Source organism: Psammomys obesus, unplaced genomic scaffold (genome assembly GCF_907164565.1).
Source record: "Psammomys obesus unplaced genomic scaffold, mPsaObe1.curated_primary_1811, whole genome shotgun sequence".
Lineage (NCBI taxonomy): Eukaryota > Metazoa > Chordata > Mammalia > Rodentia > Muridae > Psammomys > Psammomys obesus.
Window position 1 is genome coordinate 19,220,486 of NW_026595981.1, and position 131,758 is coordinate 19,352,243.

Sequence of the window (131,758 nt, forward strand, 5' to 3'; positions counted from 1 at the left end):
TCTGAAACCCTCCCCTCTTGCTGCTGCACCCTGCCCTCAGCCTCTCTCCCAGTCTGCCTCTGGGTTTCAGAGCATCACTTTCCAAAGCACAAAACAGTTTTACCCCTGGGGTGGGAGGAAACGAGACTGTTACCTATTTTGTATGTGTATAATAATTTGAGATGTTTTTAATTATTTTGATTGCTGGAATAAAGCATGTGGAAATGACCCAACACATGTGCGGTGGCTTCCGAATTTCCTTCCTGAGACTTGGGGAGGTGGGGATCCAGGGAGAGGAGGGGCTCCGGGAGGAGTGGATTTGCCTTCTGTTCCTGCCCTTTCTCACCTCCCACTTCTCATCCAAACCTTCCCCTTGCCTTTCCTAGGCCTTAGACTTTTTTCTCTACCCCATTGCTTTTTCCTCCATCGGTCCTCCTTCCACATTTCCACCTCCTCATCTTCACCACAGACCCGTACAGGGTGCAGACATCTCGAGCACACTCACAGGCACCTCAAATCCCAGATCACCCGTGCCTCAGGCCCACTGTCCTTTCAATGTCACTTCTCCATGCCGCAGAGCCGAGGCCTGGGGAGGTGTTGACCAGGGGTGCTGGGAGGCTCAAGGGTTCTCAAAGGGATCCGAGCAGAGGGAACAGAGACTGAGCAATAGAGGACCAGGAGCCTCTCTCTCTCTCTTCAAGATTTCTCCCTGGTCAAACACAAATATCTGGCCTCTCCCCCATTTCTCAACCAAAGAAACAAGCAATCTGGCATAAAAGGGCCTGCTGAGCCTGGGGTAGCACCAGGAGGATAAGGTCACCATGAGGCAGCGGCCCTCATGGGAATCTCCTGGGGCTCTTTGGAGAGCTGTAGTGAAGGAACTTGAACGGTGACATCAGAAAGGACAGGCCCCCACACCACAGAGGTTCGCGGCTCCCTCCTGGTCTTCGGCACGCCCAGAAAGCATGCCGGCTAGTGAGGGTGACCACTTACCCCCAGCCCTTTTTACCCCCTTTTCCTTTATCTCCACAAATCTTTGCTGCTTCTTCCTCCTTTTCCCCTCCATCCTGTTGCCCTTCCCCTCTGCCAACCCGAGAACCAGAGGCCCCAGAGGAATGGAAACCGGTGGTCCCCTCATCTCAGAGAATGGGGACAGTGGGGACAGTAGAGTGGGGAGGCTGAGAACCCAGCAGACAGAAGTCTGGGGTGAACCAGATACTGGGCATAAGGACACTGATGACAGCTACCCTGACAGCTACTCACCCACGGAGTCAGGTCCCAAATGTGAAAGGAAGGAGAAGACCATTTCCAGCTTCCCTGTCTTGTACCACCAGAGAGATGGACTGGTCTACAGAGGCATCATCTGGACACACTAATATTGCTGCTGACCATCCGTGACTATTAATCATGAGCTCTAATAATTCGCTGTTAGCACTTTACATGAGGACAAGGTGAAAAGAAAATCTACCTAGAGAGGAAAGGAAGCTAAGCAATATAAATAAAGATTTACTCATACACAAATTATCCAAAAATTGTGTGGCATTGACAGATCTATCGATTGATGTATTGATTGGTGATGCCTGTCCTCTCAGGCATCACCAGTCTTAGGACTCTTCCTAGGTAGACCCTATCTCTTCCCATCATTCTGAACTCAGCATCTGAGCCCTATCTGGCCACTCCTCTCTTGTCTAAGCGTATTGTCTCCTCTATGACCCACATCTGTCATATCAGCCAAAGGGGGTGACTGTGATTTCTACATATTTATCCCACTTCTCATTTGATTTCCCTCCCTAGTCCTAGTTCTCTACCAACTTAATCCCTCATCCCCCGAGGCCAGGTTCATATATTTCCCATCCCCTCTTCCCTACCAAGCCCAGGCTAACCTCATTCCTCTGAGATCCCAGCAATATCAGTCCTTTACCCAGACATTATTACATTCTTACTATGCGCCTGTGCTCATGGGCCACCATGTTCTTTCCAGTGCAGAGGCCAGGTGATTCTGTGCAGGGATGGGCGAAGTCTCCATGGGTACCAGGGAGAGACAAGATCATGAGATAGAGGTTTTCTGGTAAATGTGAGTCCGGAGGTGTGGAAAGGTGTGGGCGAGTGTGAGAGGAAGAACAAACTAGCCAGAAAGGGGAGTAAATGGCAGCGGTAGCAGCTTCCTGACATGACAGGTAGTTGAGCACTTAAAATGTGGCTCATAGGATGAAGGAATACATTTCTTGCTTTAATACTGCAACCCCGTTTTAGTAATGACAAACGGGAAAACGGCAGCAGAGCGCTAGACAAAGGAGTGAACTATGCCTCTCGCGGTGCATATGCAAATCTACACGTGAGTCTGCATGTACACACATGCACATATGTGAATACATACATGGGCACCTGCGCACCTCGGTGGCTGTCACATGGTCTGGACTGGTCTGCACTTTCAATATGTGGACAGAGGAGGAGGGGTGGGTGATAACAAAGAGACCATTGTATCACACTCCCGGCCCAAGCCCTCCTTCCTGCTGATGTCACTGCTGCCTTAAATACAGATGCCAGGCCCTGTTCCCAAGACCCTCACTTTCCCCCTGGGGGTACCATGGCACCTACTCCCAGCTCTGCTCTGCCACATTCACCTTGGTTTGTGCAGAGAGGACTAGTCTCCTGAAGCTTTTGTTTTAGTCAAATCTTAGAGGGAAAGAAGGCTTCATGTTTATTTTTTCACTCTTGCTGTCATTTTGGAATCCTGGTCCCTTTGGAAAGAGACCTGAGCCTGGTGGTCTCCTGGATGGATTGGCTGTCACCTAAAGATGGTGGGTTTTCCTCTTTGTTTCAGCTTAGTCCTGCTTCTAGTTGTCTCCAAGACTTTCACAGACAGAGCTGCATGAGGCTGAAGGGGAAAGGCTTCTAGCTGGAGCTCGGAGGCCTCAGTGTGAGGGAGGATGAGGGGACTGCATGGCATGAGCACCTAGCTGTGAGTAGGAGAAAGAGGAGGCACTCATAAAGCCACACAGAAGCCTGTCTGATGGCATGGGGGAGTGAATGAGAGCCTTGACTGGCCCTGGGTGGGTGTCTCAATGGGGGCCTGAGTGGGTGAGAATGTGTCTCTTTCTGTGCCCACATACCTATAACCAAAGGTATCTATGTCTATACCCCTCCCCCCCGCTTGTTGGGGTTTAGAAGGTAGAAGATCACAGCACTGGACATACAAGTTTACATACATACAAGTGTCTCACAAGTTTATCTGTGAAGGCTGATGGGTTACGATGAACAGAGAGACATTTGGGAAAATCAGGAAGGACTGGGTATGGAAATAGACAACCATCCCAAAGTTCCCATTCCAGTGGGACTTCTCAAGCCGGCAAGAGGCTCTTAGTGTGTCCCTCTTGGACGCATGCTCTAAACTGAGCTGGTGCATTTGCTTGGAGGAGGCAAAACCTCCTGGGAAGCAGATAGTCTTTCTGGGAGGGTGACTGATCCCTGTGCACTTGAAGATCTCAACTCTTTGCAAAGAATGTGTGAAACCAAGCAGGGAGGGAGATGAGCTGGCACCCCAGGGTGCTGGATCACATGTGACTCTCCCTGCCTAAGATGATGGGAGAAGCTGAGAGGGTGTGGGGGCTCACGACTTTAATCCCAGCAAAGGCAGGCAGATCTCTGAGTTTGAGGCCAGCCTGGTCTACAAAAGTGAGTTCCAGGACAGCCAGGGATACACAGAGAAAAACTTGTCTCAAACAGAGAAGGATGGGGTTGGGGGGGGGTGTGATAGGCGTAATTGAAAAGTAAGGTGACTGGAAAAGGAAGACAGCAAAAGGAGGGGCAGGTGAGAGGCAGCTTCCATCTGAAAGGCTGTGGAACAGCAGCAAAGAGGGCAAGGAAGAGACTGAGCTCTGGGTCTGAGTGGGTTTGGAAAAGCCACGAAATCATTCATTACCCCCCCACCACACCCATAAAAATAGAATGGGGGGCTAGTAAGATGGCTCAGCAAGTAGAGAGTTCAATGCCAATCTTGACAGCCTCAGATGGGCCCCTAGGACCGGTGTGGAGGAAAGAGAGAACTTTCAAAAGTTTTCTTCCAACTTCACACACATGCTCTGGAACCTACACACACACACACACACACACACACACACACACACACATTCATGTGCATGCACGAGTGAGTGTGTGTGTATGTGTGTGTGTGTGTGTGTGTGTGTGTGTGTGTGTGTGTGGTGTGAGTGTGATGTTAAAAGTAGATTGTGGGGTCTGGAGAGGTGGCTCAGAGTTTAAGAGTGTGCGGACTGCTCTTCTGGAGGTTGTGGACTCAGATCCCAGCACCCACGTGGCAACTCACAAGTGTCTGTGACTCCAGTTCCAGGGGATCTGACACCCTCACACAGATATACGTGCAGGCAAAACACCAATGCACATAAAGATAAAAATAAATTATTTTTTAAAAAAGTAGATTGTGGACCGCACATATATTTTTCATTCTCTAGCATCCATGTTTAAAAAGGCAAAAAGATGAGCTGGGGTGTATCGCAGCTGGAAGAGCGAGTGATTCCCCGAGGGCAGGATGCTCTGAGTTCAGTCCTTAGTACCACGTGACGCACACACGGAGACAGGACCAACTGCTCCGAGTCATCTCTCCGTGTCACATCTAGTTCAAAACCTGGGTTACGTGAGACTCTATGTAAAAAAAAAAAAAAAAAAAAAAAAAAAATCAGGTGAAACTAGTTTCTCTTATTTAACCTAATACAACCCCAAATAGCCATTAAAACCAGGCACATCTCAATCTGAACTAGCCATGTTTGCGGTGTCCGCACATGACCAGCAGCGCAACCGCATCAAGGACCGTGAACTTTACTATTCATCTCTGTTTCAGAAGGGGAAACCAACATTTCCGGAGGCGCTGGTGAAAGTAGAGCCCCTCAGTCCGGATCTGACCGGTCAGAAAGACCCACACGCCTCTGACCCGGGGAAGGCTGCGTGGGTGCTCACGACAATGCTGTTTCACATGTTGAATGCATGTTCTGGCATGCCTGTCCCCATGGGGTCTCACGTCGGGGTGATTCCTTTCACGAGCAAACTAACTGTTGAGGCAGCTGTGGAGCCAGAGCCACGTTTAACTCCTATCTGGGGAGGTGCTGCCTTAGCGTTTGAGGCCTGCTGTGGGCGGCGCCTTGTAGTCCAGGATCCGGACAATGGAAGGCGGTGAGGAAATGTCTGGAGAGTCAGGCCACGCATGCGCAGTCTGCATTTAGGGTGAAGGTGGAAGGCGCTCAACAGGTCACAGAAGCAGGGCCATCACCAGGACTAGAAGTGGGGTGGGGGCTGGGGACAGCTGCTGCTCCTTGTCAGGGACTGTAGGAAGAGGTCCTGACTACACTATATGGACTGACTCTTCCGGGAGAGCAGAGTGGGCGCTGAGCGTGTCTGTGTCCTCCTAGGGTGCTGCTGGTCAGCTGGGCGATCTAACGCGTGTGCCCAGGCAGGGCTCAGTGTCTTCTGCAGTCACGCCACCCTCCCGGCTACTTGTCTGGGCCACTTCCTTTCAGGAAGGCAGCCAGGCAGGCTCCTGTGTGCTCTTTGGAATGAGCTAGGAGGAAGAGGCTGCCAAGACCCCAAGGCAAGGCCAGGCAGCAGAAGGAGGGAGGAGCCGGGGGCGTGTTCTCCCACCCTTGACCAGCCCAGGAAGGCCCTGCAGGAAGCCAGGCAGAGGGAGGGGGGCAGTAGGGTGCAGGGACCCAGGGGAAGCCAGCCTAAACCCTATGACTGCGACACCAAGCTGGAGCCATGCCCACCCATCAGCTGAAGGGCTGGCAGGGAAGGAGAAAACAGCCAATGAGAGATGGAGAGGCATCTGTTTGTTCTGCAAAGAACCATTTGATTAGAGACCGTTCCACCAGCCTGTGCTCACTGAGTACATATTCCGTGCCAGCACCGCCCGCTACCAGCCTCTGTCAGTGCTTACGGACTCAGTTCCATAATTAGGCAGCTAATGGGTGTGGGGTGCCCAGGACAGGGTGGAGGTACAGAAGACATTGGCAAAGGCTGAGCCTTTCACCCAGAGAGGAAGCGCAGCCTCCTTGAGAACTCTGAGCGGGCTGGTCTGAAGGAACTCAGTCACCCCGACTGATCGCTTCCAGTCCATTTCAGAGCTACACCCCCCTCCCACCCCCTTCTCATTACCGTCCTTAACTAGGAAAGAGAAAAGAACTCTGAGGAGGGTCTGGAGAGACTCAGCACTTAACAGCATTTGGCTGTTCTTCTAGAGGACCAGGGTTCAAGTCCAGGCACCCTTGTGGCACCTCACAGCTGTCTGTAACTCCAGTTCCAGGAGATGTGACACCTCTTTTGGCCTCTGCAGGACATACACGCACGCAGACAAAACACCCATACACAACAAACAAACAAACAAAACCCCTCAAGGCTGGATAGATAGCTCAGTGGTTAAGAGCACTGACTGCTGTTCCAGAGGACTCGGGTTCAATTCCCAGCAACCACATGACAGCTCAAGTTCCTGGGGACCTGACACCCTCACACAGGTATTTATGCAGGAAAAACACCAATGCACATAAGATATAAATAAATAAATAACTCTAAGCAAATACACAGACAGCAGTGTCCCTTGGTATTCCTTCTAAACAGCTTTGCCTGGCATTTTTTTTGTGGCAGGGGCTGTGCTGGGGCTTGGGGTGGGGGTGGGGAGCTATTAGAGAGAGGGTAGACAGAATCCAGACTCTAGTGCTTGAAGACATGATGTTTTGGTTGTGAGCCTAACCCATGAGCCCAGACAGCTTCTCCTGTCAGAGGGCCAAGAGGCTGTGAAGCGGCTCTGGAGGCCGTGGAGCAGAGGGGACACAGAGGGTCTCTCTAGGGATATGTGTTAGAGCAGAGACCAGTGAAGGAAGTTGTGGAAATATAGGGGAATTTTCGAGGCCAGCTTGGTCTACATAGTGAGTTCCAGGACAGGTTAGGCTATGTAGTGAGTCCAGGAGAGAAGGAGGAAGTGGAGCTGAGGGCTGGAAGCTTCCAAGAAAGAAGCCTTAAAGAGGGGCCGGGGTGTTGAGTGCCTTCTCTTAGATGAGATGGGCTAGGCCATGTGTCCTCACTCCTTTGTTGTCACTCTCTGTCAGGGTCCCCTTTCAGGCTTAGTCTCAGCCTTCCCTCCTAAAAAAGTGTTAATATGTGTGAGGCCCATCACAGAGCAGCAGCCGGCAGACAGCACAGCAGCGCTGGCCTGCTCCAGTTGTAGCAAGCACAACCAGCTTAAACACTGGCCACACGCAGCTCAGGGGACATTCTGGAAGGGCAGACCACTGGTGCCCAGGATGGCCAGCCAGTCCTATCTCCCAACAGCTCCATACCGAGATCAGCTTCTCCCCAAACACAGAATGCAATGGAAGTTCCTTCGGGGAACTGCGGTACTCATCAACCAGATTGCCGGTAAGGACCTGGATCCCCTGTTTCTCAAACTCAAGTCCACAGAAGGCAGTGTAATGGGTAGACAGGGCCTTCTCTGGGACATTGGGCAAGTCACTCACTCTCTATGGGCCTTAGTTTTCTGGTCTAGAAAGTGGGCTAATATAATAATCCAGTCAAACCTCATGACTGGATCTGGTGAACTTGAGCACAGCAAGATTGGAAGAGCCCAAAGGGCAGGATGGGCAGCCCCTGGGCATTCTCAGGAGAAGGGAAAACAGAGGCAAGGACAACCACGGAGAAGAAAATACTAGAAGCAATAAGACAATCAAAACAGCAGGTACTTATTTATTTTTGGGTGCTGGCTCCAGGTACCCTCCCCCTCCCTCCCCCATCCGTCTGCCTCTTTGGAGCCAGAGGTTCAAGCAGGCTAGGAGCTGGACTTGGTGGAGGATGGGGTCACGGGTCAGCAGCTCTGAGGGGTACAGCTGGAGCCAAGACTAAAAGGGCAGGAGGACGACAGAGAGGAGGATTGAGGGTACCGGACTCCTGTCTTCCTCACCCTGACCCTCTGGTCCCGAGTGCTATGAAGTTGTGTGGCATAATCCTGGCACTGTTGAGCACCCACACATGGGGACAGGCAGGTCGGTGTGATCTCCCATACCCCACCACGTGCCCCAGCCTCGGCATTGAGGCTCTCTTGTTTCTCGGTTGGAGGATGGCACTGCCCGGCCAGACCCACCTTGCAGGGCTCTCAGTGCTGGTCCAGGATGAGGGGCATCTGTGCGCTGTCTACTCGGGGAGGCAACCGCTCTCCTGTACGCACGTTGAACATGGGCAAGGTGGAAAGAGGCCGGGGCACCTCACGGCTGGCGGCCATCTGCCGGAGCTCTTCTGTGTTCCCATGGATGGTACAGTGGTGGAACATCTGGATACTGGAGACGCAAGCGAGGTGACCATCGGTTCTCGGAACTGGCCTCTAGGGCGTAGCCTCCGCCTGCCTCAGAGCAGTCCTGCAGTCTGCCTACCAGGTCATGATGTAAGTGCGCGGGGGTGGGGGAAGAGGCATGAGGAATTCAGTGGTGCCTGCTTGTGCCCAGTGACTGAGACAGGGCTCTGGATGCAGAGAGTCTGCATTGAAAGCTGGGTATTCTTGGCTCCACCCCGGGGTGCCCCCATTTCCACCTCCAGGTCTCATCACTCTGGTAGTGCACAGGTGAAAAAAAATCTCCCAAGAAGAGCAGGAGAGCACACACCAAATCCTGAGGAGCCTTCCCAAACTACTCAGGCAGATGGAAGGTCAGGCAGGCGCCACTGCATACACACACACACACACACACACACACACACACCACACAAGCACGCACTGTCATAGGCCTCTCCCACACCTACTCCATCACCGACAGACACTCTGCCCCCCGGCACACAGGACCACAGAGTAATGGCCACTGGGGCCTGGAAAACTTTTTGACCTGTCAGCTCTGATACAGGTGACAGCCAGGCAGGCAAAAACCACTTCTTATGGCCAACTTGAAAAGCCATCGGCATTGACCTAGGTAAAATAACTGCATCTGGGTAGGACCAAATCAACACAAAACTCAGGCCCGCAGAGGCTGAGCAAAGACAGGGCAGAATCATTGATTCCAAACAGAAGGAGGGAAGCGGATCTCCCTGATGCCAGAGCTGCAAACTCAACCAGGAAAGCTAGAAGTGCTAAAAATACTGGCCCCAAGAGAAAAGTCATCGTGCCAGTGGCACAACTGGTCAAATCTGTTACAGCCTTTTTTGGGGGGTGGGAGAGGGTGGGGGGCTGTGGAGAAAAATCTGAAGAATCTTTCTTGTGAAATGTGTGTCAAAATTATTGGTCTCAATCAGAGACCAAGTAAAAGATGTGAAACCTAGCCAGGCATGGTGGCACAAATCTTTAACACCAGCACTCAAGAGGAAAAGGCAAGCAGATCTCTGTGAGTTCCAGGCCAGCCTGGTCTACATAGCCAGTTCCAGGACAGCCAGAGCTACATAACAGAGAGACCCTATCTGAAAAAACAAAACAAAACCCAAACCCTTTCTTTTCTTTTCTCTTTCTTTCTTTCTCTTTCATTTTTCTTCTTTTTTTGTGGTTCTGAGACAGGCTTTCGTAGAACCCAGAATGGCCTCCAATGGAGGCTAGGTACAGATCCTCCTATCTCTAGCTCCATAGTGCTGGGATTACAGGTAGAGGCCACCAGAGCTAGTTTAATAAAACATTTTTAACAGTTTTGTATGGAAGATCAATCAATTCACATAAACCAGGGAATTGTGTTTTACTCTGAAAAGTGTTCTCCATTTAAAATGTGTTGAAAGAGTTCAGTTGGTAAAGCTCACTCCTAGCAACACATGAAGCCCTGGGTTCAATTCCCAGCACCACATTAACCTGGGTGTGAAGGCACACCTGTAGTTTCTAGCACTCAGAAAGGTGAAAGCAATAGAACCAGAAGTTCAAGGAAAATATTCAGCTGTGTATTGAGGCCAACATCCTACCTCAACAATACATAAATGTAGCCAGGCATGGTGATACATACATGCCTTTAATCCCAGCACAGATAAATCTCTGTGAGTCTGAGCTCACGTAGTGGATTTCTGGCCACTCAGGACTATACAGTTTGACCATGTCTTAGCTGGATGGTGGTGGTGCATGCCTTTGATCCAAGCACTCAGGAGGCAGAGGCAGGCAGATTTCCTCGAGTTCAAGGCCAGCCTGGTTTACCGAGTGAGTTCCAGGAGAGCCAGTGCTACACAAAGAAATCCTGTCTTAGCCCCCTAAAAAACAAACAAACAAACAAAAAAACAAAAACAAGTTGATCCCATCTCAAAATAATGAACACTAAATTTTAGTTGGTTTTTTTTTTTCCCACTCAGAGATGCAAAGATGTAGTGAGTGGAAGCTGCTGGAAATCAGATGGTGGATTTCAAACCGAGGGCTATAGTTCAGTTAGGGAGAAACCCTAACTGAGAAACCCTGAGTTCCACTACTAACTAAATAAACCCGAGGATCCCAAGTGTCCTAGAATTGGTTCAGAAGTACACATATATGCATGCCCTCCTCTGAAGGGCACCTGGCACATCCCCCGTCCCCACTGTCTGATACCATTGACCTTCCTAAGAAGAGACAGTGGGGCTACTGTGACCCCCACAGGATTCCGCCTACCTCACAATGGGCCCCTGAGGTCACTGCAGAGATGACTTCACCAGCCCCCCTAGCCCACAGCACAAATCTGCTGAGGCCAACCGTGGGTGATCATCCCCGGTCCTCCCTCTGGCCACCCAGGAGGTGTGGCCCAGACCCCTACAAGAGGAGCCTCTGAGGGAAGCAGAAGCCAGAATACAACTCACCCACTACTGAGAGGAAACCGGGTGGACACCCTCCAGCCGCCACCCTGGAGGTCCTAGCACCCAGTGCCCTTCAGCCTTCCCTGGGAGAGACGCAGAGAGACATGTCGCCGGCGACAACACCTGCAGCCCCAAACGCTGGGGTGGCTGCAGACCAAGATGCCAGCACATCAGGGGACCGGAGCAAGAGTGAGACTAAGACCGGACCCCACACCACCACCACCCAGACCCTCCGGAAGCCCACCATGTCGAAGGTGATTCTGAGGGCTGTGGCCGACAAGGGGTTACACAGCCGGGTGTCCCTCGCTGCCTTGAAGAAAGCTGTGACCACCACAGGCTACAATATGGCCCAGAACACCTGGCGTTTCAAGCGCGTGCTCCAGAATCTAGTGAAGAAAGGCATGCTCAAGCAGGTGACCGGCAAGGGCGCCTCAGGCTCTTTCCGCCTGGGCAACAAGCAGGCCTTCAAGTCCCAGCGCAAGGCCAAGAGACGCCAGAAGAGGCAGCCGAGGCAGAAGCCCGGGCAGCGCCAATCTGTATCACGCCGGTCACTACTAGGCTCCAAAAAGAGCCAAACACGGCTTTTCAAGGGAGTTCGTAGGGTAGCCAAAGGCCGCCGCCATTGAAAAGGCAGGTCAGGCAGGGCGCCGGGCTTGCCACAAGCTCAGACAAGTGGGAATAAAAGCCCAACTTATTTCACGATCGCCTTCTGGAATCTTTGGGTTTCCGAGGGTGGGGAAATTAGGCCAGGGGCTGAGGGGGTGAGGGAATGGGAAGTGGGGAGAGGCCATGTGTAGGAGGCACCCGAGGCAGAATAAGATGGGCTTGGAGTCTGTCCCACGCCTGTAAAACCAGCACTCAGCACTGGGCTGGGGAGGCCAGAGGCAGGCGGATTGCTGTGAGTTCGAGGACACCCTGGTCTACGTTAAGTCCAGGACAGGACAGCCAAGTCTACATGGAGAAATCCCATCTCAGAAGGCCAAAAATCAAACCAAAAAAAAAAAAAAAAACGAAAAAAAAAAAAAAAAGATGGGCTTAGAAAGATAAGGTAGGGGCTAGGGGCTGGAGATGACTCAGGGGGTAAAGAGCACCGGCTGTTCTTCCTGAGGTCCTGAGTTCAATTCCCAGCAACCACAGGGTGGTTCATCTTTAGTAAGATCTGGTGCCTTCTGGTGTGTAGGCACACATGCATGCAGAAAGCGGTCTACATAATAAATATTAGAAGAAGAAGAAGAAAGATAAGGTAGGATTCAAGGCATCTGTTGCCATCAGCTGGGCCAGCCACATCTTCTCATGGAGAACCAGAGGCCAGCCAGGTGTCTGGCTCACAGCAGAGAGGGAAAGAGAGGAAGAAAGGGAGGATGAAGAGGGAGAGGAAGGGAAAGGAGGGAGGGAGAAAGGGAACGAGAAAGAGAAAGAGCAGAGGAGGAGAGAGGGAAGAGAGAATCCACACCGGAAACCTCTTGCTGCACCTCAGGGCTTTCCCCTGGACAGGGGCAGCTCCCCCTTCCCTATACCATAACAGCCTCTTCTACCACCAGAACACATGAGGAACAAGGTCAAGACATGGATTACGCCCCCAGCCAGACCAGGGCCAGGGCTGAGAGAGAGAGAGAGAGAGAGAGAGAGAGAGAGAGGTCTTTGCAGCTCAGGGAGTAAAGGCTCCAATTCAACAATTCTGGAGGGCTCTCCTCTCCAGCCTCCTCCCCCCGCCCCAGCTTTGCTCTACTCACTCAGAGGTAGCCATGTCTCTCTTCAGCCTGTGGAAAAATAGAGGTTGGGGGAGGGGGGAGGCAGAGGGTCAGTACCAGTCTGGCTTTGCTACATGGTGTCCCAAGAGCTCCCGTTGCAGGAATTTCTTGTGCTTATATTCAGAATGCCCTACTAGCTCCAAGTCAGAAAGGAATGGATCTCCCATCTCCCTGAGAAAAGGGGCTCCATATTCCTCTTACAGTTAAGAATCCCATTCCCTTAGGGGGCTGGAGACATGGCCCAGAGGTTAAGAGCACTGTCTGCTGCTCTTCCAGAGATCCTGAGTTCAGTTCCCAGCAACCACATAGTGGCTCACAACCATCTATAACAAGATCTGGTGCCCTCTTCTGGAGTGCAGGTGTACATGCAGACAGAACACTGTATACATAATAACTCTTAAAAAGAAAAATCCCCTGAGAAGTCTGGCTTCTCCATTCTCAGTACCAACCCTTTGCCCTCTCTGTCCGGCACACTCACCGTCCTTCACGCCGACAGCACATGACATAAGCCAGCAGCAGAGTAAGCAGCAGAGCCACCAGCAGGGGCACCAAGAGGGTGACCAAGGCATCTGCCAGGAATTCTCGGCTGGTGGCCTCCGTGGGTGGGCAGAAGAACGGGTCATGTTCCAGGATCCCGTCGCCTGGGGTGGGCATCTCATCCAGAGGCTCTGGCACCGACTTGTCCACCTGCAGAGAGTTCAGGACTGACCCAGGAAGTAGCTCAATGGACACAGAGATGCTGCCCGCAGAAGACACGGCAGGGCATCCGCAACCATTAACCTAGGAACACCGTATAACCACAGACCTTCTTCCTACCTGCCTCCCCTAGCCCACGTGACTCCAGAACAACCCCTGAATGAGGAGCCAGGAGAAGCCAGTTCCAGGAGAGGCACGTATAACGGTTAGGGCTGGTGCTGCTAGGTCTGAACGATGATGACTCAGGCTAGTGATTCACTGGGACGACTTGCCTCAACATGGCTTCCTCAGCTGTGAATTCGGATTGGTGATACTGTTCCTATTCCTGCAGAATCACTGTGCTGAAACGTGCTGGGCATGTGGCACCCAGCGTGTCACAGCCTTCAGCAGGTTGTCAGTGATCCAGTTTACCACTTAACCCTGATGGAGTTTCCCTTTGCTGGTTCCCCGGAGCAGGGCACACCAGCAGTTTCCAGCCTGGGAGTCAAAATCTCTAGGGTCCCTTGAAATTTCACCGAGAGCCGCAATGGGCCTCTCAGTGCAGGCAGGCTTGTTTGGTGGCACTTCCGCCGGAAGCAGATAGAGGTGTCACACAGACGCATGATCAGCGCTTGCTTAGGAACTCTTGGTAGTTTTTAGCTGAGCAGATCTGGGACTCAGAGCTGGGGACTCCAGATGTGGATTATAGGCTTTGTCGCCCTCTTGTGGCAGAAAATAGAAGTGTATGTGTACGTTTGTGTGTCCGCGACAGAGCCCACAGAATGATGCTGAAACTCAAACTGACACCATCAGAGAAAACAAAAAAAGAGCTGAGCTAAGGAAATCATAGATGGAGCAGAACTGATGAGGGCTATACCCTAAAACCCAAACCCTAGATCCAGGATCACTCCTCACCAGAGACACATTGCACCAGTCAACACGGAAGTGGGGTGCCAAGGTGTCGTAGCAGGACAGTAACGGAGGCTGCCCCTGAGCACAACGGGCATAGCTGTCAGGTGATGCCACCATCTTCAGGCAGGTGGAGAAGGGCGTGGCAGAGCCCACCTTGATGTACACCCTGGAACGGAAAGGAGCCGCCGTCGGCACAGTGGAAGTGAGCAGGTGTTGAGACAGGGGTGAAGGTGTCCTGACAGTAGGCAAGAACCCCGGGGTGGGGGAGGGTGGCTAGGAGAAGCGGCCCATCGGGAACATCAGGAACTGGTGGGAGAAGGCACAGCCCCCAAGACCTGAGAGCACTCTTCATGGACCCCAGAAACGTCTCGTAGCAGATGGATCTCATATGTCCTCATGGGGTGTCAGTAAGTACAGAGCTCAGGGCAAAGAGGGTTTGGGCCCATGAAGATGGAAGGGAGTGGACAATGGTGGGAAACAAAGAAGAGATGGACGTATGCCGCAGTGGTGATCAGGAAATCAGGAAGATGGCTTTTTTTTTTTTTTTTTTTTTTCTGGTCAACCAGGAAGCCCTTTCTGGGTTGCCCCCTTACCCTTCCTTCCTGCCCTCAATGGGAAGAGGGACGCGGCCTCCACGGTCCAAGGCAGAAGTGATGTTGAGCAACTGGAGCGCCCCTGGCTCCCAGAGGCCCCCCAAGGCTGTGAGGAAGCGGTTGGCAGGTGTGGAGGGCAGAACCTCCTCCACATCATGGCTCCGCACCAGGAACTCAGCTTGGTATGGCAACCGAGGACCTGGGGAGGCCAAGTGGGCACTCAGCTGCACCCCACCCCGTGCTTGGCTCCCCAGGTGCTTCCTAAACCTCCTCCACGCTTTCCTGTAATCCCCACAACACCTCTGTGCCAACGGCCCATACACAGCACAGGCCCACTGCAGCCCATGACTGCCCAGTGCCTGTGGGTGGCTCAGTTCCACAGCCCAAGGATAGACCTCATTCAGGAGCTTCTTCCCTAAAGCTATCAACCCCATGTCTGCCCTGATGCGCCCTCTCCAGGACGCTCTAGTCCCCACAGCTTCCCAACACCCTCCCAGGGAAGGCTCTTCAAGACTGGCACCAGGAGAGGAATGGAACGGAAATGGAGGTACCTTCGGGGTCCCCAATCTCCATCACCAGCTGCTGTCTAGTGGTGTCAAAGCTGTCCCGATTGTAGGCTGTGACCTGGGGGGAATGGAAAGAGGACTGAGGCCTGGAGCTAAGGGAAAGCTGCTGCGGAGCGCTGACAACGGGCAGAGGGGGTGTATGCAAATTGTATGTAAATGAGAAGGCGTAAACATCAATCCCACTGGCAGGCTACTCCTGGGAGGCCCCAGTGGCCACCCCGCAGGGGGCTGGATGGCTCTGTGGCCCGCACCTCGATGACTTGACGCCCGCGATCTTCTGGAGTGGGAGTACCATAGAGGAAGCCAGGATTATAGGGACTTCGCTGCGTGTAGCGCAGCCACCGGGGCAGGTCTGGATGTCCCTGGAGGTGGGCGTGGTAGGTGAGGCGGACGGTAGGTGGCACCGCTGATGGGAGGAACAAGAGGGAATTGGAAACTCGAGACAGGAGGGGAGAGTTGGATTGGCACTCAGGCCCACCTGTCCCCTCTCTTACCAATGTGTTCAGGAAGGCGCAGGAAGGTGGCGTGTTCCAAGGGGTGCACAAAAACACGACCCACGAGCGGGGATAAGGCTGTCTGCTGGGCCTTGGTGTCCTTCAGCCCTGCCAGGAGACCTGTGGGGTCCCCACAGGCCCCAAACACAGAGACAGCTTCAGGAAAGGGCAGGGGGTGGACTCCATTCCCCACAGTGCTCCTGATGCCATGAGAGCCAAGGACTCCTGTCTGGCTCCAAGCAGTGGGGTGCAGACCCTTTTGCAGCAACGCTTAGAGGGTGACAAGACCCAGACTTTTGTTGTCTTTGGATTCATGGGACCCCCAGCCACCTTCTCATTCCATATTTTAGGCCCACGCGGGAGGGAACTGGTGTTTTTGGTTGAGAAAGGGGTGTGCTGTGTGTGTTCAGATTTCTTGGGACAGAATCCCACACCAAAGGTCTGGGATGCTGGAGGCAGAGAGGACCCTCAGAAAAAGGGGTAGCCGTTCCGAGGCCCCCAGTTCCCAGAGAAGAACACAGAACAGGGTCGGTGCTTTAGGCCAATAGGAGCCCAGCAGAGTAGACTTGCCCAGGCTGCCTCCTCCGCCTTTCCTCTTAATGCCAAATTTAGCCTGGTCTGTCAGAAGTGGAGTCCCGGCCAGCTCATTAAAGAGCCCACGACCCTTTTGGCTTGTCCTGTCATGACCACCCAGGGCCCTAGGACACCTCTGCCTTCAAAGCTCCCAGTACCTATCCTTCAGGGTCCAGCTCCCAGCATGGGATTCCTGAGTCATTAGCGCCACCCCACTCCCCAAAACCCTCTAGACCCTACTTCATCCACCCCACACCCTTCTTCCGAGGACTTCCTACTCTTCTACCTCACAACCCCGAAATCGCACCCCTCATCCTGTCCCTTCCCCTGAAGATGATCCCCGACTTGCCCGTAAGGAGAGGAATCCAAGTCAGGGCCGCTGCCATAGCTGTCCCAGCCTAGCCAGTGAGTGACAGGGACAGGGGCCGAAGGAGAAGAGGGAGGGGCAGGACGGGAGAGGAGGTGTGTCTGAGCAGCTGGGGCCTGCCTCGCTGGCGCAGAGTACTGCCTCTTCTCCTTCTCAGAGTGAGCACCGAACCTGGGGTGGACACCGTCCTCACACACGGTGTCCCTTCGTTGTTTCCTGGTGACCACCGAGGGCTTTATTTTGTGTGTGTGTGTGTGTGTGTGTTTTTTAATATTATATATTTGATGCATTATTCTGCACTCCACTTGCTTCTTTTTATTTTATGATTTTGCGTGTTTTGCCTGCATGTATATCTGTGCACCGCCTGAATGCAGTGCCCCCAGGAGGCCAGAAGAGGGAATTGGACATCTGATTCCCTGGAACTGGGGTTGGGAGGGGCTGGAAATTGAACTTTGGTCCTCTGGAAGAGCAGCCGGTGCTCTTAACCACTGAGCCATTTGCTCCACCCCATCTTGTTTTATGAGACAGTCTTACGGAGCCCGGGCTGGCCTCAAACTTGCTATGTGGTGAAGATGACCTTAAATGTCTTAGTCTCCAGCCCTTATATCCTGAGTGCCGAGATGACAGGTGCATGCCACCATGCTCCGCTGGATGAAACGCAGGGGACTGAACCCAGGACTTTGTATAAGTTAGTCAAGTACTCCATGGACTGGGCTACATTCACAGCTTTGTTTTGTTTTGTTTTTTTTTTGTTGTTGTTGTTGCTATCGTTTGTTTGCTTTTGTTCTGTTTGTCTTTCGCTTTGTTTGTTCTGTTTCTTGAAGCAAGGTCCCATTCTGTAGCTGATGAGCCAAGGATACAAGAGAATAATCATCCCTGCCAGCTCATTAAAGGGTCCATGACCCTCTTGACTTGGCTTGTGCCTACCCAGGGCCCTGGGACACCTCTGCCCTCAAGGCTCCTAGCACCACCAGACTGCACTCCAGTTTTGTTTTGTTTTCTTTTGTTTTTTTGAGACAGGGTTTCTCTGTGTAGCTCTGGTTGTCCTGGAACTCACTCTGTAGACCATGCTGATCTTGAACTCAGAGAACTGCTTGTCTCTGCCTCTCTAGTACTGAAACGAAAGCTGTGTGCCACCACACCTACCCAAAATGTATCTGTTTGTATATATGGGTGTTTCGTCTGCACTCAAGAGGAAGACATTGGGTGGCACGAGTTATAGACTATTTTTAGTCACCTCGTGGGTGCTGGGAATTGGACTGAAGATTTCAGGAGAAGCAGCCGGTGCTTTTAATCACTGAGCCATCTCTCCTCAATATATGCTTGTTTGCTTTTTTAGATTTATTTATTTATTTATTTATTCATTCATTCATTTATTTATCTATTTATTTATTTACTATACACTGTTCTGCCTGCAAGCATGTGCGCCTGCACACCAGAAAAGGACAGCAGATCTCACTATAGATGGTTGTGAACCACCATGTGGTTGTTGGGGATTGAACTCAGGACCTTTGGAAGAACAGCCAGTGCTCTTAACCTATGAGGCATCTCTCCAGGCCAGTGAATGTTTTCTAAACCATCAGTTTGGCTATTTGGGCCCTATTTGAAGGTTTCTTTTTATTTTGTGTGTATAAGTGATCACCTGTGTGTGTTTATGTATAACAGCCATGCCCCGTGCCCACAGAAGTCAGAAGAGGGCAGCAGATTCCTGGAATTGGAGGGACAGGTGGCGGTGAGCAACCATGTGGCTGCTGGGAACTGAACCCAGGTCCTTTGCGAGGGCAGCAAGTGCTCTTAACCACTGAGCCATCTCTGAGGCCTGCCAGCCCCCTCCCCCTTTAGAATCTCAGTGACTCCCATTGCCCTCCAGTTCCCGGCTCATCCTCAGCTGATGACTTTCTGACCCTTTCTCTATTTGGTCATTTTGCCCCACACCCCAGCATCCCCAGACTCTGGCCTAGCTTAACCCGCGTCCTCTTAACTTCCTGGCCTCCATCTAAGCTGTTCCGTTTGCCTGGTGTTCTCTTCCTGCTTTGTCTGTTGGGCAGACTTTGACCAGGACACACATGTCTTCTCCCCTCTGAAGAAGCCTTTCTCCCACCCTCCTCTTCCTGGGTTGGCTGGCTACTGTTGACTTGCCCCACCCATCCCTGTGCTGACCCATCCTCAGAGCACTCCACCCTGAGCCCCAGACCAACATCTCCCACGTGAAGGCCTGGATGGAGAGAACCCGGACGGTACCAGCCAGGTGAAGACAGGTAAGCAGAGAGGCTCTGCTAACTGCACAGACCTGGGGCCCCAAGTTGGCAGTCCCTGCAGGTCTTACATTATTAGCCCCTTCTAGGCCTCTGTTTCCACCACTCTAAGCTGCATGATTAGTGCTGGTCCCTGGCACCACTGTGGAGAACCCACAAAAACACCCATGGCAGCATGTGTTGTTCCGTCAGTCTCCTATATCATACAGCGATGAGAAAACACTGCTGGACTGGGGCTTGTGTGGTGTCAGGAAGGACAGATGACCTGTCTGTCTCTGTGCCAAAAGGCTCACGTGCATTATTTGCACTGACACATTCCATACCCACGAGGCAGACATTACTATTATAGCCCCCAGTTTGCATACAGTTGATGACACTGAGGCATGGCAGTTTCTAACTCCCCCCAAAGCCATGCTGCTGATGGTTGAAGGCTCAGAAAGTACATAGCCCTGCGTCCAGCTCCTCCTTGATGCACTTACTGGTGGACACCTCTGGCCCTTCATTCCTGCGTCTATGCTTCTCTTGCAGGGTACTCTCACCTTGAGCCCCAAGGAAGAAACAATGCCCCCACCACGGCCAGCATTTCCCAGTCTTTGCTGGTACGGCCCCAAGCCTCAAGCTAAAGACTGCTTCTGACCTCACCTCACCCTGAATGTCGGAGCAAGGATGTCTGGGACCTGTCCCGGGTCAGGCATGCATTCTGCTGACTAGTAGGCAACTTCCTTTGTCCTTGTCCCTTTCCCTTCTTTCTTCCACCTGACCACCCCGCTTGTCCCCGGGGAGGCACAGAATCTCCAGAATCAGCGTCCACTCAGGCTCACAGGTGGGCATTTGTCCTCTGGTCACCTTGTCATCTCCTGCCTTCTCTGAGATGGAGTTGAGAGAGGAAGGGGGTTTAAAGGCGGAGCAAGACTAGAAGACACTGAGAGTGGGTGGGGTGTAGAGCTGGCAGATGTCCCTGCCCTGTCCCCGAGCCTCCCATGTGACTCCATCCCCCGATGCCTTACTGCTATTTTTGGTGCCACTCGCTCACACCCTTAGCTGTGTTAAAGCAGAGTGTATCCCAGGGTTAACTACTCGCAAAGACACAGGGCCTCGGAGGCCGGCCCCCCTCGATGGAAAAGCTACAGCCATTTCTCTTCTGATCTTCCCTAAGGGCACCCCCGTTCGGAATTGTCAGGGACTGTCTCAGGAATTCACTGGAGGCCCCCCAAAGCTGCCAGGTCACCAGAGGACTTCAGGGCTGCCGTGTTAAAACACTTCAGTTTGCTGGGAGTTGGGGACTGGAAAGATGTCGCAGAGTCCTTACGCTTTTTGTTGGGAAAATTCTCATTTTTATTCTACTTGTTTTGTTTTCTTTTTAGGAAACTGGAGCTGCGTGCAGAGGCACACCCCTTTAGTTCCAGCCACAAAGGAGGCAAAGGCAGGCAGATCTCTGTCAGTTCAAGGCCAGCCAGGGCTACATACTGAGACCCTGATTCTAAAAGGGAGGGCTGGAGAGATGGCACAGGGTTTGGGAGCACTCGCTGCCCTTCCAGAGGACCTGAGTTCACAACTGCCTGTAACTCCAGCTCCAGGGGATCCTGCTAAGTGTGGCATACACTCACACCTATATATACACTAAAGAAAAAAAAAATTCATGTTCGCAGAATAATAAAGTGGGTCCTTATATATCTATTACCCAGCTTCAACAATTATCAACTCTTGGCCAACCTCTTCCTCTCTATCTCTCCCAGTTTCCCTCTCCCATTTGATTTCATCTGTCCATATCTCAGTGCTTATCTTTTAAAGATAATGGCTCTTTCTCTTTAAACATAATTATGAGGTATTATCAATTATCAAAACTTCTGGTGTCTGTATTTCCATTCTCTTGTAAATTTCACCTTTATTTTATTCTGTAACACGGGGGGGGGGGCTTACTATGCTGCTTACATCGACCTCAAACTCTTGGGTTTAAGTAATTCTCCTGTCTCAGCTTCCCAAATACATGGGACTAAGGCTCACGCCTTGCTACTTGCCTAATTTCAGTGTTTTGTTTTGACTTTTTTTTTTTTTTTGGCTTTGAGACAGGGTCTAACTATGTAGCCCTGGCTGGTCTGGTACTTACGACCCTCCTGCCTCCGTCTCCTAGGGATGTAATTACACAGGTCGTGTGTCACAGCCCTCCACACGTAATTTCACAGATTTGTTTTTTCTTTTTAATGTATTTGTTTGAGTCAGGATCCAAATAGGTGGCTATACTATAAGTGGTTGGAAGACTTAAAATTAAATATCTCTACACTTTCACAGGCTTTCTATCATCTCTTCCTCTTCCCCCTCCTTGCACCTTCCTATTTCCCCCCCACACCCCTCTCTTACCCTCTCTCCTATGAAGGAGCCCACACTCTGGATTTGCTGACAGCATCTCCCAGGTGCTCTGCCATATCCCTCTCACCTCCGAAAATGGAATCCTCTGGACACTGTTATCTTCTGTAGAGTGTAGTATCTAATCTAGAGACTGGCTCATATTTAGGCTCTTTCTTCTGCAAGCCCACTTTATTGAAGGGGACAGGCTCTTTATCTGGAGGGGCAGTAAGTACCATCAGCCTTCACAGCTTTTGCTGTCCTGCCTTGCAAAATGGTGATACTCAAATCCTTTCACTCTCTTTCATCAGCTGGGATATAGCCAGAAAGGCAAAAAAAAAAAAAAAAAAAAAAAAAAATTGCCCTCATGATTTGTTTTCCAGGTGGCACAGTTCATAAAGGAAAGGGTATAAATGCTCGATTATTTCCATATCTAAATATATTGGTTTCAAAAAAAATAATGGGCTGATTTCCCAGCATCCTCCAAATGGTGACCAATTAGCATCTTTGTATTCGTTTGTAATGTAATCATTGCTTTGCAGTTTAAACGTATTTGATTGCTTAAATCCATCTCAAATAGCATCCCTCCCGGTGTTCAGGGTGTCCCATTTTTAATTCTTTATTTATTTAGTCCTCATCAGTTAAAGCATGTAGTGGGGGTAGGTCAGATGTCTGCTTCTCCCAGCTTTATCATTGTAAGCTCAGTTGGAGCTTCCCCTTCTCCCCTCCCCCCTGCCACCGAGTCCTGCTCTTTGCCAGCGGGGCTTTTTTCCCTTACCCCTCTCCCCATCAGCGGTCATTTCCCCAGCTTCCTATCCTATCAGTCCACCCCGGGGAAGGTTTGTTGAGTGAATGAATGAATGGATGGATGGATGGATGGGTGGGTGGATGAGTGATGAAAACGTCGTCTCTCTACAGTCTCCTTCTATTCTAGTCTCCTTTGATCTCTAAGGGGCATATTTCTTCATCTGCATCCGAAACGCACATTATACGTCTTTGTGAGGGACAAAGGAAAGGCATTCTCATCATTGTGATCAGATTCTGGCTCCTGCCTCCCAGACTCCACCTCTTTCTCCTTCCTCTCCCCCCGCCCCCAGAGCAACAACAAAGAATGCGACTGGGTCAGTCCACCAGGAGAGGGCGCGTGCACGGGCTCTAGCGGTTCCTGCGCTTGCGCAACGTTGGGGCTGCTGGGTGAGTGGAGAGCTGGGAGGAGCGAGGCCTGCGCAGCGCTAACTTCCAGGCTGGTAAAGTAGGAGCAAGGGGCATGCGTGCTGCACCCGGCTATTCGCCGAGCGACACCGGAGGACACGCAAGGGCCACGAGCCTATGGCTTGTGTCGTCCATTTCCTTCTCCAGAAAATGTCCTTTCTTACCGAGAGAAGGACTCGTGTAGGGGTAGATGGTTGGAAATAGGGATCACCTCCCTCACCCATCTGTCAACACTCTGGTTTCCAAGGACACTTCCTGTTTCCCCACCAACCTCACAGACTTTTGGGGGAGGGGAGGGGACATCAGCTTGAAGACCTAGTAATCTTCCTGGCCCCTTGGTTTAATTTTTGTTCTGTCTTATTCTTGAAAGAAAAAAAAAAAAAAAAAGCGTTTCGTGGATCCCAGGCTGCCTGCGTAGCTAAGGGTGACCTTGACTTCCTGCCCCGCTTGCCTACGTTGGTGGTGCTGAGTGCTAGGATTACAGCTGCACCTCACACTCAGGGCTTTGCGCGCGTGCTAGGCAAGCACTCTACCAGCTCGGTTGCATCCTCTTTCCATGGATGGACCAGGTCCCCTAAGGCGTGACCCATGCAAGAGCATCAAGACCGGAGTGCCAGACTGTTATGGGCCAAAATTCTGTTACAGGAGGAGCCAAGAAGGGGAGGGGCTGTTCCAGGTGCCACGGCCATTGCCACTGAGGTACTCCTCCGTCTCTGCAGTGGAGGTAGGAAAGACCAATGAGCTAACAGAGGGCGAAGTACCTTATAAACTGTAAAGTATGGGGTCTTTCACTTGTTAATAGCTGACAGTGCATAGCAGTAGCTGGCCAGGGCAGGCCTGCGGCAGCCCGCCAGCAGGGGCTGCGAATCGGAAGAGGTCAGCTTTAATAGGAGCAGGGCTGGAAGGAGAAAACCAACGCCAGCAAGATTTCCTTTGACCTCAAAACACACACATACACACACAAATAAATAAATGCAAAATGTTGTTTTAGCCAGGTGTGGTAGCACCCACCTTCAGTCCTTTAACCTCAGCGCTGGTAAGGCAGAGGCAAGAGGATCCTGTACGTTTGAAGCCAGCCTGGTCTACATAGCAAGTTTCAGGCCAGCCAGGGATTCATAGTGTGATCCAACGCACGGTATGATCCTGCCAAATGCAGAGTGTGATCCTGTTGCAGCGCATCCCCCTCGACCCCCTCTTTCTGTCCCAGTCTCTCTCTCTCTCTCTCTCACACACACACACACACACACACACACACACATATGTGTACAATTTTTGAAAATGAAATAGTTTTAAAAGCTGGCATCATTTATAGATGCACTATTTACAGAGAAAAATCTAAGAGCTCATAGGGTTGTCAGGTAGATGTGTGTGTATGTGCTCCTGTGTGCTCCTGTGGAGGCCAGAGGTGTATTTCAGGTATCTTCCACTGTCTGTCACCACCTTATTTATTTATTGATTGATTGATTGATTGATTGATTGATTGATTTATTTTAAACAGGATCACTCGCTAAACATAGAGCTTTGCTGCTCCAATTAGGTGGCTGACCAGCAAGGCCCCTGGAATCTGCCTGTCTCTGCCTGGAAGCATGTTGCTACACCTACCTGGCTTGCACATGAGTCCTGGGGATCCAGTCTCAGACAGGTCCTTATGCTTGCACGGCAGGTACATTACCCACTGAGCCACCTCCCCAGCCTCCATATCTTTGGAATTATTATAAAGGGCCTCAGCTAGGTTGCTGGACAAAGATCAGCATTCAAATACAAATGAAATAGAAAAATTACTATTTGCACACATTAACAATAGCTCATTAGAAATTTTACTCTTTTGGCCTGGTTGGGGTAGCACATGCCTTTAATCCCCGCACTTAGGAGGCAGAGACAGGGGACCTCTGTGACCTTTGAGGCCAGCCTGCTCTACAGAGTAAATTCCAGGACAGCAAGTCCAAACAGAAAAAGCTTTCCTTAAAAAGAAAAAAGAAAGGAAGGAAGGAAAAGAAATTTCACCCTTTTAAAAATCAATTATTCAAATACTCAGCATAACCCAACACTCAGGAGGCTGAGACAAAAGAATCATGAATTCAAGGGCAGCCTGAGCTACACTGAGACTTTAAGGCCAGCCTGTTCTACATAGCAAGATGCTGTCTTAAAATAAAAATTTAAAAGCACATACCCAGAAGGATGGGGGAGCAAGAGAGGGAGATGGAGGGACAGATAGACAGGCAGACTGACTGACTGACTAGAGAGATGGCCCAGAGTGTAAGAGCACTCCCTGCTGTTACAGAGGATCTAGGTTTGGTTGCCAGCATCCATATGGCAACTCACAACCATCTATAGCTCCAGGTCCAAGAGACCGGATGTCTTCTTCTGACCTCTGAGGGTACCAGGCACACATGTGGGACAGAACTCATACACAAAAATTAATATTTTTTTAAATCAAGATAAAATATACATAAGTATTACAAGATTTTTGTTGTTGTCTTCAGACAGGGCCTCTTCTCTCTGCATAGCCATGGATGTCCTGAAACTCACTACTTAGACCAGGCTGGCCTCAAACTCACAGAGATCAGCCTACCTGTCTACCTTCTGAGTGCTGAGACTAAAGGCATGAGCCACAATGTCTAGCCTACAAGATATTTATGAATGAAGTACTATACTGTAGTCTACAAGAAATAAATGGAGAGATTCATACACGAGGTCATTTTAAGCTTGAGACTTCTCAATGACAATTCTCTCCACATTTTTATCACTTGATTCTATGCGTGCCCAATAAAGATCTAAACAGAAACTTCAGAGTGAGACTATGTGATTCTCAACATCATACAGATCAGCAAAAGGCCAAGAAAGTGGTAGACCATTCTGAAGAAGAAAGTGGGCCTGCCCCAAAGAGATACCAAGATTTTCTTTGAAAGTGATAGTAATTAAAACAATGTGGTATTGGTGCCAGGCTGGACAAAGAGATCAATAGAACAGAGTACCCAGAAAGGAAGCCAAGTGCATGTGGGGATTTGATTTATAATGGGGGTGGCACAGCGGCTCAGTGAGAGAGAGCAGTCTATTCAATAAAAAGTGTTGGGACAATTGGCTTTTCATATGAAACCTCTTTGCACCACCCATAAATATTAATTCCAGATGGATTAAAGATCTAAAGTGAAAAACAAAACTTTAAAATAATGATGAGGAAATGTAGGCAATCTGAGAGTAGGAAAAGCAGTTCTTACATAAGAGACAGGATTCAGAAAAAATTGATTTTTATTATATTAACCAGCCCCCCTCCCAAGAGCCCACTATTACAAAAAATGACATTATGAACAAAGTGAAAAGACAAATAACAGCCTGGCTGGCAATGCTGGGAACACATAAAACAGATAGAGGGTTACTATTCAGAATATGGAAAGACCTCCCAGAAATCAGCCTTCTATGTGCTGAAGTACAAGGATCAGGAATTCTAAGCCAGCCTTGGCTACACAGTGAGGCCTGGTCTCATAAAACAGGGGTTCGGGATGTAGCTCAATGGTAGAATGCTTGCCTAGCATGTGCCGAGTCCATCCCTCACACTGAAAATATTTTTTTAAAGAACAGACCAAGGGTAGACATGATGGTCAGTACCTTTAATCTCAGTGCTCAGGAGGGCAGAGATAGCCCATCTCTTTGCATTTGAGGCCAGCATGGTCTATGTAGTGAGTTTGAGGCTTGCTAGAGATACAACACAACAAAACCATGTCTTAAAAAAAAAAAAAAAAAAGACAGACCTCTTGAGTGCATTCTAAATGGCACCATTTCACTTTCTCCATCATAGAACAGTAACTGAGTCAGGCTATCAGGCTTTGGGGAAAGATGACCCTTCCCTAGCTCTGTCCATGAGCTATGACTGGTCAAAATAGACCAGTGATTTTGTTTGTCTGGCCGGTGATTGGCTTAGGCATGGACAAGTGTCACCAAGCAAGAAAGGAAGATAGTCTGATTGGGGTAGGGAGGGAGGCAGTGGGTCTGGGCGAGACTTAACATGACAGGCATCTACTACTTCCTCCTGCCCCTGGGTATCTCCACAGTATTGCCTGTGTGAAATACCTGGAGTTGAGGCAGCAACCTTGGAAATATTTGGAGAGGGGGTCCGGTTTAAGAGGCAACACCTTAAATGTTAGCAAACGAGTGACATTTACCCTCCTGAAAGGAACGTGGAAAAGAGAGATGGAAGAGCCTACATCCGATGCCTCAGATGAGTCTCCGAATTAACCAACTCTTTTTCTTTCTGTTTTGTTGAGGAATTTTTTTTTTTTTTTTTATGTGTTTGCTTGCTTGCTTTTTTGAGACAAGGTCTCACTGCGCAGCTCTAGGTGTCCTGAAACTCACTGTATAGACCAGGCTGGCCTCAAACTCATAAAGATCCACCCGCCTCTGCCACCTGAGTGCCTGGGATTAAAGGTGTGCGCCACCACCACCAGGCTTCAACTTTAGGATTTCTTGCTATGAGCAAAAACTTCTTTGGCTCAAACCACTCCCCCACCCCCCCACCCCCCCCCCCACCCCCCCATCTCTGTCTCTCTCTCAGAATTATTTACTTTATTTCATGTGGATAAATGTCTTGCTTGCATGTATGTGCACCGTGTGTATGCCTCGTGCCCTCAGAGGTCAGAGGACAGCTTTGAACCTGGCATTACAGACGGTTGTGAGCCACTATATGGGTGTTGGGAATTGGACCCAGGTGCTCTGGAAGAGCAACAAGTGCTGTTAATCAGTGAGCCATCTCTCTAGCCATCGTTCACCTCATTTCCTGATACAGAGTCTCTCTCACTGGACCTGGGATTTATTGATCACGCTGGCTGGCTGGTGAGCCCCTGGGGGTCTGCCTGTCTGCCCACCTCCAGCACTAGGGTTAGAAGCATGTGCCACCACTCCAGCTTTAGACACAGGTGCCCATACATGGGCTTTCTGTAGCGTTCATCAAAAGCAACCATAGGATAGCTAAGGATACCAATCCAAGTGATTTATCTAGAGGAAACCCAGATGGACAACGAGCCCAGGAAACACATAAAGCCCCTACCTAGCATGCGTAAGACCCTGGGTATGATGCCCAGCACTGCAAAACACAGGCTAAAAGCCCAACAAGAGAAGCTGGCTCAGTCAATAAAGCACTCCCCTTGCAAGCTCGAGGACCTGAGTTCAATCCCCAGAACTTACATTTTTGTATTTGTTTGTTTGTTTTTGTTTTTCTAAAGTGGGCAGGAGACAGGGCATGGTGGCACATGCTTGTAATCCAAGGGGAACTGAAGACTTCTTGGGAGCTCAGTGACCAGTTAGACCAACCTAACTGATGAACTTCAGGCCGAAGAGAGACCTTATCTCAGAAGAAGCCTTGGTGGGGATAACAGGGAGGTTGTCCTCCAGTCTCCACATGAGTACATACATTCATCATGTACACACACATATACACACAAGTGAATGAAAGTGTAGAAGCTGACCATAGGCATACACCCCTTTAATCCCCATCCAGGAGGAAAGTGAAGGCAGAGCACTGAGTTTTGGTGAACCCAGTCTACACAGTGAGTTCCAGGTGAGCCAAGACTGCACAGGGAGACCTTATCTCAAAAAAAAAAAAAAAATGTTGGCAAGATTTGGTCTTGAATAGTTGCTGGTGGTAGGAGAAAGGATGAGGATTCATCAGCTATAGAGAACATCTTGGCAATTACAGCCAAGTTCAAAGTTCAGTCACTTAAAACCTGTCTTTCTTCTTCTAGATAGACATCCTGAATGGGTTCAGATAAAATCCCAGGGTGTTCATTGCAACCCTGCTTGGAACAGAAAAACAAAACAAAATAAAAAACAGATGCAATCCCGCCACTGTCAGTAGGTGAATTGGCAGCAACTACCTTGTGGCTTATTCACACGATGAAATGATAAATAGAAATTAAAATGAACAAACAACAGCCTGTGAGTACACAGAGGAACCCACTGTCGAAGATCTTGGGTGGCAGCCAGGCACGGTGGCACACTCCTGTAATGGCAGCACTGGGGAGGCAGGGGCAGGTGGAGTGAGTTCAAGGCTAGCCTGATCTACAAAGGGAGTCCAGGACAGCCAGGACTACACAGAGAAACCCTGCCATGAAAGACAAAACAAAACAAAAAATCTTGGGTGGCGAGGGTAGAAATGGCGAACATAGCATGGCAGCTGTTTCGAGGGTTGTAGAGACTCAGAAAGCACTGCTGTTTCGTGAATGTTAGGTGCATGGGAAAGAAGTGAAAGTAGGGCCTGACGCTCGCCACAGTTTGTGTAAACCCCAGCAAAACAAGCCAGTCACAAAAGGACAAATTCTGTATGATGCTTACATAAGGTACCTGGAGGAGTCAAGTTCACGCAAGTAAAATGGTGGTTGCCAGGGGCAGCAGCAGGAGGGAGCAGGGAGTTACTGTGCTTGGAGAGAGTTTCCACTGGAGAAGGATGGGTGGGGAATACCTTTGCAGTTTTCTGAGTGTCTGTCTGTTTGTTTGTTTTAGACAGGGTCTCTCACTGGCCTGGAGCTTGGCACTTAAGCAAGGCCGGCTGGCCTCTGAACTCCAGGCTGAGGCTGTCTCTGCCTCGCCAGCCCTGAGATCACAGCATGGGCCACCACACTTGGCTCGGCTTCACCTGGGTTCTGGAGATGAGATTCAGCTCCTCATGCTTGCACAGCAAGTGCCTTGCTGACTGAGTCATTTGCCCAGCCTCCCAAGTTAATATCATTTATATGGACAAACCTGAAACAAAAATGACCCAATACTGGCATTTGTAAACTCTGCTGTGACGAAATTCCCTGAACTTCCCTTATTTTCTATGGAAAAATTTCAAACTAAAAGAAAGAAAATAATTATTAGAAAATAGTTCCTTGAAGGGGAATTGTCCCAAAGTAACAAGATTGCTTATATGTTTGCGCTCTCTGGCCCCCGCCCCCGGCTTCTTGAAGAACAAGGGGCTAAGGTGGAGGAGCAGAAGCTGGCATTCTGGAGACTGAACCTGTGCCAGGTCCCATGGGAGCCCAGCAGAGCCTGGTGGAGCCAGTATGGCGGGAGATGGTCAGCAAAGGCCTATGGGAGAGGGCGACTCTCAAAGTTGTCTCTTCTTTGAACAAGGTCCAGAGATCGGAGGATGAAAGAAGGTAGCCATCAAAAACACAGAATTTTGAGTTCTTAGCACGTGGAGCAGGCAATAGAAACTCCTTGGATTTGCTGATAACAAATATATTGCCCCATCTTTCCTGTTCTTTTTTCTTTTTTTTTTTTTTCCTTTGACCTCCCTTGCATGTCTCTAGAACTCCCATGGCTACAAATACAACGTTGCAAAATACATATTTACAGGCTCCTCTAAGCCCAGCTAAATATAGGCTTTCCTTTAAAGCAACTGAGGATTTGGAGAAATCTTTGCTGTATCCCACCCCTTCCCCTAACCTCCCAACACACATACACACACACACACACACACACACACACACACACACACACACACTGATGCCTCCCTAATCTCCTCGGAAGCCTGTGAACTTTACAAAGGGTGACAGAGTACAGTGTGAGACTGATGGGAAGAAAGCCAACGGCTGGTGGGGGAGGGGAGGGCAGGCAGTAGCAACCTCCCAGCTGTGGGAAGAAGGACCCCACAGTTCCTCTCCTTGCCAGTGCAATGAGAGACCGAGGGGCAGGAATAAAAAACCCTTTTGGAAGTTTAGAAGGGAGGTCACCTTCAAAAATGATCTTGGGGCAGGAGTTGGCTAACACTCACCTAGCATGCCTTTGGCCCTGGGTTCAACCTACCATGGCAACGAGACATGACTCAGAAAGGAATCACTTGGAGAAAGGACTTGGAGGAGTCATGGGCAGAAATGGTGATATACCAGAATTTCACATGAGAGATGTTGAAAAGCAGCATCGGCCCAACGTCTTATGAATATAGACTCATAAGCGCTGTAGACACTGGTGATTGTTCTCAGCCACATACCTGCCCACACTGTTGCAAGCGCAGCCCCCAATACGCATGCAGCATGCAGTCGGTGACAGCCTACACTCTGAGCTGTCTGAATTCAGGATCTATTTAGTGCCCTCTTTGGCTCCTTGAAGGAATCTGGCAAAGTCCTTGAGCTTGGAGTGGCAGGTTGGGTTGGGTTGGGATGGGGGGGGGTTTGAATTCTAACAAAAATGGTCTGACTTGAAAGCCCTGTTCTAGTCTGTGCCACACGGGAAGTAGGAGACACCCAGGGTCATCCATAGTCAGAAGATTGCAGACATTCAGGTTGAGCATGTTGGGAACTGAGGAATCCAAAATAACTAGCCCAGGGTCATTGAGCAAATGGGAGGAGCTAGGAACTCAGTTCAGACCTGCAGAACCCTAGCTGGGTCCCTAAAACTGTATGAGCCATTGCTCACTCCTCCCTGTTCCCTGTGACTAGTTTATCCAAGGCACTGTAACCCCCTCAGGCACTGGCATGCTGGAGGTGAGCTCTCCTATTTGGAAGTGTAGGTACACTAGTATTTCCTTCTTGGATCTCAGAAGTAGCTCAAGGCCCTGGCCATCAAAGGCTAGGAATTGGGGTGAGCATTATTGACTAACCATAGAACAGCCAAAGGGCAGGGTCTAGATCAGCTTCTTCTCTGATGTCAGTGGCCAGAGGAAAAAGCAAACAAGCAAAAACAACAACAACAAAAAAAAACCCCGTATTTTCAGAAGTTGTCTCAGGGGCCCAGGGCTGGAAAGGACAGCCAGCCTTGGCACTCAGCCCATGCCTGCGCCCAGGGTGCTGAAGGCTGAAGACTTATCGCACATCAGGCTCTCCCCACCCATCTTCATCACCATCTTTGCTGTTACACCTGGCATTTAAAGCCAGCAAGCCTCCAGGCACACCTTCAAAGAGCACCTTCCCAGAGGGCCCTCATCAGATGGGGTGTGAGAAAACAGGGGCTTGGCCAGGAGAGAGGGAGGATTATCACCGCCTGCTGTAGTTTCCATCCTTCAACCAGTGCTGGGAAGGCTGCCTCTTCTCCTACCCCTGTTCATAACTGTGGCAGCTGCTGGCAACTCTCCCAGGCCTCAGTTTATCCCTTCAGAGAGCACACAAGAGACTCATGACTCCTGCAAGGTCACGCAGACAGTAAATGGTACAGCCAAGACCTGAATCCTGGACTTAACTTTGGGAACCACTCCCACTCACCTCTCTATACAGGAGCTTCCATCCCAAGACCACCAGGTACATGGGCCATGACATCAACATTTCCTCCACACAGGCCCTGCAGAGATCAAAAGTTTTAAATTATCCTAGGATGCTAAAACAGGTGGGAATGGGTGAACATTATGGCCTGAGGAATGAAAGTTTACTTCAGACAGGCAGGGACAGGATGGAGGAAGTGACACCCCATGCCCCACCCATCTCACTGGCAGACTGTTTAGTGCCTGACTCCAAGGAAAGAGTGATGGTAAAGCAGCTGTCACTCACTCCCTTAGAGCCTCTTCAGAAATACCAGCTGGGGTGTTGCTCGGCCATCTAGGAGCCCACAAAATAATCATCTCTACGCATGAGCTATAGTCCCCCAAGCTTTGTGCCCACTTCACTTTCTCCCTTAAAGGAGTTTTATTCTGAGAAGTCACTGGACAAGGAGACCTGAGGGCACCTGTAAAGTCCAGTTCATCCTAAATTTCTGCCTAGGATGTTGGGGGGGGGGTGGGGAAGAGGGACTGACGGCTGGTTCTCAATTCCTCCTGTCCTGGCCAGGAGTGTGGGCACAGACCCCTTGGCTGGGACTAGATAAGATGACTCACCACAAAGGGTGTGGGAGATTCTGGGCAGAACAACCCAGGGGCCTGGGCCCTCCCCCAATCCACACAAGAGCTCCAAGAACACTGCTCCAATTCCCAACTGGCGATGGGGTGAACGGAAAGCCATCACCCAGCCACCGCAGTGAGGGCTGAGGAGAAAGCGCAGTTTCTAGAACGCTTGCCTTTGCCTCGCATGGAGGAAGCCCTGGACCAGAGCCTCGGGAAGCAACTGCACAAGCCTGTGATTCCAGCACTCAGGAGGTGAAGGCAGTTGGGTCAGAAAAGTTCAAGGTCATCCTTGGCTACCTTGTTAGTTCAAAGCCAGAGCAGGTTATTTCTAAAACACACACACAAAACAACCAACCAACTGCTCTAGTCGGATGAGGGTTGAAGAGGGTTCAAGCCCTAGACTTGAACTTGGGAACAAGTCCTAAAGCTTGTTCAGGAAAGAGGGCTTCTAAGATGGGTCGGAGGCACCTGGATGGCTTCTTTATCCTGCATGGATGCCCCAAGTGCAGAGCTGGGGAGGGACCGAGTCTCCTGCCCGCTGTGCGAAAATGTAGGGGGCAGCTGAAAGCCTAAGGTCTGGGTTCATCTCCGGCTCCAGATAAGAGCCAAAAAATCTTCACTCTCTTGGCACATTACTCTAGGGAGCCAGTCCAGTGGTTCTTGGCTCCTCCCCATCCCAATCTTCAAGGTTCCCAGGCGGTTTCCCCACGTCCCATCCCCCCCATGCGCAGAGCTCTTTTGCACGTGCTGTGGGTTAGTGTCCCACAAAACCCACACGCTCAGAATGGAAGGGTAGGAGGGTTCCCTCCACCAGCTCGGCCAGGCCAACGGAGAGAGTGGGAAAAACGGGAAGAGGAGGAAGAGGATGGAGGGGAAGAGGGCGGGGGAGGAGGCAGAGGCCGCAGGAAGGCCTGAGATGCAGGAAGCAGCTGGGGAGAGGGGAGGGGGGAAGCTTTGTGCCTGGGTTGTTCTCTGGGTCCTAGCGTCCACTCTATTCATCAGTTCCTGAGATCTACCGACTAGAGCGTCACATCTAGACCTACCTGACTCTTGGATGGATCCTCGCTAGGTTCTAGGCAACCAGGGAGGGATAATGGGCAACACCAGGGCCCTTGTTCTGTATGTGAGGAATGAAGGGAGCTCTAAAGAAGCTGAATTTTCTTTTTCTTTCTTTCTTCTTTTTTTTTTTTTTTTTTTTTTTAATTTTTTGAATCAGGGTTTTTCTGTGTAGCCTTGGCTGTCCTGGACTTGCTTAGTAGACCAGGCTGGCCTCGAACTCAGAGATCCTCCTGCATCTGCCTCCCGAGTGCTGGGATTAAAGGTGTGCTGCACCGCCACCACCCAGCTCGAAGCTGAGCTTTCAAGAAGGGATTCGTAGGACACGCAGATACACACATGCCAGAGATGAGAGAGACACCCAAGGTAGAACCTTGGCCCGTGGCCCTAGGGTAGTCATTCCTTCCAATCTCTCCTAACACCGTCCCAGCCCTTCCTGTTTGAGAGATAGTCCTGTGGCAGATGATGAAGGCCAGGATTCGACACCCTTCCCCAAGCCTGGAAAAAAAACACTGAGCAGGTGAGGAACAAGTGAGGACTCCAAAGGCAAAATCTGCTGCTGTTGGGTGATGTGCCCCGCCCCCCCCCCCCCCCCCCCGTCTTCATTTCTCCTCCCTACAGCATCGGCCAATATGGCTGGGCCCAAGTTTCAAATCCTGAAAGATGCGGGGAAATTCCCTAAGGGGAGTTGTTAAGCAGAAATCCCAGGTCCGGCCTCTGAGATTCTCCTTCGCCAAGTTTGGGAGGGAGCTAAAAATACGTGCTTTGACCTAGCAGCACCCAACGGTCTCGACGCTGATAGCCCTGAACACTCTAAGGACCTTTAAGGAAATGATTCGGGTCGGGGGAGGCCCTCCCCACAGAACCCCCTTCACTTTGTAGGAGGAGAAGGGAGACTGCCGGGGCTGGGTGGCTCCCCGCCCCCAGGGTTAAATGAGGGTACGCCTATGTGGGTTGTGAAAAGCCGCCGCGTTTGGGATGGGAGGGTTGAAGAAGAACAGCCAAGGTCCGAGGAGCCGCGGAAGGCGGCCCGCCAAGCATGAGTAGGAGAGACGAGGCCACGGGGTGGAAGGGAAGGGGAGGGCTCACGGGCTCCGGCCCCGGAAATCCGATCCCTTTAGGACCCAGTGGTGCCAGTCCCCCAGCGGCGGCGGCGAGAAGGGCAGCCGCTCGGTCTCCGGCAGCCGCGGTTCGGGCAGAGCTAGAGAAAAGACCGAGGCTCGGGGCGCGGGGGGGAGGGAGGGAGGGAGGGAGGCGCGGCGGAGCGGCCCGGGTCAGCGGAGCGGGCGCGGGCGCGGGGATGCCGGGCGCCGGGAGAGCCGAGGCCCCCGGCCGGAGTAGGGGGCGCCCTCGCCGCCAGCCCCGGTGACACCGCCTCGGAGGATGTGAGCCGGCGCCGCGGCCGCTGCTTCGCGGGCTGGGCGCGCGGTCCCAGCGGCTCCAGACCCCTTCGCTGCTTCGGTTTGGGTGGGGGAGACCGCGTCAGGCCGCTTGGGCTTTCGAAGGGGGGGGGGCTGGCCGTCTTTGGCAGCTTGGTTGGGGGAGGCGACCCACACAGGGCGCTCGGGGATTTTTATTTTTTTTTTAAAGCGGGGTTAACTGGGTTTTTTTTTTTTGGCAGCTTGGTTTTTGGGGGGCTCCATAGAAGGCCTTTCGGGATTTCTTTCTTTGGGGGGGAGGGGGCGGTGGTCCCGACTTGGCCAGCCGCCTGCTGGAGGGGGGAAACGGGGAGCGGGGGGATGCGAACCCGGCTCCCCCCACCATGATGAAGACGGAGCCTCGGGGGCCCGGGGGTCCCCTCCGGAGCGCCTCCCCGCACCGCAGCGCCTACGAAGCGGGCATCCAGGCACTGAAGCCTCCGGATGCTCCCGGGCCCGACGAGGCACCCAAGGCGGCCCACCATAAGAAATATGGCTCCAACGTCCACCGTATCAAAAGTATGTTCCTGCAGATGGGCACCACCGCGGGGCCGCCGGGTGAGGCGGGCGGCGGCGGCGCAGGCATGGCCGAGGCCCCCCGGGCGTCCGACCGCGGCGTGCGCCTGTCCCTGCCGCGGGCCAGCAGCCTGAACGAGAACGTGGACCACAGCGCCCTGCTCAAGCTGGGCACCAGCGTGTCGGAGCGCGTGAGCCGCTTCGACTCCAAGCCCGCGCCCTCGGCGCAGCCCGCTCCGCCGCCGCACCCGCCGTCCCGGCTGCAGGAGACGCGGAAGCTGTTCGAACGGAGCGTCCCCGCGGCCTCGGGTGGCGACAAGGAGGCCGCGGCGCGGCGGCTGCTGAGGCAGGAGCGCGCCGGCCTGCAGGACCGGAAGCTGGACGTCGTGGTGCGCTTTAACGGCAGCACCGAGGCGCTGGACAAGCTGGATGCTGACGCCGTGTCGCCGACGGTCAGCCAGCTCAGTGCGGTCTTCGAGAAAGCCGACTCGAGGACCGGCCTTCACCGTGCGCCCGGGCCCCCCCGGGCCGCGGGGGCGCCCCAGGTCAACTCGAAGCTGGTCAGTAAGCGGTCCCGGGTGTTCCAGCCGCCGCCGCCGCCTCCCGCCCCGTCGGGGGATGCCGCGACCGAGAAGGAGCGTGGCCCCGGAGGGCAGCCACCCCCGCAACACCGAGTGGCCCCTGCCCGGCCGCCCCCTAAGCCGCGGGAGGTGCGCAAGATCAAGCCGGTGGAGGTTGAGGAAAGTGGGGAGTCTGAGGCCGAGTCGGTTCCAGGGGAAGTGATCCAGGCCGAGGTAACCGTCCATGCAGCCTTGGAGAATGGCAGTACCTCGGCCACCACAGCCAGCCCTGCACCCGAGGAGCCCAAGGCCGAAGCGGTCCCTGAGGAGGAGGCGGTGTCAGTATCGACGCCAGAGAGGGGGGTGGACAATGGCCGGGCCCCGGACGTGGCACCTGAGGAGGTGGATGAGTCCAAGAAGGAGGACTTCTCGGAAGCAGACTTGGTGGACGTGAGCGCTTACAGTGGACTCGGGGAGGACTCTGGGGGCAGTGCCCTGGAGGAGGACGATGAAGAAGATGAGGAGGAAGCTGAGCCTCCCTATGAGCCGGAGTCAGGGTGTGTGGAGATTCCTGGGCTCTCAGAGGAGGAGGACCCAGCCCCGAGCCGAAAGATCCATTTCAGTACCGCACCGATCCAAGTGAGTGAGCTCCCCTCCCCACCCCCTCGGGCCCCCCGTGTTGCGCCTGCCACGTGCTAGTGGTCGCCCCCGCCCAAACATCCGTGTTTGGCAGGCTGAGTCAGCCCCTGCCACCCAGCCGGGTTCCCAGAAGTTCCCACAATGAGGGAGGCGTGGGGAACTTCCAGCTGTTTGTCAGAGTGGGAAGGTTTTCAGGTCTGTGTTTGTGAAGGTGGCCTGCTGCGACCTGCCCTCAGGTTCCTAGCCCCTTCCAGCATCCCTCCCTGTCCCACGCCTACTCTGGGACACCTGCTCTCTCTTCCTCCCCCAAACATTCTTTGCTGCCAGAGGCTGCCAGAGGCTGCCAGAGGCTGGGAGTTGGCGGGCCTGAAGGGGTGTGGGACATGTCCTCGGGATACTGTGCCTCCACATGCCCTACTGTCAGGAAGAGAAAGGTGGAGAGCTTAGGGACACTTCCTGCTCCTCGATGTGTAAGACTGCCCCTGTCTGGGGTGAGAGAGAGGGGAGCAAAGCTACAGAGGCCTGCAGCCCTTCTTCCCCACCAGTTCCCCCACCCCAACTTTGCAGAAGTGAAAGAAGGAAGCAGACTGAGGATGAGCTGGGCCGTGGCCATGTGTCTGGGTTGGGGGAAGACTCTACCTTAGGCTCTGTGCTGGGCCAGCTTCCCACATCCAGGGTTGCACAGGAAAGAGGCATCTTATATGGCCCTTGAAGGAGTAGGCTTTCTGCAGGCCCCACAGGAAGAGGGCGGTGGGTCTGGAAGTCCCTCTAAGGCTCCTGCCAGACTTAATATGCCTATAGCCTTGGGAATTCCTCCCCATTCCATTGGCTCTGGGTACTTTAAAAGAGGATGGGGGGTTGCTTTTGGTGGGTTTCAGGCCCCCCTTTCTCTAACACCACTATTGGTGATTGGTTTGTGAACTGTGCCTGTCAGTGCTTTGAGATCTTCTGAGTAGTGGTGGTTGAGAAAAGATGTCCCCTGGGGAGAATTAAGACCAGGAGACCACTCCCATTTCCCACTGCCCTGTGAGCTCAGCTGGCACATCGAGCTTTGATGGTCTTTTCTTCCCAACACTTGCTCTGCTGTGCCTAGCACCTGGCCTGGCCTGGACCCTGTCCCTCCTTGCCCTCCCCAGCCAAACCCCATGTGTTTGCTTGTGGTTTCCATAGCTACTCCTGCACACTAAAGCTGCCCAAGTTTCTGTCACCCTCCGCCTCCTCCCTTCACCCAGGCAAGCAGAGGTCTAAAAGGTTAAGGGTGGCCAACCCCTCCCCTCCTCTCTGCCTGGGGTTTTTGGAAGACTCCTCCATGCCCTGTTTGTTCCCTGTAAAGGCAGTGGGATCCAGGAAGGACTGGAGGCTGCTGGGAGGGTGTCAGGGGCAGATGCCCCATCCCGATGGGTTTTTTTGAGCAGTCCCATGCCCTCAGAGAGCTAGGGAGTGTAGTCTGGGCCTCTGTCTATATCTGATGCCTTACCCTGATTTTTTTGGTAAAAAATAGCACATGATGTGGAACAGTGCTTCAGACTCCCTGGTGACTCTGAGGCAAGCTGGCCGCCGGTGTAAGAGCCAAGGCAGTGCGGAGACTCCTAGTGTCTGACTTTTGGCCTTACTGGGGCCTTTCTTCTCCCCACCCTGGCCCAGAGCCACAGGCTCTTCGCCTCCACCACTGCTGCACGGATTCTGAAGCCAAGGTTTTCTGCCCCTCACTGACCCAATTGTCAGCATTATGGAGGTGGGGGTGTCTGTTCAGGACAGAGAATACAGTTCCACACTGTCGGCTGAGGAGGTAGCTGAGTGCAGGGCCTTCTGATAGGGGTGACTGGTGGTCTGAGGCCTCTGAGCCTGAGACCTGCCTGGGATTCTTGCAGGGGCCAGGATGCAAAAGGTGAACAGGTCATAGACAGAAGACAAGGCCCAAATCAGGCCTGAGGGGTGTTTTGGGAGTCAAAGTGGAGTGTGTGTGATGGGAAGTGGGAATGGGTTGGTTGACTAGGAGAGGGCTTAGGAAGTAGGGCAAGGTCAGTTTGTTGATCCAGGTGTATGCCACTCGTCCTAAAGCTTGGGACACCTTTGCAATGGGGACTAAGTCACCAGTGACCCACCTACTACAGCCCATCTGGAATCAAATGCCACCCTGGCCTGCTACTAGCTAACCAACCCCTTGCAACCGTGGGTAGTGGATTATATGTGGAATCCAGCTGGCCAGATGTTGGAGAACAGTCTCCTGGCCACCGCCCAGTAGCTGGTTGAGTATTAAGGGCCTGATCCGGAATGTCTGATACTATAGAGTTAAGGGCATTGAGCTCGGTGGACACAGAAACCCCAGCTGTGCTTCTGGCTGGTCCTGTAAAAAATCCTCTCTACCTCCCACCAGGGCAGCATACCACTGCTAGGCCTGGAGGTTTGGCATGACATTCAGCAAGCACCAACAAAAGCTGGCACGCAGGAGTAACACTGCCCACCAGGGATATAAGCCTGTGCCTGGAGCAGAGGAGGCCCTGGCATAGCTCTTGCTAGAGACAGTATCTTCCTCTGGTTCCTTCTGGCCCATCCAGCTGACAGAGCTGTCTCTACCCCTCCTGCTCTGACTTGACTTCAAGTGATGACAACCTGTCACAACTAGCAGTAAAGCCAAAAGGAATGAATGAATGAATGAATGAATGAATGATGAATGAATGAATGAATGAATGAAAGAAAAAGCCATGGTTTCTCAAATGTTGCTTATTAAATACCTTGCAGACATCCTTCCTGGGTCCAGCATCAGGTACCCACAAAGCCCTGTCTCCTCTTCACTGGTCTATGAAGAGGTCAGAATTAGACACCTAGAGGGACAGAGTTAGCAGAGGGGAGGGGATACCGCACACAAGGGCAGAAAGACTGCCACTACCCATGATCCTTGGTCCCTTTAGGGCACCAGTCTTGGAACCTATGCCTGGTGCCTGTAGGTAGGGGTTCTTTAGAGACACAGTTCTGGCATGTGGGAGGGCCATAGGGGCTCAGATTTCTCCCAGACTCCTACTACCCGAGGCCTGTCTGGGAGTTAGCAGCCTTCCCTTCCCTGTGGCAGTAGGGGGATCCCCTCTGCTTCCCCTTTATGGCCCATCCACTTGAGCAGCTGGGCAGGGAAGGGTCCTGGTGCCTCTGCCTCTTTCCTCCTTCCTTCCCTCTCCCATCCCCCTCCCCATCTGGCATCCTCCAGTGTTTTCTCCATCCTTTCTCCCCTCCTCCTCTTCCTGTCTTCTGCTCAGCCTGTTCCTCCTCTGTGTATGGCTGTGTCTTTGTGTCCACCCTCAGCTGTTTGGCTCTTAGATCTTCCCTTTCTTTTTCTCTATCCTGGTACTGGAAATTCCCACACCTTGCAGTCTCCCCAGGAGTGTCCACCCAGTACTACACAGACTCTACCATATGGAATGGATCTTTTGCTTTCTTGCCCCTGGGCTCTAGAACTAGGAAGCTGTTTTGCTGAAAGCTAGATTCCTTGAGAGATTGGTGTAAGAGAAGGGCCTCTGGCAGGAAGGACATAGGGCCTCAGGCAACTGAGCTGGCCCAAGGGCCTCCTCCTGCCAGCTGTGCTTTTGTCCTCTTACCGGCCCCTGAGAGCTGTTCCTTCCCAGGTATTCAGCACCTACTCCAACGAGGACTATGACCGGCGCAATGAGGATGTGGATCCCATGGCAGCCTCTGCAGAGTATGAGCTAGAGAAGCGCGTGGAGAGGTTGGAGCTGTTTCCTGTGGAGCTGGAGAAGGGTGAGAGGCCAGGCCAATCTAAGGGGCACATTAGGGTCTTCTGTGGGGCTAGCCTCTGTTCGACCACCCTTGTGGGTACCCACGTGCTGGACTTCTTGACTCCAGCCCCTACTCGCCTTTCTTGGCATTCCTCATCAGGACCCACAGCCACTGGTGTCTCCAGTGTATTGCCAAGGAATGATATGTGGTGGACACATCTCCTAAGTACTGTGTCTGTGGTGTTGGGCTCTTTGGGAGGCACAGGGGCAGGTAAAAGCAGGCTCCTGGGAAGATGGTTCCTCTAACTTCAGCCTTATGTGCCATCCTATGAGCTGGGAGGGAAGAGAGGCTGCATTTGATGGGGCCTTGCCACGCTAAAAGGTCCTCAAGGGAGTGATGCCTGAGCTGAGCTCTAAAGAGGAGCCATTTGGAAAGTGTGAGGTCGAACAGAGAGCTACATCCAGCATAGGATCAATGTGTGACCAGGGTAGCGTGGACTATGGTGAGAGCATAGGGTAGTCATCCCCGAGAGGGACTGGGAATATTACACGGACTGGGAGAGCGATTCTAGAAAGATTGCAATGGACGGGCCATGGTGGCGCATGACTTTGGGAGGCAGAGGCAGGCAGATCTCTGAGTTCTAGGCCAGACTGGTCTACAGAGCAAGTTCCAGGACAGCCAGGGCTACACAGGGAAATCTGATTGGGGGAGGCAAGAGAAAGAAAAAGAAAGGGAGGAAGGAAAAGGAAGATCACGGTGATAGGGGTACAGGGAGGGGTCATGGAGGGAACTGACTCCTGTAGCGGGATTAGCAGTAGCATAGTGAAAGTGGACTCAGTGGGTGGGAACAGTCAACAGTGCCTGGTGGTCACTTGACTTAGGGGAGCCTAGAACTGGGGGAGGAATCTAGACGCTTCGTGACCTCTGGCGGAAAGGGGCGCCTGTCCTCAGGGAGTGTTCCTGGGGAAGGTCATGTGTTTGGATGTTGGAGGTCCATGGGACAGGAAGGGCAGGTGTAGCTAGACAGTGGGTATCTGTGTTTGGTCAGTGAAGCTCTGGGCATAGTTGGGACTAATTGAAGAGAGACCAAAAGGCTTAGGCTAAGTCCTGGCTCAGTCCCCATCCCAACCACACACCCTTATCTGTATACACAATAGCCTGCCACACCCCAGCCGCCCTCACACACCCTGCTGCCCGTCCACTCATTGGATAGGGCAAAGGGCAGGAATAACCCCTCTGAGTTAGCCTGGCAAAAGGGAGGTGGGTAGAACCATGGTTCTTTCCCTATTATGGGATGACTCCTGAGCTTGAGGACTTACTTCCAAAAGGAAGATGTCCTTGGAGTAGTTATATAGGATAGAGGATCCCTGCCAACTATGTCTTCTCCCTTTCTACCTTACAGACTCTGAGGGCCTGGGCATCAGCATCATTGGCATGGGGGCTGGAGCCGACATGGGCCTGGAGAAGTTGGGCATCTTCGTCAAGACTGTAACTGAGGGTGGCGCGGCCCATCGCGATGGCAGGTACCACTCTCATTTCATTCTTTTCCCCCAAGTCTTTTTTTATCAGTCACCATTTGGGGTGGGGCTGGGAGGCCTGTGTGTGTTCTGTGTATCTTTGGATGTTCAAGGAGCACTGCTGTGCAGGTGCTGTGCCAGGCTTTGGGGTGACAGCCGTGAACAGATGGGAGCCCTCCCTAGGACCCCACACATTCTCTGGGTGCGGGGGGAGGGGTGTGAAGCTAGGCTGTACCTAGCACCGTGAGTGCCGGCCTAGGGTGTGCATTGGCTCTAACAGGAAGAACACGGGCTGCGTGTCTGGAATAAGGCTTCGCATTTCTTTCCCTTAACAAATAGGCAGGGCCTGACTCTCACTGGGTTGTTGCCAGGCCCTGGCAGTCAGTGTAGAGGGCATTGCCCTCAGAAAACAAGCAGTATTAAAAGTAGACAGATACCAGACAGAACAGAGAAACTGGCCAAATGGAGAAGGACTCTATGAAGGCACAAAGTAAGAAGGCCTGGCCACTCTGATGGGTGGGCGTCTTGGAGGGAGTAATATTAAAAACGAGAGCTGAAGGCCAAGCAGGAACTACACGGCCAAGTGAATATATAAAAAGCCAGGTGTAGTGGTGCATGCCTTTAACCCCAGCACCTGGGAGGCAGAGGCAGGTGGATCTCTGAGTTCCAGGACAGCCAGGACTACACAGTGAGGCCCTGTCTTAAAAAAAACCAAAAATAAACTGATAAATAAGGACAAAAGTTTCCTTGTGAACCCAGGGCCTCAGCACTCTACCAACTGAGCTATATCCCCCAGCCTGAGTGGAAGGGTTTCTAAGTCTGGGAACCAATGGCAGGACTGGAGATGGCAGGGATCAGTATGGATAGGATTAGGTTGGTTATGGCCTAATGGGTCACTCATTGTATATGCATAGGCATGTACCTGTGTGGAACATTTGTGGCCAGAGGACTGGGCTTCCGTATGCCAGAAGGATCTTGAGGGGCACTAGAGCTCTGGTATCCATGCCCTTCTCTGCCAGATATTCTGTTGTGCTACAGGGGGAGGAAGTGAGAAGTATAAGGCTTTCCCTCAGGAAAGCTGTGAAGGGTTGACACCCACACGCCCTCCATGTGACAGAGCTGAGTGGTGAGGGCTGGGTTACTAGTAGGGTCATGTTGTTAGAAGCATGGGTGCCCAATTCAAAGGGCTTTTACCTGCTGTGGCATAGGTGGCAGGAGGGCAACAGGAACAGAAAGGATGGTATCCTTTCTGGCGCTCCCTTCCCCTTTCCAGAGCTTGGCCACTGTCGCCTGTTTGCCAGCAAAGCAGGCGTGTGTGTCATCATGGGCTAGTGCCCACGTGAAAATGTGCACTATAAGGGAGAAAAGCTTTCTATCGGGCATTCTTTCCATTTTCACTTGAAGCTCTGAGAAGCTCAAAACCTCCCCAGAAGTGGAAGTGGAGGAAGAAGGTGCTCAAGTCTTCCCCCATCTTCTGTATCCCCTCACAGGCTAAGCTACCACCCCGTCTTCCTCTTCTATGTGAGGGGCCAGCTGGATTGCATTGGAACATGCAGCTTTGTGGCTGTGGGTGTGTGAGCGTGAGGGGCATGCTTGGGTCTCAGGCATTTGGGAAGACATTGGGGTAGTGGCGCATGTCATGTGTAGAAATGAGCTCTGTGGATGGCACATCACCTTGTTGAGTGTGACTGAAGAAACGAGAGTATGTATGATTGATACATCAAGTGTGCCCACCACCTTTCGAGGTCCTGGATAACTGCATCTGTATTGCCTGGCTCTCTCTGTTCTTGCGTATTTTATCCTGGAACCTTGGGACTAAGCGTTGAGTTTCTGGTGGGAAGGGTCCACCTTTGACCCAGCCCCTGATCCTCTCATGACCCCCTAACAAATGTCCCTTTCCCTAGGATCCAAGTGAACGATCTTCTGGTGGAGGTGGATGGAACAAGCCTGGTGGGAGTGACCCAGAGCTTTGCAGCCTCTGTGCTCAGGAACACCAAGGGCCGAGTGCGGTGAGAGCCGAGGAAGGGAACAGGCGGGAAGCTAGTCCTCTCAGGGCCCCAGTTCCCTGCCTGGGAGAACTGTACCTGCAGCCCCTGGCCTGCCTTCCCATCCCTGGATCCCTGACTACTGCTCACTACTGGGACTCAGGCTTCCAGACTCACGTGCCTCCATGTTCTCTCCTCTTGGCTCATTCTCCATCCCTGCTCCTATCTCTGCCTCACCTATTGAAAAGCCAGGCTATGCAGAATGACTGCTAACCAAACTAGGCTCTCCCACCTAGAGGTTTATGTTCGCTCTGGGCCACCCCATGTCCCGTTAGTAAAGCTGCTCCAGTGGGTTGAGCAGAAATCTGTTGTGCACCTCTGGCAGGACACCTGGGGACCACTCCCTGCCCCATTTCTAGAGGGGCACTGCCCCTAGCATAGGGTGCTGGAGAGAAGCAGGATGTGGGGGCGGGGGAGCTGGTGCCTGGAAGTTCCACTGTTTCCTCTCCATGCTAATCTGCAGTTGCCATCATCCTGCCCCTTCCTGACCAGGGGCTTGGCACACACCCAAAGCACACCTCTATGGCCTAGGCCCTGTCTCCTAGGATGGCTCATTTTGGCCACTCTTGCTTTTTTGTATTGTTGTTTTTTTGTTGTTGTTGTTGTTTTTTTTGGGGGGGGGAGTTGGTTTGTTTATTTGTTGTTTTGTTGTTGTTTTCTCTTTGGTGGAAAAAGCTCCTGTACTGAGAGCCCCTGAACTCATGTTGCCTGTAGCCCAGCCCAGAGTTTGGCTGACACCCCCTTTCCATAGCTGGCCAGGAAGACTAGCAGGTCTTCCTGCCTCTTTTGGGAAGCAGCCCTGTGAGAGCCCCAGCTCCCCTATTCATTATTAATTCCACAGCCTCTGGACTCAGACTCTCAGTTCACCTCCCCTGGGAGGGCCTAGGTTTGCAGGGAGGGAACACCACAAGGACAGTGGCATTCCCAGTTTTAGACAGGCTGGGATGACGCCAGGATGACAGATGACTCTGGTGTCCCTGCAGGTTCATGATTGGCCGGGAGCGGCCTGGAGAACAGAGTGAAGTGGCCCAGCTAATTCAGCAGACCTTGGAGCAGGAGAGATGGCAGCGGGAGATGATGGAGCAGAGATACGCCCAGTATGGAGAGGATGATGAGGAGGTAGGGACATGAGTGCCCTCTGGTGGCTAGATGAAGCGGTGCCGTCCTTTGCCTCAACTACTTTTTCCAGGCCTGGTTAAAAACAAAACAAAAAAACCCAAACCCCAGGGGAGCTTATGGTCTGAGAGAGAAGCAGACCACCCCCCCCTTTCAGAGAGTCCCTGGCCAAATGGAGGACTCCCACTATCTGTCTTGAGAAGGTCTCCCTGTAACTAGAAGGAAAACAGTTTCCTCTGAGTCCTTACTCTGGGGGCAGGGCAGAAATCTAGAGAACTTGGGAGAAGGACAAATCCTCAAGGAAGCCCTGTTTCGGCAAAAACAGTCCTGGAAGTTTCTTTAATCTTGGAGTGCACTTAGCCTGGCCATAGAGACTCCCCTGGCTAGCTCCCAGACCTACATGAGCATAGTGCTTCCTGCTGGTCTTAGGCCTGGCAACAGGGTAGCCGAGGGAGGTAGAGTAGATGGATCCACATTGCCTGCATCCCCTCACAGACAGGAGAGTATGCCACTGATGAGGATGAAGAACTGAGCCCCACGTTCCCAGGAGGTGAAATGGCCATCGAGGTGTTCGAACTAGCGGAGAATGAGGATGCCTTGTCCCCCGTGGAGATGGAACCCGAAAAGCTGGTGCACAAGTTCAAGGAGGTTGGCAGAGGGCCCCTGGGGCAAGTGGGTGAAGGCAGGTGGGTAGCCGGCCCTGGGAACTGAGTGCCACCCTGTGTCTGCAGCTCCAGATCAAGCATGCTGTCACTGAAGCGGAAATCCAGCAGCTGAAGCGAAAGGTGAGGGCCTGCATGTACGGGTGCATGTTGAAGAGCTGGGCTGAGGGCTGGAGGAAGGAGCCCTGCCTTCACACTGGCTCCCCCACTCACCCCAACACACAGCATCCCACCATGGGCTACTGTGAGGCCAGGGATATCAGGATTAAGAGCCTGAGAGCGCTGGCCCATCTGTTCCCCTGTTTATCCATTGGGTCTCCATCCCCTTGTATGTAAGGTGTGGTATGAAAGCAGTGCTGGCGACATCATAAAGCTATGTAGGTAAGAAACCCAAGGAGATGATACATGGAAATCTGCAGCCTGGTACAGGGTCAGCACTCAGTCAGAAGTCAGAGTGTCAGCAATCCGGTGTTGATAAACCAAGTCTCAGAAGTCTCGGTGTCTGTTGATTTTCAACACACATCTACTCTGCACAGGCCTAGGGTTAACGTAGAGGTTTTTGATTACCTAAAGTACACAGAGGTGTACATAGTGACACATGCCAGCCTGAACCCACAGACCCATTCACCCAGACACCTACACACTCTTGTCTGCACTGACATGCTTTTCAGATACCCGTGATCAGTGCTGCTAGGGGCACTGGGCTGGGTAGGTAGACCCACTGTGCCCTTGAGGTCACAGAAACACGTGACCGTGACCGCCATTCAGGCTGCTGGCCCAGGAAGATTGTCAGAGGATAAACACATTTTCACCTGGGCCAGCAGCGCACGTGCTGGTGCCAACGGCACCAGCTGGTGCCGCACATGGCTACTGTACATGCATGCCAGATGCGTACAGGCACACTGGGTACCCACACAGCCAGGCGCTGAGACACACAGATTCAGTATACTGAAGGAGGCCCAGCTCCCACTGGGTTTCCGGGGTAGTAGGAGAAAGCGGTCCCCGAGGGCCATGAGGATACAGTGCAGCAGGCGTTCGTGTGTTCTCTCCCACGTTGATAGAGGAGGGCAGGGGATGGGTGTCTGGGTCAGAGAAAGGAAATGGGTGGGAGCTTGCAGGTTGGCTTGGGGAGGAGGCCTGCCAGGATATGGTAGCTGACCCTGTGGAGAAAGATGAGAGGCAGCTGGATGGTGGAAAAGCTTGAAATGGCATTGAATAGACCTCACCCCCTAAGAACTGCAGCCTTGCTTCTACAGGCGTGGAGCTGTGACCCCTAGAATTTATTTGGAAGTTCGCCACCTAGGAGATGGGAGGGCTGGAGGGTAAGGAGGACTCAGATACTGATAAACCTGTTAGAGGCCCAGGCAGAGTTTGCCAGGGTGAGTCAGAGTACAGGCCAAGGGTGGGAAGGAAGGGCAAGTTGAGACTGCATTTTTGAGGGTGTTTTCGGGGCATGAAGCAGAGGGTGGGTCACAGGTGGTTTCAGGCTCAGCAAGCAAAGAGGCATTCAATTGACAGACATCTAAAGTAACTTCTGGGCAGCTAGCGCCACTTCAGGCACAGTTATGAGCAAAAGCAGAGCTGATCCTTGTCCCTGTGTGTCTCAGATTCTGCACACCGTTGGCTCTTGTTGCTACCTGATAGGCTGTGTAGGAAAAGGATTACTGAACCCCTAGATCAGGAAGGACCCCATGCAGTTGTGAGGGCAGGGGATACTGCCCTACTGGAGTCCCAGCAGACTTCTCTGGAAAGTGATACACAGCAGGTGTACAAGGGAGGGGCGATGAGGCATTCCTAGCAGAAGGAACAGTACTTGGAAAGGCCCAATGGCAAGCCTGCCGGTCTGCAGGCAGGCCTGAGCTGTCCAGGGTTAGAAAGCATGGGGTGTTTGCAGCAAGTAAGATAGGACAACCCGGAACAGGAAACTGAGTACTGGGTCTGCTAGGATACAGTGGCACCTTCCACCAGGAAAGCAAATCAGAAGAGCAGGCTTCGGAAGGGGGAGGGTCCCACCTGGGCGTGGTGTCTGTGAAAGGCTGGGAGGTAGGGCTCATAATTAGGTGCAAGATCTGCCCGGAGCTCCTTGAGGCTCTTCTCATAGAGGTGGTGTGGGAGGGGATGCCCTGTCTTGAATGATAAGGAGAGAAGGATGCAGACTGAGCTATCAGGAATACAGGACACCTGGAAGCTAGAAAGGGGCTGGATTGTTCAAGAAGCAAACCAGGGCTTATCTACCATCTCCCTACCCCTGATGCACCTTCTGGATAAGGCAGAAGTTGCTAAGAGTGACTCATGGGTGCCTGCTTGTCACACATACACACACACACCCCCGGGAGAACTCTAAGTCAGCTTTGGAGTTAGTAGTTGGGGGTCATTAGCCTCCACAGGCTCAGGAATCCCTAGAGACTGGGCTCCAGGGCTCACTCTGGTCCCCTCCAACCCCGGGCTGCTCTTTTTCTCACAGTTGCAGAGTCTGGAGCAGGAGAAAGGGCGCTGGAGGATGGAGAAGGCCCAGCTGCAGCAGAGCGTGGAAGAGAATAAAGAACGCATGGAGAAGCTGGAGGGCTACTGGGGTGAGGCCCAGAGCCTGTGTCAGGCCGTGGATGAGCACCTGCGAGAGACTCAGGCCCAGTATCAAGCCCTGGAACGCAAGTACAGCAAGGCCAAACGTCTCATCAAGGACTACCAGCAAAAGTATGTGTCAGGGGCTTTGGGTGTGGGCCCAGGCAGGTAGAGAGAGAGGCCTTCAGGGGTAGTTCCCACCCCCAGCCTTCCTCCAGCTGAGTAGGGAGACAATGAGCACAGACTAACTTCTGAGGGCACCATGGTGGGCTACCTGGACTGGAATGGCTGAATGACTGATTCAGGCCCTAGAGGCCTTGGGGAAACCTGCTTCTCCCTGGACTGGTCACCCCTACACCCTAACCCACCATCTGTTCCTTGCCTGTCTCCAGGGAGATCGAGTTCCTGAAAAAAGAGACTGCCCAACGTCGGGTACTGGAGGAGTCAGAGCTGGCTAGGAAGGAGGAAATGGACAAGCTCCTAGACAAGGTAGCGTGCCTCCCCCCCCCCCCCCCCGGAGGGAACAGAATGGAAGCCAAAATCCAATACTCTGTTGTTGCTATTTGGGAAGGATTGTGTTGCTGGCTGGGAACTTGGGGTCACAGCCTGGTGTGGGGTGAGTGATCCACGCCAGGCCTAACGGTCCCCTCTCTTTGTTTTTCTAGATCTCAGAACTGGAAGGAAACCTGCAAACACTGAGGAATTCCAATTCTACTTAACAGGAATCACTCCTTGACCGGACAATAATAATCCCCTCCCATCATCCTCACCCCCTGTCCTCAATCCCCACCCCATCCCTAACCAGCCTGGGGACAGGTGCCCCGACTTCCCTTCTTCCTCCACCCCACCTCCCCCAGCTTCAGGGACCAGAGGGCCCAGATTACAGGCCCCTTGAGGGTGGCCAGGGCAGACAATGGTGGCTGGAAGAGTGGGCTCCTTGTCCTATGGAGCTGAGGCACAGAGGCCGAGAGAAGCTGAGAGCTGGCCTGGGTGGTGGATGGACACAAGGACCTGCAGACCAAACTGCCAGACTTTACAACCTCCAGCCTGTGTCTCTGGACCGGAGTGGAGCTGGGGTTCTCCCGGCATCTCACCACTTGGAGGCTGCTCCCTGCCCACGGGGTCTACGTGGCCCCTGGACCTCTTGACTTGAGATTCTCCATTCTTGGCCCTTTCCTCTATCCTATCATCGTGCTGTCTGTTGCATTCTGGCCTCCTGCTTGGAGGGCTTGCCTCAACATCTCCCATCCCTGCTTCCCATTCCAGGAGGGATAAAGCCCACCCTTGAGAGGCTGGGCCTAGTCCTGCACTGATTTCTTATGTATCCTTCAGGGGGGAAGGAGAGTGGGAGTAGGGAAAAGGATGAGTCCAGAACACCTGGAATCCAGCTCCCCTTTCCTAGGAAGGGCAACAGCCCTCAACTTCTCCTTGTGCCTCCCCTCTTCCCAGGTGCCAAATAGCCATAGCCACCTCCTGGAACTGCCCCGAGGCCACTCTGGGATTCAGGTTTCCTTGGTCTAGCCTAGGAATGCCAGGAGGGAGGGAGGTCAGCTTAGGGGTGTGCCTACAGAGCTCTCACTGGGGAGCTAGGCCCTGCCCAGGGCCACACCTGGAAGCCTTGTATTAACAGCGAAGAGACTCAGCCTCCCAGCCTCCACTCCCCCACTGTTTTCCAATGTTTTCACTGGAGGGCAAAATTTTACTACTCATCTTTTTGGAGACCAGGGCTGCTTGCTGTCAGCCTGCTTTCTAAGTGAAATTGACTTAGTTAACCCACTTTAACCCCAAATTGGGGCTTGGACCAAGGGAGGTGAGACCCCCTCAGGTACCCTCCCCTTTCAAAATCCATCTCATTTTGCCACTTCCACACACTACCCCTGCCCCAAGCCTAGGTTTCTGTTCATTTTTTTAAAATAACCCAGTTCTAACCTTTTCGGCTTCTCCTAGTTCCCTGTAAATAGACCATACCATCAGTCAGTATTTCTTGCCCCCTTCTTCCGCCCCCAGACGTGCCCCAAAACCCCAGAAAGCTGGCTGTCACAGTGCCCGGCCCCTTGCACTTCACCCAGGCAGATGGAGGGGGCGGAGCCGGGTGGGTGGGTCTTGATGCACTTCCGGTTCTGACCGGCAGCGCTCCTGCCCCGCCCTTGGAGGACCCCGTCTCTGTATATAATATATATATGTATGTATTGTTCCTGGTTTTGTACGGACCATGCCCTCTGTCAGGTCGTCCCCATAAAAGCAGCCCCCAGAGCCTCGCCGCCTGGTTTCTTGATGCGTTGGAGAGGGAGGGAAAGGAATGCCAGTTTCCCTCCTTTTCCTAATTTTACGCAGAACCTAGAGAGGATCTTCATGCTAGTTCAGTTCTCCAGCTCCAGTCTCCGTAAACTCACTTGTCACCATTGCCTACTTTTCGTGGGATCTCTAGACAGTCTCTTCAGGTCTGTTTTCCAAGGTCTCTAAGCCAGAGAATGGACTGAATGCAGCAAAAGCGACTCCCCTGCCCTGAGAACGCAGCGGTCTGCAAGACCCCAGAGGTCTCTAAAGTTCCAGGAGGGCCAAAGATTTTATGGGGTGACTTAGGAGATAACTGGCACAGCATTGTTGTTCCCAAGATCAAAGAGTGTTCTTTGCCCCTGAGCTGGCTTGAGGAGCCTCATACAGTCCCAGCTGCTCCACTAGCTCTCAGTTCCAGGGACAAGTTTTGGTGAGTCCCAAAAGTGAATGTAGTGAGACTCCCGCAGTACACAGCACAGCCTCTTCTTGTACAGATGCTGGAAGGCAAATCTTTGGTAGCTTGGACGCCCCCATGCTGGGGGGGTTGGGATGGGAGTCTCATTTCCCCTTTTGATAGAAAACAAAATTCCCAGTCTCCAGGCTCTCTGATCACTTAGTTAGTCCCAGATAACACCAGCGATGAGTGAGTTGTCTCTGTAAAAATTCCAGTAAGAGTCCAGGACAGCCAAGGCTATATAGAGAGACCCTATCTTGAAAAAAACAACAGAAAATCCAGGCTGTAATTCCAGCACCCTGAGAGGCACAGACAGGTGGATCTCTGTGAGTTCAAAGTTAGCCTGGTCTACAAAGGGTACAGGACAGCCAGGGCTACACGGGAGGGGGGGGGTTCTTTTTCTAACAGCTCCGAAGGTAGCTACTCCTAATGGTTATTTCTGTCACAGACTTCCTGTTAACTACCCTCGAAACTGGTTCTGTGTCTCAGGGCCATGTAAGACCTGTCCAGATCTGGCACCTACCTTAGAGTCACAAGAAAGCTAGCAATGATTGTGGCCTCTCAGGGCAATTCCTTTCACCAGATCGTCCTTGGAACATTGGGAGCTCAGGGAATGTTGCAGGTAGATCCAGGTAGGGCTGAACCCATGACAACAGCCCATCATGCCTAGGTTAGAATTTCCTGAGCCACAAGACCAAGTCCCTGCTCAGGAAACTTCACCAAGAAGTAGAGCAGCTGGAGCCTCCTGGTTAGGTAGAGAGATGTGAGGGTTTATGGTGAGATGTGGCTGTTTGTGGTGACAGGACAAGCATCTGAAGGGGAAGACCTGTGGCCCGTACCCATCCCGAGGACTGTGTGAGGAGGGGACCTTTCCCAGATGTTCCAATAGTGGTTAAGTGGCACTCCACGTTTAAGGATGAGTGTGTTGTATGCCCCGGGGGACTTGTGTATGGCTTTTCTGGGAGCTTCTCAGGCCTGAACTGTGACTTAACTCGTGACATGTCCATTGGAAGGGCTGTCAGGTGGTGTCAGCAAACTGTGAAGTTGGCCATCTTAACTCCCCCAACCCATCTATTACCATCGTCTACTGAGCTTGAGCAGATCTGTCGTAACCTCAATATTTGCTGCAGAGGAAGGATATCAGCTGCCTCCCCATCCCCAGATCTCAGCACCCTAGGCCTGATTAGGAAAAGGGTGCCATTCTAGCACTGAAAGACACACACATCTCCCATTAAGATCTTAGAGCAGCCTGGAGTGGTGGTGCACGCCTTTAATCCCAGCACTCATGGAGGCAGAGGCAGATGGACTGCTGCGAGTTCAAGTCCAGCCTGGTCCACAAAGCAAGTCCAGGACAGCCAGAGCAACACAGAGAAACCCTGTCTTGAAAAACCAAAACAAAAACCCTAGAGCAGTAGTTCTCAACCTGTGGGTCAAGGCCCTTCTCACAGGGATCGCCTAAGACCATCCGAGAACACTGAGGGTCACCACAACATAAGGAACTGCATTAAAGGGTGGCAGCGTAAGGGAGTTTGAGAACCACTTGCCCTACAGAGCGCCTGCACAGGTGGTCACTTGTGGAGATATCATCTCCACATGAACCTGCGGCCTCACCAGACTCTCAGAATGTACCCACAGGTCCTCCAGCCCTGGGATGCTCTCAGCCCCATTGATACTGTCTCCACTCACAGTTCTAGGGAACTCTTGGCTCAACATGCTGCTGCCCACAGGCCCTTGGCAGCGGCCCATTCCCCATGAGCCATCGGGAGTGCGCTAGCTCTCCAGACCCCACTGCTCTCACTAAGTACTGGGCTTTCTCCAAGGTCATCACTTGCTCCTGAACAAACCATTTTCATTTTTGAGTCTCTGCCCTGTGCATCTTAGAGGACAAGAGAATCTTACAGTTTTATTGGGGTGTGTGTAAAAGAATCTGAGGGGTACCTGGCACACCCCAAGTCTTGCTGCATGGTAGCTAGCTGGCAATCACACCCACCACCACCACCACCAACAACAACAACCACCACCACTGACCCGCCATCTCTGGCTCACCAGGTCCAAGTCTGAGCTCATCCATTCCAACCTCCATCCCCTAGCTCCAGAACTGCCAGGCCCCCAGCCAGGACCCATAGCCATCTTAGACCCCTCCTTCTCTCTCAGTTCTTTGTCCAGCAGGCTCCAAATCCTGTCTGTGTCTTCAATTCTATAGCCAGAATAGCTCTCAGCTTGATCTTTAATCTTCATGCCCACTGCTGTCATCTTTCAACAATCCCTTGAGGCTGGCGCCAGACTTCCGGCTGCCCCCTGCAGTCTGTTCTCCACTGGGGTGCCCAAGGAGTCTAACATGCGTGTTGGAGCTCCTCCCTCCTCGGTTAACCTTTGTGGGAAGGGGCTGGGGGGGGGGGGGGGGGGGGGGGGGGGGGGGGGGGCGACAGGAAGCAGTAAATGAAATGTCAACCCTCCAGCCTCTGTTCATTTTCCCTGTTGATCCATCCTCCCCACAATGCTCACGAGTAAGTCTCCAGCAGCCTGGCCAGCAGGAGTAGCCACACATCTCTAGGAATCCTCCCTGCGCCCCTACTCCAGTGCCCAGGGTGCACGCCCCCTCCAGAACTTGAAGTGTCTTTTTCACACACTCCGGGACCCACAGCTCTCAGGCTTGGGAAGTCCCACTTGGCTGAAACCTGACTGTAATGAACCGAGTCTGCTCTGTTCAACGGTGGTCCCCTTCTGCTTCAGCGCCCAGGATGCTTGTTGAATAAAAGAGAATCGGGAGCCTTCACAGACCCTGCAGAGGAGGCGGAAAGCCCCGAGCGTGTTAAGGCAGGACGGCCTCCCTGGTCGCTTCCCTGCCACTCGCCGGCTCCTCGCGCGCAGACTCCCTAGCGCCGAGACTCCCGCGGTCCGAGAAGTAGCGGCAATCGGGATCCCGGGCCGGGCCGCGGGCACCCGCAGCCCCCCCCCCCCCCCCCCCCGTCCCTGTCGCCTCCGCCCCGCCCGCCCGCCTCCTCCCCTCTTCCCTCCTGCTCTTTGTCTCCGGGGCGCCCGGCCTCCCCACAAGCGCCCCCCACCCCCCCTCCTCCCGCGCGCATCGCCTTATCCCGGCGACCCCCACGGACCTAACCACTGCGACGCTGCAAAAATCGGCCTGTGGCGCGAGGGTCCGCGACCCGAGGGGCTTGGCAGGGGCGGGGCGGAAGGTGGCTCTCTGGTTCTCTCTCTCTCTCTCTCTCTCACACACACACACACACACACACGCACACGCACACACACACGCACACACACACACACACACATACGCACGCACACACATACGTACACGCACGCACACAGGGAGCATCCTTCCGTCAGGTTTCCCGGTCCAGCCCCGCCCGCGCCTCTTGCTTCCCGCAGACCTTCTCCCTGCATCCCTACAAGCCTCTTCATTCTTTCCGGCTCCGGGACCCTCCCCGCCGATCCCCCACAACACCCTGGGATGGAGCGACTCCTGCCAGCACGGAGCCCCCCGCGGCCGGGGTGAAAAGTCCTCCGCCCCTCTCCTACCCGGCACTCGCCTCGAGCACCATGGGCCTGAGGGGTTCCTGGGGCTCCGGTCTCTGAAAATGACGGATGCTGGAGGTGAGGGTCCGGGTCCTCCATGATGGAAGGGGAAGTAGGGCCAGAGACTATTGGACTCAAGGTGGGACCCCCAGGGGGGCTAAATAGATCTAAGCGACAAGGGCCTTTCTTCCTCTATCCCTAGGGAGACCTCACTGGACTGGGGAGCTGGCTGTCAGAAGAAGACAGAAATAGCATTCGTGTCCCTAATCCCCTTCGACCCCCTAGGGAAATTAATTTTGAAAAGAAAATAAAAAAGAAAGAAAGAAAGGAAAGAAAAAGAAAGAAAGAAATACTGGTGTGGGGGTAGGGGGAGAGGCCTTAACTCCTTCCTACCCGGGCAGTTGGACCTGTGGGTTGGAGAAACTGTTCTAGCCTCTGTGATTAGGGAGAGGGGACTCTATGACAAGAAGCAGGTGCGCTATCCACCGACCCCGTCTTCCGCGGCTCTTTGAGGGGCTGTCAAACTCCTGCGGACCGGACCGCTCCAAGCTGGCTGAAGACTGGTGGCATGGGAGGGGCGCGACCTCCTTAGCAATACAGCTGCCTCCCCCCAGGCCAACCTGCCGTCAACCACTTCTGCGTACTGTCAGCTGCCTCTCTCCCTCTCTCCTCTCTTCTACTTGGGCCCCCTTCTCCCGTCTTGCTTGTGAGGCGGGTGCTGTGTTCTTTTCTCCCCCCAATGGTGGGCCTTGGGGCTGCCCAGCTGCTTTCCCTGAGCCTCCTGGGTCTGCTCTTTCTTGATCTTTCTTCTTGGCTCCCTGTGGACGCTGGCAGTCTCTACCTCTGGATCTGCTGGTTCCTCCTTCCCGTTCAGTCCCCAGATTGTATACCTTTTGTTTTGCTGTCTCCTTCCCTTGAGCCCTGGGTAGCTTGGAACTTGCCAGCCTTTCCTTTTCCCAGAGAAAGGTCAGAGGTCACTGATGGTCCTCTAGGAACTGGTAGCTATTGGGGAAGGGAGTGAACTAGTTAGTGTCAAGGGAGCCCAAAGGTCGTCTGAGGGAAGGAGTTCATTTGCACCTTTGTGTAGTTGAACACCTATGAGTGAGGGAGGGTGTGCAGGAGTGGGAGGAGAGGTGAGAGTAGGTATCTAGTTTTCCAAGGCTGAGTTTTAGGGAGGAGATATTTAGGTGGCAGGGGCAGGTGACCTCCTAGATGGTATTCTCCCATGGAGTTCCACATGGGATAGTGCAGGAAGGCTCCCCCACAGTTATGGGAGCTGCCTGCTAAAGACAGGGAGCCTGAGCTGGAGGCCCCAGTCTACCCACGGGGCTAAAGGAGACCTCAGTGCACACCAGGACCTTGCCCCTGTACTGGGGTTGTCAGTGGAGCACATGGGCTGGCCTTCTCTGTGTTGAGAGAGGAGGTGTTTTCTACTGTCTGCAGAGAGCAGCCATTCTGTAGGAGAAGCAGCTACTATCCTGAGCATGTGGCTTCTGTGGAAGAGAGATAAGACCCAAGTAGGAAACTGGTCAAGTATGAAAAGGTCTCCATTCTTCAGGAACCAGAGAAGTGGTTTCAGACAAATGAGGGTGGTAACCCGGGACAGCGATCTGGAAGAGGGACAGCTGGATCCTAGTCAGAGAAGGCTTTGTGAGCCAATGAAGAGGTACAGATATGTTAAGGGCCAGCCTACCTTGATCTGGCCTCTCAGGCCAGGAAGGAATATTCTAGACCTTGGCTACTAGTCCCTAGTCCCCAGAGTTCAAGAACTGCAAAAGGGTCCTTGTTGAGACACCCTTGACCCCTCTCCCATATGGCATGTTTTGGCTCAGTTCCAAGCATCCCCGAAGCCTATTGGAGGTGGTTTTAATGCTTGCCTTAATCCTAGCCAGTGCAGACCAGCTCCCAACCCCCAGCCCCACCCCCACCTTTACCCAGCCCTCCTCATGAGCAATGCCAGAACTGCAGATCAAGCCTCCGGGACAGAGCTGAGGAGCAGGAGACAGTGGGTCAGCGGCTGCCTCTTGGCTCTTGCCTATAAAGGCTCACACCTGTAAAGTGGGGGGGGGGGGGGTACCAAGCCGCTAAGCCTAGCAGCTCATGGAGACATAATGTCTGTACAAAAGATAGGAGAGCTAGAAGGCATGTGGTCTTGTCCAGTGCCCTGCCCTCCTCCCAGGGGCCAGAGTATTAGAAGTAACTGGAGATTATGTCTCAGCCGTTTAGTGTCTCCCTTCCCTGAACCATCAACGGTCCCTGATCCCCAACCCTCTCTTCTCATCCCTGTCTCCTATACATGTTAGTAGGAAGCCTGGCCAAGGTGGTTCAGATGCATTTGTCCCACTCCTCTTCCTTACCTGCTCTCCTTGCTTCCCACAACAAAATCAAACAAATACCAAGATCCAAAACAGTTCGGCTCTGTCCGTCCACACTTCTTCCCAGAACATTCTGAACGCCTCGGAGATGTTCTGCTGTGAAAACTCAATGCCCTGCCCCATCTGCAAGTCTGTTGAGAACTGTGAGAACAGTGAGCGGCCCTGCTGGTGGTGCTAGCTTCCTGAACAGTTTGGAAAAGCAGGTGGTGAGGGCCGCAGTGATGGAGGCAGGCGAACAAGCTAGCATGATGGATGGAAGATGGAGAACCGATAGATGCCATGATGGGTAGATGCACGGACATGGAATAGATGTTGGATGGATGTTCGATGGAGTACACACTGGGCGAGGCTGGGGGGCGGGGGGGGAAGGAGACCAAGCAGATAGATATAAACATAGGTAGGCAAATGGATGGTGAGCACCTTCGTTTTGTTGTTTGAGACAGGGTTTCTCTGTGTAGCCTTGGCTGTCCTGGACTCACTTTTGCAAACCAGGCTGGCCTCGGACTCAAAGAGATCCGCCTGCCTCTGCCTCCCTGAGTGCTGGGATTACAGGTGTGCAGCACCACTCCCGGCTGGCTTGCACCTGGGTTTTTACATCTGAACTTGCCATTAATTGCTTTGAGCCAGCAGCTCCCTCTTCTGTTTCTGTGTAAAATGGGAGATCTGGATTTAATCATCTCCATGACTTCTAGGTTTGATGTTGGACATTTTGATGATGGTGGAGGCTTTTAGGGGATGCTAGTGATTGAAGGGCCTTAGGCAGTGCAGGTACAGATATGAAGTCAGCAACCGGGAGCTGGGCCCATCTCACAGAAGGCAGTCTATGCCCTGAATTGGCTTTGCTTTGGCTTTCTGCTTAAGTCTCCTGCCTCAACACCCACAGGCTTCTCTTCCAGGGGCCAAAGAGCTCAAAGGAAAGGAAAGCAGTGAGACAGCCGGAAGCTAAAAGCTATTGACTTCTTTATTGCCACAGCCAAGTTGAGCCTCTTATCCAGGGTCTCTCTCTCTCTCCCCTTTTTGTCTTTCCCAGCTCTCTTGAGTCATGGCTTCCTCAAAGCTCCGAGAACCTGTGGATGAAGTTTTTGGTAAGTTCTGCGTGGCTTCATGTCTAGCAATAGACTTAGCCATGGAGCCTTTCCTTCAACTCTCCTGGGCATTGCATGGGGGAGGGCAGATAGGGCGCTCCGGTACACGATGTATATCATCTAATTAGCAAAATAATGTTAGTTGTACAGACCAGGGGTCTAGGGTGTAGACTGCTGATACGACTTGCTTTAAAGATCACAGGAGGCTAGTGAGATGGCTCAACAGATAAGGGTGCTAACTGTGCTAAACTGTGTTTGATCCCCATAACCCATGTAAAGGTGTAGGGAGAGAACAGCTCCCCCAAGTTATCCTCTGACCTCCTCGTGTGTTCTATGATATACACACCCACAGTCACACATCATACATGCGCACACACACAATAATAATAATAATAACAACAACAACAACAACAACAATCATAGCATGGAAGTCACGAATTCAATCCCAAACACCCACATAAAAACTGAGCACAAGCCTTTAATCCCTGTGTTTGGGAAACTGACAGGTGGATCTCTGTGAGTGTGAGGCCCTACTGATCTACACAGAGTTCCAGGACAGCCAGGCAGGCCTACATAGAAAAATCCTGTTAAAAAAAAAAAAAAAAAAGCCGAAAAGCTGGCTAAGCAGTACATACGTGTAATCCCAGTGCCGGGGACAGGAAGACAGGATTCTCAGGGCTTTATAGGCAGCCAGACTAGCCAGAGTAGTTAACTGTGGGCTCAGTGAGAGACCCTGTCTCTAAAACTCAGGCGGAGAGGGATTGAGGCCAACGGCCTCTGGCTTCTATGCCTACATGAATATGCACAAACACATACACACAGGGAATGAATGAATGAATGAATAAATAAATAAACCACACATGGCAAGTTAGTGGCAGGACTGAGATTAAAAACCCTAGAGCGTCTGGCTCCCAAGCCTTTAGTCACTGGGCTAAACCTCTGTGTTCTCCAGCTCGGACACCATACACTTTTTCCAAGTCACATATGTAAGTGCCTGCGGTCTTGTCTCCCCCGCCACACACACACACACACACACACACACACACACACACACACCTGCCCATGCCTTCAGCATCCACTGGTATCTGTGTACCCACTATCATTTTGAGTGGCCACCCCACCAGGACAGAGCTGTCAGCATGCTGTGTGGCTGTGTGGTGGAAAGGCTGCCCCCCAGCTTGATTTGAGTGGACAAGTCCTATGTACAACTCCAAGGGGCTCCTAAACCTTGGAAGGCCAAGGTTTGCCTTGGAATGCCACAGGGTTCCGGCTTCTCCTGCTTTCTCCCATCTCTCCCTTTCCCTCTGTTCTTCCTTCCTGGCCATCAACACTGGCCCTATCTTGCCAGTATTGCTTCCTCATTGTTTTGGGGAACACCGCTCTCCACACAGCCCCCACCCCCCAACTCCAACCCCTCCCACAGCACTTTCCTATGAGGCTGGCTCTACACAGGTCCAGGCTAACCTTGGCAGGTCCATAGAGGTAAGCTTCCCTTGGTGAGGGGGAGGGCCTTTCTTTCTCCTCTGTCCCTACCTCCTACCCCATGTTCCTCATTAATCCTTTTTTTGTTTTCCTCCTGTCTGCTGAGGTAGCTGGGTACTGCCTGCTTCCTCATATGAAGACAATTAAATATTCATCACTCTCACTGCTCAGAGCCAGATGGGGGGCAGGGAAGGGAACAGATAGAAGGTTTGAGGGGCTCTGGTGAGACTGTCTCCACCTTGCCTTATACCCCCCCCCCCAAGCCACCAGGAGGCCTTTTGCTCTCCAGACTGTGGGCGATACCCATGTTGCCATGTGGAACAAGGACCCATCACCCTGATGCAGAAGGTTGGATGCTAGCTGGGTACCAGGAATGGAGAGGAGGTCAGAGCACTGGCTCAGGAGCCAGGAGACCTGGCTACCGCATTGACATCCTCCACACAGCTGACCAAACCTCTCTCCTCTGAGTTCAGTTTCTCCACCCCACAAAATGAGGGCTCAGACTCAAGGTTGCCTCCTTCTCTGTTTGGAAAGGTCACACAGCTGATCTGTCTGGCGCATCGAGTCAGACCGACTGTCTTTGGCCCTAGCTAGCTCTCGCCAGCTCTATGCTCTTGGGCGAATTAAGGCTGCTCTGGGGATCCTGAGTCCCGTCCTCCACGATTGTAGGAGGTTTCAATGACCGGTAATTGTGCACTTACAGCAATGTGAGCTATTACCAGCTCCTGGCTGCTTCCAGGGGCACCGGGATGCTTTTCATCACAACTGAAGATAGTCACATCTGGACCCAAAAGAGCAGCCCTGACAGTAGCTGCCTTCTCCCAGCCTCCCCCATCCCCGACCCTACCCCCACCCCCGTCACATCCCTGGACAATTGCCACAGCCTCTGAGTCTACTTCCATCTTCAATCAGGCTGTTCCCTGGTTGTTCCTTGACACCTCAAGCCCATTCACTCTCTCTGCTTAGAAAATCTCCTTCTGGCCCTCTTTACAATGCCAGCTCTGTACAGCCACCCAGGCCTCAGCCTGGCTACCACATCTGAGGCAGTAGCCCTGATCGCTATTGTGTCCTTGTCTGTTTAAGGATAGCTCCTTCTTTGCCCTTTTTTCTCTTTCTTTCTTTTTGTTTGTTTGTTTTTGTTATTTTTTTCTGTGTAGCCCTGCCTGCCCCAGAACTCACTTTGTAGAGCAAGCTGGCCTGGAACTTGAGGGTTCTCTGCCTGCTGAGTGTTGGGTTTAAAGGTGTGTGTCACCACTTCCAGGCCCTTTTTCTGTCTTCACTGGGCACCTGCTATGCACCAGGGACTGTCCAGTTCCCATGATATAGTCACAGGCTGAAAGCTCTGCCCTTATGGAACTGATTGTCTAATAGGTGGAAAGAGGTGTATTTAGGAGGCCAGAGAGTGGCACACAATATAAGAAAAAAAAAAACAGGAATGGTGCCTTGGGGTATATGGAGGGGGTGTTATATATGCAAAGGGTTTTGATCCCTATGAGGGAGGCTGGAAGGAAGGGACAGAGACAGAAGCTCAGAGAGGCAAGCGGAGCACAGACTGAGTCCAGAAGGCCACTGGGAGAACATTGGCTCCGACTCTGCTTGAGATGGTTCTGAGCAGGAGACCCACGGAGCTGACACATCACATTAGGATCACTCTGGCTGCTGTGCTGAAAAACGCTAAGTGGGAAAGGAGGGGGCAGGAGGCCCTTTCCTAGCAGAGGCAGGAGATGATGGAACCCTAGACCCGGTGCTCCTCTCTCTTTCCCTCCCTCCCCTTTTCTCCCTACCCCTCCCCTCCTCTTCCCTGCTCCTCTCTGTATGTGCGCCTGTATCCACATGTGCTCTCACCCGTAAACAATATTTTGCTGACGAAACCTAAGAGCTTGGGCTTCAGAGTGGGCAGTTTAGAGCATTGTAGAGGACCCCAGATTCAGGTCCCGAGCACAATGCACCCTGTCGTGTACTCAAGTTCTGGACACCCCATTTCTACTATGGTCACCCCCTGGGCAGACTTGTTTCATTCCCCCGCCTCCCCATCACTCTTCATTGCCCTGGATCATTCTGTGTCTCATCTAAAACATCCTCATCCTTCCCCTCGATATTTCAATAGGGCTACATCTTCTGAGGGTGGAGCTGACAGGAATGCAGCTAAACTAATCTGGAAGGAAAGAGGCAAGGTAGGGGGAAAGGGGAGTCAAAAAGGACCCAAGATTGGCCTGAGTAGCAAGAAGGAGGGGGGCAGGGTTTACCAAGGTAGGGAGACCAACCAGGAGTGCCATGGCAGGCAGGAAGGAAAGGCTGAGAGCTCAGTTTGACATGGGAATTGAAGATGCTTGACTATGCAGCCGAGGATGCAAGGAGACAGCTAAGTGTAGGAACAGAGTCTAGGAGGGCGTCTACGAGGGCTGAGGGGAGACAGGTAGCTCAGAGCTGTTCAAGCTGGGTGACTTGGGTAGATGATTGGTCTAGGAGATAAGAAGCCTGAGTAAGGCAAGCTAATGAGAGAGGGGGGAAGGAGAGAGAAGGAGAGAGAGAGAGGGAGGGAGGGGGAGGAAGGAAGCAAGGGAGGAAGAGAGGCCCGTTCTCTGTGTAGCCTTGGCTCCCTGGAAGGTGCCTAGGCTTGGAATCTAGTAGAGGAATCAGGGCTGGGAACAAAGTAGTCCTTAAGTAGGGCTGTCTACAGATGAGAGAGGAGCAGGTAATACAGAGTGGGTGTGAAGGATGTCACGGGGCCCCTGGAGATATCGAGAAGAGCAAACAGGAGTATATTGAATCATCCTGAAGCCGGGGAAGACCCCCAGCGCCAAGGTCAGGTTCTGAACAGCCCAACTGTGGGAGACAGCAGCTTCACCTACAAGCACGCACCCCCACACACCGGTTAAATGTCTCTGTGGTTGAGTCGGGCGGCCCTCTGAAGTGTCTCCGGTCTCTGTTTGCAGACCTGGACTTGGCTGTACCAGAGACCACCAGACTGGACAGCAGCTTACACAAAGCCAGGGCTCAGCTGCTGGCTAAGGGCCGGAGACACCGACCCTCCCGCTCCAGGCTTCGTGACAGTGCCAGCTCTGCTGAGGATGGTGAAGGCTCTGATGGGCCTGGAGGCAAGGTTGGGGTAACATACACACACTTACATCTTGCCACCCCCCCATCCTACCCTGTCCCCTGCGCTTCCAGGGAACTGTGCCCCTGGAGATCTGAGTCAGTTCACTTCTGGCTCCTGTACCTTTGTAGAAAAGCAAAAAGGAGCCCATCTTACAAATGAAGCTGACACCAGAAGGGTTCGGGAAGTCCCACAGTTAGCAAATGAAGCAGGACGCCCTCACTTCGTGTGATCATCCATTTCTTGTCACTTGTCACTGCTCAGCCACACCTCAGCCCCAGTCCCTTCAGGCCCCAAGAAGCGGAGCTTCCCTGTTGCTCCAGCACAGCTGACAGGGGAAACAGGTCTCCATCCTCCCGGGAGTGAGGACGGGGTGGGGGGTGGGGGCGCTGGGTGAGCTGCTGCCGTTCTTCCAGGTGACTGACAGCTGCGGTAGTCCGCTGCACCGGCTGCGCTCGCCTCTGCACTCGGGCCCAGGCTCCCCGGCCGGTGGCTCTTTCTGCCTGGAGCCCCCCGGCTTGCGGCGCAGTCTGGATGAGGACGAGCCGCCGCCCTCGCCACTTGCCCGCTACCGGCCCCTGCACAATGCCGCCTCGCATGAGGGCCTGGCCGCCACCTCCAGCTCGCCACCGCGCTCCGCACCCTCCTCCGACAGCTCCCCCAGTTTCGTGCGCCGCTATCCGAGAGCAGAGCCTCACAGCGAAGGTGAGCCCGGTGGGCGTGGTGCCCCCTGCTGGCGAGCATCGGAAACGCAGTTACCACAGGCGGAGGGGTGGCTTGCAAGTGAGCGATGGTGGGCCATCGGGTTCCGTTGCTCATTTACAGAAGCTTGTCATATGCCAGACATCACTGGGCCCAAACAGAGCAGAGAGACAGTCCTTGGCCTCTGAGAACGTACAGCTTAAGAAAGGAAAAAACCAAATCACCCCGCAATTAACGTATAGTTACAAACTATAATAAAAGCTATGCAGGAAATATACACAATTGTTAAATCGTGCTTCCCTGAGGATGTGACATTTCAGCCAAGACTGAAAGAAGGCTGGTTAGAAGATGGCCAAGATAAAGTCACTGGTATGCCTAGCACGCAGGGAGCCTTGGTCACTGCAGAATGCCAGAGACGGTGATGTGCCTTGGTTTTCCAGTACTCAGGAGGCGGAGACAGGAGAATCCGAAGCCCAAGGCCACATAGAGTTCCAAGCCAGCCTGGGTTTCATTGATACCCTGTCTCAAAAACAAATGACTTAACAAACATTAATAGTCCTATCTTCTGCCAGGTGGTGGTGGCGTACACCTTTAATCCCAGGGCTTGAGAGGCAGAGACAGGTAGATTTCCTTGAGTTCAAGGCCAGCCTGGTCTACAGAGTGAGCGCCAGGACGGCCAAGGCTACACAGAGAAACCCTGTCTCAAAGTTAAATAAAAAGTCCTACCTTCTCGGTTGTGACGTGCTTTCATAGTATGCAAATGGCAAAAGCCTAGGCTCCCATTAGATACTGTAAAATGGGCATATTTGAAATGAAGGGGAACTCGGACACACAGAGTGTCTTATCCTGGGTCACATAGCTAATGAAGAATTCCCCAGAGCCGGATGGCCTAATCCTAAGTCAAGAAATGTCTACCACCCCCCATGGGCAGCAGCAAACCACCGCTTTAGCTGTTTCCTTCCCCCTCTTCTTCTAAAGATGACAGCCGGGATGCCAGCCCCCCCGAGCCTGCCAGCCCCACCATTGGCCTGGATAAGAAGACTCGCAGAAAATTCCTGGACCTGGGGTGAGTGGGGCAGGCACTGCATGTGTCCTTGGAGCTGCTGGGCTCAGGGCATCGCACTAGGCAGGTATGTCCCATCCCCTCTGCCTCCTTCCAGGGTCACCCTCCGCAGAGCGTCCACTGGCAAGAGCCGGAAAGAGAAGGGTAGCAACCGCCTGTCCATGGGCAGCAGGTAAGAGGTACCCACAGCACCCACCCATGGCACCCACCCACGGCTCCCATCCTCTCCCGGGCACCCACGCCATGCTGGATGCTTTCTCCACAGGGAGTCTGTAGAAGGGTCTGGAAGGACAGGGGGTTCCCCGTTCCTGCCCTTTTCGTGGTTCACAGACAGCGGCAAGGGCTCTGCTTCCTCGGGGAGCACCACCTCCCCGACCTGTTCCCCCAAACATGAGAGCTTCAGCCCCAAGAAGTCAGCTTCTCAGGTAAGCCCAGGTCTTTATTTCTTCTCTCTCTCTCTCTCTCTCTCTCTCCTTCCTATCATCCAGCTTTCTTTCCCCCCTGAGACAGTTTTACTTTGTAGCCCAGGCTATCCTGGAACTACAAATCCTCTTCCCTTTGCCTTCTTAGTGCTTGAACTAGAGGAGTGTGCCATCCTGCCCAGTGTGACACCAGGGCTTTCTTACTCCACGCTGGCTTCTAGGCTCACAGCAGGGACATCATCATGGCTTGGACTGGGACCCATCGTGTCCCAGTCCACCTAGTGAAGCATGACTTCCATCTGCTCTGGCTTCATTCATTCATGGCTCATGCATTCATACCCATTCATACTGCCTTCGTACGTTCATATTGCTTCTTACCCTCAGTGCTCCGGTGGGGACACTGAGCCCCCTACTAAGGAACTCAGCCCCTACTGAGCCCCTCACTTAGTCTGAGAAACCCTTGTTTCCTACTGCCCTGCTTCAATCAAGTCTGGATTGCACCATTAAGAGCTGGCCATCTGCATGTTTGGGGAAGTTTGGGAGATAAGGAGATGGGCAGTCACTGGGGCTGGTGGTGACCACCTTTAGTCCCAGCACTCAGGGAGGCAAGGTTAGGCAGATCTCTGAGTTCGAGGCCAGCCTGGTCTACAGAGTAAGTCCAGGACAGCCTAGAAAAATACTGCCTAAAACAAACAAACAAACAAACAAACACAAAAACAAGAGAGAGAGGGAGGGGGAGGGCTTTGAAAACTGCAGCCCCTAGGAAACGAGAACCATCAACACAAGCAATACTGAAGTCTCCTTACATTCACACGGACCACTGTACTTTAGAAAGCCTACGTTTTGTGTGTGGCTTTAACTGTGATGTAGGCAAGGCAGGAATTATCATGCATTGTACAGACGAGCACATGAGGTCTGGAGAAAAGAAATTTGCCCACAGATGTGCACAGATGCATATGGTGCCCGGGCTTAGGAAAATCAGAAATCTTGGGGCTCAGGAGAGAGACCCTCTGGGTTTTTAACTACCCTATATTCTTCCTCAAACCCTCCCTTTCTTCCTTCTTTCAAGTTGGTCCCAAGGGGACACCATGCTGAGTGAGACACCGCCCAAGTCCTCCCAGACATCTGAGGCCAATGGGTGTGCCCACCAGCCAGAATGCAAGAGAAGGATTTTATGTAACAGGGTCACGAGACCCAGCCTGGAGAAAGGATGCTGCAGGAAGCAGCGCCGACCGTCCTCCATTCCTGTCAATTCGTCTGCCTAACAATGCTTGTGCCATGTCCTCTAGGTGGCCAGCTCCCTCCTAGAAGGCTCGGGTTCTGATGTGTCACTTAGGTCATCCTAGCCTGTGTCTGGCTGCCTAGTTCTGGGTTCATGGTCAGAAGCACTGGACAGCTGCTGGGGCCTAGTCTAGTATTTCAGCTCCATCTGGTCAAGGTGAACGGGCCCAGGGGTGGGGATCGGACTTGCTCCTCAGCACACATCCATTTCTGTGCAGGAGTCTACCCTGAGCGATGACTCCACACCTCCCAGCAGCAGCCCCAAGATCCCCAGCGGTCCTCGACAGGAGACCAAGTGCTCCTATCCCTACCACACGTTATCCCAGTCTTCAGATGAGGTGAGCGAGGCTGGCCTCTGTGCCTGCTGGGAGGCCCTGCCCCAGGCTGGGCTCCCTTTACTCTCCCCATCGCTTCCACAGTTCCTGGATGAGTCCCTCCCTACTGTACAACACTGGAGCAGCCAGCAGGTGGGCCAGTGGCTGCGCAGCCTCAACCTGGAACAGTATGCAGCCGAGTTTGCTGCCCAGGAGGTGGACGGGCCACAGCTCCTGCAGCTGGATGGAAGCAAACTGAAGGTATGACAGAGTACAAAATAGAGACCCCCATTGCCTTGACTTGCCTCCTGGGATTTCCTCTCCGTGCGCAGCCTCTGACATGGCTTCCGACCTCTATGCAAGATTCTGGTCTAATCTTTGCAGTGTAGTGCGACTGACTCCCCAGCCTGACTTGAAACTCAAAGCCCACCACTTTCATCTGACCTCCTAGCTCCACCCCGGGTCTCCAGACTGACCTTGACTTTGGGACTACCATACGAAGCTGGGAAGCCAGGCCTCTTTTTCTGGCCAGCTGCCACCTATATTCATTCTCAGAGCTTGGTGGTAGAGGTGTGCTAAGGGGACAGTATAGAGAGGTGGTGGGGAGGGACCTAGCTGATTAGCTGTGTGACCTCAAGCAAATCACTCTCCATCCTGAGGACCTCAGGAGGTTGGGTAGGGTCATGCTAAGTGGCTGAAAGCCTAGGTTGAGGATCCGGAGCTCAGGATGGGGGACAAATGACCCAGTGCCAAGAGTAGTCATCTCTGTGATCACTTGCAGGCCCTTCCTCTTCCCTTTGGGGCCCCCTTCCCAGGCCATACTTCAGAGCAGACTCCAGGGGGCCTGCAGGGAGTACATGGGTAGTGTTCTGGGCCTCTCTTCACTTCGCTCTGGATTTCTTCCCAGAGCCTGGGGCTTAGCAATTCGCATGACCGGGCACTGGTAAAGCGGAAGTTGAAGGAGCTGGCAGCGGCTGCTGAGAAGGAACGGAAGGCGCAGGAGAAGACAGCACGGCAGCGGGAAAAGCTGCGCCGCCGAGAGCATGAGGCCAAGAAGAGCTAGGGCTGGCTGGCGGGGCTGGCACCCCGGCGCATTTGCAGCCACCTGCATGGGTCTTACCAGGGAAGCAGAGTCTAGGCACTGGGCTCTTGGGGTACATGATCCCCTTACCCTGTTTGAACCGAGTCCTCTGGAGGGAGATCCCAGTAATAAACCCAATTTCGAGGACTTATTTGGCACAGACTTCCAGGGAGAAGCAGGTGGCAGATGAAGAGGGCAGAGGCCAGGAATGCAGCAAATCTGGAGCCCAGAGGAGCCTGGTTCAAGCTGAACCTCCGCCCTCTGGCTAGAGTGGCATTGAGCGGGAAATGACCTGGCAGGAGAGGCCCTACCCTGACCAGGATTCCTAGGCTTAGAGAGCAGCCTGGGCATCCCGACAGCGGGCAGGAGACAACTGTGTCTCCTCAGCTCTGGAAGGTGGCTGTGTGGAGGGTGGGGGCAGTTCTCCTCAGAGAGGCCAGTGGGCACTGCCAGTAGCACTCAGGGTAGATTCCCAGACACCTCCTCAAAGGAGAGAAGAGCGAGCAGCGCAGGGTAAGCTGGCCTCGTAAGGACTGCAGAGAAGGGAGCCCTCTCTCTTCCCTCTTCATTACCCTGCAGGTTCCAGGGCATAGGTCTGCTCCTCTCCCATTGGGTCAGGAGTGGGCCTCTGACCCTTTCGAAGAGCTAGAATCCAGTTCTTCAGAGAGTACTTCTTTGGGGGCAGGATGAGCTTGGGAGCTGTTGGGGACACAGGACATCCCCTCCCCCCCAGTGCCTAGATGGTGCTGACACAATCCAAGGGTGGTCTGGAAACTGCTGGATCAGAAGGTTCCATTGGCTTTCCAGGTGTCCTGGGTGTGTCAAGGCCTCAATGGGCCTAGAGCTGATACACACTGCTTAGGTTTGCTGGGCTTCAGGGTGGGGGGCTGGCACATGCCCTCCATAGGACATGTTCAGAGAGAGAGGATCCAGATGTCATGCCGACCAAGCCTCTTGGGCTCTGGTCAGTTATTACTGGGTCCAGGTTTTCTGATGAGAAACTCAACTCCCACCCCTCCCAGCTTCCTGAAGGGATGGACAGGATCTGCATGCTAATTCCCTCTCTCCGGCCTGGGGAAGTGGCTAAAGGCCAGGGCCATGAGCTTGGGCTCAGCCATCTGCCCTGGGAGAGGGGCCTCAGAGGGAAATGAAGGTATAGGGGCATTGGCACTATCTAGACTGGGTGGGGAGGGTGGAGGCCCTACTGTCCCTAAAGCCGTCAGGAGCCAAGTGTGCCCACCTGCATGTGAAGGGGGGAGATGGTTCTCAATTATTTCTTTCAATAAATACTTACCACATACCAGTGAGCTTTCTGTCTGGGCCAAGGGACTGAGCTATGCCTTGAGTGCCACTGTGCTACGGGCTATCAGGTGTCCTGGTGGTGTCCTCCGCTAGCCAGCTAGGCCAGGTCGTGAGAACAGTTAGTCCCAGAGAGCCAGTCTTCCCACGGGTGCGTGTGTGGACGCGCCCTCCCCCAGCAAGGCAGCCAGGCACCAGTCTCATTTCACCTATTTACTGCGGGTGTCACTGTCACCATCCCAGCCCCTGGGAGGGGCACACGGCTTTAACCCCTGTGTGCGGAGGGGAGGAGGTGAGGCATCGGAGATTTACAAAACCGGCTATGTACATGGGGCGTCCTAGGGGGCGAGTCATCTGTGCACACATAGTGGGCAGAGCGGGGACCCGGGGTCTGCAGCTCGGGCAGGAGAGGGTGGGTGTACACGGGGCAGGGAGGTGTGCACCTGAGGACATGCTGGGCGGCGACTTCGCCAAGATCGCCTTGGAATCCTGGTGGGGCGGGTTGGGTGCACCCCATTCTCCCTCCAGACCTGAGGATACAATCCACCCTTCTTAACATTGACAAAGGACCGGGCCTGTACAGGGTGCGGGCCTAAGGTAAGCAGGGCAGCCACTTGGGAGGCCAGGACTATGCAGGCAGTGAGGGGGACCCAGGGGTCCCGACAATTCTGGTCTTGGGAGAACTGCCATGGAAAAGTATCTTTGGGGCACCCTATCAGGTAGAGCCAACCCCAACCCTCAGGCATCACCGTGGAGACCGGGCTCCAGGAAAACCCCCTAGATTTCTCCATAGAGACAGATTGGCACTTAGGGACCACCACAGATGGGCCACTGAGATTTCTACAAAGATGGACCTGGTCGGCAGGGAGACCCAGCTTCACCACTGTACCCCAGGGGATGGGGAAGGTCCCTGTGGTGGCTGGATTCAGAGGTGGCAGCATCCTCCTAGGTGCCAGGGAGAGAAGGCCCCTAGCTGACACGATACGTTGATGTGTTCCTGGGCTCTGTGCTGGGCACACACCAGTCACCGGCCTCCTGGATGGTCTGATAGTGGCGCCAGGCAGACTTGTTGTAGACAGGCAGGCGCTCCACAGAGTCCGTGGACAGGGCCTAGGGAGCATTGCCATCAGTGTCCTGCTTCCCCACTCCTCACTGCCTACCCTTTCCCACCCAGGCCCTGATGGTCTCCATCCCTGGAGTCCTAACCCGGGCCTAAGTCAGCTCCATAATGAGACATTAGCTGATACACAACGCCAGGCCCAGAGAAGCCCCTAAAATAGCCTGAGCCTTCTGTGTCTTGCCCTGGCCCATTTCAGCAAGCTGGTCCCTCAAAGGTCAGGGAGGCAAAAAGAACCAAGAGGATGGAGGCTGGGCTGTGTGCTCCCTATTCGTGACCAAGGCACATACCTTCTCAACTGAAGGCCATGATCTGTAAGGTCCCCTTCCTTCCAAAGGATCCTCAGAAGAGGGACCTTACTCACAGACCCTGGACACCACCTGAAGTTCCCTACCACATTAGTTAAAAGTTACGGCGCTTGAGGAGCCAAAGGCTCAGCCCTCAGGAAGCACAAGGGAGGGGCGGAAACCTTCGAGCAGCAAACTCACCCCCGACGGACCTCACCTTGAGATAGATGACAGCATCGGTCCCAAAGCCCTCCATGGAGAAGAGCTGCAAGTCCCCCTGGAAGTACTTGGCGTAGAGGCGGGAAATGGGGAGTCCATACCCGAAGCCAGCCTACAGAGGATCCACGGGTCATCACATGAGTCACGGATGCTGGACTGGGGATGGGCAGGGGTGCTGGGGCAGGGGTGGGGAAGGTGGGAGTAGGTGGTAGGCCGAGGAACCGCAGAGGAACCAGGGAGGAAAGATGGACAGGAGAGTTCTACCCAGAGGCCTGGTGGTTACAAGCTCCTTGGAGCCTATTCCCTAAGGTCCTATCGTGGAACAGGACCGCCTATTCCACAAGAGCAGGGACGGAGGTGACAACAATTAGCAATGCCATGAAGAAAAGAGAAGACAAAAGGACTGAAGAAAAGTGACCGCTAAAGCAGACAGGCAGATAAGCAGCATGCAGGACCCTATCAGCAAGCAGTGGACAGATGGGCAGCCCAGGGTCACAACTGGACACTGTCATTGCACAGCTGTGGGGGCGGGTGGGGGTAGAGTAAGCTTGGGATTTAAGAAAGCAGGAGACAAGGGGACTGGAGGAAGCCATCTCACCAGCGGGGTACCCCCAGTGCCAGGCTGGGGTGTAGGGGCAGTGGAGTACATGTAGCTGAAGAGCCTTTCAATCTTCCTCAAGGGGACACCCCCGCCTCGGTCACTCATCTGGGAGACAAGGGACACGTGAGAGGCCCTCCAAGGTCACGCCCTCCACTCCTCACCCCGAGCCCTGTGACCTCCTATGCTCAGGTCAGAGGTCACACACATACTTTGATGGACAGATCTTCTTCACCCAAGGCCACCATAATCTTGATAGGGGGCAGAGTGAGGCTGGACTCGTGGTTTTCCACAGTGGCCCGCATGGCATTCTGGGGAGGGAAGGAAGGACGCACTGAGGGAAGCCAGCCGAGAAGGCACTGCTAAAGCTGAGGGCTGAGGGCTTGACCCTGCCCACCCTCCCCTAAGAAGGGCAGCCTTCTTACCTTGAAGAGCTCAAAGAGCATATGGTAGAGGTGGGAGGGGACGTAGACCATGTGAATGGGCTGGGTGGCGTTGGTGGCTGTGGGGATCAAGACCGAGGGCAGAAGAAGCATGGCAAGGTCATCAGGTTACCTCCCACAGTCTTATATACAGCGTGCCCCTGCAGCCCATGTTCTCTCAGGGCAGACCTGGGCTGGCCAAGAAGCCAGTAGGTCTTGGGTTCTACGGAAGTGTCTCATCATACATCGCTCTCCCCAGTCTTTGTCCTCTCGTCCCGTACCTCGTCCTTCCTGTCACTTACGAGGCTTTGAAATTAGCGGATGCAGTTACATGTCCGCCGGTTACCTATCACAGGTCTCGGCCTCCCTGGCACCGAGCTCTGTGAGGGCAGTGGCCTTGCCTGTCTTCTTCACATGACGCATGTGCCAAATAATAAACAGTTGTCCAACAGATTAATAATATAGAGCAGCTCCCCTCTAGGGGAGTCTGACCCCCCAGACCCCCTACTCTGGCCTGTCGCCATTGTTCGGAACACATGCACACACACCCCTCACCTTCATCTGCTTACCATTGACTTCCTGGATCTCCAAGTCAGGTGAGGCCATGTAATACTTGTCACACAGGAGCTTAGCCATGTCATAAGCATCTGAGAGGAGACAGGGCCACTCAGAGTTATGGGCGGCTGACCCAGTAGGCATTCCCTTTGGCATTGTCCCCTGGGGGACACGAAACCCATGGGGACATGGCTCCCACCCACAGGGAATGGGTCACCCTCTGGCCTCCTTATCTGGGAGGGGTCCCTGAAACTCCTTTATGGGCCAGGCCTATGGTGGGGGGGAGGGGCTCACCTTTTACCACGTCAGACACGTTGCAGTTGGGGTCAATGCTGCCAATGTGTTTGGGGTGGGCTGGGTTGGTGCTGCCATCAAAGATGAGGGCTGTGGGGAGAGGAAGGGGCATTTTGGCTAGTTCACAGGGGCTAGCCCTCTCTCTTCCTAAACATCCTGCCCTTCCCCTCATCTGCAAACCTCTATGCATTCCATGCAAAGCATGCCCCCCAAGTCCTGTTTTCCCCCTATCTCAGGCCTTCCACAGCCTCTGCACCCTGCCGCAGTCTTCCACAGGCTTCTCCCATATCATACCCTGTTAAATGTATACATTCATTTATTCATTCACTCACTTACTTTTTATAATTTATTTAATTTTATTTTATGTGCATTAGTGTGAAGGTGTCAGATCCTTAGGAATCAGGGTTACAAACAGCTGTGAGAGGCCATGCAAGTGCTAGGAATTGAACCCCGGTCCTTTGGAAGAACAGAAGGCGCTCTTAACCACTGAACCATCTCTCCAGCCCCTCATTCATTTATTTTCATGACAGGGTTTCTCTATGTAACAGCCCTGACTATCTTAGAACTTGATTTGTAGACCAGGCTGGCCTTGAGCTCACGGAAATCTGCCTGCTTCTCCCTCCCAAGTGCTGGGATTTAAGGCGTGCGCCATCAAGCCCAGTTTTCAAACGTACTCTTCACTTTCATACTTTCATGCAATACTCTAAGACAGTTTCCACCAGCTTCCTGTTCAAAAGACTTGGACATAAAGAACTCACTTAACATGGCTACGCTTTGCCAACCAGCACAGCAAGTCTTAGACAGGAATGCTAAACAATAAACTGTGTGGGTTTTTTTATATGATATAATGAGAGTTTTTAAAGTTTTCGGTGGGAGGGAATAAAATGTTGAAGTGGCTGGCAAGATGGCTCAGTGGATAAAGGTGCTTGCAGCCAAGCCTGACGCCCTGAGTTCAGTCCCCAAGACCCACGCGATGGAAGGAGATGTTCTCTGATCTCCACATATGCATAAATAATAAAATAATAAAGTTGTTTTAAAACGTTTAAATATGTAGCATATTTTACACTTACAATTATTTAAAACAATATATTTGAGCTCAATGTTGGACATTTACTTTCCTTTTGGAGCCAGTTATTCATTCATTCATTCATTCATTCATTTAGAGACAAAGTCTCACTATGTAGCTAAGGTTGGCCTCAAACATATGATCCTTCTGCCTCAGCCTCCCAGGTGCTGGGATTATAGGCCATGTGCTACCGTACCTGACTCAAGCCAGTTACTCTTCAGTTCCTGAACGGCACTTAGGGCCCTGGCACATCGGCTGAGGTGGGAACTCCTGCTTTCTTATCAGGGGCAGTGCCCTTCCTGGCATGCCCTGCCAGGACCCCTGGCCCTCTCGGAAGCAGCCAGAACTCACTGTGCTGGTTGATGAGCATGCGGATAGAGATGCGGCTGAGGTAGAAGCGATCTAGGAAATACTGGATGTTCTGGTTAGAGACCGGGTCATCGCCGTAGGTGTCCTTGTACTCCAGCACTCCCTGTGCCATGGTGGGCACCACATCATTGTGCCGGTTCCGGATGGTGACCAGGGCATCGGTGAACCTTCAGAGAAGGCAGACATTTGCTCCTTCCCAGTCTCAGGCTTGGGGACACCCCTGGCTCTCCTTTATTCCCAGTTTCCTATTGGTTCCTCCATTTTCTCTATCCTTTCCAGCCCCAGACACACAGTGCTCACCCACCTGAAGCCCTCTCTCAGCTCTTTACATCTTCTTCCTGTTTACAGCTAAAGCTCTCAGTTCCTCTGAAGGTTTGCTCCTGAGGGCAGGGTTTCCCACATCCTCTCGGCATGTTGACAGGTCTGCATCTCTCGCAGCAGACCTGGGTTTCCCAGAAGCAGCCTGTCTCCCTCTTTCTTGGGGTATCCCTGAAGGCAGGGGGCTTTTCCCTGCACCCGGCTGGCATTCTATCGTTGGGGCCCTAACCAAGATTCTTGTCCCTGATGACGGTGCTCACTCACTGGCTTAGGGTCCGGTGGTCCTCGGGGTCCTTGTCCAAGAATTCCATGATGTCCAGAAGACTCTGGACATACCTGTTGAAGGCAGAGGGGACCATGGGCTCAGCTGAGACTACCACAATGCTCCCTCTCACCCCCTCAGAGGCCGCAGAGCTGAACCGGCTGACAAGCAACGTCCCATTTCATCTGCCCTGCGTCTCCCTGACAACCTAGTAAGTTGTACAAGGAAACCTCGAATTTGCTAGTTCCCTGACAGCGCATTTCTTTGCTTCAGAACCCTGTAACGGCAACCTTACGAGGGACCAGAAATCACCCCCTCCTACAGAGAGCAGGGGACTGAGGCCCCCCTATACCAAAGGCCATGGCAATAGAGGGCTCAGACATCTACCTGCCTTGCTGAGCCCTTTTTACTGACAAATCTCCCACAGTGGGGTTAAGGCATCTGGTGGACTATGGGTGTAGCTGTCAGGTTAGCCGGTACAGGGCCCCTCCCACAGTGATCTGGAACCTGCCTAGGGAACCCCAGTGAGTAGGTGTGACCAGCTCTGTCCTCCGTCAAGACCAGGGAGGCTCACTCTGCCCTGCAAAACCAATGAGCAGGGTGGGTGTGGGTGAGCCTATAGGCCTCTACGGGCCTGGCAAGAGGGGCAGGTCTCCTCTCCAACTAGGAAAGACTGATACACAAAGCAGAACATGGGGCCAGGGCACTGAGCTTCGGCAAGTGGCTGTAGATGGTGCCAATTTGGTGCCACTGTCCCCTTGCCCCACTAAGCCATGACTTTAGCTTCCTCTCCAGATATGCTCAGCCTGTATCTTGTTCTGGAAAGACAGAAGAACCAGCCTTCCTCTGTTCCCTGTGGCAGAAACACATCCAGCCTGAGGACTGGAGGGACTACCTGGAGCCCTGTCACAGAGAGCCCCTGAGGCCCAGTGGTGTCTCTAGGAGAAACACTAGGTTAGGACCCATCCAGAGCACCCAGACCTCTTGAGAAGAGAGGCGGGAACAAGCCCCAGAGCAGTGCCCCAGCTGGGTAAGAGGACAGCAAAGCCTCTCGGATCTCCTGAAATTCCTGCCACCTACGGGGCTGCGGCTGAGGAGCTCACCTCGGCCTCCGCTCCCACTCTCTTCTGTGTAGAATGCCCCTCTCCTTGCACCCCAAGACTGCTCTTCAGCTCAAACATCAAAGAAGAGCTGGGTCTGCTGGGTTCTAGGGTGGCCCAGGGTTAACTAGGGAACCTCTTTGGGCTTGTTTCTTTACTAGGAAGGCGGGAGTCCTTATCCGTACCTCCCACTGCATGGTGAGAGTACTCTGAATGCTGACTCGGCTTAAAACCTGTCACCAGCTGAGCCATGCTTCAGGCTATCCCATACTGGGAGCAGGAATGGTCTTGGCCTGGGCCTCCGCCCTGTCCTTCCCAGCCAGAACCTAGCACAGTGACTGTGGGAGTTGCTCCTCTTGATGACCAGCTATGGATAGAATGAGTGAATAGACCAGCTTCCTTCGCCCCTGCCTACAGCAGACATCTGCATCAAGAGGACCTCAGTCTCCTGAGAGAGGCATGATGGTGGCTGATATTCAGCTGAGCTACTGCTATGGCCTGACCACTGTCTTCCACCTGGGCTCAGAGGCTTTGAGGGAGGGGAGCTACAAGCATGAAAGTGAATGTGCGAGGGAGGCACGTGGAGAGAAGAGGAGGGAGCAGATGGGAGGTGGGGGGGCCCACATGAACCCTTCTCAAGAATTCATGGTGGGTGGGGACAGAAGGTAGGAGGCTTTGTGCATGCCCAGAGGTAGAAATGGACAGAGTCCCAGTTTCCAGGTCCAGTCAGGGCTGTGCAGTGAACTTTTAAGGGAAGAAGTGAAACTGGTTACATGGCCAGTGACGTGGAACCGAGGGCCATGGACCTGCTGACAAAGGCAGCCAAGGCTCCCCACTTCCTGAGCCTCCAGCTCCCACATGGAGACAGTGAGGAGACTCATGTGCTAGGGGACATCATGAAGATTATGGGACCGTCCGAGTCGGCACACAGAGCAGCCCCTGATGCTCCACAAGCCCTCGGGTGTTGGGGCTGCCGTGGTGACACTGTGGAGACTCACACACCTGCCGGCCCCTCAAAGGGCTTATTTTCCACAGGGAAATGATGCTAGGTGTGCTTCTCAGACCCAGGGAAGAACCTGGGAGATTTTTGCTTACCCAGACTAGGGAGAGGGCCAGGCTAGAGAAATAAGTGTGTGTCCAGGTTGGGAGGGGAAGGCCTAGGGCCTAAGCGCCTCCCCTCCTTGGTAAAAATCTAGCATTTCCAATGCTCCAACACAGAGACACCCACCCATCCCCGAGACAATCCCTTCCGGGGAGAGGAATGCAGGCCTGAAGGGACAGGCCGGCAGTAGAAGGAGAGAGAAGGCACCCAGCCACCCCCAAGTAGTATGTGGAAGTAGGGAGTGGAGGGATGGCTGAGCCAAAGGAGCAAGTGTGTAAATGTAAAGAGTGTGTGCCTGTGGGTGCATACCAGCATCGACAGCTGCCAGGGACAAGGATGTGAACCGGCCCATGGCCAGTGAGGAGTGTGGCTATTCGCAAGAAGTGAGAGGGCAGACGTATCTCACACCCAGAGTCACTCTGTGAATGGGTGGCAGGCTTGGGTTTGGACCCTGGCTGTTCCCTGAAGGCAGGCGACTGGGAGGCTTCAACCCAACCCCAAGCTGGGGTTCACGGGAGGGAGCTCAGGGTGGGGTAGAGCTTAGCTTTAAAAATGCCTTGGGGATCCCTCATCAGCTTGGCTCAGGTCAGGTGTGCTGGTGTGCTGAGGGACAGGCTAACTTAAAGGAGGCTCTGGCTCTCGTCAAAGGACCTTCTGCTTCTTATTCTGCTCAGGACAAGGCCTGGCTGGCTTCTGTGGGGTGGGAGTGGGGCTCTTCACAGGCAGGGCCTGGGGTCCACATACCTTGTAGACAAGCCAGGGAGGTAGATAAGAGGGTAATACCCATCACCACAACACACACATAGCACCCCACCCACTGAATCAGCCCCTTCCACATACTCCTTACACTCTACAAGACCCAGCGACAGGAGTGACTCACTGCATGTACCTCCCCACCTGTCCACGCCTCTTCAGGTGATCTTCCTCCTGAGAGGAACCAATGGATACCTCTCTGGACCCTGGTAGCACCAGGAGACATGCCATTCTTCAGGTGAGCCCTACTTTCCTACAGACTTGCCAGGGGGACATGGAAGTCATAGCCCTGTGGCATAAGCCCACACAAAGCCTTCTTCCTGTCCCCATCCCTAATGCAGCCTCCAGAACCGGTGGCCTGGGTTCGAATCCCAGATCCACCAGTACTCCCTAATCAACCTTAGCCAAGGCTCCCCACTTCCTGAGCCTCCATCTCTCACATCTCTCACGTGGAGATAGCGAGGAGACTCGTGTGCTAGGGGACATCATGAAGATTACGGGCCCGTCTGAGTCAGCACACAGAGCCGCCCCTGATGATCCACAAGCCCTCGGGTGCTTGTTTTTCGTTTTTATTTTTGCGATACCCCTTGTCCTCACTGCTGCATTATCTCCGAAACCTCTGACACAATTACACCATCCTTGAGCTACAGGCACTGCTGCCATGAAGCATGGACTATGGCTGGTACTGAGCAAGCTCTAGATGTGTGTACTGGCTAGTTTTATGTCAACTTGACACAAACTAGGGCCATCGAAGAGGGAGATACGAGTGGGAAAATGCCCCCATCACACTCGCTGTAGGGAAGTCTGTAGAGCATTTTCTTTTTTTTTTTTTTTTTTTTTCTGTAGAACATTTTCATACCTGGTTGATGCAGGAGGGCCCAGCCCATCGTGGGTGGAGCCACCCATGAGCTGGTGGCCATGGGTTCCACAAGAAAGCAGGCTGAGCATGCCACAGGAAAGCAAGCCAGTACTGACTTCCTTCAGTGAAGGACTATGGTGTGGAAGTGTATACCAGATAAACCCTTTCCTCCCCAGGATGCTTTCAGTCATCTGTCTCATCACAGAAAAGGTGGTAACTCTTAACAAAGGATGCATTTCACACTCAGTAATGTGGGACCCCGAGAAACAGCTGAGACTCAGCTAGACAGGCCAGGATGCTGAGCCCAAGGAAGGCCATATTGCTGTGTTAGGAGTACCCATCGAGACTCTAAGTCATACGTGTCACACATGCTCTTGCCAAGCCCAGAGAATGGTCCCAACGTCCAGTAACCGCCCAAAATGGCCCCGGTACTCCAAGTCTGAGCAGCCGAAACAGCTGATCAGGTTTATTTTGATCTGGGGATTAATCATTTCAAGCATCAGCCCAGGCCTTTAGTGCTCCATTAACTGTAGCTGTGCATTAACTACTGGGCTGCCACCAGCTCCCTCCCTCTGCATGCCCCTTCCCTTTGTCCCCAAGGGGAGGTTCTGCTCTATACTCATTAGAGGGCTAGTGGCCCTCTCTCCAGGCTCTGTGGCTGAGGCCCACTGGCTCTTCGAACCCCCTCAGCCTCAATTTCATGTATCAGGATGACCAACCACCCCCTTGGCATGTTCTCCTGTATGTTGAATCATCCCCTGGGGAAGTACTTTCTTTGGCTCTCCCCCTCCTGCTGTTTCCTGGCCTTCCTTCCAAGCTTTGAGGGGGAGACTAAGTCAGGCTAAGCTCCTGAGAAAGGTCAGGAAGGGGAGTCAGAGGGCAGCCTCTCCTGCCCTCCTCCTGACCTCTACAAATCACCCTTCCTGGCTGCCCCCCAGAACAGCTCCTTTGAAGGGGTCTGAGAAGTCTTGTCATGAACTCAGGGACCAACGGGTGAGTCATCTAAGCCAGTCAGCCGGATAGACTGCAGGAAGGCTGGGAGAACAGATGGTGCCTTCTGTCTCGTGCCCACAGCTCTACCACCCTGTGGTAAGCAAGACAGGCAGATTGGCTCAGGAGTCCTGGACCTCCTGGTGCAGGGTTCAATGATGGGTGACTTAGCCAGGCCCTCCGAAATTCAAACCTTGCCCTCCACCCACCCCTCACCTTCTCAGTGATATTCACCAGCCTTCCTTTCTTCCTAGATCTGAGTATCTAAGTCCTTCTGTGTATCTATTTCAACTTTCCCATGTGTTTTGCTTTGAAACATGTTTCACTCTGTTGCTTAGGTGGGTCCTGAACACCTGAACTCATTATCCTCCTGCTTCAACCTCCCGAACACTGGAAAAACAGGTACTGCCTCCTCCCTGCTCAGTTTTCTTCACGACCTCAGTCGACATTATGGACCTACAGCGTACCTGGCCTGTGTGCATGGCCCCATCCCATACTGGAGACCATCTCTCTAGAATAAACCAGGGTGATCTACGCTTTCCTTGTTTTACAAGTGTCAAAATGCACATATTACACTTCTGCAATGGGAGATGCCATAATCAATGTCATTTCATAAAACAAAACAAAACAAAACCCAAAAATGTAACCTTCCCTGCTCACTGCACTTTGTTTGGCCCATCATGGCAGGATTTCATTTCCCAGGAACACTGTGGACCCCTTGTGGGAAACTTCTGCTGTCTTTGTGTTTGTCTGTGTGATTACTGAGACGGGAACACAGGGCTTCGTCTAGAGCAGGCAACTGCTTTACCACTGAGTCCTTTGTTTTAGTCCGAGACAGGCTCTCGCTAAATTCCTCAGGTTAGCCTTACAATCACGACTGTCCTACCTCAGCCTCCCAGCCACGATTATCCGGCTGCGGCGCTCATATTGCCTGAACTATTTATTCAGCTGCCAAGGAACAACCCAGGGCCCTTGCATGACAGGCAAAGGCATGTCTTATCACTACTGCTGCGCAGCCAGCTGCTGCCATTTCCCGAGACACAGGCCAGTGTTGGGCCCACAGGTACAGCTATGACATAGCGCCCAAACCTGGGGGAATCCTCATCTTTCTACGTGACAAACCCTGATGACTAGATTTCGTCCCCAGCTGCCACAAAAGGCTATTATTGATGATCAGCCAGGGACAGGCCTAGTGGCAGACACACCTTTGTTTACATTTCGTGTGAGGTTAGTGGCTAGCGGCCTCCAGTTACCCAGCCCCGCACAGAGTTGTGTGTCTTTGGCTGCCTGTAATCGATTTGCCATTCTTGCCCTGGGAACTCTTTGGGAAAAGACTGTGTTGTCTGTGTTTACCTGGGCGCTTCTCCAATATTCAAGACAGTTAAGAGTTGCCACTTGAATAATTGAATCTTCACTCTCCCCCTGCCCCCACCCCCACCCTCGTTTTCTGAAGCTACTTGGGCAAACAGGGGCTGCTCCAGAAGCAGGCCATGGGCTATTATTGCTGACACTAGCAAGGACTTTCGCTCTTGACTGTGAAAGCTGTGCTTTCTTGGATGAAAGCAGGATGGCGAGACACAGACTGAACTTGACCTTTGTCCCTGCTCAAGCGGGTGTTCCACACGATCCCGGGCCACTCCCTCCCCAGCCTCTTGGAGCCCCTGTGCCTCGCCTCTGTCCTAGCCTCTGACCCGAGAACTGAGGAACACGGAAGGGTGATGGGATGTGAGGGGCCTCACCAGCTCTGCACCAGCTGTACTGAGGGGGTGCTCAGTACTCGGTCGGGAAGCAGGTTGATCTCTTTCATGATGTTGGCCAAGCGCACGGGCAGCTCCTGCCGGAGGAAGGTGAATGATGTTTTCTCGCAGGCATTGCTGGATCCTGAGGGTAAGAGAGGGTTCAATCAAAAGCTGCGAACCACGGGAACTGTCACACGTGTGGAGACTGGCAGGCTGAAATGACCAGGTGACCTATGCATGGCACACAGCAAGGTAGCCCTCCTAGCACTGCAGAAACCCCCACCACCACCCTGTTTGACACTTCAGGGGCGGTATCACCTACTGACCCTCAGTTAAAACCCCATTTGTCTCTAACCAGGGAGGCAAGATGTTCCTGGGGCTCGTTCTCAACTGTTCTGGCCTAAGTCATCTCAATTTTTTTTCCCCATTCCTCTAGGTAGGCACTCCTCCCGGGGGACTGTCCCAGGGAGTAGAAGTACTTAAGAAATCCTACCCTCTCTGAGGTGCAGTACCTAGATTCCCAGGACTGTAGGAACTCGGCATTATCCCTGGGGCAGGCCATCCCATCCAGGCTGAGGACACAGATGGATGCCAACGGAGAATTGGCCATGTAAACGACCATCTGTGAGGCCAATGGGGACCTTGGTCCAGGGTCAAGATGGATAGGCAGTGGAGGAATGAATAGTGTCAGCCCAGGGACAGGGGATCTAGGATCAAAACCAGGCCCTGCTTCCATCACCCCTTTTGAGGGGTTCAGTTTTCCCCATTCAGGCAGACGGGACCACTGCAAGCCCCTTCCGGCTGTGACACTTTGCCGAGGCTTGGAGTGGGCCTTGGAGGAATTCCTACACAAGTAAAGGTTATGACTCCCACCGAACAGGGAGAAACAAAGGCACGTCCTGGAAAACAGGTGCTCAAGTCTTGTCTGCCACTCCCCTGTCCTCCTGTCTGTGATGCAACTCTTGAAAGACCTGGGTCCACTCCCAATCACCATTGTGGCACCATAGGAATGCCACACAAGGTCTCCATCCACCACCTGGCAAAGCTTTCTTCTGCCCTGGAGCCACCTCCACCTTCAGAACACTGAGTGGGTGATCTTCAGAAACCCAGGGACAGCCATGGCAGCGCGCAAGCCACCTGACTACCTCATGGTAACTTGGGCTCTACCCAGCTAGGAACCGCCGCCAGGCCAGACCAGATTTGATCTTCAAGCGTCCTTGCCCAGTGGACAGCTGCAGTGGGTGGAGGATCACCAGTTAGGGGAGTTCCTCCCGTCAGCACCTCCTACTCAAAGGGCCCCCATCCCAGCTGCCCCGGGATTTCTCGCTTGCTCAGTTCAGAAGCACCTCACCCTTCGGTACACAGTCCGGGTCTACCAGATGACTGAATCTCCCTGGCACTCCCAGCAGCAAGTCCCCTGTTTATTCCTGGTCGCCCCTCTCAGCGGCTGGGATCCCCCGCCCCCCCCCGACTGGCTCTATCATGTCTGGATGGGGCCCTATGCCCTCTCTGCCTCTTAATCCCCATGATCCCTCGCAACGCTTTCCCCGTGCCCCCATTCTTAGTAACAGTGTGAAGGGGACACCCTTAACTCTTTCTGGGCAGCCAGGCTCGCCTCGCCATTTACCCATTCCTGTCCATACTCTTCCAAACCAACCCTCCCGGCACCCAGGACCTCTTCCTCGGGCGTTAACCTCTCACTGCCACGGTCTCCTTCCCCGCGCCCACCGCCCGGGTGCCCGCCTACGTCGACTCCGTACCGAAGTCTAGAAACTGCTTCATGGATAGCGGAGACGGGGAGAACTTGCTGAAGTGCTCGATGTACTTGGGCGCCCCCGCCAGGGACGCATTCTTCCACAGCGCCCGGACCCAGCGCATGGCGACGGCGCCCGCTGCCCGGGCTCGGCTCCTGCTGCTGTCCCGGTGCTGGAGGCGCTGGCACCGGCCCTCCGCTTGGCCCTGCTCGGCCGGGAGACGCGCTTCGGCCGCCTCCTCCCTACCCCTACCCTGGCGGCGCCTCCAATGCCTGGCCAATCGGTTTGTCCCGGCGGCCCGACGTCGCCAATGGTCGCGCACAAACAACCCTGCGAGAGCCAATGGCCTTGCGCTTCGACACGTGGCTCTCCTCGGGGCCCATCCCCCTTAACCGTGAAGGTGCTGGAGGCGGCCTGTTGTTTTCCTGGGCTGTGCTCAGGACCCGCCTCCGACCGCTAACTCCCCTAGACTTCTTAGGGGCGAGCCCCGGATTAACCCCTTCTTTCCCCAGGGTCCCGCTAACCCTTCGTTTGGCCTTTCCACTCTTGCATTTTCCTGGCTCCTTCCAAGGTCCTCTTCGCTCCCTTTCTTTAACTCTTCCTCCCCCGCCTTGTCCCTTTCCTAAAGGCACCTGTTTCTCCTGACTTGATGCTCACCTGTTCTGCCATAGGGGCTCGTGGTGGTTTCCCACTCCTGTGAAATGGACCCAGAATAAATACTTGGGAAGTCTGGAACCAGGACGCAAGCTTAGACTATTCTAATTCTATGTGCGTGCAACCCGCTGGCTTCCATAAACATCCAAGTGGCCCAGGAGAAGGCGGCGTTTTCTCTTCTCGTGTGAAAAACACCCAAGCTTGGGGTGCGAGTGTCGCTCAGAAGCTATGACACTTGTTCAGCATGCGTGAAGCCCCGTATTGACCTCTGGCACTTGCAAAACAACCACAAAAACACCCGGAGCCAAACCCCTCCGGACTAGCAGAGGCCGGAGCTGCCGTCAGTGCTAATTTTAGGAAGTTCCATTTTATTATTACCTAGCTCGTCTGACTGCACACAAAACATAGCGCGTCTTGCACAACCACGTGAGAGGGCAACCTTCTGTGCCGCGGGCTTCCTCATTGCCAGTCCTCCCGGAGGTGAGGCATTTTAGCGGTTTCCTAAACCCGGCCTAATCTTCCTAGCAGCCCCCGGCCTCTTTCCTGCAAAACCTGATTCGCCCTCTTCTGGTGGAATGTGGTATGTTTCCCACTCTCTGGGGCTTACCTACGTTTGTTTTTTTAGTCCTTCGCTTCCCGGCGGGGTCGTGTTTGACCCCTGCGGAGTACTGAGCTTTGTTCCAAAACAGCAGGCAGGTTTAGTAGGGCCTGGTGCTGCTCTTGGAGGCTTGAGGCTGGAGGATTTCAGTTCAAAGGCCACCTCTGGGGTAGAGTGAGTACAATTGCAGCCTGGGCAGTTTAACGAGATCTTATCTCAAAAAAGTAAGAGCAGGAGCTGTGGCTGAGCTGGTAGTAACTCTGGCAGTTTTTCTAGAATGTGCAAGATTGTGGGTTTGATCCCCAGTGACACACAAACACCAAGTTAGAACGGAGTGTCATTGTAGGCAACACAAAACAAGGCTTCCTTACGGAAAGCATTTAATGCTGTGTGCTGAGCACAAGTTTGCCTGGATTAACTCATTTAATTCTTTTTTGTTGTTGTTTTGTAAACTGTGACCCATATCTTCATTCATTTTATGTGTAAGTGTTTCCCCTTCATACAAGTATATGAACCACCCATGTGAATGCTTGGTGTACTCATCAGATCCCTGGAACTGGAGTTACGGATGGTTGCGAGTCCCCAGGAGGGTGCTGCCAACTGAACCCGGGTCCCCTGAAAGAAAAAGTGCTCTTAACCCCTGAGCCATCCCTCTGGGCCCTCTCTCATTTAATGCTTCAGAAAGTCTGGTGTGCTATTATTATCCCCATTTTATAGCTAGAAAAACAGAGTGGGCAGGCGTTCTTAAGTACAAATCTGACCTTAATGGTTCCCTACTCAAGACTTTTTTCACTTAAAAAAAAAAAAAAAAGGAGCCAGGCACTATGGCGCATGCCTTTAATCCCAGCACTCAGGAGGCAGAGGCAGGCAGAGCCTGGTCTACAGAATGAGTGCCAGGACAGCCAGGGCTACACAAAGAAACTTTGTCTTAAAAAAAAAAAACAAGAACAAACAAAATTAAAATAAAAAAGAGATCTATAATCTGTATCACCTGTATGCATGCGTGCCTGAGTGAATTTATGTAGCCCACAGCATGCAGGTGACTGTGGAGGCTAGACCAGGCTAGAGGGATTGGGGTTACACCTGGTCATGAGCTACCTGATGTAGACACCGGGAATCCAGCCCAGGTCCTCCGTAAGAGCAGTAGGCACGCTTCACAGCTGAGCCATTTCTCCAGTTCCACCTTTCCACTTCTTTCTGGAGCCTTTCCAGTTGTCCCTATATCTGCTTTGGCTCCATCTACTAGCCTCATCTTTTCACATTCCCCTGCTCAACACCCATTTACTGCCTCCTTGGCCCAGCCTCTAATCTCCAATTCATTGACAATGCTATCTCTTTTGGGGGCTGGGGGCCAGACCATTCTACTCCACTTCCTGTACCTGTTCTTCAGGTCTTAGCTGCTTAGTCACCTCCTCCTCCAGGAAGCCTTTGCTGAGCTCCCGTGCTGAGCTCCCTACTTGTCCTTCCTGATCTTAGAAGGGGGTAAGAGCTTCTCACACTGAGGGCTAACTGCCTATTCATGGGTCTTTCCAATAGCTCAAGGACCACACAGGTTGTGTCTGATATAGTCATTGCTTTATCTACAGTGCTGGGCACAGAGCCTGGCATGTAGAAAGGACACAGAGTGAAAAACAGAAGTGAGGTTGGCAGAGAGGCCCTGGATATCCCTAGATATCCACGAGCCTAACAGGAAGTGGTAGATAATACAGGTGAGTCCTTTTCAAGGGCCAGGCAAAGGGGACAGGCTCTTCTTCCCTCCCTCCCTCCCTTTCTCCCTCCATTGGGTGCAAACCTCAGTCTGGCTGCCTGAGGCCCTGTCTCAACACCCCTTCCTCCCAAAATCCAAGCCGGAAGCTTAGTGATAAATGGAAACATTTGATGTCACACCAAACACAACAGGCCACAACTCTTGACACATAAAGAAAGCACTCCCTGGTGGCATTCTATCGAGAACTGGACTTCCATGAAGTGAACCCTGCTTGAATCAAAATGCCTCACGCAGGGCTTGCTGGGGTGTGTGTGTGTGTGTGTGCCAGATCCATCATCATCACCCCCTCCAGACTGGACTGAGATTGGTCAGGACTGGAGAGCGGGGGAGGGGCAGGTGCAGCAGTACAAACTGGGAACTGTTTATTTATGTTAAGAGAGACAGAAGCCCATATACAAAGAAGGCACAGGGTGGGGGGGAAGCTGCTATAGTACCGTGGGCTGGGGTGAGAGGCAGAGCTGCAGAGTGGGAGGAATCAGGGAGAGGGGAGGACCTGGGACATCAGCCTCCACTGCCAGAATGAGGATGTAGCTTTCAGGGATGGGGAAGGGCTAGGTTTCTCAGAAAGCCACAGGCAGCTCAGAATACCATCTCTGTGGTCAAGGGAACAGAGTTGAGTCTGGCCAGCTGGGGCAGGGGCTGGGCTCTCCCCTGCCCTACATTCAAGTATCGCACCCCCACGTGGTCTTGTGGGGTCTCCAGGCCTTGCCCAGGCTGAGGTGATCTGGATGGGTCAGAAGTTAATCCTCTGCATCCTGCCAGGATCTGCTAGGCCGTGACTGATACCCTGCTCTCTGAAGGATGCCACCATGCTCCAGGTCAGTTCCAGCACAGTGTGTCCAGGCCGTCCGTGGTTTTGTTTCTCTTTGTTCCTTTGGGCTGCGTTTCTTGCCAACTCCATCTGTAGCCAGGATTTGAGAGATCCATTCATAGCCAGTTCTGGGGACCTGCTCTCTAGTTCCTTGCTCTTGGGTCTGAGCACACAAGTCGTAAGGGCACCCCCTGGATAGCCTTTCGTGTGGCCCTGCTCTCCAGTGGGTGCCCGGATTTGCAGCTGGGCTTGACAGTCTCCTCCTTGTCAGTAGTTTTATTCTGGACCATAAAGTCAGTCCAGCGACAATGGCTCAAGGGGAATCCAGTGTGGAGGAAAGATGTCACCACATCAGGGACCTTTTCCTCCTGGCTCCCAGTAGAGGTGCTTTGGCTTGGTTTTGGCACAGACAGAGGCTTGGCCATGGTACCCTCTACAGGCTATCAGAAGAGGCCGTTAGCAGCAGGCCCTGTGTGCTGTGTCCAGTGTGCAGGGCTGTGCCGTGCTCAGCACTGCAAGGTCTTGAAGGAGATTCTAGGGTCCCAGAAAACATGCCTGCAGTGAGGAGGGATATATGCCTGAGCCTGCTGGTGCCAGCCAAATGCGTGGTCCCTTTTGGACTGTCGGAGTCATAATTTATGATAAATAGGAAGGAAGGGAGCATCGGGAGGGATGTCGGAGAGGGCATCAGTAGTATCGGTCCCGAATCTGCCAGCTGGTGACCCAGTGCTTCTTGGTGGGTAGGGTGCTCCCAGGAGGTGGGTAGCGCTCCTCCTCCCGGATGCGCACTGCGTGGTACTTGGGCATAATCCGGTAGTAGCGGGTCGGCTTAAAGAAGTCACACTGGAGTTCAGGCAAAAGAGAAACCGTATCAGTACATTCAAGCAGGACACACACACACACACGCACGCGCGCGCGCGCACTCACACACTCCTATGGTCCCTACAGCAGTCCCCAACTCAAACATCCCAACCTCAGTATGAGATGGGAGGATGAATGTCCCCACCCCAGGCCCAGAGGAAGGAGGGGCTGGCCGAGGAAGACACAGAGGACAGCAGAGGCAGGTGGAGGCCAAGCAGCTGCAGAGATTGTAGGCTAAGAAGACAGGGTGGTCTCAATGGCCAGTGCTAGAGGTGGGTATGATGGTTATCCTAGGGAGATGGTGGGATTCGAGACAAGGAGGACTGGCCTCTCTTGGTTCTCTCCTTCCTTGTGGGAGGGGACAGGACTTAAGAGTTATTGTGGACATGCCTGGTGATCAGACAGAGACAGGGTCTAGCCCCGACTGCTTCTCCTTTCCAGTCCTCCAGAAAGCAGCATGCTCACTGGAAATCCTCTTGGGATTTTAAGCTCTGGAGAGCCAGGAGGAAGTGGAGTTGGGGGGGGGGGGGGGCGAGGAGCAATCAGAATGGGCTGTACTTTGAGGTGGTAGACAAGTGAGATCCAAGCAGGCCCTAAGGCAAGAGGAGCAGACAGGACAGAATCAGAGGCCCCAGCCAGCTGGGGGTTTGAAGAGGAGGTCCGTAGGCCATGTTACCCGGGAGGGCTGGGGCAGGGGAGGCTGACCCCCTCAGTAGTCGTCCGTCAGCCTTTCTGTCTCTGATGGCTGGCTCTTCATCTCAGCCTTCTGCCTCTTAGCTTCATACAGGGCACGAGTGCGGGCTCGCTTGAAGAAGCCGCACTGGAGGGAGGAGGTGCAGGGGATGGCCATCAGGGGTGCTGGTAGACCCGGCCATCAGCAACTCCGGGGACCGGGGCTTAATGCTGGGGAACCTGGAAGGCTAAGTCCTGGGCCCAGCTTGGTGGATCGCCAGACACCGGAGCTCCTGGGTTCCCCTTTGCAGCCTGGGTTCCCCTTTGCAGCCTGAGCTCCCCAGGCATGGGTGGGACTGAAAGCTGGGGGTAGGGGGGAGTACCCAGGAAAGGGCATCTGAGATGGAGATGAGGAATGGGATGCAGAGCCAGGGGATGGAGGGTGAGCCGTGCTGGCGCTGGCAGGGGTCTGAAGTGGGGAGCCCCAGCAGGCTGGGAGACTCTACCTTCCACAGCAGGATGATGATGAGCCCCAGCAGCAGCAGCCCAGCCCCCACGGCCACGAGCACCAACCACAGCTCGATCTCAGCAGGCAGCTCTTCCACTAGCTCTGAGTCAATGTCCACTGAGAACTGCAGAGGAGAGAGAAGAGACTCAGCCTGGGTTAGCCTGCTGAGACCGGGCCCCCTCATTCTATTGCCTTTTTTGTCTCAGCGGGGCCGGGGCCCTGTTGTTTGACATACAGCCAGTAGGGGGCGATCGAGAGTAGAAAAAGCCCCTGCAGGATTCATTGGCAGCAGCAAGTAGGTCCCTAACACAGATTGGCCAGGCTCGGATCTGGCAGTAGGCAGCCAGAGTTTGTGAGTTTGTGAATTTGCGAGTCTGTGACACACACATCTTGCATACCAACACCGTTCCTGCTGAGCTGTGAGACCCTGGACTAGTAATTTCATCTCTCTCTGGATCACTCATGTACCCTGGCCAAGAGTCTGCTTTCAGGCAATTAGGCTTCTTGGACTTAGGTCCAGTTCACTATACAGTGGCTGTGTAGCCTTGAACAAGTTACTCAACCTCTCTGTAAACTATCTGTGGACTGGGAATTATAATTCCCGACCTCAAAGGCCACTGGACAGGATTAAACATGGTTAGAAGGAGTGGACTGCGCTGAGCGACAGCCACTTCATAAATAGTTATTCAAAAACAAACAACACACAGCACATAGCATGTTGGTTTTCCCCCTATAATGGCATGTGTATGCTCATGTCTGCAAGTGTATATACAGATTACATAGTCCACACTAGAGGCGCTTGGGACCAACCAGTGGTGGTTCACATTTGGGATTTCGTTTTACTCTGTGGCTCAAAAAGTTTCAGATTTTGGAGTGTCTGCGTTTCCAGTGTTTGGAGCAGAACTTTTCTAGGTGACTCTGCTTGATTTTCCCTTCTTTTGAAATTATTCTGATTTTTAAAAGAAACAGGTAACAGAGAAAAATCAAAGGTTTCCAGAAACACGATGCTCTGGGGGTAAAAAAAACAACAACAAAAAAACTGTTTCCACAGTGAGCAGCAGTCAGTGCATGCGGCAGGAGGCACGAGGATCAGGAGTTCAAGAACAGCCTAGGCTACAGGAGGTCCTACCTCCAAAGACCAAACAAACAAGCCTGCAGGACCTTTGATCCCAGCACTGGGAGGCAGGGGCATGTGGATCTCAAAGAGTCTGAGGCCAGCCTGGTCTACACAGTGACTTCCAGGACAGCCAGAACCAGATAGCATGACCCTTCATTCACTCATGAATGAATGAGTGAATGAATGAATGAACGAACGAATAACAAAAATACAAAGTAAATCTCTGTGCTGTGTTTTCCTTCCTTCCTTCCTTCCTTCCTTCCTTCCTTCCTTCCTTCCTTCCTTCCTTCCTTCCTTCCTTCCTTCCTTCCCAAGCTAGCCTCACACTTTTACCCCTGCCTCAGCCTCCCAAGTGCTGAGGTCATAGGCATGCACCCGTGTGCCCTTCCCAGCTCTCTCCGTATTTTTAACCCGTTTGACCCACACTGGTAGGACTGCGCTACATGCACACTTCTTCAAGCTTCGTCTTCCCCAGTTGTTTTCCTTTTTTTTTTTTTTTTTTTTTATTAATAACATCATCTCTCCCTCTCAATGGATAAAGGCCAACTTGACCTCTTGTGAGGACCACAAAGTCACTGTAGAAATGGACCACATTTTATCGAGCCGATCCCCTACTGACAGACATTTAGACCGCTTCCAATTCCCTGCTCTGATTAACAATACTCTAAAATAACCCCATATATTTATCTCTGCACACTCGTCCCGATACCTCCTTGAAATATAGGCGCATGTGCTAGATCAAAGGGTATGGGTGCTTTAAATTTTAATGAATATTGACAAATTCATCCCACAGAGGAGCCACCAATTTATACTCCAGTCAGAACCATTTCCTACCACCTAGCATCAACAGAAGGCATTTCTCTTTTTAGTATTTTCCAATCAGACAGGAAGACAACTCTTGTTATTTTTAAGTTGTTTTTTTTTTTTTTTTAATTTGATTTTTGTGACGGGGTCTCATTATTTTTTTTAAAAAGATACGTTTATTTATTATTTATACTGTATTCTGTCTGCATGTGTGCCTGCATGCCAGAAGTGAGCACCAGATCTCATTACGAGACGGTTGTGAACCAAATTGTGATCGTTGGGAATCAAATGCAGGACCATTTGGAAAAACAGCCGGTGCTCTTAACCTCTAAGCCATCACTCCAGCCCCTGACAGGGTCTCACTATTGTGTAGCCTTGGCTAGCTTAGAACTCAACAGACTCAACAGCAGACCAGGCTAGCCTTGAACTCACAGTGATCCTCCTGCCTCAGCCTCCAGAGTGCTGGGATTAAAGTTGTGTGCTAGCATGCCCAACTAAAGGGTTTTGTGGGGAGGGGCGGGGTTTCTTATTTTTTTGAGACAGAGTTTCTCTGTGTAAATGCCCTGGCTGTCCTGGACTTTGAGTTGTAGACCAGGCTGGTCTTGAACTCACAGAAATCCACCTGCCTCTGCCTCCCAAACACTGGCATTAAAGGCGTGTGCCACCACTGCTGGACTGCTGGACGTGTTTTGTTTTTTTTTAATATTAAATTATGTACATGCATATGTGTGTATTGGATGTGGGTATGTGCATGAGTACAGGCTCCCATGGAGGCCAGAAGAGGTTGTCTGATCCCCTGGATGTAAATTCGGGCAGTTGTGAGCCGCCTGATGCCTGACGTGTGTGCTAGGAACCAAACTCAAATTTCCTGCCCAAGCAGTGTGGAGCCATCTGTGTAGCCATTATCTACAGAGCCATCTCACCAGGTTCCATGTGTGTAAGTTAAATAGTTATATTTTATCTGATGTGCATTGCCTTTTTTTATATTGTCTTTTATATTGAACTCTCAAAACATATCCACACTTTGGACCTTATCCTTTTCACTTATCATCTTTTTTTGTATGTCGATTTACAGTTTCATATGGTCTAATTTTTCAGTTCATTCTTTGTGACTTTTGGCTTTAGTAAAGTAAAAGCCACACTCCTGGAGGCTCAAACCTTTAGTAACAGCACTCTGGGGGCTGAGACAGGAAGATTGTTCTCAAAGTTTATGACTAGCCTGGGCTACCTAGTGAGCTCTTATGTCTCACAAACAAACCAATAGTGCCAGTGAGATGGCTCGGAGGGTAAAGACACTTGTTGCCAAGCCTGACAACGTGAGTCAGACACACAGGTGTGGAAGGAAAGAACCAACCTTACAAGTTGTCCTTTGACTTCAGCATACACACACTGTGATACACACATACAATTTCCCCAAGAAAAAATATAATAAAATTTTAAGTTAAAAAAAAAAAAAAAGGGCTTGGCGAGATGGCTCAGCAGTTAACACTAGCTGTTCTTGCAGAGGACCTGGGTTTGATTTTCAGCACCCACATGGCAACTCACAACTGCCTGTTAACTCCAATTACAGGGTCACAGCCTCTTCTGGTCTCTGAAGGCACTGTGCAGACACACATGCAAGCAAAATACTCATACACATAAAAAAATAAGTGCATTTTTAATTAAAAACTAAATAAATGGCCGGGCACGGTGGCACACGCCCGTGATCCCAGCAGAAGCAGGCAGATCTCTGTGAGTTCAAGACTAGTCTGGTCTACAAAGCGAGTGCAGGACAGCTAAGGCTACACAGAGAAACCCTGTCTTGAAAAAACCAAAAAAAAAGAAGAAGGAGGAGGAGGAGGAGGAGGAGGAGGAGGAGGAGGAGGAGGAGAAGCAGCTCAGAGGTGGTGAGAGGGTGAAAGTGTTTTCCTCACGGGCCCAATGGATGACCTCTACGTGGGCACCACAGCACGCACGCCCGCGCTCACACACACACCTCCTCATAATAATTTACTTTTCCTAAAAAAAGGCCAAGCATGGGCCTGGTGGCGGTGGTGCAAGCCTTTAATCCCAGGAAGCAGGAGACAGAGACAAAAGGATCTCTTTGAGCACAAGGCCAGCCTGGTCTATCAATGAAGTTCTAAGCCACCAGGGTTACACTGTGAGATCCTGTTGCAAGAGGGAGGAGGAAGGTCTCTGACATAGACCTCATTTCCAGTCCATTGTCCAGCCCTATCTCCGCCCGTCTTCAGCCCATTGATCTGCTTTAGGAAGTGCATCAGGAGTAGTTCACCAACCTTTCATCTAACCCGCTCTGTGCGTCTCCTATGTACTTTAACTAACATCCTTTGCACAATAGATTATTAGCAATCTGTCACGTTTCTTCTCCCAACCTAGAACACTCCACCACCCCCCCCCTTGGAATTTCCTGAATCTGAGTTGGACTGAAATAATTTGAAAAGACTCGACAGTGAGAGAATATCGGCTTTTTTTTTAATTCTAGCCATAATTTTAACTTTTTGTTGTGTGTTTATTGCTATATTTATCCCCGGGTGTTCCACACCTTTTCAGCCTTATGTACATATGTTGTTAGTGTTGAGGATTTGTTGGATTGGTTTAGTTTTGTGAGACAGAGTCTTGCTACGTAGCCCAGGCTGTCCTTGAGCTCACTAAGTTGCCCAGGCTAGCTCAAACTTGCGTCAATCCCCCTGTACTAGCCTTTAGAGCACCACCACGGCCAGCTCTTTTTAATTTTTATTTATTTACTTATTATTATTTGGGGGTTGTTTCTGAGCAGGGTCTCTCTGTGTATTCTGACTGTCCTAGGACTCACTATGTAGACCAGGCTAGCCTTGAACTCCCAGAGATCCTCCTGCCTCAGCTTCCTGAGTGCTGAGATTAAAAGCGTATAGCACCATGCCCACTGCCACCCCACGCCCAGATTTTGAAATTGTGTGTGTGTGTGTGTGTGTGTGCACATATATGTATGTATATGTAGGCTCCCTGTGTGCCTTTTTGGAGGCCAGAGATCAATGTTGGATGCCTTCCTCTATCATTCTCTCCACTTTTCTTTTCTTTTTTTTTTTTTTTTTTTTGAGGCAATGTCTCAATGAACTAGCAGCTATTTTGTCTAAATTGGCTGGCCGGCCAGCCCCCCCAGCATCCAACTGCCTTCACTGGCCTAAAGCTGAAGAAGTTACAGGCATGGGTCAACACATCCAGCTTTTAACTGGGTGCTTGGATACTGAGCATCTAAATTTAGGTTTTCATGCTTGTAGAACAAGGCTTTGGCCCACTGAGCCATCTGCCCAGACACTTGCTTGAGACAGAACAGCAGTCAGCTGCCCAGGTTGGCCTTGAATTCACGATAGCCCAGGCAGACCTAGGAAACGAGGGTCGTAGGCCTGCACCATCAGGACGAGCACCAGCGTCCCCTTAGAGATGATGCCCTGTGCTGTGTGGCCCAGCCTGAGGCTGCCGCCCTGGTTAACTCACCCATGTGGTCTTGTTCTCCATGTTGATGGTAGGGATTCTGGTTCTCAGGAACAGAGTAGCCCAGCCTTCCACCCTGACTCTGTCAAAGTCTTTATAGTCCTACCAGGAAGACAGAGGGAGAGTCAGAACCAGCAGCTGAAGTCTCTCTCAGCCTCCTGACTCTGCACACTCTACCCCCTTCAGTGTCCCACCAGGCAGCACCCTCCAAGGAGCTGTCATCCAGCCTTGCCTACACACACACACACACACACACACACACACACACACACACACCCTTCACTTCTCTGTGCACTGGGTCCGGGGCTGATGCCGGGACAGCACAGTCTGGACTAAGTCTACCCAGCACCTATTCCTGGTACACAGCCACACCCATTCATTTACCCAGGGTAGCTTTTGTGACCCAGTGTTGGAAACTGAGTAGATATGCCAGAAACCAGCCAGAAAAAAAAAAAAAAGCTTAAAGGAGGTAGCCAGAGAGGACTGGCATGAGAGTAACCAGAACCTATCCAAGCACGACAGGTGACCCACGTAACTTTTTTCTTCCGGGAAAGTTATGTGTTGTTCAGGAGAGAGGACCCCAGCTGCTGAAGTTAGGTAAGATCTCAGTGATGAGATGTGAATGTAGAGGGAGCCACCTTGATGGCTGAATAGGGAATTCACACACAGAGACAGAAAAAAAAAAAAAAAAAAAGCTGGCATTCCCAGGGGAAGGACCAGGGTCAAAGGTACTGAAGTAGAATGTAAAAGGAAGCATTACACACTCACGTATATAACACCAATGTGGCCCACAGTGACAGACGCACAACTGTGCAGAGCATGGTACTGTTTTACACACACACACACACACACACACACACACACACACACACACTCCCCTCACCCATGCGGATGACAGCAATGACCTCTGAACTTGGCACGAACCTCAATGAAGGTGCTGTTCCATACCCGAGCCTTCACGGTCACGTTGGTGATATTAGAGCTATCTGGAATGGGGCACTCCAGCCACACACAGCGTGCTCGGCCACTGGCACAGGTCTGAGGTGGACAGGAGGTACACAGACATGAGATGGCCTGGGTCTCCAGACCTGATGCTGGCTCCTCACCGCCTACCCTTCCTAGACTTCACATCATCCCACCCCTGGGTGTTCGTTGTTTTGCTCGTGCACATCCCTCTACTTCAAAAACATATGCTCAAGATGCATTCTGATTTAGCCTCTTCTGATTCAGGGAATATGAACAGGAAACAGAGTCCCTGCTCAGGCTGGCAAGGCCCAGCCTAAAAAACACCTCCCAAGCCAAGCACTCTGGCAGTTGTCTGTCTGTTGTCCTGGGATACCCCTTCAAGCTCTCTAGCCAATTAGGCCTCCTCTAGGTTCACCTATTTGCTTCTCAACTTCTTCCTGCACAGGTCACTTCCTCCTGCCCCCCTCAACTCAAATGGCCAAGCTAAATGGCCCCAATAGGGTATGAGGCCTCAGAATCCAGCCAGCAGAGATGCTCCCTAGGGTAGGAGGTAAGCCTGTTTTTCTGTCAGGAGGCTCCTGAGGCCCAGGTCCCCAGCACCTCTTTAGACTGATTGATGACGTCTCTGTGTACGTGGCCTGTATCACCCTTGCTTCGTGGGCCCCTGATACCCACGCTCCTCCCCACCCCTGCCCTGGCCACTCACCAACACAGTCTCAGACTTGGCCTTTTTGGCAGCAGCTAGCGTGACAGGTGGGGGACCCTGGTCTCCCCCTGGGTCCAGCTGTCTCCGTCTGCGCAGTGGAGACGGTGGCTTGTCTCCGGGGTCCTGAAGAGGGCAGAAGAAGAGACAGGGGTGGGGGAAATGAGGACCGAGGAAGCAGGGGAAGACACCGTCCTTTCTGCCCTCCGACATGCGAGTGATTTTCACACGGGCCATTCCTGATGATGAACTTACAGAGAGAGTGAGGTTGAGAGGGTTGACAAGGGTTCCAGACGGCTCACAGGGCCAGGACCCATTGCTTCGGATAGTGATCTCCGTGGGGTACAGCAGCCACTTGCCATTGGCAACTTCATAGGGCCACTCCAGACCTAGAACCAGTGTGCCCAAGGCAGCCAGCCCATCTCCCGCTGGGCTCACCTGTGGGCACACGTGACCCATGTGTCATGGTTACCGTCGGCTGTAAAACCACCCAGAACTCCACAACGCTCAACCCTCCCACTTTTGAGCCCCGGACTCAGAGAACAATCTCCCCATTGCCCTCCGTAAGAGACACCAGTCAGGACCCCAGAGAGGCGCCCTTACCTGGAATTCATATTTCAGGGGACTCCCCACATCCTCCACAGTTTTCATGCCAGCCTCGCCCATCACTGCTCCACCAAAGAAGCTCTGCAGCCGATGATTCATCCTAGGGTAAGAAAGACACGGAATCAAGGTGGACAGAAGGCCAGAGTCCTGCCAGAGGGGACTGCGGTGCCAAGGCTGGTTAGCTAAGTTCCCCTGGTGTATAAACCTCAGTTCTGCCATGCACCAGCCTCGTGACCGCACACAGACTACTGACCCTCTCTGAGCCTCAGGTTCCCTAGCCTGTAAGGTGGAGTTCATAAGATTCGGTACAGTGCAGGGCGGTGGTGCACGGTGGACCTTCAAGAAGGTAGGGGAGGGGCTGAAGGGATGTCTCAGAGGGTTAAGAGCACTTATTGCTCTTCTAGAGAACCGGGGTTCAGTTTTCGGCACCATCTGTATTTCCAGTTTCAGGGGATCTGACGCCTTCTTCTGACTTTCCTGGGTACCAGGCATGCACATTGCCATGCTTACATACATGCAGGCAAAGCACTCGTACACATAAAATAAAATAAAATAAATTCAAGAAAAAAAAAATTTTCAGTGGGGGATTGCTGGGGAGGTGGCTCAATGGATAAAGCATCCGCTCTGCAAGTCTGAGGTCCTCAGTTCAAATACCCGCCCAGAACCCACCTAGAAGCTGGGCGTGGTAGCATACACTTGTCATCCAAGTGCCCCTAATGTGAGACGGGTAGTGGAGACAGGAGGGTCCCTAAGGGAACCTACGGGCCAGCTAGCCTGGCACATGCATTCTGGTGTTTGCAATGGCCAACCGCAGAGAGACCCTCTGCCTCAAACAAGGTGTCAGTGCCTCATGTTGTCCTCTGACCTCCACAGGTGTTCCACAGCATGCACATATCTGCATTCTCGTGCGTGCGCAAAGGTAAATATCAAGAAAATGAAGTGGAGAATTAAAATGGCAGGGACCATTGCCTTCACCCCAGGCGCTAACACTGCCCCTCCTACCTGTGTTACTGGGAATAATAATGCAACTGTGATGGTGACCATTATTACTGGGAAAAGATGACCCAGGGGGACGCCAGACCGAGAGACGTGTCAGAGGATCTAAAGGGGTGGGGGAGGCCCTGGCTCAGGTGCAGAGGACTGGGGACAAAGCGGTACCCACAGTCTGAGTGAGGCCTGGAGTGTGTAGTCCACTTGCAGAGTGAGGGACACGGGCTGCAAGTTGTCCTGGTGGCTTGACCTGGGGAGAAAATGCAGGTGGTAAGAAGGAGCCCCAGGATATGAGCTCAGACCTCACCAGAACAGCTTCCCTGGGCCACTCACGTGGATAGCTGCAGGTGTGCCTGAAGGTCCCTCGTGTGCAGGGTCACGCCAATGACCTCAAAGGCAATGAGCAGCTCCATCTAGCACAAGGGAAACAGGGAGGAACGCTGAAACGCAGCAGGGGGCTATGGCGTGGGAAGATCCCCATCCCCCTTCCTTATCCATCTCTGGTTCCCCTGCTTCTTCTTTGGGTGACATCATTAGACATCGTTGCTACTTTGGGGATCTCTTTTGCACGCCTTTAAGCAGGTTGCTGAAACTTTCTAAGCCCTTGTTTCCTCGTCTGTGAAACGGCTGTCGTATTAGGAAAAGTCTCATGAGGATCCTCGAGGAGCGGAGTATGTGACCGGGTCTCACCCTCTGGTTCCGTTTGAAGGGGTTTCCTAGCTCACACAGGATGGTCTGGTTAGCTTGGCAGGTCCCAGCCTGCGGAAAGAAAGCAACCCCGAAGGCTTGTTTACCATATAGCGGAGGTAGCCCAGTCCCGAAGGAGATCAGCAAACCACAGCAAGGGAAAATTCAGGTAGATGTCATATACACTGGGATACAAACAGACAGGAAGCCGGGTTTGGGGCTGAGCCTGGACAGCTGGCACTCACCGGACGCACTGAGGACAGTAGCAGGGCGGGCGGCACCTCCAGGGTGAGCAGTGCCTCATGAGCGTCTTCCCCAGCCCGCTCGCGGCTCGGCATATTGGTCACATTGATGCTCAGGAACAGTTTCTTAGTGTCTCTGCTGTACTGGAGCCTGAAGAGAAGAGTCCGGAACTAAGCCAAAAGCCCCACCTCCACTAAGCTCCGCCCCTAAGGCTGGGAAAGCCACTGGGGGCCAACCAGCTCCTACTACGCAATCGTTTTTTGTTTTGTTTTGTCTTGTTTCGAGACAGGGTTTCTCAATGGCTGTCCTGGACTCGCTTTGTAGACCTGACCTCGAACTCACAGAGCTCCACCAGCCCCTGCCTCCCTGAGTGCTGGGATCACAGGCGTCCGTGCTAATTAAAGCCCTCTGCTCAGATTCACTCTATCCCTGGCCAGGGAAGCCTTGCCCCGGTTCTGTCGGCCAGTGAGGCCCCGCCTCGCCCTTGACCAATCTGTGTCACCCAGATACCACCTGCTTAGAGGCTGCAGCTGCTCAGACACGAAGGCGGCTCGCATCTGCAGGTTGCTGTCACACTTGTTGTCTGGTCCGCACTCTTTCTGGAAGTGGACCTGGGGACAGCGGGAGGCTTGAGGGGCTGCGTCCCATATCACCCTGTGACCCACAGCCCTCCGGTCCCGGGGTAGGCCCTGCTCACCTCAGTGTGGTTCTCCACAGCCTGTGCCTGGTTGAGGACTGGGTAGGCATCAAGAGACCGCATCCCCAGCTTGAGGCGATCGGGCATGCGCAAAGGTAAGGAGTAGTTCATGGCAATAACGATGGGACGGAGTTTATCACGGACATTGTCCTGGGGAAGACGGTGAGGTGAAGCCCCCAAGTTGAATCCTTCCATCCACTTTGCTAAACCCTAGCCAGACTAAGCCCAAGGGAGGAGCGTGGGTTCTCTCTGCCCTGAACCCCCACTAATCCAATCACCAAACTGAGTCCTACCATCTTGCGCTGCCCTGTCCCCCGGATAGATAGAGCTTCTCCTTCCCAGAGATGGGGTTCCTTTACTTTATGGATCTCCAGGTCCACATCACACCATGATGCACCAAAGGGGAACTGAGCTTGTCCTGAGTCGGGGACCCATTCTTTCCAGGCCAACACCTCTTTTCCAAGGTGGAAAGCCTTGTCCCCATCTCCACCTTGGTTTCCCTCCCTACTACCACAGGCGTCATGCTGTGTGCTGCCACCATCCTGCCAATCCATTTTCACTAGAATGGCTTCCCCAAATTCTGTCTTCGGGGATACCCCTGTCCCTCAGCTTTGCCTTGGAGGGACACTGGCCAGCTCTTCCAGGGATCCCAGAGCCCCCATCATCCTCCACAGCTCCCCCCTCACCATCAGCAGCAGCTCCAGTGTCTGGCAATGTGTCTCTGGCATGGAGAAGAAGCCATGAAAGACAGCCGACTGGCTGCGGGCAAATCGGAGCCTGGGTGGGCGGCGGTCCCGGTCAGCCTCCAATGTGTAAGCCAGAGCTGGAGACAGTCAGGGCAGTCAGCAGGTGGCCAGGTGGGCGGGCGTACCCTGATTTCCCTCCCACCTGAGCGGGGGGGGGGGGGGGGCACTCACTGATGTTCCTCCTGTAGTGAGGGTTCCCAGCGCTGTGGTTGTAGGCAAAGCACAGCTCCACTTGGACACTGTTGGGAGGGGCGCATAGCAGGGCCTGGTCACAGTGGGAGGGACAGCCATGTCCTGCCTCTCACCCCTGTGCTAGGCAAAGGGAACTCAGGACCCTTGTGGGGAGCGGCAGGAGCAAAACTGGGGAGTCTGCAAGCTGTTGTGACTTCTCACTCACTGTTTCTAGAGGTCACCAGTGGGGAAACTGAGGTCCAGGGAGCAGGATTTGGCTGACGTTATCAGTTGACTGATGACCCAGGCCAGGTCTTAGGATTTCCAGATCTTACTCTTTGTCACCCATCCCCTGCTTTTCAGTTCTGTCCCCTTTGCTAGCAGAATAATATCCACCAAAACCCCTTGAGGTCACTACTGTCTTTATCACTTCCTTAGCAACTGGGTTTGTTTTTTTTTTAATTAATTAATTTATTTATTTATTTTGAACACTTAAAGTACAGCGTACCATGTTTAAGACTTTTTTAAAAAAATTATCTCATTTAATTATCTCAAGCACCTGATTATTATCTCAGGACTTGATTATTACCCTTTATATGTTATCTGAGACTCAGACAAATAATTTGCCCAGTGAATCTCCTTCCCCACACCCACCCACCTAACAGCATCCATTCCCTTTCCCCTTCCTTCCAGCTTTCACTCCTCAAGCCTTCTGCCTGCTCTCCCCCAGCAATGAGGGGACTGGGAATGAAGAGCTGAGCTGATAGTCTCACCAGGAAGCATCTGTACAAAGCGAGGGGTCCAACACGGCTGGCCTGGCCACCAAGGTCCTATGGAGGATGTTGATGACAGGTCGGGCCCTAGAGTAACAAAAAAGCAGGCAGATTATCAGTATTTACTGCCCACTCCAGGCGAGGGCTGGGCTTCGGGATCACTGCAGAAGGTGAGCAGAGCTGAGGCACCATGAAGATGAGGACAGAGGGACCCGGCCCTGCCCGAGGTCTCCTAGCTCACCGCAACAGCACAATGTGGTCCGACAGGCTTCCCACCAGCAGGTCTGGATAAAAGTTGTCATCCACATCCATCTTCCCACTCAGAGAGTAGCCAAAGGAGGCCAAGCCCGGCAGGCCTAGTTTCTCTGCATGGATTATCTGAGGCCAAGAGGGAGTAGGGACAGACTCTGAGACATGCTTGGAAGAGGAGGCCCCGGGGAGAACAGGGGGGGTATCAGACTTGTCCCCACTCATTCATACCTGCTGGGGCTGCCTGAGGAGCCCCCCGGAGCTGCTGTGGTAGATGTAAACCTTGCCCAAGCCCTCAAATGGAGCTCCCACGGCAATGTCTGGGGAGGAGAGACAGGGAAGAGTCATTCTGAGCCGCACAGCTCTTTCCCTCTGTGTTGCAGGCTACTGAGCCCAGTGTGGCAATGACCTCACCCTGGCAGAAGTGTTCAGGGCAGTGGGGAACTTCAGAGCTCTAGCGCTGTGGTGGGAATGAAGGTTCCAGAAAGGGGGAAGAAACTTCCTCAAAGTCACACAGCAAGGCAGTGCCACAGACAGAGCTGTGCCCTACATCCCCTAGCATAATCCAGTGTTTCCTGCTTTCCCTAGCCCCCATCAACCACTTTTCCAGACACCTTGGTTCTTCTAATGGCATTTACTGTCAAGGCCAAAAAAAAAAAAGAAGCCATTCCCCACTGATAACAGCCAGCACTCACAGAATCCACTTCACTTAACCCTTACAAGAATTGTGTGTGTGTGTGTGTGCTACCATACTCCTCTTTTATAGATAAGCAGACTCAAATCCCAAGGTCGCACAACCAGGAAACTGGATTATAACTACAATATTTGGGTGGGCTTTGTTTCAGTATAATAGACCTCTGAGCATCAAGACTTTTAAAATGCTAAGCAATGTTTCCTCAGATAAACTGAGCACATTTGAAGATCTCAATTTTTGCTGGACTTATCTGCTACGTTTGGTCTGATAAGGCCTGGGCGACTGTAAAGGATGCCAAGGAGAGTGAGCAGACCCTGAGCTGAAAACACTGACCCTTCTGTGGGAAGTGCCTGGACCAACTGGTTGACCTTTCCGGCATCCATGCCTGCCTCCTAAGAGGGCTTTGCCTTCCCTTTGGTTCTCAGCTGTATTCTGGGAAACTGAGCTTGTCGGAGAACTGACTTTTGATAAAGTCAGTTCTATGAGCCCCCACAGTAAACAGGCTCACTCCCTAATGTGTTCTCCCTGTGACTTCTCCCCGGGTCCCCCAGAGCACTGGCCAAGGCAATGCCACTATACCTAGGGCTTGATCCTTGTCCCAGCCCTTCCCTATCACCCGATATAACACATCCCCGATCCTAGCTATCTCCCTAGATTTCCTAACCGCTTCCACCCCACACCCCTCCAGAATCACCCTCCAAAGTACCAAGCTATCAGATAGCATCCCGCCTCCAAAAAGTTCTCTAGAGACCTTGCCACCCCTACTCTCACGGTGACCCAAATAGAAAGCCCCATTTCCTCTGCCTGGCTTTCACCGCATTCACCAGCTTGTCTCCGGTGTACATTTCGATCTCGTATACTAAACGTCCTTATGCTCATGCTGCATGCTATGTGTACCTCTCTTCTGTGCGCTCGAAGCCTAACCACTTAGCACCCACTCTAGGCGAGGCCCCAGGCTAGCCTCTGTGTGTCCTCCATACTATTCCTTTGAGCTGTGAGTCCTGCCAGGCCTGGTATGCAGTTGGTGCTCAGTCATCGAGGGTGCCGGAGGAGGGGTACTGGCTCATACCCTGGAATCCATCCTGGTTGATGTCACCAATGCTGGCTACGGAAATGCCAAAGCCAGAGCGACTGGGACCGTGAAGCAGGAGGGAAGGTTGATCAGGGAAGGACGTTCCCGCCTGGTTCATGAAGACGTAGACAGCACCCCCTACCTCCTCTTTCCGTTCAAAGTAGTAGGGAGCTCCCACCAGGAGGTCCTGCCACCTGCACAGGACAAGAGTGGGAATGGGAGTGTGAGGTTGGCCCGGATAACACAACAGAACTTGTCATCTAATGAGCACGATTTTGCCAGGGCCATGCAACTTGAGCAAAAGACACGTCTGGCCACAGTCCATGAGGAGGCCAACAAGACCCACCAAGCAGAAAACTCCTGTCACTGGAGAAATCACGCAGGCGAAGATCACACTCCAAAAAGCCCCCGCCCCACTGGCACCTTTTGAATGACAGGTACAGAGAAGCAAGCACGGGTGTCATGACATGCAAATGACATGCAAATGTCCAGGATCCCATCAAGTGTGATTGCCAGACCCCCCCCCCGAAAACAGCCGTGTGTGAATGCAAAGCTTCTACCTCCCTGTTCTAGCTTAAGCAAGCCTGCCACCCAGCCCCCACCACCCACCACCTTTCCCCCTGGTCCCAGAAGATGTCCCGGGTCCCTAGATTCTCACCCATCATTGTTCAGGTCTGCCAGGGCAATGGCACTGCCAAAATAAGCGCCCACCTGCGTGCCCTCCAGCACCTGCCTCCGCCGCAGGTCTCCACCTGGCACTTGGCTCAGCAAGAAGACGGCGCCCATATGTTGGTGCCGTGGGGCGCCCGTCACGACGGTGATCTCCGTGGGGTGTAGGACGGCACTGCCTACCTGCATCGTGTACCCTGGGATGAGGGGGTGGGGATGTTCAACCAAAGCCCCGGTAAATTCGTCCCCTTCTACCCTGGGCCTATCCCCCTAGTTCCCCATCCTCTGTTATCTTCTATGCAAGTTGAGAAGAAAAAAAAAAAAAAAAAAGGGAGCCACAGATGCAACCGTAGCCTCCCTTGCACACTGGGTTCTGAGCTTCACGACACAACCAGATTTGCACCTGAAAGCCTAAACCTGGGTCTCAAAGGCGGGTAGCGCTCAGTAAGTGTGTTCTGGCCGAACTAAATGCAGGTTGGCTTCCCTCATCCTGCAATGGGCCACAAGCACTGGGCTTACCAATGTAGAGGTTTCCTTGGTCCTCTGAGCCCTTGTAGCTGTACTCAGATAAATCCCAGCTTTTCCGCTGAATCATGTAGCTGTTTCCTGCAGAAAGATTGGGGAAGGGGAGCAGAAGGCATTAGTCACCGCCTTTTTCCTCTACCATACCCACCCCGACATGAACTTTGTGATGGGGGGCTGGAAGGATGGACCAGCGGACAAGAGCACTGGCTGACGTTCTTCCGGGAGGCCCGGGTTTGGTTCCCAGTATCCACAATGGCACACAATGGTCTGTAGCTACAGTTTCAGGGGATCAGGCAGGACTCGGGCTCAGGATCCCCAGGCCTGAGCCTCCCAACTGTTGACAGGTAGCACCACACCTGGTTTATGTGATCATAGGTCTGGGTGTTTTCCCTGTTCCTATGGCTGCCCGCCACTCGCATGCAGTGACTGCAGAGGCCAGAAGAGGGCATTGGGTCCCCGGAACTGCAGCTCTTAGCTGCCTTGAGGATGCTGTGCCATCTCTCCAGCAAGGATCTCGAGACAGTGAAATATTCTGTAACCTCTGTAAAAGGACAGTCCTGGAGGTATTGACCCCAAAACGCTGCTTTTTAGCTTATGATGCATGAAAAGAGAAAGTGGGAGGCAAGAACATTTAGTCTGATCCTGTTTCTTTTTTAAGAAGATATCTATAAACACTAAAATAAGGGTCTGGAGAGATGGCTCAGCAGTTAAGGGCACTGGCTGTTCTTCCAGAGGACCCAGATTTGATTCTTCTGTGCCCACATGGCAGCTCACAACTGTCTGTAACTCCAGTCCTAGGGGGTCTGACACATGCAGGCAAAACACCAACGCACATAATTTTTTTAAATTATTTTAAAAATACTAAAGTGATAGTAGAAGAAGTCTTAAGACACTATAAACGTTGAGAAATGGAATGAGGGAGGTTGGAGGAGGGAGGTTTTAAATTTTTTTCCCTCCTTAATCTGTGGTACGAGGGTTGAACTTCAACCCTCATACAAGCTAAGTAAATGCTCTACCACTGAACTATGTGCTTCCCCCCCCCCCCTTAATCTTGAAACAGAGTATTGCTAACCCAGCTGGACTTGAACTCACTGAATATCCCAGGGAGTTATGAATCCCCCTGCCTCAGCCCCTTGAGTAGCTGGGATCACAGGACAGTGCCACTGGGACTGGCCATTTTTGCTCTTGATTCTAACAGATCCTAAGCTTTTAGTGTTTGCACCAGAAGCATGTTTGTAAAAGTTCTCAGAGGTTGAACTGACACCAGACAGAACTGACATCAGACAGGTCACAATTCAATCTAGGTTTCCTGGTTTATTGTGGGGAAACTTCTCTAAGAAATGATTTTTAATTTAGTAAAATGGGTATAAAATGCTTGTATCCCCAGAGTATTTTAGCAATGCTAGGTTCAATGCCTACAATTCCAGCACTCGGAAAACAGAGACAAGAAGATTGCCAAGGGTTTGAAAATAGCTTAGGCTATGTAATAAGTTCACAGTGACACTCTGTCACACACAGGCACACACACACACACACACACACACACACACACACACACACACACACATTTTTCAGATTGCTTAAGATAATATGTGTAGAGAGCTGGGGAAATAGCCCAGTCAGTATTTGCCATGCGAGCATGAGGACCTGAATTCACATTCCCAGCATCCACACAAAAAGCCAGGCACAGCACCATGTGCCTATAGGCTCCGAAATTCCAGGGTGAAAATAGGCAAATCCATCGGGTTCACTGGCCAGCCACTCCAGTTGCATCAGTGAACTCCATCAGTGAACGAAGAGCAACTGGGGCACTGATGTCAGCCTCTGGCCTCTATGCCCACATGCTCACAGGTACACACACACAAGAGATCTAAAGAACACATGTAAAGCCACTGGCACACAGTGAGTGCTTTGACACGGTAGAGACTGTCCGTGCTTACTGCTCTTGGCCTGGGGCCCTGTCTCTTCTGACCCTGCCCCTGAATGGTCGGACAGGCCGTCCCTGTGGCTTACTGATTGGTGGTCACTGTGGCCCTTCCTTCTCCCAGGTCCCCACCTTTCCAGTTGTAGGCACCAGGGGCACCAAAGTACACAGCGTTCTGGGTGAAGCCTCCGCTGGTGCCCAGCTGGCACATGCCGGTCTGCAAGTAGTCGGTGTTGCTGTTGCACATCTCATTGTGGTAGGTCTGCCAGTCATCGCCAGGGTCCAACTGGAGGTCGTTGCCACGCACATAGCACTTGCCTACCATGCGTCGCTGGTCCTCTAGCCCAGACCACAGCACCTGGGTGTAGCGATGGGCACACACCTAGGGACCCACAAACACACATACACACACACGTGGCCTTAGCCAGGATCAGGGAACTCCTGGCAAGCTGTACCTCTCACCCTGCTGGCTTTGCAAGTCAAGGGCCAGAACGGAACTCTGGCTTTTTTTTTCCTCCTTGTGGGAATGCTGAAGCCTGTACTCTCTACCCGCTATTTTGGAATCAAGGGTCAGGAGCAGATCTGGGGAAGGCAGAAGGTATGAAGTTGAGAGCAGCTTAGAGATCTTGGTGAAAGGAATTGGAGGATGAAGGAATGTGAGCCTTAGGCTCCTGGGTCTAAAAGGAGCTATTTACAGAGAGATTAGGAGACTCATTTCTCTCATCCCCAGATGACCCTGCTGTTTAAAGGATCATTTAAAATTATAATAATTATTATTAATAAATAATAATTAATAAATAATAAAATAATAGTAATAAGAGCAGTGAACACTTTTTTAATTTGGTTCTTATTTGCTTATTTGTTTGTTCTTTTGTTGAGGCAGTGTTTCTTGGTGTAGCCCTGGCTGTTCTGGAACTCACTATGCAGACCAGGCTGATCTTGAATTCAGAGATCTGCCAGCTAGGACTAAAGGCGTGTATCACCACCACCACCACCCAGCTCATCGAACACTTCCTGAGCACTTAGTATATGCCAAGCACAAGTCCAGGCTTTTCTCATGGAGTAACTTTAAATGTTTTTATCTTATTTTTTGTGTATACTTATTTTGCCTGAATGCATGCCTCTGAACTATGTATATACTTGGTGCCTGCAGGAGGACAGAAGAGAGCATCAGATCCCCCGGAAATGGAGTTGCGCACTGTTGTGAGCCGCCGTGTGGGTGCTGGGAACTGAACCCAGGCAATCTGAAAGAGCAGCCAGCGCTCATAAACTGCTGAGCCATCTCTCCAGCCCTGAAGAATGCGCACTGACTGGAGAAAAATCAGTGAAACCATACAGTTACTTTAGGCCTGAGCACTGCCTAGCAAGTCCAAGGCCCTGGGTGTAATCCCTAACACAGCCAAAACAAACATTAAAAAAATAATAATAATGATAAGCAAACTAAAAATGTAAAAAGTATTTTGAACCAGGCATGGTGGCAGCCCCTCCCCCCCGAATCCCAGACTTGGGAGGCAGAGGTAGGCAGATCTCCGAGTTTGAAGCCAGCCGGGACTGCAGACTGAGTTCCAGGCAACCAGGGCTGCATAGTGAGACACTGTCTCAAGTGGGTAAAAAGTGTTCTGAATTAGCCTCTGGGCTCTCCAAGATCTAGAAACGGGTGGTGCGCTTGTCTATTGGCTTTTTCTGTCACGCCCCAGCTGTAAGCAAGCACACCCCAGCATTTCACATGAGCTTCTCCTTAGGCACTGCTCAATTTCTGGTGCTCGGAGCACAGTAGGTGCTAACTAAATATTTGTTGGCTGCGTGAAGGTGGCTAAGTAGCTAATCCTAGGGTCAACAGTCACTTACACAAACCTCTGGACTCACACCCACAAACAACACGGTCTACAAAGGGGTAGTCTGGTGGACTGATTGCCAACCTGGAGCTTATGATCGTGTTCAAAGGACAGAAGTCACGGCGGCGATGGCTAGGTGACCACTCAGAGGTGGCTCAGAGAACTTCCTGGAGTGATATAAATATGTCGTTTCATGGGTGTTGCTGACACAGGCTTATCATTAGTCAAAGCTCCGAGAAGGTTAATATCTGCCCTTTTTTACTACATGTAGAATTTTATATGAATCTTAATAATGTCCGTCTGGAACACAGAAATCAAGATTCCCCTAGGGCTGACATTGGAAGAATTGTCAGCAGAAGGTGACAATTGACAGCAGGGAGTGGCTCTCAAACCAGTGCCAGGGTGAGCCAGGGTCACCAGGGCTGTGCCTCTTCCGGCAGCCAGCCTCCCAGGAAGGAGTGCCTGCCAGCACCCAACTGCCCCGGGCACTCTCTGCCCTTTCCCCCTCCGAGTTCTCTCTGCTCTTTCCCACGAATGGTGAGCATCCGTGCTCACAGGGCCTACACCATGTGCAGCCTTGGGAGAGTGCAGGACTCGGGGGACACACAGGCCTGAAAAGACATGAGGCCATGGATATGGACATTTGCAAAGACCCCAGCCACGCACAGAGGATCCCTGGCCACCCTAGGTTGCCCTCCCTGGCTCTGGAAAGATGATGCTAAGTGTCCACTTACCAGAACTCTACCCGCAGGGCCCTGGCTTGCCACAGTCACCCCAAGCCACATGTCCTCGATAATGTGATGGTCAGGGTCACCTGCAAGAACAGGGATCATGAGCTACGGTTCCTCATTCCATATCCCATTGTTCAAAGCCTCCTAAGCGGAGCTTTCCCTCCTTCCTAAGTCCTGTCTGCTATTGCTCCAAGCTCACACTATATGACCTTCCCTTTTTTCCTGCTCCTCTTCCCAGAGGAATAGGAAGTAAACCAGCTTTGCTTTTTGCTTGGTTTTGTTTTTTTTAAGCAAGGGTCTCCATATACATCTCAGGCTATTCTGGGACTCACTGTGTAGACCAGGCTGACCTTGATCCTGCTGTCCTCTTGCCTTAGCCTCAAGTGTTAGAATAACAGCCATGAGCCTCACTAACAAGCTAGCCTTGTAGCTCCCCTCTGGGCTCCCTCTGCCAGGCCCCTGGCTTAGCTCTGCTCCTCAGGCTCACTTTTCTCTGAGATGTCCATCCGTTCACAGTCATCCTTGAGGGCGGTGAGGGGACACACGTACACGGCTCCAGTCCGGTTGGTGTAGCCATCGTCCACAGCAAACTCCCGGGGAGCCCCAGCCAGAAGCCTGGGAGAGGAAGGCAAGCGGGCCAGCCTGACTTTACAAGCCTCCCTCCAGCCAACTTGCAAATCAACACTCACTGGGCATGAACTCCATTCCTCCACATTAGAGGAATGGGCATTAACAAATCTCAGTCCTGTGGAGAGCCCACCACAGAGGAAGGCAGGCCAGGAGACACACGCTCGGTAAGCATCTTACCAGGAAAGCTTGAAGGTCTGTACGTGAGGTGCCCCGGCCTGAGTGTAAGGACTATGGCCAGGGGCCACCCAGTGAAGAAGGGGAGGAAGGGCACTCGATACAAGGGTACAATGTGTGCAAGGGCCAGGAAGCATGAGCAAGCCAGTGATTCAGGCACCAGCCCTCTGTACAACCAGATCCCGGGAAGAACAGCGGGGGAGGCATACAAGTCTTGACAAAGGCCTTAGAGGAACCACAGAGGGACCCCAGGCAAGGAAGTTAACAAGATCTGTTTTGTTTGTTTGTTGTTTGTTTGTTTGGGGGTTTTCCTTATATCATTCTCTTTTTCAGACACAGTCTCACGAAGCCAAGGATAGGATACTCCCCAGTCAACCTTGGACATCTGATCTTCTGCTTCCACCTTTCAAATGCTGGATTTTCAGGTATGTACCACCATGCCCAGTTTTATGTAGTACTAGGAATTTAACCCAGAGCTTCCAGAATGCTGGGTGAACACTCTACCGGCTGAGGTACATTCCCAGCCCCAGATCCGCATTTTTGAAGGAATCCTTTGGCCTCAGAAGAAAAGGAATTTCTTCTTACGTTTTGAAGAATTACATTTTGAAGGAATGGCAGTTATGGGCTCAAGTGCCCGGTGTGTGAGTGGGGGTTGGGGGGTGGCCAGGGAAGGCAGAAGGGACCTGTGTAAGGAGGGGTGAGCTATTGAAAACCTGGATCTCTCCTCTGGAAACTATCAAGCATAAAGCTCGAGGAGGCGCAGATCTCTAAGCGAGCTGAGCGATGCCTCCATTTGCCCCACCCCACCTCGAGACAAGCGCACTGGTATGGGGTGGGGCTGGATACCCAGCGTGGCCCGAGAACAGAGTTCCAGTAAAAGGGAGTGGACAGGAGCTATCTATCACCTTGTTCCCAGAATCCATCTTGAGGGACACCAAGACATTCCCACAAGGGGGCTAGGACCCTGCAACTCCATCCCACACTAACGGAGACACTTAAGCAGAGCAGACAGTGAATGAGCCCTGAAATCCTCTCTCAGACTATCCCTGGGTATTTGTAAAACAAGATCTCCAACTACCACAGGCCATTTGAACAGTATCTGGGGCAGCCCAGCTTCGGAACCAAGGTTTTCCTTGTATCTCCTCCCTGTAGCCTTTCAATATTCTGCTTGGAGCATGCCTTCTGCCACCTTCCCGCTGCCACGTCAGCCTCCTGGGTGGCAGCACTTCCCAGGTGCCCCTCTGTTTATTCCAGCAACATTGTGGCCCTGAGGCTCCCAGGCTCCAGGCCTCTGGCCAGTCTGGAAGTGCTGAGCAATGGCTGTGCCTACAGCCCAGCTTTGGACCTGAGAAGGAGGGCGGCAGGGAGCAGGCAGGGCAGGGCTCGGGCATGCTGGGGCCTGGGGTGCCTCCACCTACTGGGAGTAAGGAATGCATTGCCTGGGGGTACTAGGAAGTGGGTGGACCTATGCTTGCACCTCTCCTCTGCACCTCAGACTTCTCCTTCAGCGCTGTTCCTCCAGGCAGGGGCAAAACTTCCCCAAACAGAGTGGTGTTCTGACCATCCCAGGGAGGAGTAAGGGAACAGATAGGATAGCCAGGCCACTAGCCAACTTCTGTTCAGGCTAGGGAGGGTACCTGCCTGACCACTGTCACTCACCACACACCCGCTGGCATGCTTGACAAAGGAGAGAAGGAAGCTAGTGCCTGTTTGGAAGGAACACCTCAGCCTGAGCTAGGGACCTCCTTCCAGGACTGGTACTGAGAGTGATTTCCTTTCCCTGTGAGTCTTGAGTGTCTTATCTATAAAACGGGACTCTCAGCTGAACTTGCCACTCCAGGGCTTGGAGGAGACAAATGGGCTCCTGCAGAAGGGCCCTCTGAGGAAGGAAGCCATGGCTAGTGTGAGCACTATTGCTCTGTTTTTTTGTGGAACCAGCACTGGCCCTAGCTTGACTCCAGACTCTCTCCAGGGACCCTGGAATTCCAATACTGCAGGTTAGGGAACCTGACGCGGAGAAAAAAAAAAAAAAAAGACAGACAACTTCATTGTTTGGAAGGAATGAGGGGTGAGCAGAGGTAGGACTTCCACATCCTGAGGAAGGCTGGCAGTCACTGGGGGGGGGGGGGGGGAGGCTGGGATCTGCTTATCTCCAAAAGAAGCTCTGCGGTTTTGGCTGGAGGTGGGGTCTGCTACAATGAGCTTGAAGAGCTGTAAGCTTCAATGGGTGAAAGGGGGCCGTGGGGAGCAAAGGATGTAATGGATGCCATTCCCATCACAGCTGCCACTGTCCTGCCTAACCATCAGGAGGTAGCTGAGGGGCAGCTACCGAGCCTGTCTCCACTAGGAGGAACTGAGGGACCCTTCCTCTTAGCCGCCTGAGGGATGGAACAGGCAGCGCCAAGCACAAACTATGGCTGGATTAGAATAAGACTCCACACACTCTTCAAATTCCTGTCCTTGCCTGGTGCCAGCCTTGTGCCCACTGGTGGGGACTGAGGAGGGGCCAATTCCCTAATCCCCAGGCTCCTCCCTCCTATGAGATTCCACTGGGAGCTCCCCCACATCCCCTGGAGTATTTTTAGCTCCTACTTGGCCCGCTCAGAGGCCCTTTAAGGCCCTCTGGCTCCCAGCCCGGGATGCAGTGGTCTACAGCCAGAGGCCTGCACACGGATGGAGGAAGGGGTTTCCAGAGGGTAGGGTCCATCTTCCTCCTACCACAGGGTTAGGGAATCCCAAGACTGGGACAGACCTTCCTGGTACGTAAAGTTGAAATATAAAGTACTGTGCAAATGGATAGCAGGTAGTGCTGTTGGCTCCAGATTTAAAAAGACAAAAATCTAACTGACCACCCCCACCCCCAGACCACCACGGGACCCACCTTCCAGCCACAGAGGGGAAAGGCAAGTGGGGATGCCCAGATAGAGGTCTCAGGAGATAGGACCTTTTTCTCCTTGAGTCAGGCTGGGCTTGGGGGAGCAGAGAGCACCCCAGGAAGCAGATGGCTGGGTGAAATAGAAGATCAAGAGCTCTCAACAACTGTCTCTTCCTCCTTTCATTTGGCTCCAACTAGAAAGCCCCTCCTGGTCTCTGGGGAACCCCTGAGCTTCAAGTGCAAGGAGGGGGGGCTCTTCACCCTGCCCAGCCCTCTACACCTCCACTCCTCCCAAGGAGTTCAAAGCTGATAGAATAACTGAAGAGAAAATGGCATTATCTGAGAAAGCTGGGGAATGGGACCCAAGAGAGTTCAGGGCACCAGTCTGGCTCACACCAAAGAGGAAGAGGCCCTCGGGATTCCGGGGATGGGGGGTGATGCTCAAAGAAAGTCTATAGGATTCAACTTCATTTCAGGGAGGTGTGTGGTGGCTCCTATGGGGAGATTTCAGGGAGGCCCCAGGGCCTTCCTTGGGGTCTCTGTCGCTGTTCCCCTCAGATGCCAGTCGTGGAAGCAGGAGGGGAGGCGATGGCTGCTCCGGCCTGAGTAGGAGGGAGGTCAGTTCTTGGATGCCAGCTCTATGCCCTGCTGCCTGATTTAGCCACCTCCCCAGGGGCTCTCCTATGGCGGCTGAAACTGCAGCCCTCACAATCCTCCTCTACCCCTCCGCACGCTGCCCACCCAACCCCCTTTCTCCTGGTGACTCAGCCCTAGAACCAGAGCAACAAGCTGGAGGGAGAATGAGAAAGATGGAAGAATGAGGTCTTGGCAGGGCCTCAGGTGAAAAAGAATAAAGAAGTGTTTTTCTCACTTCTCTTTCCCTGGCTTTTTGGTAGGTATTCCATATTTGACATATTTGACCCTTTAGGGCATTCCTTGAGTTATCTAACCTCAGTCCCTTACTGCAATGAACATTTTCTTTCTTTTCTTTTTCTGTTATGCTCGGCCCAATTGCCTCACTACCACCCTTTTCTTTGAGACAGGGTCGTCCTGCATAGCCTGGACTTTCAGCAAACTGCCGATCCTTCTGCCTTCCTCTCTGAGTCCCGGCATGACAGGTGTGAGCTACTCAGCCAATCTCTCTTTGCTGCTTCTTTTTCTGCAAGAACAGAACCTCCTCTACCTCCTGCCCATTGTAAAGCCTTCTGGCCTAGAATGGCCACTGGAGAAGAAAGCCAGCAGAGATGGATAAACCACATTCAGGCCTTGTGCCACAGCCACAGCTGCCATGCCATTTCTATTGGCACGAGCCATGAAGGCTGCCAGGAACCCGCCCTGCCCAGGGAACATGTTTCAAGAGCACAGCAGGTAAGCCAGACTCCTGCCTATCTCAGGCATGACCTCATTTCCAGGAGCCACTCCCTCCCAGGTTTCCCAGACACCCTCACTTCCAACGGTGAAAGGGAGGGGGCCCCAGAGGAAACCCCACACCCAGCCAATGAGGTCAGGCCAGAGCAAGAGGGAATAACAGAGCAGGTGCAGGAAGGGTCAGTAAGTACCTCCCAAACAAGCAGCTCTTCTCCCTCTAAGGGGGCTTCATGCAACATCAAAAAGCCCAAAGTAAGCCAGACATGGTGGCACAAGCCTTTAATTACAGCTTGGGAGCCATCGGAAGGTGGATGGATCTCTGTGAGTTCGAGGGCAGCCTGGTCTACAGAACGAGTTCTAGGACAGCCAGAGCTACCTAAAAGAACATGTCTCAGATACATAGATGATAGATAGACAGACAGACACACAGATAGATAACACATAGATAGGTAGATAGATAGACAGACCGACAGATAGATGATAGATGGATGGATAAGCCCACAATGAATGGTCTGTCCTAGTTTTGCTTTCCTTTTGATTGTTTTTGAGACAGAATTTTTCACTGTGTAGCCCTGGCTGTCCTGGGACTCACTCTGTAGTCCAGGCTAGCCTCAGACTCACAGAGAACTGCCTGCCTCTGCCTCCTGAATGCTGGGATTAAAGGCATGCGCCACCACCACCCAGCTACCTCAGATTCTTACTTTCAGATACTGAGTGCTATGAGCCTGGGCTGTGGGTGGGGTACCCCAGGATTAAGATAAAGGTGGTAAACAGCAAAGAGAGCCTGTTTTGGATTTTTAACGCTTCTGGGCCAAAATCTTCGAGAACACAGAAGCTATGCTCTCCCCTCCCCAACCCCCCAAGGACAGTGCATAAACCCATAGCTGTGCTCAGGGTTCCCTAACAGCTGGCGGACCCCAAAGCACAAACCGTGAGCCATCCTACCTTTCCAAGGGGAATTTGACAAAATATGAGGCTACAGTCTGACATCTTGGTTCCCTACAACACTCAGGCAGCTGTTCACATCTGGCTACACAGCTGGCTGTAGTGAATCCCAGCTGCTTCTCCCAAAGGGCCGGGAGAGCTGCACTCAGTGAGACGAAGACAGAGCCAAGACACAGAAGCAGCTCTGGGCAAGATGGAGAAGACCCATCTGTCCAGAACCACCTGCCCTCAGAGGTCCATCAGTTTCAGCATTCTCCGAAGCTGCCTGGAGAGGAAAGCAGAAGTCTTATACTTGGCCAGCTTGCGTAGGACCCGTAGGTGAAAGAGATACACCTCCATCCAGTCTCAGCCCCAGAGCCTTCTGGTATCCGCCGGAGAACTGGCCACGCCAGGACCATCCTAGACATACTGTCTCATTAACACTAAGAAGGTGTGTTCTCCACGACTGTCTCAAGTGTTAAGGGACAGAGCCAGGACAAGACAGCAGTAGTGAGACGCTCAGTTTCTTCTCTCTCTACAAGGCCAAGGTGCCTCTCACAGGCCAGCGGAGACAGGAAGGAAGAAGGAACATATAAATCCAGGTACAACCTCATCCTGGGGGAAACTGGTCCCTAGGAGGGAAATCTCTTCCTCAAGGTCACAGAGCAGAGGGGGAGGGGTCGCAGAAGCTCTTCTACTGAGTTAGCTCGGGCCATGCACATCCAGCACCAGAACATCTGAAAGCTATGTCCTGGGCTAGGATAGGGGAGGCAAAGGCACTGCTGTAGCAACTATCTGTTGTCAGAGGGCCTCAGCAAGGCAGAAGGTTAAATCTGCCCAGCCAGGGTGGGAAGGGTGTGGTGGCCCTACCTTCTGCTGGGGCTAGATAGGGTAGAAGCTAAGTCCAGGTGGGCAGAACGGACAGGGGCTGGGCCAGCACGGCAGAGGCAAAGACTGAAGTGAGTCGGACTTTGAACATTCCAAACTTCCTCAAAGTTTCTACAGGCCCCATGCAGAACAGGGAGAGGTTTTAACACTCTAACCTTGATTGTGTCTTTTAAATTAGTAACTGTCGGAGGCCAGGCAGGAGGCCAGGGGAGGCCATCCAGCTCAAAAGGTAGAAGGGGGTCAGTGTGATTACCATTGCCCCTCCCTGGGCACCTCCTCCGGTCACCCTCTTCCCTCAGCTAGCCAGCCTCAGCACATAGAACCCACGCAGACAAACCCTCAGACACCTGGACATGAGTGTGCACGGGGAGGGGCGGGTGGCTGGATGCGATCTCCTCCTTTTCTCCCCTCCTCCCTCCCTCCCTCCCCCCCTCCCTCCCCTCTGCTCGGCTCTTCCCGCTTCTTGCAGCTGTCGCAAAGGAGAGCAGAAGACAGAGAAAACACCATTCCCCTCTTCAAACCAAAACAAACACACTCCGGGGCTGCTGATTCAACATGAATCTGTGGAATGCAGGGAGATGCCTGGTGGGAGTACCCCCCACTGCTTCCGGGTGGGCGCTGGCCCCCGAGGCTTAGGACAGCGCCTCGTCTGTCTTCCACCACCGCCCGGTCCTCTAAGGGTCAGAGAGAACCTCTGGACAGCTCCAAACGCCCGGCCTCTTCATCGCCTCACTCGGCAAGGCCAAGCCCTTGAGAAGCAGTCCGGCCTGCTTCTGCAGAGGGCGTGGCTGCTTGTGACCCCAGGCTAAATGAGAAGGGTAATGGGGGCTTAAACGCATCTATTCCGGGGGGTCCTCCCCAGGAGGAAGGGAAGAGGGATGCAATAGGTGTTTATTTTACAGAGTTCTCCCAGCCCAGGAGAGAAGCTAACGTTAGGTACTGGATTCTCAGGGCGCTGAACAACAAGAGACCCTACTTGTGCTCGCCAAAGAGGTCTGAGTCGCGAAGCGGCCGCGTCTAGACAGGTTCTGGCCAAGTCAGCACTTGCCATGATTACTGCCCCTCATCCTCCACTTCCCGCCAAGCCCCACAATCGGAGGGCCGCCCCCCTTAATCCGGGCTCACAAGGAAAGGCCGGCAGAGTCAGGCCTGGAAGTCAGCGGGCCCTGGTCTCGTCTCTGACCTAGCTCAGGTCAGGTATCCGGGCACATACCCTCTTCAGCATCCCACCTCGCCGCCGCCGGGCTGACTTACAGGTAGCGCTGCTGTCGCTCGGTCTGCCGATGGAGGGCGACCGAGTAGCCGAAGAGACTACCGGGGTTCAGCGCCTCCTTCACCACCAGGAATCGGGTGTCCAGGTTGAAGGCGAAGGCGACCCGGCCGCCAGAAGCCACCATCAAGGCCAGGACGCGGAGCATCCAGCCAGGGGCACCGGGCACGCGGCGGGAGCCGGGGCCCATGGCTGGGAGCGCCGGCCGGGCCGGGGGCAAAAAAAAAAACAAAAACAAAAACGCAAGCGGGCTCAGCACCGTGGGTGATGGAACTGTTCACCTGCTCCAGGCGCCGCCAGAAGACACCCGAGCCCGCTGCGCCGCCGCGCCCGGAGTCCCAGGCAATTTTTTTTTTTTTTTTATTTTGCCCTATTCCCGGGTCCGTTTCACGTCCGCTCCGGGGTGTCGCTTCTCCAATCCTTTTTCCAGATCCGTGGATCTACTCTCCCGCTGGTCGGGTGGACGGGTCGCCGTTCCGGGCTCCGGGCACCCCACGCCCTAGATGGTCCTGGCCGCGCCCCCTGGGCGGTGTTAGCTCTTTGGATCTCGGCTAGGTGGAGGATCTGGAAAGGCAAACCCTCGACCGCCGCCAGGAGGGCAGGACGGAGGGATCCTCCCCCGGCGCGCGCCCCGCCTCCCCACCGCCCAACCCCGCACCTCCCCACCTTGCGCGCCTAGTCCGGGCTCGCTTTCCTTCCGGGGAAAGAGAAAAAGGTCCCCGCTGGGCCACCGCCTCTTAAAGGGGCAGCGCCGCCCCTCCCTCTCCACCCGTGCTACCGCGACTCCGCCCTCTATCTCAGACACCTGTCGGGAGCCCTAAAAGCCTGGATTTCTCCTCCCAGGGGCTTGCTTCTCCCAGGACGCCGTCGTCTTCGGTGCAAGACGGATTAGACGGGCGGGGCCGGAGGTGGGATTTGCCTGGCGTTTCGCTGCCGCTGCAACTGGAAAGGCCGTTCTAGGCGCTGCCAGCACCGCTGTGTGGGCTGGACTGACCAGGCGTTGGCTCTTCGGAGAACGGTTGTCCGAGCCCTGCGGACCTCCGCAGTGCTGAGAGTCCCTGACTGCGGGTCTCTGGACTTTCTTTTTCGTAGTAAAGTCCCTGCATGGAGGAGGAGTATTTCTCCTGCCCACCGACCTTCTCATCCTGATCCCAGCCGGAACCGGCTCCTCCGCAAAGCCAGACAGATGTTTAGCGGTGGTGATGACAGCCCATCAGTAATCGTAATTAGCAAAGGGCAGCATTTGTCTCCTAGGGCAGTGAATGGGACCTCAACCCCTACAGTCGTGTACCAGGTGATGCTGGGTGGAGACAGGTGGGCTAGGCTCCCAGAGCTCATTATCCAGGAAGGACTCAAACTGAAAGGGATCATTATGGACATTTTTTAGAGTCTAACTCAGATTTCCCCTATTGCAGAACAAAGACTCATTTCCCTTGAGCATCGTTTTCTATGTATTCTTTGGGGATTTTGTTTGCTTGCTTGCTTTTTGAAGACAGGGTTTCTCTGTGTAGCCTTGGCTGTCCTGGAACTCACTCTGTAGACCAGACTGGCCTCGAACACACAGAGATCCGTCTGCCTCTGCCTCCCAAGTGCTGGGATTAAAGGCATGTGCCGCTGCCACCCGCCTTCTATATGTTCTTATAATAAGAAAACACCATATGCAGCAGGAACTTGGTTAACTGATTTACGAATACTACCTTTTCAAGTCATTTATTTATTTATTTATTTATTTATTTATTTATTTGTGATCTGTCACATACAACAAGGAAAAGGGAAAGCAGAAAATGGACCCATTGGATGGGATTCTGCTCTGGGGTGTGAGAAGCCAGCGCATTCTGAGTCTGATTCCCTGTCTATGCAGCGTAACCTTAGAACAGGCTCATTTCCACATGGATGGTCTTGCTGTGCAGCCCTTAGAGACAATGCTGGCCTTTTGCTAATGACAATTCCTGACAGTTTGTCATTGGCACCACTATGTATGTAAATCCGGGTCTGTACCTGTCATTCTACCTGTGGGAGCAGGGCTGTCCCTCCATCAGACACAGCTCTGGAGGGACCAAGGGGAGCAGCTAGCGCTTCCTGAATAAAGTAGGTTTGAATTCTTTCGCAGCCCCGAGAGCCCCTGCATTGGTGTAGGAACAGCCCAGATGAGTTTATAGAGATAAAAAGAAAAATGAAAACAGAGGTGAGCCACTGGAAGGCATGTCTTACAATCATTAAACCCTCACACCAGCCATGGAGCTGTTATCTCTGCGTTAAGGTGGGAACACCAAGGTTCAGAAGAGATAAGTGATTTGGCTAAGGCCACGCAGCGCAGCGAGGATTCTGACAGCACAGTACCCCAGAACTCTTCCTAACAATGATTAACACTTAGGAGAACTCAGGTTTTGGTGGGACTTGGCCTCTCCTCTGGGAGTGTCTTCAGCCATTACTGTTTCTACCCTTCCCCGCCCCCACCCCACCCCACCCCTTTGCCTGGCACAGTGAATTCTAACTACACATTACGCCTAAATGGTTAAAATGGCGACAGCTAGACAATCTGTCTTCCTTTCGCCTCGCAGGTACCAGAAGATCCGACGACCTTTGTAACACTGCTCCCTTGTCCTTGCATGTGTCCACAATTGTGCTGTCTCCCTCCCGATAAGAAGCACATCTGTTTTAGGAACGTACAGGAACTAGTCCCAGGAGATAAAGTGGATTGCAGTGTTCTGGCCAGAGGGGAAGAAAGAAAACAAACACACAATGGCACACACACCACCACCACCACCACCACCACCGTCCCAGCCCGGAGAGGGAAACCATAGGCAGCCAAGTCTGCACTCAGCATATAGAACACGCACGGTATGCCTATGGAGGTCAGGTTGTCATTCTACCATGTAGCCCAGGCTAGCCTCTGAATATTGACCTTTGAGCAGCAAACATCTTTTACTGGGTACAATTGGGAGCACAACTTAGAATCAGAGCCTGGGGAGTGGCCTCTGAAGCCTGGCTTCGCAGCTTACAGATCATTCCAGAGGCAAGACTCACTTTATCTTTCCAGGCTCCCTGTGAAAGCCAGGGTGGTCGTCCTTGTTGGCCTCAAGGCTTCAGGGGTGTACCTGGATGTCCGAAATTATACAAGTTATGGGAAGTCAGAGCTGGGAAGGGAAGCCGCTGGCCACAGCTGTGTCTTTAAGAGACAAACTCCAGGCAGATGTTGTTCAGACAGTCAGACATACCTAAACAAAAGCAGCTGTGATAACAGTTTTCGCTGTGGCACTTGAGAGCAGACACTTGTCCCTGGCTGCCCTTAGAACAGTATTGGTCCACTTTCGACTTCCAGGGCCACTCAGTCTCTCTCATGGTTTGACTTGTGGGCTAGAGCTACCAAAGACATCTGGGGTCAAGGAACAGGAAGCTGGATGGAAGCTGAGCCGCTGCATTTGCCCTTCTGGATAGCTCCCTTGGTTCTTGGCCCTATTCCTGGAGGAGTGTCAATAGCCAGAGCCAGGAGGGCCAGGGTGGACACTTGGTATAAGCAAGGGTCCTGCCCAAAATAGTTTTGAGTCATGTGGTGATGACAGATGGGATCCATGCCAGACCTTATCTAGTAAACCATCCCAAACAGGAAGGACCAGCATGTCCGATCTGGTGACCAGGAGCAGGAAAGGGATGAGGGATGGCATTTCCAGTCCAAAGGAGTGTCCAGAGGGAACGTGGGAGCAAGAGCCGGGAGACTGGTAGAAGACAGACCCAGCTGAGGAATGTGGGAAGCGTCAGACAGACCTATGGGGGATGGACTGGAGTGGAGGGAGACAGGGCCTGCCTGAGTCTGGGCTGCAGATCTGGAGAGAGAACTCGAAGTTCCATGCTGCAGGGCTGAAACCCTTTGTTCCTAAGCAGTTTGTCTCCGGGGCCTCCTCTTATCCCTCCAGTTGACTTTACATGATCAGCTCTTTCTGACGGAGGATAGACCAGCCTAGAAACACAGGATGTATGTGAAACGATGGGCCTCGGCTCAGCTTTTGACGTATTAGTGGACAGGCTTTAAGCCTCTCCCTGTTCCCTTCCCTAACGGCTCACACCTGGACAAGCCCGCAAGCACGGATGGGGCCTCTGTTCATTGTCTAAGGCAAGGAGAGTCACAGAGCCCCTCCCTGGGTGAACAGTCACCCTCCACCACAGCGAAAATCCACGTAATCCTCAACCTTCCATGATTGCAAGCCGTGTGGGAGCTGCCGTCCTGAGAGATGGCAATTCTGCAAACAAGAAAACCTTTCATGTTCTCTTGGTTCATGAGTGGTTCTATCCATCTTGACATTCACATGAAACCTTCAGTGAGGTCCCTCAGCCTCCTCAGGTGACTACAACAATATACAAGCTGTTAGGAGTCAGGGAGGCTTCCGGGAGAAGGAAGAAGAGGTCAAAGGAGAGACAGGCCTGGGAGACCTCAAAAGAAGAAATGCAGTAGTTGGCCTAACTTGGGGTAAAGTTTTCCCAGCTGGAACAGTGACAATGTCAATATTCTCAGAAGGCGGCTTCCGCTCTTCTCCTCGGAGCGCTTGCTATGTTCACACCAGTGTGGCCATACACCCCCAGTCAGCTGCTGCAGGAATTATAGGGACACGTGAGTGGCCTGCTGCTGGGTTTGAGCAGTGGCGCTAACCTGTCCTCTCACCTGAGCAAAGTTACCTTCCTTACTGCGTGCCTTAAGCAAAATGGTTAGAGAAAATTCTCCATCATCGTCATCCAGTCTCAAGGCCCCGAGGATCTGTAGGACTAAACGAACCAATTCTGCTACTGAACCTAAACTCAGGTCACTCTCTGACTCTGATTAAGATACAAATTACTTGGGAGGGAGAGAGGGAGCAGGAAGGGAGGGAGGAGTGGCTAAGCCTGAATAAGTTTATCAGATTTCCTTTTCCAATGACCCAGATTCAGCCTTCTCTACCTCAAGCCTCAAGGCAAAAATCCCTCTCTGTATTAGCTCAAACCTGAGTCCCCCATCGAACAACAGAGGTGGAGATTTCTGCTAGGAAGCCAGGGCTCCATCCGGCCCCCTCCTCTGTCCTTTTGGTTTTGAGTCTAGTGTTTAACGGCTGAGCCATCTCTCCTGCCTCCAGGAAACATTCTGGAAACTCAATATTAAACAGGCTAAACTGACAGTGTCTTGTACTATAGGGTAGGGGGTGGGGTGAGAAAAGAGGGGCTGTTAGAAACAGTGTGTTTATTGGGGCTGGAGAGATGGCTCAGCGGTTAAGAAACAGTGTGTTTATTGCATGAAAGAAGAATAAAGAAAAAATGAGAAGGAAGGAAGGAAGAGAAAGGAAGGAAGGAAGGAAAGAAGGAAGGAAGGAAAGAAAGAAAGAAAGAAAGAAAGAAAGAAAGAAAGAAAGAAAGGAAAGAAAAGAAAGAGAAAGAGAAAGAGAAAGAGAAAGCATGCTGGTTATGGCGTGAGACTGATGTGGCCAGGATAGAGATAGAGGGCCCAATGTGTAACAATGGACTATGGTAGACAGGTTTAATGTGCACACCGGTACTCCCAGCACTTGGAGGTAGGAAGATTCAGAGCTTGAGGCTGGCCTGGTCTAACTGGTAAGTTTCAGACCAGCCTGGGCTACACAGGGAGACCCCCGTCTCAGGAGAAGAAAATAAGCCAAGCACGGAGTCCTGTAATCTCAGCACTCAGGGAGGCGGAGGCAGGCAAATCTCTGTGAGTTCAAGGCCAGCCTACTCTACAAAGGGAGTTCAGGACAGCCAAGGCTACACAGAGTAAACCCTGTCTTGAAAAAAACAAATAATAATAATAATAGAGAAAAGTTTAAAGCTGTCTGAACAGGAGCAAGGGAAGGGAAGGAGGGAGGGTGAAGAGTATGTGAGTGAGAAATGGACTTCAGACACAGGTGATAAGGGTGCTGACATAGAGAGCAAGAGGGCTCTGAGCATTCAAGAGCATGACCCTTATGGGGCCCTAGTGGGTTACCCCAACAAGGGAAGCTTTCCTGACAGCTGACCACCTCTCGTTCACCCAGCCTCTCCTAGCAGGGTCTCTTCCCACTGCCTAAGGCATAGCTTTGTATCCACACTGGCTCAGCCCCAAGGTCCCCTCCTTTCTTGTCTGGCTATGACTCTAATGGACTCTGCCCCTTTGAGAAGGAGAGGCTGTGAGCCTGTAAGCTGAGTCCCTTCTCAGTGTGTATGTGTGTGTGTGTGTGTGTGTGTGTGTGGTGGGGGCTGACTTTTCTGGCCAGATTCTATGCTCGGGTGGAAAATCTGAGCAGGTGGGGACTTCATACAGCCACTCCTACTCTTTCTTCACTAGGGGTCAGAGGGTCCCTATAGAAATGTCCATTAGGACACCTGTCTGCAAATGGCCTCTTGTATGTTATTGTATACTCATACTGGTTTGCCTGTGTGACTGCACTCCTGAATCTCTTATGTACATGTGGAGAGAGAACTGATATTTATTAAGCACGTAATATGACCTGGCTCTTTATGTGTGGTCCCTCCTAAGAGCCCTGTGATGCAAAGCTTTCACCCAGTTTTCAATTGAAAACACCAAGGTGGCCAAAGGGCAGCGGTGGTGAGCTCTCTCGTATGTGATTGGAGCCACCCCTTAGGGCTGTCTGACTTCTCCACACCAAGTTCCTCGAAAGAGGGTAGGTAGGTAAGGTTTACATGCTGTGTCTATTCTTCTGCCAGCGCTGATTGGTGTAACAGGTGAAGAATTAGCCCTAGGGAGTAGCTTCGTGAATACAATGATAGCATCAGCTTGTACAAATATATACTCTTGGTCTATGTAATTAATGTACCTGATCTTACCTATGAGAGGCCCAGGTCCTTGTGGCTTATGGGTTACTTACTCTTCTTTGAGTGAATCGATGTGTTTTACTGCTACAGTTTCATTATGAAGTGTCACCACCGCAGGCTCAAGCTGCCATTTCTCTAGGTGATGCAAACTTTAGGAGGTGGTCCTAGCTGGAGGAAGTAGGTCACGGAATGCGTCACCTCAGGGCTATATCCAGCCCTAGCCCCTTCCTGCCCCTCAGCTTCCTGCCTGTGATGAGGTAAGCTGCCTGGCTCTACCATGTGTGCCCTCTGTGATGTTGTGCCTCTCCACAGCCCAGCAGCAATGGACCATGAGCTGAAACCCTTGAGAGGGAAATGGTTAAACCCTTCTTTAAACTATTTCTCTTGGATATTGGTCACGGTAAAAAATAAATAAATAAATAAAAATTAAAAAGAACAATAACAACAACAGCAAAACCCGACCACATGCATGGAATAAAGAAATATGATGGTATGCTCAGGCAGGGATAGAGGTTCCAAACCAGTGGGCATGGTAAGGCTCTCCTGTACTCTTAGCACTTGGGAGGTGAGGGCAGGGAGACTGTGAGTTGGAAGCCAGCCTGTGCTACATGGCAAGACCTTGTCTCAATGAAAAAAAGGTGGGGGAGGACTCTAGATGGATTATAGAGTGGTGCCTAGTATGTTGGTGGTCCTGGAGTTCCATCCCTAGCATGACAAAAACAAGCAAAAGCACCAGCGTGGGGAGACCTAGTTCCACTATGATTCCTTTGTGTTTTACTTTGTTTCTGAGACAGGGTTGAGCTAGGTAGCTTTGGCTGTCCTGGAACTCACTACGTAGACCAGGCTATCCTCGGAGATCTGCCGGCCTCCGGGCCTCTGCGGTGCTGGGATTAAAGGTGTGAGCCTCTACACACACCCAAACACGTGTTTCCTTGACGATTAGGTAAAAGTTGTCCCGCTGGCTCTTCATTTCCCATGCGTGTATGTATGCAGGCATGGATTGCGTGCAGGCGTGCCCACATGAGCCATGTGCATCCCAGCGATCAAACTCAGGTCATCAGGCTTGGAAGCAAGCGCCTTAACCTGCTGATCCATCTTGCCGACCCCTCACTTTAGAGGCAGAGGCTCCCTATGCTGTCCAAGCTATCCTTGAACCCACAATCCTGTTTTCCTCATCCCACCTCTGCCCCAAGCACTGAAATTATAGTCATGTACCACCACTCTTGGCTTTCACTGGCCCTTCCTATCTGAAACCCCATGGCAGCAAGTCTTAAGCCAGCACACAACCCCAAGCTCCAGCCCTGTGGTTGTAGTTACTGAATCCAAGTCCTGGTGAAAAGCAGATCTCAACCCCTGGCATCTCCCAGCTCTCTTGCTGGGAGCCTGACTCTGTCCCTCCTGTGCCCCTCCTGTGTCTTATGGGAAAGTGACTGCACCCCCACTCATCTCCATCTGCACATTTTCACTCTCTACTCTCTGGAGTCCCTCTCACATCCCCAGGGAATCATGCTCCCTCTTGCCTCCAACTTCCTGTTCTCCTGCCTCTGCTAGCCATCCCCAGTCCTCTTTGCTGCCTTGTGTCTTTTCAAGGGATACAGCTTAGAAGTCACAGCCTCTGAGTCACCTGTCTGCCACGTTCTGGAGCAGAGACCTGCCCTTGGGGTTATCATGGCTCTCTCCCACCACTCCAACCCGCCTTCTGTCCCTCCATCTCTTGGAAGGCTCCTCTCATCCTCCAGCTGCAGCTTTCTCAGAGTGGCAGAGTGTGTGTCTGCTTTGGCCCATGGCCCCGGCTTCCTTAGAGTGGTAGCCGTAACCTGTTGAGCTGGAGCTCTGAGTTTCATTCAAACCCCTCCTCTCCTGGGCTCTCCCTCGCTGTCCCCTCCCATCACTGTTCCAGCGCAGGTCAGCCTCATGTTCTACCTGCTGATGACCCCTGCAGAGCCCCCTGGGCTCCAGCCTCCTCAGACTCCAAAGCCTGCTCCTCCTGTCCTCTTACTGCTCCAGTCTGTCTTTGTGTCTCACTCCACTCCCAAGGAGACTCCACAGACAAGACAGGCCAGTCCCTGTCCCTGCTGCCACCCTTCAATATGGCCACTCTGCCTGGAATGCCCTTTGCCTACCAGACCACTCGGAAAATGTCCATTTGTTTGTCCTTCAAAATCTTTTGTGACTTTCCACTCTCACTGACTCTGTCTCTCACATCCACAAGTGCACAAAACATCGCAGACAGTCACTGGAAACTTCCAGGCCTTGCATTGACTTTGAGCCCTCAATGGGATGTGGATATTAAGTAGTGGGACTATGACCTTACACAAGCCTCTTTACTTCCATTAGCCTCAGTTTCCTTATCTATATATTGGGCACAAAGATATCAAACTCACAGGTTTGTTGAAGCAACAAAACTAAGGCCCAGTTGCTAACACCCTAGGGACAGCTGACATATTCCCTGCAGTGACACCTGTATTTCTCAGCCCTGTGACAGCCCTTGACACTCAGCAGGTTTTCAACCTTCTACATGTCTAGCTGGCCTCCGTCAGCCACGTGCCCTTGTAGCCCTCCACCTACAGAAAAGGAACTCAGTACAATGGAGCAAGAGGCTCTGTCTCTTTAACATCCACAGCTGCTGGCCCCTCCCCCCACACCCAAGATCCTGTTGGGACAAACCGTTTTGGCTCAGTGGTTTGAAAAGGAAAGTCAGAATTCTGAGGCATGAGCTGCTGTGCCCACTGACTCACTTCCTCCTCTGGGCCTACTGTGCATAACCTAGGGCCTGAGTAATACAGGTGGACATCTCCTCCTCCTCTTCAACCCATCCTGGGGTCACCTGCAGGAAGGCAGTGGACATATCCCCCACCGACCTGAAGACTAGTTGCAAGCTGGTGAAGAGCCAAGGGGCAGACTGAATGGGAAACAGACACTGTGTTCTCAGAAGCCTGAAACTTGTGGGCAGGGCAGAGTGGCCCCACACAGGTTTAGAGCTGGGAGGCAGCCACAGCTCAGCCCTCTCATTCGGGCCCTCTCCTGTTAGAGTCACAGGAAAGCTCATCTTTAGGACCCTCTGGGATAGGTGACAGTCTGGCCTTCGGAGGGTTTCTATTAAGATGCAGCGAGTCCCACCTGGCCAGGGTAGCCCTCCTCCTCCTCCCAGGCAGGGAGGGAGCAGGATGTGACAGCATTGCCAGAGATGAGGGCCCAGATGAGTCAGACCACTGAGAAGGGGGTGAGAGGAAGGGCCAGAACAGGGGAAAGGGCGGAGACAAGGAAAGATTTAGTGGGGCCAGCGTGGGCTGGGCTGGGGCTCCATGGGGCCTAAAATGAAGGTTTTTACTTTTTGCCTCTTTCAAACTTGTCCATCTCCCACCCTGGCCCACTCCCCTGAATGGAGGAGTCAGATGAGACTTGGAGGGTGTTGAAGCTACTCCCTCAATGGCAGAACTGCTCTAGGCGACACTGGAGCTGGGAGCTACAGTACAGAGGCAGAGCGCAGCTCACCGCCACCGCCGTTGAAAGGGCAAGGGGTTGGAGGGGCAGATGCGGTGGAAGAGATGAGGGGGCAGGGAGAGCAGGTGTATGCAGTGGAAACCACAAGCACAGATATTCCTGGGGACCAAGTTCAGGATGCCCTAGGCACTCTGCCTAAGAGTAAGGCTTCGTCAGCCTATCCCCAAAGGGAACTTTAGCTGGTTACTCCGGGCAACAAGCTGACAACCTGGAGATTATTCGGGGCCTCAAGGGGACCGTGGGTGGGTGGATGAAGGTAAGAAAGGGTGAGGGGTTGTAGAGATGTGGATGGACTTGAGAGCTGTTTAGATGAGGATGTGTGAACAGGAGCTGGTACCTAGTGGGATGAGGAGGAGACAAAGAATGAGGGCGGAGACTCAGGGAAAAAGATGGGGTGGTGAGTCTGTGGGACCAAGAGGACCTCTTAGAGAGAAATACAAGCTGGCAACCCGACCAAGGTCCAGGGTGGGGATGGACGTACGGAGCCCAGAGCCCAGAGAGACCCTATGGCAGCCTAGATCAATACACCAGCAAAATGCCCTTCCCCTGTGAGGTTGCCCAGGCTATGCTGGCCAGGCTTCCACAGGAAGCTCAGCCAACATAGTCCCCTGGGGGTGTCAATTCCTGCAGGCCTCTGAATGCTGCCCTGAATCCCTCTCCGTCCTGTGTAGCTCTCTAGGTGGCCTGGATGCAGCCCCAGTGCCTCCAATTTGTTCATTTATGATAATCTTGTTTACCCGCCAGTGTGTAAAGATGGCCAAGGCCCTGACCCACCCCTCGAGGGGGCAGGGAGGACAAGAACAATGACAGCAGGGGGACGACTCAGCCCAGTGCACATTAGACTCTAACCCACCCAGAGCTCCTGTTCCTTCCTTGCAAAAAATGGCAACCATGCCCTTTCTCAGGACTCCAGAGGACTAGGGAAGTCAGACTAGGGAAGCCCCTGGCATCTGGCCCAAGGCCTTCACTTCTCTTCTCTTGAAGACTTCACACCTGGGGAACAATCTGTTTCCCCTCAACCCCAGCCTCGATGACACGTCCTCTGTGAACCAGGCCACTGCCCTCCCCACACAGCCAGCCAGCAGCCAGCCAGCCAGGTGGCTTCTCATGCTCATACCTGCTACTTGCTTTCTCAAGACCCCTAGTTTGGCTACTGTCTGACTTCGAGGCCCCAGCCCTCTCCTGCCTGTGGATGGTTGCCCTTTCTTCATGGCCAGTAGACCCCCACCATCCCCCAGGCTTCTTCTCCCCACCCCCCCAATGGATTTTTCTCCAGAGAAACATTTGCCGTATTTGGTCACCTATTAGCTTTGGGCATTTTTTTTTTTTGTAATGTTCTCTGTGCCTCATTTTTCCTAAATAAATCATTGTACCCTCGTTATAGATCCACTGTGGTGTGTTGTGTTGGAAATTGTACAGGGGGGCCTTGCACTAAGGGGTCACTCAACAGACGGTGTTTTTATTTGAGATGCTAATGACAGCATCGGGGGTGAGAGGGTGGCTGTGTTGGACTTGCTTCCAAGAGCCAGGGTCTCCAGGAAAGCAAACTCGGACCCTCTCCCCATGCACCTTACCTGGAGCTCTGACCACAGTGTTCTGCTGGACGGGAGAGCCAAGGCATGACCAACTCTTTTCTGCTCCATTGAAAACTATACTTCCTGCAGGGGCCCACGGGTCCCAGCTCTGTAGGACATGGATCAAGGAAGTAGATGCTCAAGAGCTAATGGGCACACAGGCTGCTGCCTGTGGTGCCCCCTACAAGAGGAGCCCAGAAAGCTTACCCCAAGACCCATATTAAGACCTTCAATGTGGCTGGGCACGGTGGCACACTCTATTAATCCCAGCTCTCAGGAGGCAGAGGCAGGAGGATCTCTGTGAGTTCGAGTCCAGCCTGGTCAGCAAAGCGAGTCTGGGACAGTCATAGCTGCACAGAGAAACCCTTCCCCCCACAAAAAACAACAACAAACAAACAAATAAACAAAAGACCCCAATGTGGTGTGACAGTACTGGAAAGAAAGCATCTGGGAGATTTTGTGAAGGAAGAAGATGGAGAGACGTTGACGGAGGAGAGATGACATTTCTTTTGGACGGCTCATTGCGTCATCCCTTTGAACGTCTATGTATCCTTTATTGTCTACAAAAAGCCTGGGAGGTAAACCATTGACCCCCTTTCCCCGAAAAGGCTGCCAAGGCCCTGACTGGGTCGGTGACATGTCCAAATTCAGGAGGGGCATTCTCACCCAGGTCTAGGGCTCCTGGGTTTTGAGGGGAGGCCCGAAGGGTGGAAGGATTCCAGTTCCAGGCCAGCTGCCCACTCAGACAGGGAGGTGGTGGGCGGGGCGGAAACAGCTACCAGAAGTCAGGGGCACGCGGCAAACAAGGGTGCCAGGAAATGACCCGGACCTGGGCCTTTCCTCTCGGCCCGCCCTGTGCCCCTGGCTGCCTGCCGCCTGCCTCACATTCCCAGTGCTCCAGCTAAGGGAATAGAGGAGGCTGGGCTGGAGCCAAGGGATGACCCTACATGGAGGGGGGCGCTCAGAAAAGGGAGGTTCTAAAAGCCCAAGATAGTTCTGCCAGGCGTAGCCCCCGCCCTAGGTCCCTAGAGGAGAGACATAGGGCAAGGTTCCAGGGATCTTGTCCCTTCCTTCCTTCGGCTTCAGAAGAGCCTGCCTGGGCCTGACACAGGGGACCTACTCAGTGAATAGGCATTGCCTAATGGTGCCGCTAGCCTGGGGTCAGAAGTGTTAGGTAGGGGGTAATTAGACTTTATGGCCCTGTGCCACCTGGTGACCCTGGGTGAGTCTTGGAGGCTCCCAACCTTCAGAGCAAGTTGCTGTCCCGGAACACGCCCCACCACTTGGGCCCCTTCCAGCTCTGACAAAGCAGCCCCATTATTTTACATACTCCCTAACTTATTATTTCAGCGAAATACACGGTGCCGCTCAGTAAATGTATTTTGGTACAAATGAGGTGAGCGGAGTCGCCGAGATCAGCAAAGTGGAGGAGAGAAACAGCACCGTGCTCAGAGCGGTTGGTCGCCCTCTCCGGTCACGTGGCCTGAGATCTCGTAGGTTGGCATTTCCCAGCTGGTATTTCCGGGGGCATCGGAGTCAGTCCCCTGAGTTTTGTAAACATGCAAGTTGAGAGCTGAATGACCACGTGTAAAAGAATGCAGCCGAACCCTTACTTCAAACCTTGCGTGAAAGTCAGCTCAAAAGAAAAAAAAAAAAAAAAGGATCAAAGCCATAATATAAGGTTAAAACTCTTAAAACGTGGGAGTGGGTCTTTGTGATCCTGCGTTTGGCAATAGTTCTTAGCTCTAACACCAAAAGTATAAGCAACAGAAGGAAAACCCAGCTGAGCATCATTAAAATTTAAGATGGAAGTGAAGCTCTGTGGAAACTTGTAAGACCTGGGGCTGCAGACCTAGCTCAGCAGTTAAGAGCACTTAATGTATACAATGTCCTGTCTGCATGCCAGAAGAGGGCACCAGATCTCATTATAGATGGTTGTGAGCCACCATGTGGTTGCTGGGAACTGAACTCAGGACCTCTGGAAGAACAGTCATGGCTCTCAACCTCTGAGCCATCTCCCCCAGCCCTCACAACCACTGGTTTCAAGAGATCTGATACCTTCTACTGTCCTCTAGAGGTTCATGCGTGCCCACATAAACTCAGGCAGGCTTACATGCAAACATTTTTTTTAATAGGCCAGGTCTGGTGGCTTGCACTTTTGATCTTAGCACTGGGCAGGCAGAGGCAGGCAGATTTCTGTGATTTCAGGCCAGTCAGGGCTATATAGTGAGGCCTTGTCTCTAAATAAATAAATAAAATTAAAAATAAAAACCGCAGAGAACATTTCTCCAGGCCTAGGGGCACACACAACTAACAGCAGCCTTCAGGATGCTGAGGCAGGAAGATCTTCATCTGAAGGCCTGCATGGGTACACAGAAACTTTGTTTTAAAAAAAAGTTAAAAATTAAAGCTTTTCCGTTTCAAGAAAAGATTATCAAGGGGAAAAAAAATAAAAGAAAAGGAAAAGGACATGAGAGGAATAAGAATGCTTATTTTAGCCAAGTGCAGTGGCGCATGCCTGTAATCCCAGCACTCCAGGAGAGGAGGCAGGCAGGTCTCTGTGAGTTTGAGGCCAGCCTGGTCTGCAGAGTGAATTCCAGGACAGTCAAGGCTACAATAAAACCCTGTCTTGAAAAACAAAAACAAAAGCAAAAACAAAATTATTCAGGGTCTGGAGAGATAGTTCAGCAGTTAAGAGCACTGACTGCTCTTCCAGAGGTCCTGAGTTCAATTCCCATCACCCACATGGCAGCTCACAGCTGTCTGTAACTCCATTTTCGGGGGACCTGACACCCTCACACAGACATACAGGCAGACAAAATACCAATGCATATAATTTTTTTAATGAAAAAATATTAAACTATTTATTTCATAAATCTCAGAAGGATTTGTATTTAGAATATGTTTTTTAGAAGGCAATTCAATAATAAAAACACGAACAGCCTGATTTAAAGTCGAGAAGACTGGGAGCTGAAGAAATGGTGCTGCGGTTAAGAACTTTTGTTCGGTCCCCAGCACCACTCACAACCATCCATAACTCCATTTCCAGGGGACCGGATGCTCTCTTCTGACCTCCACAGGCACCAGGCATGCATGTGGTACACATACACACACACACACACACACACACACACACACACACACACACACACAGGCAAAACACGTGTAGACATTAAATAAAGTAAATAAATCCTTTTTAAAATGAGGGTTTCTGAGATGCTCAGAGGCAAGTGCTGTAATGCAGGTCTGACGTGCTGACCTTGACCCCAGAATCCCATGTAAATGTGGAAGGAGAGAACTGACTCCCTTTCCACAAAATTGTTCTCTTACCTCCACTCATGCTCTTGGGGTATTCATGTGCCCGTACACATACCACACACACAAACAAATAATGACAAGAACAACAACAATAATAATAAACGATAAGTTTTAAAAGAGTGAGCAACAAGTCTGAACAGACCTTCCTCCTCCAAAAAAAGACCAGTAAGCACACAAAATGATGTCATGGGAAAATCTGACCCCAAACTACAAGTAGATGCCATTTCCCATTCTTGAAGATGAGTAGAACCCGAGAAGCAGCTAGTGTTGATACAGATTCGGGGAGCTAGAGTGTAGCTCAGTTGGTAGCGTGCTTGCCTAGCACGAAAGAAGCCCCGGGTTTGATCCTCTGCAGCAAGCAAAATGGGTGTGGTGGAGCATGCCTGGAATGCCAGCACTTGGGAAATAAGGTAGGAGGATCAGAAATGTTTGGTCATCTTCAGCCTTATAGTGAGTTTGAACCTGGCCTGGGATACAATGGACCTAGTCTAAAAAACGAAGGAAGGAAGGAAGGAAGGAAGGAAGGAAGGAAGGAAGGAAGGAA

General features: G+C 52.6%; 7 protein-coding genes and 1 long non-coding RNA gene across 16 annotated transcripts in view; 5 read left to right on the plus strand and 3 right to left on the minus strand.

Moving 5' to 3' along the window:
• The window catches only part of Col1a1 (collagen type I alpha 1 chain), a 16,939-nt gene extending 16,734 nt beyond the window's left edge, over positions 1-205 (plus strand). Inside the window, exon 51 of the mRNA XM_055619876.1 lies at positions 1-205. This exon is cut by the window's left edge and continues 1,344 nt beyond it. The gene's annotated coding sequence lies outside the window, so the exon portion shown is untranslated.
• Positions 206-7,697: 7,492 nt separating this feature from the next.
• Sgca (sarcoglycan alpha) lies at positions 7,698-24,153 on the minus strand. The gene is made up of 10 exons (XM_055619589.1): positions 24,087-24,153; positions 15,735-15,854; positions 15,492-15,646; positions 15,226-15,298; positions 14,675-14,873; positions 14,085-14,247; positions 12,973-13,181; positions 12,477-12,503; positions 8,117-8,309; positions 7,698-7,874 (listed from the first exon to the last, which is right to left on the minus strand). Exons 1-9 carry the CDS (start codon positions 24,151-24,153, stop codon positions 8,129-8,131), a joined length of 1,194 nt encoding a protein of 397 aa, XP_055475564.1. The 3' UTR covers positions 7,698-7,874; positions 8,117-8,128.
• Positions 8,317-11,726, plus strand: LOC129686137 (spermatid-specific linker histone H1-like protein). Its single transcript, XM_055619882.1, has one exon. The coding sequence runs from the start codon at positions 10,848-10,850 to the stop codon at positions 11,367-11,369; it is 522 nt and encodes a 173-aa protein (XP_055475857.1). The 5' UTR covers positions 8,317-10,847; the 3' UTR covers positions 11,370-11,726.
• Positions 24,154-34,575: 10,422 nt separating the features above from the next.
• Ppp1r9b (protein phosphatase 1 regulatory subunit 9B) lies at positions 34,576-50,339 on the plus strand. Its single transcript, XM_055619877.1, has 10 exons — positions 34,576-36,454; positions 40,072-40,204; positions 41,586-41,706; positions 43,605-43,709; positions 44,729-44,864; positions 45,357-45,509; positions 45,593-45,646; positions 47,988-48,217; positions 48,478-48,574; positions 48,751-50,339. Exons 1-10 carry the CDS (start codon positions 35,084-35,086, stop codon positions 48,802-48,804), a joined length of 2,454 nt encoding a protein of 817 aa, XP_055475852.1. The 5' UTR covers positions 34,576-35,083; the 3' UTR covers positions 48,805-50,339.
• A 3,632-nt stretch (positions 50,340-53,971) lies between these two features.
• Positions 53,972-68,550, plus strand: Samd14 (sterile alpha motif domain containing 14). Of its 3 annotated transcripts, none has more exons than XM_055619878.1 (10): positions 53,972-54,428; positions 57,756-57,810; positions 62,229-62,401; positions 62,806-63,094; positions 64,070-64,157; positions 64,252-64,326; positions 64,420-64,579; positions 66,076-66,195; positions 66,277-66,432; positions 67,079-68,550. In XM_055619878.1, exons 2-10 carry the CDS (start codon positions 57,768-57,770, stop codon positions 67,232-67,234), a joined length of 1,260 nt encoding a protein of 419 aa, XP_055475853.1. In that variant the 5' UTR covers positions 53,972-54,428; positions 57,756-57,767; the 3' UTR covers positions 67,235-68,550. The 3 variants fall into 3 exon arrangements, with proteins under 3 accessions (XP_055475853.1, XP_055475855.1, XP_055475854.1); XM_055619880.1 differs by having other exon boundaries at positions 62,229-62,390; XM_055619879.1 differs by having other exon boundaries at positions 53,973-54,428; positions 62,229-62,395.
• Positions 68,551-68,749: 199 nt separating this feature from the next.
• Pdk2 (pyruvate dehydrogenase kinase 2) lies at positions 68,750-82,565 on the minus strand. 3 transcript variants are annotated; one of them, XM_055620080.1, is made up of 11 exons: positions 82,362-82,565; positions 80,602-80,743; positions 74,061-74,132; positions 73,461-73,645; positions 72,044-72,133; positions 71,764-71,841; positions 71,198-71,274; positions 70,985-71,083; positions 70,773-70,880; positions 70,173-70,286; positions 68,750-69,661 (listed from the first exon to the last, which is right to left on the minus strand). In XM_055620080.1, the coding sequence occupies exons 1-11, from the start codon at positions 82,477-82,479 to the stop codon at positions 69,521-69,523; spliced, it is 1,224 nt and encodes a 407-aa protein (XP_055476055.1). In that variant the 5' UTR covers positions 82,480-82,565; the 3' UTR covers positions 68,750-69,520. The 3 variants fall into 3 exon arrangements, with proteins under 3 accessions (XP_055476055.1, XP_055476057.1, XP_055476056.1); XM_055620082.1 differs by lacking the exon at positions 82,362-82,565 and adding an exon at positions 81,953-81,972; XM_055620081.1 differs by lacking the exon at positions 82,362-82,565 and adding an exon at positions 81,638-81,658.
• Positions 82,566-85,712: 3,147 nt separating this feature from the next.
• Itga3 (integrin subunit alpha 3) lies at positions 85,713-116,597 on the minus strand. 3 transcript variants are annotated; one of them, XM_055619780.1, is made up of 26 exons: positions 116,014-116,597; positions 108,388-108,515; positions 107,904-107,983; positions 105,467-105,716; positions 103,405-103,491; positions 102,875-103,082; positions 102,214-102,410; positions 100,682-100,770; positions 100,443-100,579; positions 100,202-100,288; positions 99,429-99,496; positions 99,198-99,334; positions 98,512-98,661; positions 98,328-98,425; positions 97,817-97,964; positions 97,575-97,643; positions 97,218-97,297; positions 97,057-97,134; positions 95,892-95,994; positions 95,544-95,726; positions 95,292-95,414; positions 94,544-94,657; positions 93,623-93,721; positions 88,226-88,351; positions 87,724-87,867; positions 86,952-87,029 (listed from the first exon to the last, which is right to left on the minus strand). In XM_055619780.1, exons 1-25 carry the CDS (start codon positions 116,217-116,219, stop codon positions 87,757-87,759), a joined length of 3,156 nt encoding a protein of 1,051 aa, XP_055475755.1. In that variant the 5' UTR covers positions 116,220-116,597; the 3' UTR covers positions 86,952-87,029; positions 87,724-87,756. The 3 variants fall into 3 exon arrangements, with proteins under 3 accessions (XP_055475754.1, XP_055475755.1, XP_055475756.1); XM_055619781.1 differs by having other exon boundaries at positions 86,958-87,029; positions 87,753-87,867; XM_055619779.1 differs by lacking the exon at positions 87,724-87,867 and having other exon boundaries at positions 85,713-87,029.
• LOC129686088 (uncharacterized) lies at positions 109,041-116,020 on the plus strand. 3 transcript variants are annotated; one of them, XR_008721581.1, is made up of 4 exons: positions 109,041-109,129; positions 112,623-112,947; positions 114,021-114,473; positions 115,229-116,020. It is a non-coding gene; the product is annotated as an uncharacterized LOC129686088 (long non-coding RNA). The 3 variants fall into 3 exon arrangements; XR_008721582.1 differs by having other exon boundaries at positions 112,751-112,947; XR_008721580.1 differs by lacking the exon at positions 109,041-109,129 and having other exon boundaries at positions 112,438-112,947.
• Positions 116,598-131,758: the final 15,161 nt, after the last annotated feature.

Excerpts from the sequence above, each read along its gene's own strand:
- LOC129686137 (XM_055619882.1), top strand. The coding sequence starts at position 10,848 with ATGTCGCCGGCGACAACACCTGCAGCCCCAAACGCTGGGGTGGCTGCA.
- Sgca (XM_055619589.1), bottom strand. The coding sequence starts at position 24,153 with ATGTACCTGCCGTGCAAGCATAAGGACCTGTCTGAGACTGGATCCCCA. Across the intron at positions 14,874-15,225 it reads GGAGATTGGGGACCCCGAAG|GTCCTCGGTTGCCATACCAA; the intron begins GTACCTCCATTT and ends TGGCCTCCCCAG. Across the intron at positions 14,248-14,674 it reads ATTGAGGGCAGGAAGGAAGG|GGTGTACATCAAGGTGGGCT; the intron begins GTAAGGGGGCAA and ends TTTCCGTTCCAG.
- Ppp1r9b (XM_055619877.1), top strand. The coding sequence starts at position 35,084 with ATGATGAAGACGGAGCCTCGGGGGCCCGGGGGTCCCCTCCGGAGCGCC. Across the intron at positions 36,455-40,071 it reads TCAGTACCGCACCGATCCAA|GTATTCAGCACCTACTCCAA; the intron begins GTGAGTGAGCTC and ends GTTCCTTCCCAG. Across the intron at positions 40,205-41,585 it reads TCCTGTGGAGCTGGAGAAGG|ACTCTGAGGGCCTGGGCATC; the intron begins GTGAGAGGCCAG and ends TCTACCTTACAG.
- Samd14 (XM_055619878.1), top strand. The coding sequence starts at position 57,768 with ATGGCTTCCTCAAAGCTCCGAGAACCTGTGGATGAAGTTTTTG. Across the intron at positions 62,402-62,805 it reads GGCCTGGAGGCAAGGTTGGG|GTGACTGACAGCTGCGGTAG; the intron begins GTAACATACACA and ends CCGTTCTTCCAG. Across the intron at positions 64,580-66,075 it reads CCAAGAAGTCAGCTTCTCAG|GAGTCTACCCTGAGCGATGA; the intron begins GTAAGCCCAGGT and ends ATTTCTGTGCAG.
- Pdk2 (XM_055620080.1), bottom strand. The coding sequence starts at position 82,479 with ATGCGCTGGGTCCGGGCGCTGTGGAAGAATGCGTCCCTGGCGGGGGCG. Across the intron at positions 74,133-80,601 it reads GTACAGCTGGTGCAGAGCTG|GTATGTCCAGAGTCTTCTGG; the intron begins GTGAGGCCCCTC and ends TGCCTTCAACAG. Across the intron at positions 71,842-72,043 it reads CGTGTCTGACGTGGTAAAAG|ATGCTTATGACATGGCTAAG; the intron begins GTGAGCCCCTCC and ends GTCTCCTCTCAG.
- Itga3 (XM_055619779.1), bottom strand. The coding sequence starts at position 116,219 with ATGGGCCCCGGCTCCCGCCGCGTGCCCGGTGCCCCTGGCTGGATGCTC. Across the intron at positions 99,497-100,201 it reads CTTTGTACAGATGCTTCCTG|TGTCCAAGTGGAGCTGTGCT; the intron begins GTGAGACTATCA and ends CCCTCCCAACAG. Across the intron at positions 97,135-97,217 it reads GCACACCTGCAGCTATCCAC|GTCAAGCCACCAGGACAACT; the intron begins GTGAGTGGCCCA and ends TTTTCTCCCCAG.